The 130,315-nt window shown below is 28.8% G+C and overlaps 5 protein-coding genes across 9 annotated transcripts; 2 read left to right on the top strand and 3 right to left on the bottom strand.

The window, feature by feature from the left end:
* Window positions 1–19,473: 19,473 nt before the first annotated feature.
* Window positions 19,474–67,976, bottom strand: LOC129963249 (tryptophan 5-hydroxylase 1-like). The gene is made up of 13 exons (XM_056077486.1): window positions 67,858–67,976; window positions 37,566–37,733; window positions 36,631–36,856; window positions 34,817–34,917; window positions 32,207–32,274; window positions 31,800–31,850; window positions 30,176–30,274; window positions 30,017–30,063; window positions 28,377–28,512; window positions 24,640–24,766; window positions 22,763–22,858; window positions 21,870–22,003; window positions 19,474–19,835 (listed from the first exon to the last, which is right to left on the bottom strand). Exons 1-13 carry the CDS (start codon window positions 67,966–67,968, stop codon window positions 19,649–19,651), a joined length of 1,551 nt encoding a protein of 516 aa, XP_055933461.1. The 5' UTR covers window positions 67,969–67,976; the 3' UTR covers window positions 19,474–19,648.
* Window positions 67,977–75,465: 7,489 nt separating this feature from the next.
* LOC129963419 (BLOC-1-related complex subunit 5-like) lies at window positions 75,466–80,619 on the bottom strand. The gene is made up of 4 exons (XM_056077773.1): window positions 80,346–80,619; window positions 78,292–78,488; window positions 77,648–77,836; window positions 75,466–76,035 (listed from the first exon to the last, which is right to left on the bottom strand). Exons 1-4 carry the CDS (start codon window positions 80,509–80,511, stop codon window positions 75,820–75,822), a joined length of 768 nt encoding a protein of 255 aa, XP_055933748.1. The 5' UTR covers window positions 80,512–80,619; the 3' UTR covers window positions 75,466–75,819.
* A 232-nt stretch (window positions 80,620–80,851) lies between these two features.
* On the top strand, window positions 80,852–92,562 carry LOC129963420 (glycolipid transfer protein-like). Of its 3 annotated transcripts, none has more exons than XM_056077776.1 (5): window positions 80,852–81,023; window positions 83,380–83,435; window positions 85,459–85,580; window positions 89,028–89,130; window positions 91,991–92,562. In XM_056077776.1, the coding sequence occupies exons 1-5, from the start codon at window positions 80,927–80,929 to the stop codon at window positions 92,174–92,176; spliced, it is 564 nt and encodes a 187-aa protein (XP_055933751.1). In that variant the 5' UTR covers window positions 80,852–80,926; the 3' UTR covers window positions 92,177–92,562. The 3 variants fall into 3 exon arrangements, with proteins under 3 accessions (XP_055933751.1, XP_055933750.1, XP_055933752.1); XM_056077775.1 differs by having other exon boundaries at window positions 80,856–81,023; window positions 88,980–89,130; XM_056077777.1 differs by lacking the exon at window positions 80,852–81,023 and adding an exon at window positions 81,037–81,286 and having other exon boundaries at window positions 88,980–89,130.
* An 11,384-nt stretch (window positions 92,563–103,946) lies between these two features.
* On the top strand, window positions 103,947–111,192 carry LOC129964068 (protein SLC31A2-like). 3 transcript variants are annotated; one of them, XM_056078741.1, is made up of 4 exons: window positions 103,947–104,080; window positions 104,258–104,342; window positions 107,426–107,612; window positions 108,733–111,192. In XM_056078741.1, the coding sequence occupies exons 2-4, from the start codon at window positions 104,258–104,260 to the stop codon at window positions 108,935–108,937; spliced, it is 477 nt and encodes a 158-aa protein (XP_055934716.1). In that variant the 5' UTR covers window positions 103,947–104,080; the 3' UTR covers window positions 108,938–111,192. The 3 variants fall into 3 exon arrangements, with proteins under 3 accessions (XP_055934716.1, XP_055934717.1, XP_055934718.1); XM_056078742.1 differs by having other exon boundaries at window positions 103,959–104,092; XM_056078743.1 differs by having other exon boundaries at window positions 103,993–104,044.
* Window positions 111,193–115,235: 4,043 nt separating this feature from the next.
* Window positions 115,236–129,185, bottom strand: LOC129962798 (clotting factor G beta subunit-like). Its single transcript, XM_056076794.1, has 6 exons — window positions 128,798–129,185; window positions 127,442–127,596; window positions 124,094–124,194; window positions 121,098–121,345; window positions 118,030–118,196; window positions 115,236–115,628 (listed from the first exon to the last, which is right to left on the bottom strand). The coding sequence occupies exons 1-6, from the start codon at window positions 129,183–129,185 to the stop codon at window positions 115,380–115,382; spliced, it is 1,308 nt and encodes a 435-aa protein (XP_055932769.1). The 3' UTR covers window positions 115,236–115,379.
* Between the last annotated feature and the right edge of the window lie 1,130 nt (window positions 129,186–130,315).

The following is a 130,315-nucleotide window of genomic DNA, read 5'->3' as shown; positions in this document are numbered from 1 at the left end:
GAAATAAATTCAAAACTTAAGGATTTTTAAACACATTTTTTTTTTATCACTTCTTTAATTAGCGTTTTACATACAACAAATTATTAATTGAATTGCGACTGAAACATTGCAAAATTATTTCCTGCTGAAATATGAAATGATTAACCTTACTATTATCTCATGATACAACTACACACTTATTCAGTATAATGCAAATAATCCCAAAAGCCATAACATGAACTAGATTTGCACGGTCTCTAGAGGAAAAGTGAACTAACTCTTGTAGAATTCTGGTGGTTTTATTCGCCTCACCAACATTTCTGATATAGCGCGAAGATGCAGAAAAACTTGCACATCAGTGAGAAATTCTATTAAACAACTTTAAATAGAAGCGATAAAAATTATTTTTCTACCTTCAAATCAAAATAAAATTTTGGAAAATTCACCTTTAGGCAGATGTTTCTTAGAAAAGTGAGGAAAATAACAGTGAAATGATTACACTGAAAAATAAATATTCAGAGCAATCACTATTTCTCATGATTGCGAGATTGTGAATTCAGTTACATCTACTAATAATAAATATGAATTTTTTTTATCCATTGATTTATCAGCTATCTGATAGCTTTATGCCATGCTGTCATGAATCTATTTTCCATTGAAAAGGTTAGAATATACTCAAAACAGAGCATATGTAAGGGACAATTAAAGTAACTCGGCTTCAATTGATAATTTGGCGAAATCATGGATGAGAAATTATATTTATGTGATTTAAAGAAAATTTGATATAAGCGATATTCCTGGTGAAATAGCTGGTCGCCAAAGGAGAATAATTTTAAATAAACAGAGAGGTCCACTCTATTGCGGCTGTGACAGAGTGAGTTCTGAAAAAAAATGCGTCGTTTTAAACTACTCCATTGAAGGTCTCAAAGTGATCTGTGTTCAGGCTCCCCCAAAGGCTGAGGGACCTAAGATTATGAAAATATTGATTTTTCTAAAAGTGTAATTATTCAGAATTTCATAATTCGGTTAGATTTCATCGCAAAAGATACAAATGTGTAGTGTTTTTTAAAATTAATTTATTTAAAAGTTGGAGGGTCAGGAATATTTCGTAGAACATGATTCCGTAAGACCAAAGAACTGTATGAAATTCAAGCTTCATATTTTTAAAAGCATATTTATCGATAGAAACAAAATAAAATTATTATTATTTACGCCATTTAAATCCTTTTGAAAGTAAAACTAAAAACTGAATTTTAGGAAGAATCACAGACATTTTTATAAAATAATACATAATATATACTTTTTTAGAAACGATACATCGTTCTGAAAAGTATTTTATAATGAACATAAAGCTTCAGTGCCGAACGAATCGGCACTGATATTTAAAACTCTTATTTAATAATATCATTATTACTCATATTTAAAAATATATATATATTCTTAGTAACCGTAAAAGATTATTTTTATATAAATTGAAGTTTAACTTTACAATTTTAATTTAAAGTTCAAATTTTATGGAAACTGGCAAAAAATTAGAGAGATATATTGTACAATGAATAGAAAGGCGTAAGATTTCTATAATAATATGAGTTATATGATTAAAATTTGTGAACCATCCGCCATGTAGCAATTTTTCAAGGTTTTCATTTAAAAAGTTTGGTGAGCTGTATCCTGAAATAACAATCTCACAAGATGCTACTGAGAATATTTTCCTTCAGCTCTAAAATTATGGCCGACCTTTTTTTTTTTTTTTTTTTCGAATTCTAGGAAAGCTTTAATAATTGTTTAATGCTTACATTTACTTAACATTTTGCTAATGGATGCAGAGAATCGATGAAAGCCCGTTATTGCCTGCCAAACAATTCTATCGAATGCTCTTGTTAGGTTTAGAATGAGGTTGGCAAATCATACTCCTTGTGGAGAAAGCATAGTCTCCTTGTGGAGAAAGCATAAAACGATTCCATTATGCCATGTGCTAACAGCAATGCCATCGCACTCAACCATCACAATGGTCGATGTTTTAATTGATAAGAAAACTCCCTAGAGCTGTTTTGATTACCTGGATCCAGAAAGGGCACATACCGAAATGCATGCTACCATGCTTTTGAAGAACTGAAGCATATTCTTCATCTTCCGACAAAGCATGTACCATCTTTACTATCCCCAAACAATAAATAGAAACTGAAACGTTTTTCATGCACACTCTATAAGTTAAACTATATGCACATTTAAAAAATAGTTTTAGAATTTTCGCTTTTGAATTTGAATCAAGGATTCTGGGTTGTTGAGGCTTAAGAGGTGTTTTTTTCTTTTGTTTTTGGTACTAATCAAATAAAGCTATGCCAAGGTCGATTAAAGAATTTCTCTTAGAGCATGACCTGTCACGCTCTTTACCAAGAGGTACTGTGTATAGCTTTGTGTCTGGGTCATTCATGTATAAAAAGTTACTTTCACAACTGTTAAGTTCCAAAAATTATAAACATCCAAAAAAATTTCGAGTCTGCGGTAACAAAAAATGTAAGATTTGTCCATTAGCTGGCAAAGAACAAATTAAAAATGAAATATCAAATTTGGAGATGTTTTGTACAAACAAAAATCTTATTTATCTGATGAATTGTAAAGATTGGGATCTGAATTATATAGGGCAAACTAGTACTGAACTTAATAAAAGATTAATTAGCCATAGATCTGCTATTAAAAACTTTATTAAACTAGAGTCTTTTGACTATGAACTACTACACTTTCAATGTCATAATTTTGATAATATCAATATTTACATGCCGGAAGGTAATATTATAGACTTAAACAGATTAGAATTAGAAAATATTTATATTTGTAATTTAAAAACTGTTTTCTTATGAACTCAATAGTAAATTAAATGGAGAAGGTTACGGGGATTTAGATAACATTTGCATTTACAACATCTTTAAAGACTTTCTGGGTAAAGAAAATTAGTGTAAAAGATTTAAGAGAGGTAAAGGTAGAGGCGCCAATTATGATATTATATCTGAGGAAGTTCAGAATTATTGTAAGCTGGATCATAATAGTGAGAGCATTGTTAAAACTAAGAAATATCTTTTTGGCATTGGGAAAAATAAAATTAAATGGTTTATTAATAATAAATTTGGAGATATAAAGTTTTAAAATTCTTTCACTAAATTCATAATTCTAAATCTAATCAAATTCAGGCTTAATATTGGAAAAAAAAACTATTTACTATTTAAAAATAAAAATAATTTGAATAGAGAGTTTTGTGTAGTGAGACTTTTGGATATTAGCATCGAGAACCTAAAGTTACCTAAAATTGTGCACAACAGTAAAGAATTTTTTTCTTTAAAGGATAATGCAATTGCTTCAATAGCATTTAGTTATACAGAAACTTTAGGAAAACAAATTTGTAACTATAATTACTATAGCAAAAATTTAGATAAGATAAACAAAACAGATTGTTATTGTAACAAATAAATTTATAAAGATTATATAAATGCTGATAAAGGCCCTATTATAACAGGGAATTTAAAAATTATTGATTCCAGCTCTTTAAGAGATTTAATGGAAAGGGGAACAAAATTTAGATTGAGAGAAAAAGTAAACACCAAAATAATCTTAATTTCTATTGGACAAGATTTGGATATTTTTATTTCTAAATTATCTAGGAAACACCATTGTCCTTCGGAGTGTTTCGGAAAATAGAAAGCGAGGATTTTATAGGAAATTAAGACAAAATTAATGCAGATGACGTCAGAACTAAAGTACGAAGAATTTATTTTAACCAATCATTGAAAGAAGAAATAAAAAAAATTAAGAAATAGCTTTATTATTACAGTAATAGATAAATCAGCAAATATTTTCTGTTAAATTTGTAAATATTATTATAAAGAACTTTTAATCAATGGATATAACTTAAATTCAACTTACATTTTAAATAGCACTGGGAAAAAGGAATTAAATAAAAGAATGCTAGAATTTAGTTAAAAAAAACCTAAGATTAAGACTTGTTCTTTAAACTATCCTTATTTGTTTTCAACAGTTAAAATTTCATAAAAAAACTATTAAATTTAGAATTTACTTGAAGCACTGGCAGTTATGACTACTATACGGGAAAACATTTCTTTAAATACTTGAAAATTATCCTAAATAAAATTAAAGACGAGAATAACTTTATAATCAATAGTTACAAAGAAGTTTTGGATTTTCTAAAAGATAACAATATTAATGAACTTAATACTTATGATTTTGAAAATTTGTACACTAATCTACCTCATGAAAAATTAATAGATGTCTGTACTTTTATATATGACAAATATTTAAATAGAGATATTATTAAAAAAAGTAATTGGCTAGAATTATGTAAATTTAATGTTGTTGAAAATTACGTTTTTAACGGGATTAATTTTTATTAACAAGTAAAGGGAATTCCAATGGGATTAGCATTTACAAGTGCTTTAGCCAATATTTTCCTACATTATTATGAGAGAAAAAAAATAACTAAACACAATTTAATAAGCGGTTGGAGGTATATTGATGACTTTCTTTTGTTAAACTTAGATAATACTAATGTTATTATAAATTGTTAGCCAAAAGATTTTGTTTTAACTGAAACAATCAAAAATCAACTTGAAAGCTACCTATCTAGATTTAAATATAGAAATTTGTAAAAGAAAAATTTAATAGGTATTTACGGTAAAAGGGGTGAATTTAACTTTTAAAAAAAATCAAACTTAGTAATTACTATTCTAATTTAAACTCTAAAGTTTTCAAAAATGTGATGTTTTCACAATTTACCAGGATTAAAAAAATTTGTAATAACAGAATTTCTTATATTGAAGCAACAAATAATCTCATTACAAACTTAAATACTAATGATTTTCCCCAAAATTTTTGCAATATAGAAGTTTTAATAAGAGAGGGTTTATCTATTTTCTAACTTTTCCCATCTTTTCACAACTAAATATCAGCTTTCTAGTTATTTCACTTTGATTTGAATTCAATAGATGGTGCTAAGATTCTTTAATTAGTTCTTATGATGACGAGGCATTATGACAAAGCGTGGTAGGTGTATATAAAGGCGATAAAATTAAATTTAGTTTAATGAGGTGCGTTTGCACTGAGAGGTTTACTTTCTTCACATAGTTTTTTGGAGTTTTGCTTTCAATTCGTATGGGCTTTGCTTTCACATTTTAATGATTTTTTTTCTAGTTTTATGATTAAATGGTCTTTTTATAGTTTGGTGTTCAATTTTGCTGTGGTCTTGCTTAGATTTAAAAAAATTTGGTAATAATTTTGCTTGTTATTATGTAATTTACTGTCTTTAATTTTGTGATACTAATTTTATCTCCAAAATCTCAATTTCTTGGGATTTTCGAGTCACAAAGGGTTAATATTTTTGAACGAAAAAAAAAAAAAAAAAAAAAAATCCTGGTTTGAATTCCTGCTTGAGGTTAATCCTTGAAAAAGTCTTCAGACCGGATTCATCATGTTTTCGTTTTGGTTCTTTTTGCATTAAACTTAATATTTATTTCTAATTTGATTATGTATTATAAGAATAATAATATATTAAAATGGTTATGAAATCTCCCTGGACTTTTATGGTTATGGACTCCTAGACACTTTTCCGTTAAACGGGCTCAAGTGAAAAGTTGTGAAATAATTTAGATCTGCATAATAAAAAAACGTCTTCAAAAAAAAAGTTATAGCATTAGGTTTGGCAACGTTTTTTCGACGCTAGTTCAAATTACTGGCGGTATTTCACTTGCACCAGCTAACTGAATAGTAACGAAATTTAATAATATTTTTCTTCACATATGGATGACAATTACCGATATGTCAAAAATCATGAAGCAATAGTGAAGTATAAATGTAAAACAATGTTCAAAACGGATTACATTGAACCCAGCTATGCAAGTGTGAGTCAGTACCCCCAAACTGATATTTAAGATGACGTATTCATTGTGATAAGTTTTAATTATATATATTTTTTGTGAACTCTTTTTACAAAATTTTTATCTATTAGATTGAAAATATTCATGATTGCCTCTTGATGTTGAATATATTCTGAACTTTGCGGAGCATTTATAAAAAATATATTATAAATATTTCATAAAGAAGATTTCGTTTCGTTGTGAGTGAATTATCAGAATTTCCTGAAGATATTTTGGTTGAACCGGAGTTTAACCCCCTTCTTCGCCAAATTACGATAACGCGAAAATATACAGTTATTTTCGCCCAGAAAATAGTTTATCGCCAAATTTTAGCGAAATGGCTGAATATGGCGCGAACGGCCGCAATAGTGTAACGGTAGCAAAAGCGCCACCGAAAAAATGCCAACCTCGCAAGGCACCATATGACTGTACATCAAAGCTTAGCTTATTTATTTTACAAAATTTATTAGCATCCTTTAAAATATTAAAATACTGATATCAAGTAAAGTAATATAGAATGAAGGCAATTTACTAATATTTAATGCACATATCTACTATCACATTTAATTCCAACTTAACATGAAGCTTTTTAAGACATTTTCATAATAAAACAGTTACTTACAATACCATATGTTTAAAAAAATGTTAAATAACCTTCAAGAAGATGGCGACGGTACGTTTCAGGGGCTTCGTGCGATGAAGTGAAAAATAGTGTGCTCCCGAGTTTGTCGCCAATATGGCAACCCATTGGAACGCTCTTCTAGCAACCCCAATGCTGTTTTGTTTACTACTTTTTGCAATAGTTGAGTTGTACATGAACTATAACTATATTATGAAAAATGTTAAATTAAAAATATAAAAAAAATATCGATAAAAGATTTTAATTTTGTTCTTTATTATAATTAAAAGTTTATTAAATAAAGAAATTCAAGCTTATAATTAAAAGTTATTTTCTGCTTTCTTTTTTTTAAATGTGAATACGAACAGAAAATATTTATTCTTTTGCAATTTTTAATTGTCAGTATGCGCTTTAAAACATCGTCTGAATTCTTAATTTACGAAATCGTCTGCATTCTCACATTAAAAGACAGCTGCAATAGAATTCTTCGCAGTTCTCGTTATTCTTTTGGTGATCTAACGGTTGGTTCTCTTCATAATTTGCTATGTCGGCAATTGTGCAAGAATGGATGTCAGGTAAATGGGATGGAAGACAGTATTTCGAACCTGCAGAATGGATGAAGGGTGAGTGAATATATATATATATATATATACACTACGAGTTGATGAAATTAGGGAAGGATGCTTGTTTGAAATTTTGTATGGAGAATGTTTCGATTGCTTCTTCCTCCGTCCTTTCTTTTCTTTTGGTTATGTACTGTTCCTGTTATCCACACAGTCCTTTCAATGTGCTAGCGAAGCTACTAGGTTCCCGCTCCCGCTGCTAGCGAATCCGTAGGATGTTTTTTTAAGTTAAAAAAATACTTATCAGTAAAAAGAAAAAAAAATACTTATCATTAAAAGGGGGAAAAAATATTTATTAGTAAAAAGTCATAATTATATGGCGGTTAATGGTAACCGTAACTGTTCCGCGGAAGTATTTGTTTATTTTGTCCGTCATCATTATTGGCGACTTGGCATTGTTGGCGCATCAAGGGGCACACTAAAATTTACTTTTACCGGCTTCGTTAAGCCGATGGTCATGCTTGAGACGGCCATTTTGACGAGAACTTGATATTTTTCTTTTTAGTCAGAAAATGGTTCAGATTCAATACTCAAAAGAATAATTTACTTTATGTCGAACTTATATTTCTTACTAAAAAAATAATTACTGCTACTAGTAGATAATTGCGTAATATTGCAACTACACTGGTGAAACTTGGCGACTTTCTACGGCGAATGTATTTAATCGAATTTCGCGAATTATTCACAATTTGGCTGATGATTGCGATATTTCTTACCAAAAATGATTCTAACTAATTTTTAAAACAGTTTTATTTTATTTATAGTCTGTTTTTATTACTTTTCTTAACATTAAAAGGCATTATTTAGAAGCTTTACCCAAATTATCAGACTCTTACAAATATCAATTATTATTAATTTTGATCATCAGTTAACATGCTTTCTTTTTTTCATTCCTCAGGTTCGATAATTTGTAACTTTCTTAATCACAGTCATTAACTCTTATTTTATTATTTTCTTCTTTTTTTCTAACTGTGATTTGCAATGGAAGTGCTAAAGAATTTTTAATCCTTTGAATTAGAGGATTTTGAAAAAAGCTTTTACTTTTGCTATTTATGTCGACATTTTCTTCCTGATTTTCAGCTTCTAATGAATGGTATTTTGGATTATTTCTTTCTTTCGACGTTCCTTGAATATTTTCATTGATAACCTCTCGTATGTCAACTGGCTTCGTGAGATCATATTCCTTTAAATCTTCCGAAGAAAGAAGTCTTTCAAGAACACCATTTTCATTTATGTGGTATGGACCATTTGTTTTTAGTTTAAAATTTTCTTCGCTTTCAACGCCTAATCCAAGGACCTTAATTTTTCCACCTAAAGATACATGGTAATTCCGCACAAGATAATTTGTATCATCATCAACTACCTTGCTAAAAGACAAACTTTTCTCTTCAAGGTTTTCATCTTGCGTCAATTTTTGGGCTGATATGTCTTCACAATAGCTGCTGTCTTCAGAAATATTCTCTAAACTGCTGTTTTTCATGATTTGAATAAAAAAAAATTCAATTTTATTCCACAATGTTATGGTACTTGTATCTTTGTCTGATAATGAATTTTGGTTATCAATAATCGTTTTGCAATTTCATGATCTAAATGTAAACAAAAATAAATGTAAATTTTTGATTTTCAGTTGATATAAAAATGTGATTTAAAGGGATTTCTGTTTTTTTTTCTCGTGGTTTAAAAAAAAATAAATTTAATGTAATTTATACTGAAAATGAATAAGTAAAATGGATAAGCATGCCGAATATTGTTTTAATAGATGCTTTTTCAATTAAAATTTTTACCGGGTTTGCACTCGGCTAGTTTATAATATGGCCAATAGTCAGCACATGCGCAGGTGATTTATGTTTGCCACAATTTCATAAAATAGATTCAGGCGTTCCAATTTTGCCGTTTGGCGTCCCTGAATTTTTCTTTTTCACTGCGTGTCGTATTAAAATTATGGCTACTTACACAAAAAAATATGGTAAAGAAAAAAAAAAAAGATCAACATACTTAAATTTGGAAAACTATAGAAAAAATGGCAAAAAATGAAAAAAAAAAAAAAAAAAAAAAAAAAAAAACTTAACCTTGTATCAGAAAAGAACAAAGACCAAAAAATATCGGAATTAATCTATGATAGGCGATCAATTTTTTCACGCCAAAAAAAACTGACGAATTCCACAAAAGCATGCGCAGTAAGGGAAAAACAACAATAACAAAAAACAAAAATACACCCCCCCCCAAAAAAAAAAAAACAACCCAATACAATACAGTGGCATGTTGTCCCGTCGGGACAGTTACTTGCCATAGGCCGAACAGCATTTTTCAGCCCTTCTACGCATGCGCTGCCTGCCTACTTGCTGTCTTATAACTGGTCGAGTGTAAACCCGATATATATATTTGGCCATTTTCTCGTATATCATTATTTTTGCGGTTGTAATTAATAAGGTAATCAAAAAATATTTTATTTTGTTATTTTATTTGTTTATTTTCGTTTTTATATCTTTGTGTCCTATTAACATGAAAATTTTCTTGCAAAAATAAATAATAAGATTTAAACGATGATGAATATAAGAAATGATATAAATGAGAAGGTAATCTCCTACACAATAAATAAGGACATTAGAAGGATAAAATGCCTTGTGGATATAGTGTGACTCGCATTTATTGTGCCAATCAGTGCAGATTTTAATTTTTAGCAATTATTTTTTCTCCTGAAATAAAATTTGAGTGTCCTTTATTCCGAGGTGCAACTACTTGTGTTTGAAATAAAATTTGATTGCATGGGATAATAACAATTTATGGAGAAGTTACTTAATATCGAAAAGATTTAATAAATTTAAAATAAATCAAATTAACTTAATGGTTTTCATCAAAGTATTTAATACGATTTCTAATTTTCTTTTCTGAAGTAATTCAACACTTTCATTTTCTTAAAACCTTATAAGATCGCGAAGAAGTAATAAATAACCTTTGGATGTTTTTAAAATGCTGTATTTCGTCAGTGACGCTAACAATTGTATTTTTAGTCAATTAGGGTTTTTGAAGAATTTCCGTTTTGTTTACACCATAAATTGTTTTTAAGAAAAGTGAGAATTTGCTACATTTGTTATGGTCATTTAACAGAAATTAAGTAAATTTTATCTTCATCTAAACTGTCATTAATGTTTTTATCTGTGATAAATTTTACTTTTCGTCTATTTTATTAGCTTGTATAAATTAAATTGAACTGAAAAATTTGGGTGATTGTCAAAATATTTCAATCTTACCGAAATGGCCATTGAATATTACAAATAAAAGCGCTTAGAGCAGGCAGATACCATCAAAAAGAACTACAACCCAGCAGCGTAGCGGTGATGCATTGAGTCCAAGGAATAACATTTACTCCTTTCCTTTCTACCTTTCATTCCCTAACTTCTAAGTTTTAAAAATGAAGATCACTGTCACCTAGAAACTAAAGTACAGAGAATCAAGTTTCTCTCAACCATCCCTCCCCAAGGCCTCTGTGCCATTCAGGGGTGGCGTAACGAATGCCAGCAAGGGAGATGCCAATGTTGAGGTAACTTGTCTTGAGAAAACGTGATTTTAAAATGGCATAAAAAAAGTAAATACTCTATCAGTTTAGTATTTGATTTTCACTTGCCGATCGTCTCATTCACACACACACACACACACACACACACACACACACACACACACACACACACACACACACACACACACACACACACACACACACACACACACACACACACACACAAATCATTATCTTCCTGGTGAAGATCATAGGCCATTAAGAACTAAATCAATCGAATCGAGCTTTGCATTGTGACGTATTACTTATCCACCATATCGTATCCTAAAGATTGCCTACAATTTATCTATGACCCCTTGCTATGCCATTATTATATTCCATGTGAATTTTGATCAAAAATGTTAATAGTGAGTTCTAGAACAGACACAAAAACAACAGGAAAACAGCCCTGTATTTAGCGAAAAATTTTATTGGATGTATTTAATGGAGCATTAAATGGATACTTTTATTGATGTCTCAAGAAAATTTTTTTAAATATCTCCATTACCAAATTTGATAAATGCGACCAATAAAGCTTGTTTGCCAAACGTAAAGCTGGCTTTTGAAACATAAATAGTGATATTGACAATTGTTGCTGCGAGATGCATTTCAGTGCGATTCGCCCATTGTCCTTACTTGTGGTGTCCAAGTGTGTTTTGTTGCATCAGATAACCATATTTTCCAACTGAAATTAAAAATAAGTTCTTTACAGGCGTTATAAATCGATATATAAAATTATATAAATCGATATATAAATTAAATGGCTTCTATAAATTTTCAGGTCTGCGATGAATCAATACGACAATTTTTTCAAAATAGGTAATATCATCTAATTCAATAGCAGAAAAATAACGCAAGGCCTTATCAGTGCACCATGTCTGAAAGTTTTTAGTGTTTACATTTTTACACACTAATCCTATGGCGTCTAGAGTATGAAAAGAAAACTAGAAAATGTTATTCGCCTGCAATTTCCACATCTTCAGCCCAATCGAGGTACGACCGGAGTTTAACCCCTTGCTTGGTGCAATTTTCAAAAATCGCCAATTCACCAGCAATGGTCTTCCGCCGTGTTTTGCGAAATGTTCAAAAGCGAGGGAGCAGATGTCCAATCATAGCGCATAATAAAGGCGAAAGGTAATGGGTTCGCCAGTCAAGAGAAAATGGAGGTTGCCAGCTTTGACGCGTTATGGCAAATTGGCAAAGAAGGGGGGGGGGGTTAAACTCCGGTTCACACCCAACCGATTTAAAACTAACGCCCGTTTACAAAATTTTAATTTTTTGGACCGATTTTTTCGGGGCATGTAAAATTTACAATTTTTATTGCAAACCTAAAAGTCATTTTGTTTTCGTATTTCGAAAAGATCCAAGATTACGGGATTTCGGTGAGTTTTTGAAATGTTAGCACGATTTTGTAATTTTTGATGATAAACCGGACACTAATGTTAAGTCCTACCTCCAAGTATAATTCCCTTCTCTATTACTTATGACTTTTAAATGCCTATACGAATAATTTTAAACATTTTATGTGTACTTTTCCATTTCGCCGGGGCAGGCAATGAAGTCGCCAAAAATTATACAACCAATGACAAGCATAGAATTGAAATGGCCAGTTCAAAAATCAGAAATATATCTCAGCGCTTTCATGTTGGCAACATTTTTTTATGTGTATACTGTGTTTGGTGACAATAAAATTTGCGAGATTTGCTCTCATATGTTTTTGAATATTTACCATAATAAATACGCAACAAATTACTTAACTAAAATACTTCTTTAATATTCAAAAAATTCTAATTTACATGCTTTTATATTTACCTTGTGATATTTTTGCATTTGAAAATGATGCACTGCATTTCATATTTGATGTATTAAAAAAGAAAGGAATTTTTCTTTTGAAAATTATTTTTCCTTATCTATTTTTTCTTTTTATTCCCTTCAAACATTTCACATTTTTACAAGTGCTTTAAACTTACAAAAGATTAATAATGACTAATTTCCATTGCTGTGCATAGTCATTAATAAATTAAACCTTGTTTAAAAAGCAAGTTATTTGCACAACCAAACGCAAATTCAAAATAGACGACGAAAAACTTCGCTCATATGAGTTGAGTTGTTCATAAAAACTGAGTTGCTTATGTACTAACCATTATCAATTTCATAAGCTTCTTTAATTTTCATTACAGAAAGCTGATATTTTATAGTTTTTTCGCTTTTTATCGTAAGAATTTATATTGTACAAATTTTTTTTGTAAGACCCAAGAATAGAATGCGTTTTATTGTCAACTGTGCAAAACTCGTAAAAAACAATACCAAAAAAAAAAAAACTCTACAAAAATTTCTCAGTTATAATGTATCGAGATTATCAAATTTCGCGGGAAATCGCTCAAGAAAATTTAACTTTGATGACAGCACCTTATTAAGATTTTTACTTTCTCGTGTACTTAGTATAGAGAAAGTATAGTAATCGTCAAAAAATTCGAACTTGAGATTTTGACGAAATTCCACGTTTTAAACCGAGTTCAAAAAATACATTTTTGGAAAATGTCCGTCTGTCTGTCTGCAACAAAGATAATTCAAAAACGCTTTGAGCTAGACGAACGAAATTTGGTATACTGTCTTCACTCCAAATTTGTATATTTCTATCAAATTTTGAGTAAAGTCCGTTCAGAAGAAGCCTGTTTGTCCGGATGTTTGAATATAAGCTAAAACGATAGACACTTATCAAAGTTAATCTAAATCCAATGAAGGGTTTGATAGTCTATCGGTTTTGTACTTTCAGAAATATATAAACACAATAATTCAAAATTGCAATCAGTTAAATTTGATATGGGATTTTGTGACTACAAGTGTAGCTTTTTAACAAATTTTTGTTTCAGTAGATTTAGAAAAACACATCTAAAACACAGATTCGATTTCCTTTTGTTACCAACCGCATGCCAGGTCTTACTCGCCAAGGATGATACGATAGATTCTAACGCAGCTAAATTCACGCCAAGGGTTAATATCTCCCTTCAATTAAAAGAATTGCAAATCCGAGTGAAATTCAAATTTTTCCTTTGGTGCAATCGCAAAATCCTAATTGTTATCAAATCCTAATTGTTATTGAAATAAAAAAACGCTTTCTTTTTGGCATTTTGGTGTTAATATTTTTCTTCCTCTTGATTTAGAGTCTTTTTTTAGGAGAGGGGGGGGGGGAGGGCTAAAATTTTCTTGAGAGAAATTTAATTTTTACAGCCAAATCTTCTTTATGAGAAATTGTTGCTCGAACAAATATCAAACATCTTCCGCTCTCTTTTTTTAAGTAAAACTGAAAGCTATATAGTAATTAATTTAATTCTGATGTGGTAATAATACGTTCTCACTGGATATGCACACACCAGAATTAATTTTGAATTAGTTGTCTGTTGCCAAACACTTAAGAAAGGATAAACTATAATTGTCGAATTTTAATTTAATATAACACGATTAAATTTAAACAACTCAACTTAACAATTTATTGTAAAAACGCAAACGATAATTTAAAGAAATTCTCTCATATTTTTTTTTGGTAAATATTATTTTAATTAAAATTCTTTTCTTACAACTGTGAGCATTATTTTGTCACACAAGCAAATTTGCCTAGTTCTATATCAATTTTAAGGATTATAAGAATCTAATGGTCCAGCATTTTGGTAAATAGAGAAGTTTTATTTATAATATTTTAACGATACTAAATGCTGATGCAACAACTATTCAATTCATTCGGACATTTTTTATAAAGTTAAAATTTCCAAGCAATTTGATTAGAATTATAATTTTTGGTCTAAAATGTTTTAATAAATTAAATTTGTTTCAGAAATATATAACAGCTTAAATCTAATGTTTCAGAGGAGTGAATCATATCGATCGAATCGGAGAATTAGCTATTCAAGTCCTCTTGAATGCATTGTTGCCACATTTAATGGATGAATTTAATCTTTATACTTTACAATCGAAACGCCCTTTCTAAGTTACGTCTTCAGATCTCATTTCAAAAGTCCTGTAAGCCGGATGAGGTGACACCCTTTTCGTCTTAAAGCCTGATAGGAGGTTTCACGTAAAGGTTTCTTTAAAGAGCGTAAAGAGAAAAGCGAAATTTATCTCTGGATTTTTAGAATTTTTTGATAATTTCATTTCGAATTGTTCAAGCTTTATTTAAATAATATTTTGCATATTCTTACGTTTCAAAGTTTTATTAAAAGTGACTAATTTTTATGTAGGATCAGTTAAAGTAACTGGGAACGAATTTTCAGAATGTAAGTGAAGTGAAATAAGTCTATCAGTTATGTGACAGCATAATTGTTATTAGAGGAACCATTAACTAATATTTTTTCATTTAATTTATGAATTGACTATCTTCAGTTTCTGATTCAGCATCATGCTAAAAAGTGTGCGGTAATTGGGATAGAAATATTGCTTCAGAATTCAGTTCACCCCCTGTTTGCAACTACCCTAAAGTGTTATTTTTTAAAAAAAATATAATCTATTTCATGGAATATCTTATATAAACTATCATGACCAATTAGTACTTTCAATTTGGGATAATTTATAATTATACTATTCTCAATTTCGTCAGAAAATAAAATTTTATAAAAACAAAAATGGCTGCACATTATGATACACGAAAAGGAAATATATAAGATTTAGAAACTTTCTTAAAAATGAATAAGGACTAATAGTTCAAAATTAAATTCCAAGTAAAGTGTTCAATCTTCTATTCAATTAAATTTCCCCTGACATTCAGTGTCGCAGTGGCCTGGCAGTAAGGTCTCATCTTCGGGGCTGGAAGGTTCCAAGTTCAGGATCTGCTTCCAACAATGAACTGTCGTGTAACCGTTCTGATGCACACTAAATCCATCGGAGTCAATTGTTCTCCCTTTGGGGTGGTGCGGAAGCTTTGTGAGGTAGCCCCAGTTCAGGTGGCATCCTCGTCATCCGACCGCGGCTCAAGATTTCGAAGTCCCAAAATATTCCTAATGTTGCTTTAAAACGCGACGTTAGTATAACTGAACGGCATTTATGCTGTCTGAAAAAAAATACTCAGTGTTAAGATCATGTAATATAAGTTTTTTTTTTAATTCTTGAAAACTATAAACTATCATTAAGCACTAAAACAAATCTTGATTAGTCACATTAGTGCTCTTCAAATCTGTCACATTCTGTTGAAAACCATCAATCTCCATCCTTCCCTCAGATGAACGAATAACTATAATTCATTCTGGTAACTTTAATGTAATCAATAAAAATAGGCATATTTTTATCGAGACGATACGAAATGTTACTTTTTCTAGGACTTCCGTTATTTGTAGAAAACAGTCAGAATCATATTCTCAAGATTCCTTTTTCAGCATCAAGTTTTTTTTTTTTTCATTCTTGAGATCGGTTTTCTTTTATATTTGATATCAATCAATATCAAATCATTATTAATAACCAGCTTTCACTTATATGGAATATTATGTATGTAGATGACTTGATATATTCTTTGAAAATATCTTTTGTTAATTTGACATAAAATAATAAACATTTTTAGCGGGATATAGACAGATTTAATATCATTCCCTTTCATGAAGTAAATTATTCAAAATCCATGAAAAATATTTTACTTGAAACGGGGAACTTAATTTCATTACACTAAAAGCCTGTTCCTAATTACGGCATGTTGAAAGTTGTCAAGAATAATTAAGAGCAAGAACAATTAATTTTATGTTCTTCAGGAGAAAGTCTAAAAATGAAGATTAAATCTTACTCATAACCATTATATCGGATATAACCAAGAAATATATATCTTGTATGATCTTGTTTTAATTGATGAAAAGAATGAATTATTTAGAGGTGAAATAAACAAACTTTAGAAAATAACTGAGAGAACAAAGAGAAAGCGTTTTTCGCCTTCCTATGAAGTGCTCTAAAAAAGATAAAAGTTCCAGTTTACGGTGTTTTCACTGGTTCGTTTTTTAGTCACTGTTCCCAATTACCCTCATTAATTTAAAATTTTTCTTTTCATACAGGCTCATTTTTATATTATATGAAATGTGATTGTTTATATGTGACGCTCTATCAAATGTGACTGTTTATATATGACGCTTTGTCAAATGTGATTAATTTTCTTGGTTACGTTTTTACACTGGTATCCGAATATAGTCGCTTTGTGGTGGAATTGAATTGTACACCAAAAATATATGAATAACATATAAAAAACATTGAACTAAGAAATAAAAAAGACCTATTTTCTATAAATCATAAAAGCATATTTCAAGAATATATTTCTAAATTTTTTTTAATTAACAGTTTATGTAAATAATAGCATATTGTTGTTTTTCTGATACTACTGATTTTCTGATAATACTGATATTTTTCTATTACAATATTTATTTAATAAGTGCATTAATATTAGATGAAATTCAAAAAGAAGATTTTTTTACAAGTTTAGTTTTATGCATATTTTTTTTTTTCTTCTTTCTCTTTTTTTTTTTTTTAAGTTGTCTTTTCTAAAATTGACCGCAAGAGTTATGTTCAATGTTATGAAATTTTCAGTGTTGAAAATAAGTCAAAAAGAAAAGCCATTTCATATATTTATTGGGATTTAAATACAACAGCACAAATACTTTTTAAACATTTAATATAATACATTTTTAGGTAGTTAGGTATTTCTAATACATTTATTCATTACACGAAAATAGAACATCAAGTACTTAGAGACATTTCTAAGCATTGGTGATAAGCAAGAAGAAAATAACAATTACTTAAAATATTGGTTATTAAAAGAACACTGGATGTCCTGGTACAGTTTCAATTCAACACTGACTAAGAAATGTATACTAATTTTTAAAGCTAAAACCTAATGCTTTTAAACATATTTACTTAAAAAAATTCTCATATGCTGAAAAATAGATACAAATCATTAGAATATTAGCCCTAATTTTTACAAAAATAAAATTGATATCTGTTTGGGAATTTTATATGCCCACAATGGTTTTCAAGTTAAAAAGCAAATAAAAGTTTTATAAATACGCAAAGAATGGAACCTTTAAAAATCTATCGCAAATATAGGGACAATTATTTACACATTTAAATTTTATTCGCGATAGTTTTTAATTACTAAATTTACAGATATATATGAATAAAATGAAACAATAAGAATATCTTTCTATATAAACAGTCAAACTGTATCAATCTTAAATAACTCTGAGTGCTTTCATTTACATATATATATATATAACTAGTTGTACGTATCATTAGATGCTGGATGGTAAAATAATTTACACATTTTATTGCAAAATTGGTCTGTATTTATAGTTCGAAAAAATAACAGTTTAAGAATTAGAACATTTTACTATTTAAAGTGAAACAATCTTTAATATAAATGTGGCAGATAATTTTGTATTCATAAAACTCTTTTGCTAGCTTATATTCGGTCACTTTGACAGAAGTTTACAAATTATTAAATAGATAAAAAAAGGAACCATTATTCTTATTATACAAATTTTAAACGGTATTTATAATCGCAATATAAAATTCATTTTTCTTATGATTTTAATTGAAACAAAACACAAATATAAACTAATGACATTAGGTGCACAATCAAATAGAATGTTAATCGATAGTCAAAAAGTTAACAGTTTTGTTCTTATCGTAATACGTTATACATTTCAACAAATGATATTTTTAAGCAGGCATTCTTTTCTGAAAACTGCTTGATGTAAAATTTGTTAGTAAAGAATAAAATACTCTAGGGACAGACAGTCAGATTTAGAGGACTAAGTTTGCCAGAGACTCAAAGCACAAATTTGACGTAGAAGATTGAAAGCTTGCATCTCAGGCAATTTTTTAAGATTTAAATAAGATTTTTATTAAACTAAAAGTTAATTAAATTTAATTTTTTTAATTGCTAATTTGTAGTCTTATATATCGTTATGCGTCATGAGACATACATAACTAAAACTCGTTCAAAATGTTCCGCAGAGCAAAAGTTACCAAAGTTAGCACGTTATTACTTTTTGCTTCATTTGTACTCAATAAAAGATTTAAAAAAAATTAATTAGATCTTTAGTTATTAAACTTTATCGTTTCTTCCAATAAGTTCCGAAAATATCGTAACATTAAAAAATAAAAGATTTTTTTTTTACTACTCTGAAATTAAAAACATTAGCCTTTCATTAATACTAATTTTATTTCAATGTAATTTTTTTTATTTAATTTTAATAAAGAATAGTATTACCATTGCTATTTTTTTCAATATCCGACCAATTTTAAATCCTGCAGCTCATTCTTATAAAATATTTGGATATAACTTTCCATTCGGGTTTTTATAAACAGCAAGGTGTTAAAATGGTTCAGTATACAACGCAATAATTAATGCCTTCATATTAGACAATCTAGTCAAAACATGGTTAGAGGTTGGAATTTCTTTTTCTTTCTTTCTTAATTATATGACGATTATCAATTCATATAACAATAGGTGAAGAATTCATTGTTTTTCATGCATTATAATATTTACAGGGAACAAAAAAAGATTGAAGAAAAATTTCATCACTTAAAAATTTTTATTGGCGATATTTTAATTATATCAGTTGTTTTGGATATTAAGCTTTTGTTTCTTTTCTTTACATCTTCATAGAAATTTTCACTTACATTAAATTTTCACCAGAACGTTTTTACGAATAACAAAAAAAAAAAAATAAATCAAAAAGGAAATTACATTCTTTTTAACAATTTAAAAAAAGATTTTATGAACCTAAAATTCAGAGAAAACTAGTGACAGTAACTAAAAAAATATAATAATTTGCAAACCCTTGTAAATAAATGACCATTGAAATTATGGGTGCTTGATTCTCTTATTAAATTTCTACATCTAACACTTTGAAAGTGAAATATGTGTGAAATAGAAGCAAGGAGCATATACTTCAGGAAAAAAAAAAATACGGAGAAAGCGAAATTAAGAATCTTTTTTAACGCCTTGCTTTCCTCGAATTTTCTTCAGAGCTGTCGTGACAACGCAAAGGTCCCCTTTCAGTTCGCTGACGAGATTGGCGATTTTACGGGTGTTGCTCAGGATTTCTACCGTCTGCGTGTAAGGATTGTAGCGAAGACCAAACGGCCTCTTGATGGTACTTGCAAACTCTCTGAAATAGGGGAAAATTTTTTAATATCGCTTTAAAGCTGTGAATTATGTTCCAAAAACTTGAATGAAAGACAATTATAAAATTTTTAAAACTAAGTATTTCTAGATTTGGACTCAATTTTATGATATTAGAAACCACATTTCGAATATAAATTTTGAAATAAATCTATTAGCAAGATAATTTTTATTGGCTAGCATATTATTTATAAAATACGTTACTTCTAAACATTATCTGTAAATTAAAATATGAATGAAGAAACTTAGATAGTTAAAAAAAATGTGCGAAATACTCTAAAACGAAAATTTTTAGATTTGAATTTTATAAGTCCTCCAGATAGTTATCTCTTGAATAGTAGATTTTGACTAATAGAGAATAGTTGGTTTTGACTAACTGAATAGTTTTCTTGAATTGCAGATTTAATCTAATGGAGTTCTTTTCTTTAATAATATGTCTAATTTATTAATGTTTTTCTTGAATAATTGGTCTTGACTAGTAGAATGGTTTTTTTGAATAGCAGATGTTGACTAATAGAGTGCCATTCTTGAATAGTAAGTTTTAACTAACAGAATGTTTTAAAAAATGTAATTAAATTTTTAATAAAAAAATAATTGAAATTTAAAGTTTTAATTCAACAGCTTCAAAGCCTATTGTTGTATAAAAATTATTTTTATACCAATTTAAAATTCAAAAAGTAGCATTGCAGAGATATAAAATTAATTTCTATACTACATTTTTTCTAATTAAATTAACTTTTTAAAACTTCTAAACATATTTTATAATGCTTTTTATTGTTTAGTAATTGTTTGCTAACGCATGCTTTTGCAACGATATTAAATACATTTTTTGTGCACATATTATTTGTGTTATAATTAGGGTTAAATTTTTAAGAATAATATAAAAATAAATGAATCACTTATAAAACATTATCATGCAATGGATTGTTTCAAACTAGAGCTTGGAATCTCCTTTAATTGTTTACACAACGTCGCGAAAAAATTCAGACACTCGATTTTTCCAAATTTAAGTATTCGGTTATAAGAAGTTTGCTTATAAAGAATTATAATAGCTTAAATTCTGAATATAAGAAAAACGCCTATTTTTGCGCAGTTCATAATAATGAATCCGGAATCCATACAATTGCGCTTGTTTCTCTATTGCACCCACTAATTCATCGATACCCTCATTATTTATAATAAGAACATAAGCTATTACATTTTTTTATAAAGTCTCAAATACTCGTTTCTCTATAATAGTTTTTATACAATAAAACTAGATTAAATCAGCTCTGATGAAATCATAATAAAAATTCGATTTTTCCCAAAATTCGATATAGAAAAAACTGGATCAAAAAGTGAGTACAAGAGAAAACGACAATTATTTAACTAAAAATAACATAAAATAATAATTTTTAATACGTCATGGATTTAATAAATTATTCATTATTAATTAAGTTGTCAGTTTTTGTAATAAAGTGATAATAATTTTAGCAAAAAAGGTTAAAAGTTTTTGATTTTGATTAATAAATTAGCAATTTTGATAATTTTGATTTTTGTAGCATACTGTATACTACAAGCATGAAATAAGAGTTCAAAATAAACTCTGCAATTCACAACTTAAGTTTTCAAAGCCTTTTTTTAAAGAAGGAATTTTTTCGTTTTTTTATTAGATTATATAGCATTTAAGTTCTCACTTGAAGAAATAAAGGGCTTTAAAATTATTCCCTTATAGTCTTTGAGGATACAAAGTAAAATCATACTTATTTAACGAAAATATTTTTACTGATCAAACGAATACGAAGTATAAATTCTAATAGGAAATTTAAGAAACTTGAAAAAAGATTTCGAACTTCAGACGAATTTGAATTAAAAGTAATTCATGTTGCCAAGTTCTTTAATTTCACACTATTTTAATTCAGATGAAATTTTTATTAAGTTTACATGTTTATGAAATTATGAATTTACATGTTTATGACTGTAATATTTTTTTTACAGAAAAAAATTCATATATTGTGTTAAAATTCGAATTTTTATCTACCTCATTTTTTCCTTGGCTTCATCAAAGCTGTCCGTGTAGAAATAGCAGTCTTGGAAAGTTGTAATGAGAGGAGTTGTCAGGGCAGTTACCTCTGGATCAAAGGGGAGGACCTTGGCGTTGGGAGAAAGGGAATGCTGAAACGGAAATATTTGCTTCAATCACATAAACTTCTGGGAATTTGATAGTAATATCATATATGCATAATTAATCACACGATTATTAATAATTTTTAATTATTTGCACAATATACTGATTAATATTTATTATTTATTAAAGTATGATATATATTTTTTGAAATTTATTTATCTATTCCGAGTTATCTTGCTTTATAGTAAAAATGAAAGAATAATCTAAGAATAATATTAAAATATTAAAAATAATTATAATATTAAAAAAAAATTTCTTTTCTGTAGAAATTTAATCTTATTTATTATTTGCGGGAATTTTCGGTAAAATCTTTAGCAACTGTGGAGAATCCTTAGTAGTTCGTTTGCACGTGACAGTTAAGTGTTAAAATTGCTTATAAAATTACAATAAAGATAGAAATTTTTCTTAATAAAAAATTATATTTGCAATAAAAGCATAAAAAACAATACTAAACCGGGTTCTATAAAAGGGCGCTCTCTTGACTTGAAACAGAATAATTTATTTTTATATTTTGCTATTTTTTAGACAAACACGAACAGTAATACACATTAAGACACTATCATTAGAACACAAAATGAATTACAGAAGACCATTTAAAGAAAAATGTTAATTCAGACGATTAGCAGTTTCCATCAGAAACAAATAAGTTCTTTCAGAATCAATCAAATTCACTATCTTATTTTTGTGTTGACTTATTTATAGACCTTAAAAGTAACTATTTTTAAGAATTAATTCTATTCATTTACTTGAAGTTCAGCAACAGAAGAAAGAAGTCCGGCCCCATACACACGCATTTCTCCGGCTTGTTTACACAATCCAAATTCTACCGTGAAAAAATAGCACTGAAATAAAGAAAAATTCGTAATTAACAGAGATAGAAGATTTTAAAAAAATAATTTCATTTCATTTTTTCTAAAACTGAGGCTGAATAATGCAATTCATTTTTTCAGAATATCGTCTGTAATATTTTCAGACGAACTTGAGAAAAATAAAGAAGGATATACATGTATTTGCACTCTATTGCAGCGATATTTCGACTTGAGGTTTACACTTTTGGTACAAATATACGAGATTCAATCAAGCCAAGAAACAAATCAAAATACATGTTACAATTTAAATTACTAAAAAAATCATACATAAAGGATTTTTTCCTTTTTTTTTCTTCTTTTTTTTAAAACTCTTAGGGAAATTGAATAACTGAAATTGTTCCACCCTAGTGTTTTGTAAGATATATTGAATTAAACTTCAAAGAAATGATAGCTATTGGAAAGTAGAAATTTATTGAAATTTGATTCAATGTTTTAACACGACATGAAATATGCTCACATCTTCAAAAAAGTGTGTAATCCAAAAATATTCTCTGATAAATATACAATTAAAAATTAAAAAAAATAACAAAAAATTAATAGAAATATATAGTTAATCTTTTCTATTTGAAAACAATTTTATCTCTAATATTATGTCAGAAATTCAATTACGTAATTTTATACAATCAACAAATAAATAAAATTTACGAGAATTTAGACAAAAAAATCCAAAGTTACCCTTATTAATTAATTATTTACATACTAATTGCTTTAAAAAATAAAAATACGAGATTTTTTTTCTTTTCGATGTCTTAAGATTTGTTAAGATAAGAAGTCTAAAAAATCTTACTAATAATGAACAAATTACTACAATTCACATACAATAACCTTTTCACTACTTAGTTTTTTTCAAGCACTTCATTAACAAATATAAGCAAATAATCAGGACCAGTTAATGAATAAGCAAAACATGCTTAATGGACTCGAAATTCTTAAAGGCTCCAACTTTTTTCTGATGTATTTTTTTTGTCTCTATCAGTGTGTTAGAAATTCAATTACATAATTTTATTATGTAATGCCTTACATACTTTCGCAGAGTAACTTAATTTTGTACTTCCATTTCACTTACTTCCTTAAATAAAATAAAATGCCATTTAAATGTTGAAACATTATTCTTGCAACATTTTTAAGTAATTATCTTTTGAAAATTTTGTTGTTTTATAATTCTAAAAAGAAGTGTAGTGTAGCTTTGTAATTAAAAAAAAATGTCCGCACTTATAAATAAACAGTATTAGAATTGTGTTAACAAAGTTTTTAATTTTTTTTTTACTATTTTGTTTACTCGCTTAACGATATAGCCCAAGTCAATTTGTTTAACATAATGCAATAACAAATGATAGTAAAAGTTATTTGATCTTTAAGTGGTTAAAATTACTTTTAAATTTAAATTTCGAATTTTTTTATTGGCAATGTACAAAAACTTTCTTAAAAGTTTCTAGAAATTTAACCTTTTATTTATTTCAATTCCTGAAATGTCTCATCATAAAACTGTTTATATAAAAATTAAAATCAGTTAACAAAAATATTTGGTTTAAGAAGTTGGGAAGGAGAAAAGGGCCCCTAGCATTGCTTGGATGTCCTTAGAAGGATTAACCCGGCCCTGAAAATAATAATAATAATAATTGCTTACAAAAGAAATAAAATAATTTGTGTTTAAATAAGGAAAGTGATAATGTAAAATTATAGTATTTAAAATTAAATTTAGAAATGAATTAAAATATTTTCAAGTTTGGCAACTACTTGCTAATAAAACTTACAGTAGCCAATTTATCAACTTCGTCGTCTGACGCCCCTAGAGATGCGAGTCCAAGTTCTTGAGAAAATTGAGCAAAGCTGGCATCAGCAAGTAAAGGGACATGTCCGAGCAGCTCATGGCAGCAGTCCCTGAAAACAAATGAAGATAAATTAATTTTTAGTATTTCTAATAATTATCTTTGGTGACTGAATATTTTAGTTAGTTGAAAATCGCTTTTAAGGGATTATTCTAAAAAAAGCTCTCCAGTTAGCAGTACCTACATAAATACAATAGTTTTGGGAGAAAATACTGAATATGATTTTATTTCATGAACTTGGATCTTATTTCCACTTGAATTTAACATTCATCGTGTGAATCTGCAGCGAATCAAGTTTTATTCATCGGATTTTAATAAAGCTTTTTTGGCTTAATCCATATATAGATAAAAGAATACTTTTTCAATGTCATTTTATATAATGAAATTAAATATTAAGAAATAAACTGGAAAAATTACTAAAAAAACTTCGCCTGCAGAATTTATGATTCATTTGAAAAAAGTTGAAATCTTCTTAAAATGGGATGCTGGGTTTTAGAGGGTAAACTGTTTTTAATGCAAGAGCATCTTGCACAAATAGCTGTGTTTTTTTTAAAAACTTAATTCATTTTTTAATTGAAACGTATTAAGCAAAACAAAAATCTGAGATAAAGATAATAGTTTAATTTTTATTTTGGAATATAGAATGCCTTAAAACTTTTGTTTTACAGGCCTATTTTACACTTGCTGCACTTATTATTATTATTTTTTTGCCGAAGTGAGCCCATCACATCTGCGAAGTGCTTTTCTTCGTCATATCAATATAGTATATCTTAGGCTCCTCTAAAGAGGAACTCTTGCAGTTTCATATCCATTTTTGAAACAGATGATGTTTTAATTCATTTGTTTGATGATAGACAAACACGTTATATAAATGATGCATTTTGCATAGCAGCCTCCAAATAAAAAATAAATAAAATGCACACTAAATTCACCTGCATTTTCTATTCCAGTTGGCACAATGATATCTACATTAATTTAATCTATCATAACAGTATCTCCCATGCATAGATTCTATCCCTGAATAATTGGTCACTTTTGATTTTTTTTATGAATTATTTTTTAAAAATTATTATTGCTTTACCTTCTTTTTGCTTTTACAAAATGTTTTATACACCAAAAAAGTATGTGACTATCATTACAAAGCTGTAGTTTGTTCTTCTAATTAAAGTTGCGTTTTTCTGCTTACTATCATACTTATATCCAAAATGTCTCTTGTATTTTTTGAGTTACATTTCTTAATGGACATCCAATAGCACGATGAACTAATTTATATTACTAGTTATAATAAAAAAAATTATCCTTACTATTACTACCATTTATTATTTGTAATATAATAAGTTGATGCTTGTGGACAATCCCGGCTAAAAAAAATAACATATCATTGACCAATTCTAAATTATAAAGCGCTGTGTTCTCCTAGACTTACTGTTATTACTGATATAATTGTTAAATGCAAGTGAATTAATTGTTAAGTAATTGGATAAATATACTCTTTACTACTTAGCACTTCAAATTTATTTTGTTGTACTCTTTGAAATTTGACTTAAAGAAATTGAAATTTCAATAAACTGATTAAAAATCCGAATAAAGTTGGAACTGAACAAGGAAATGACAGTGCCAAACAATAAAAGTAATATTTAATATGAGCAGTGGCATACTTTTGTTAGGACATCTCAGCCTTTTAAAGGCAATACAAGATTACAAATTACATTATCCAAATAACTCTCTTTCTGTAAGATGACTTAAAAAAATAAAAAGACTGTTTAAATAATCGTACACTTGATAAGTCATACCATCTATGAAATATAAAAGAAACGAATATCTCAGAAATACTTTTCTGTAAATTTTACAATGGAAAAATAATCCCTATGAGTTTATAATGCATTAACGGAAGAAGCATCTTTGTAAAGGGATGATAGGCATTCATGGAATAAGAATACATTTATATGATACATAGAATATAAAATTTTACTCAGTCACAGACTGTTAAGAGACAACAGTTGTCTGGTGTACACATTTTAGAGGTGAGCGGTTAACCGAAATGCTCTATAGAGCTGGCAATTCTTACCAATTCAAAAATTTATAAATATTGAGAAAATGAAGTTTTTCGCATGCTTATTCTGAGCTACTTCATGGTGTATCCTGCAATATATTACAATCAATACTGAGGTAATAGTAGGGTTTGTAAATGTACTGAGCTGTGTTAAGAGATTTTTTTTTTTTTTTTTGCTATAGATAGGACATGCACTCTATTCGTGGTACAAAAGTTAGTTTCTAAAGGGTTAGAAAAAGGTATTTATTTCAATTCATGCTCTAAATGACCTAAATAAGAATCATATTAACAAATATGTTGTTTAAAAATGGAAATTTCATTTATTTTTTAATATTTGCTTTTTTTTAGTTATATTTTAATACATTAACCTTTTAAGCAGAATCAGTTCCAATCTCCTGCAACCAAAATCGAGTGAATTCTGAAACTTTGAATTTTATTATTTTAGGCAAATTATATCTCGCGGAACTTCCGAGTGTTGATTAGTAAATTTCCCTCTAGGTCATCATTGAAATAGCTTACAACCTGCAAAAATATATTTAAAATCAAAACTTCATAACCCGCTCAAGTTTACAAGCAGAAGATTAGGACTTTTGTTGTTTCAAATGTTTCAACAATATCTTATTAACATGGCAAATATAACTAGAAGATTGCATTATTTTTTCAGAAATGCCTTTATTGATTCGAATAACATAAAATATGAAGTTTTACCTTAATTTTTAACTTGACAGTATATGTCAATCTATCTCAATTTAGAAATTAGCTATCAGGCCTTGATCAGATATACCAGCATATCATACTCTGAGATGTACCATCTTTCCATAAAAGATACGAATGATTTGCATGCACTAGACAATTGAAGAATGCTGGTGAGAGTTATCAGTTGAATGCTACACTCTACATTGCTACACTTTTATACACTCCTATGAGATGCACCAGCTACATGAGTGCATTGCTACACTTTTATACACTCCTATGAGATGTACCAGCTACATGAGTGCATTGCTACACTTTTATACACTCCTATGAGATGTACCAGCTACATGAGTGCATTGCTACACTTTTATACACTCCTATGAGATGTACCAGCTACATGAGTGCATTGCTACACTTTTATACACTCCTATGAGATGTACCAGCTACATGAGTGCATTGCTACACTTTTATACACTCCTATGAGATGTACCAGCTACATGAGTGCATTGCTACACTTTTATACACTCCTATGAGATGTACCAGCTACATGAGTGCATTGCTACACTTTTATACACTCCTATGAGATGTACCAGCTACATGAGTGCATTGCTACACTTTTATACACTCCTATGAGATGTACCAGCTACATGAGTACATTGCTACATTTGTACATTCTATGAGATGTGACAACTATTATTTTACTATGAAACACTTTTATGATATATACCAGTAGTGTTTAAAACAATGATTTTGCATGCATTTGACAATTGACGAATGTTCATGTGATAGTTATCACTTGAATGGCACATCCTACAATGCCACACTATTCTGAGATTCTTCTCATTACGAGCTATTTTAAGAATTGTGTTCTATGCATTGAAAAAAAACACGTAAGAAATAATAATTTCATACTAACGGTTCTGGAGTGTAAAAGGGATCAGAGCCGTGACGTATGTACTGAGTACAGTGAAAGACCCGAAAGGCTAGTCCCGCCAAAAAATCCCGAGAAGACAGATAACCAGCCACAGGCCGAAGCTGAAATCCGGTTCTCTCTGAAAGAGAAAGAGAATCTGTGTTATGTACCAACAATAGCAACAAAAAGAGATAACCACTATTGAAGAGATAGTCACTTTTGACGGTTACACCACAAAGAGAAAGTAGCGTAATCGTCAAAAAATCCGAACACGACATTTTGATGAAACTCCATATTTCAGACCCCCTTGAGTGTGAAAAACACATATTTGGAGTTGTACTCGTATGTCTATGAGGATGATGGTTCAAAAATACTTTGTGTTAGACGGATAATATTTGGTATATAATTTTAACACCAATTGATAGATTTCTATCAGATTTTGAACAAAATCTATTTAGAGAAAGTTTGTATATCTGACTCTCCGAATCTAAATACACAAGATAACCTAGAAATATAAAAAGCTATAAAGAAAAAAATTAGTATGGCATCTAAAATGTACACCCGTATCAAATTTGAAACTAAATCTATCAGGGCCTATTGGTCTGTACTTTAAAAAGCATGTAAACGAGACAGCTAAAACACAATGACTTAAATATATAGAATTTGGTATGTGATTGTGTTACAAAAATTTATTTCTGTATTAATTCTTCCCAAACGGCAATATATATATATATATATATATATATATATATATATATATATATATATATATATATATATATACATAAGCATTATTTTGTTTGAAGCAGAATGCAGTGTTTCGAAGACAGTGAAAAGACTTTTAATTTCGTGACATCGTTTTATTTCATTTTGGAGAAGCAGGCATATTTACAAGCGACCAGGCATACACAGACACCACACAGAACGACACAGAGAGGAATGAGGAAAAAGCTCTTGGACATTTTATCCCTGGTCTTATATAACCTGAGAAATTGACAGGGAAAATATTTCTTCATAGTGCTAATATATTATTAAGATTTCGATAGGGATTTTTGCTACACGCGTCGACGAGGTAAGGGAAACACAGGGGGAGGTTTTAAAAAAGAATTTGTTTCGCCAGCGGTATTTTGTTCCTTCAAGCGGTGTGTAGGGAAGTAGGCTTTTAGCTGATTCAACAATTTTACATAGCTTCTCTGGAACTAATTAAGTATAGACAGTGGAATTGGATCAAGAAATAAGAGAATATTTTTGAATAAAGTTGCTATGGGCTAAATTAAGATAAAATCTTGGAAATTAATTAAATTGAAATTAAAGTTTAAAATATCATTACACACAGACACACACATACATATATATATCTATCCAAAATACACATTAAGCTTTCTGGTGCTTGGGTCCAACGATTAATATCTAAAAAAATCGCCAAAGTTGGCACTTTAATATGTTCTTTCGTAATTATTGTTCGCCGATAGTATGCTGTTAATAATATACAAGTACATTTACTATCAAAGAATATATGAGAAAGAGTGACCGCTTTTACTGGCTTTACATTTAACGATATTCTTAAAACTATATTCGAAATATTGTTCATTACATCACTTTTTTTCAAGGACAATGAATAAAAAAATGACGCCTTGACTTACGCTTAAGAAATCGGCTAACGTCTTCTAACTGAGGAATATTGTTCTTCCTGAAAGATATATTTAAACATTATTTCCTCAAATGACATACTTTCTTTAAAATCACTAGTTTTATGATTCATTGATTATTTTCATCCATAAAATGAATTTATCTTCACTTACCGATATCCACAAAATTTAATGAGAAGATTAAAATTTTCAAGAAATTCTTTGCAAGCGTGAGTGGGATACAGCTTCTTGAGGTGGGTGAACACTGTACCCCTGAAATAAATCGAAAAATATACCAGTGCATAGTTAGAAATCACAAATATAATATCAAAAAGACACCAGATTCATCTGTTTTTCGAAAATAAGAACTAAACAAGACGCCTCCTTTCTAACTATTTTTTACTTTCTCTACTACGAAATATATAAAGCGTCTGCTATCGTCAACAAACTCGACCATCAGATTTTGACGAAACTCTACGTTTCATATTTCCCCAAATCCAAAAATACTCTTTTGAAATTCTGCCTGTCTGTGAATAAGTTAATAAAACAAAATTTGAACTTATCGGATGAAATTTGACACGTGGTCTTTAAAACAAATTTTTAGATTTCTATCAAATTTTGTATGAAACCTGCTTAGAAAAAGTTTGTCTCTCTGTCTGATCCAATGCAAGTGAAGACGAAAACTACAAAGCATAATGAATCGGATACATAAAATTTCGTACACAGTTTTCGAACACATTTAACGTGACGACTTATATCACATCTTGAATGAAATTTGTTAAAGGATTGACCGTCTGTCGATCTGTACATTCATATGTAAAATGATAACAGAAAAAGCAATAACTGTGATATTGTTTTGTGTCAAATTTTGATTTCTACCTGCTGGAAAAAAGTCGCCCAAAATCTACGCTCGATTTTCTTCATTTCATTACGAAGCATAAAACACTCATGAGAGGGAACTTAGAATATAAGAATGGGAGCACCCATGCCATTCCGGCCTTGTCCAAAGCTCTTAATTTTTATACGTGGGGAAGATGGATCACACTTTTTGTTGGTTTGGTTTGGTTATATTAACGTCTCGTTTGAAGCAACACTAGGGCTATTTTGGGACGGACCTCGTAATTTTGGACCGCGGTTAGATGACGAGGACGACATCTGAGCTGGCACCCCCTTCTCGACACCACACCAGTGGGAGGACGTTTGGTCAGGACGGATTTAACATGCAACAGACCTCCTTACACTACGGTTCTTCGGTGGAATCGGGTCACGAACCTGAAACCCTCCGGCTTCGAAGCCGAGACCTTACCACAGGCCACCGTGGCCATCTTTATTAGGTAATATATAAGAAAGTTTTAAAGATCACTTTTACTGGTTCTTAAAGCAGTTATTATTCAAGTACTGTTGTGTAAAAACCAAGCTATTCATTGAATTAAAATTAGTAAAAAAAAAAAAAAATGTTATCCTCAAATTTTTGACCAAAGGAGTGTGATTTCCATCACTTGCTGTAAAGCATTGAAGGATTGAACTTCTCTGTTAAGATTATTTTTAGTTCAAACATTAGATTTCATAAACAATGGTTTACTGTAAGAAATATTTCGTGTTAATTACAGATTAATAAAAAGCAGGCATTAGAGCAAACAATTAACATTTGAAGTTTAAAGCAAATTATATATAGGCAATTATGAATCACACACATTTATTATCAAAAAGCACATATAATAGACAAAGCTTTCTATGTTATTTAAATATATAGAGTTCTTGTATTTAATATTATAGACAACAAAAATGTTTTCCATACCATGTTTGTATTTCCTCTTGCGTATACTGTACATAAGGTATAGGCTGGCCACTGCAAAAAATATAAACACCATTACTTCTTTAAACTATCTTGAGCATATTAGGTTATAATTTTCATAAGTTTCGATATTCCTAAGTTTCAATTTTATTTTTTCTTTCACATTCTTATTTTTGTATGCTTTTTCAATAAGAAAAATGTCAGGTATTTCTACATAACAAACAATTTATTTTAAATATATGAACTTTTGAATGAAATTTTCTCGAATTATTTTTGAAAATTATAAAAACAGATTAATAGAAGCTGTATTTTTATTATTTGCTATATTTATTTAACAATCTATATTAATATATCTAGGATTTAATTAATCATTAGAAATATTGCAATTGATTATTAAATACGAAACTTACTGTTTGTAGTCAAATGCTATATCGGTGAATTGCTTGCGCCTTTTCCTGTACGTCTCATCTTTAAAACCCTAAAAAAATCAAAGTGAATAATTTGCTATTTCTTTATTATTTCACTTCGGTTTTTAATATGAAAAATTCATTTGTTTATTATTTCTAATGCATAATATGCATCAGAAATAATATTTTGAATTTTTTTGATGTGACAATGAATATAAAGCAAAAAAAAAAAAAAAAAAAAATTAAAAAAATGCTATGGATTAAACGATGTTGTATGGGTCAAAGAATCGTACTTAACTAGTAGAAAAAGATATAGACGAAGTTTAAATACATTTCAAGGTCTTGGGACGAAATAATTTTTTTTATTTGCGATCAATATTATTAAAAATTTGATTCAGCATATCCGAAATTCAGTTCTTTGGTATAATTAAAATAAATATATGAATTAATGAGAAGAGGCTTAAAAAGTTAAATGACTTTAAGTAGTTATTCGTAAATAACAATATCTTTCATTATGAAAAGAAATCCAATCTTATTTTGCTTTAGCCAGTTTTTAAAAATTGAGTAATAATTTAAGTTTATCAATTTTCCGAAAGTTCTAGAATTAATTTTTCGAAAGAGCAGTGATAGAAAAAAGAAGTCCTGAAGCAATATTAGGCAATAAAATAAATTAAAAACTAATTTCAAATTAGGAAAATATATAAGTTGATATTAAGTTTTTTTAAAAAAAATAAAACATAGTTAATCTGAGAAATTACACAATTGATACTTCCATGAGCTTTAGGAAAAGAAAAATATCAAAACTGAATAGCACATAATTTCTTCTTTAAATTATATTCTGGACTGTTTTTAAATGTTTGAATGAGACATGACTCAATCGCTCACTACTTGCTCAGTGTTTTAAGTGTACTCAGTGTACTGACACCTCAATAAAAAAACACAATTTAATGAATAATGAGATTTTGTCAGTATGAACCTTTCCTACTAATGTTCATTGAGATAATAACACGAACTCTTCTAGTATGATATTCACTACGGTATCTATGGGTACGGTTATAAGATCTATGCGAATGAATATATAAACACTGACTGATCTGTTGTCTCTAACAGTTAGCACCACTGCTATTCTTCTGAATTTGTGCACCTCTTTTCATAAACTTACTTAAAAATCAGTTCATATGCCAATTAAATACGGTTATAAGAACCAATATGAAACAGTTTGATGAGTGACTTTAGTATATTTTGTGGCTTATTGTCATACACAAAAATATTTAAAATTTTGTTGTCACCTATTAGAGTAGTTTGATACGAAAAGGTTATTTGATGGTTACATTGGGCAGTCATATCACCGACTCGCCCGAAGACACACGGATAAATAATACTGAATGACTGGACCGCCGCAACAGCAACACTGGCGGGAACTGTGGTTGAGTCCTAAGGGCTATCACCTGCCACGGTACAACCCTTCCCGAAGGAAGTACATCCCATCATCGATAAGAGGAGCCAGATCCCCCATCTTTTTGTATACCCTCCAGGATGGCGAGATCCAACCACCATACCGGAAGCATCTCATCCTCATTTCGAGGTGCCACCCCCCGGGGGGTTGATTACATTGGGTAAGAATAGTTTCTATTTCTGTGCGCGGAAGAAGACTGGCAATTGATTGAGTTATGGTATTTTTTTTTTTTACTTATGTGAAACAATTTTACAACAGCTTTTGAATGAAATTTTTGCAGGTTTTAATATTTAGTCCTATGTAAATGGCATCATTTCTTATATACCATGGCACATTTGTCTTGATAAGGATAAATTCATTTTGCAGAATTTAAATTTTCTTTTAACGAATTTTGGCAGCAAGGCCTCAAATTTGAGCAGGCATATACAGCTGAACATTATTGTTGAGATGGAGTGTGAAGTTTAACCATTGTGTAGATTGATGATATCTGATTTATTCTAATATCTGTCGAAATTCTAAGAGACATGTTTTTTGTAAGTTCTTTTTCTGACCTGAATCATTCTTAATATTTTATTTCAATTTTCCATAAAAGACTTTTATCGTAGATTTGAAAGTTAATTTTAACTATCTTTGCGGAGACCCTCAGGGGGGCACCTCGAAATGAGGATGAGATGCTTCCGGCATGGTGGTTGGATCTCGCCACCCTGGAGGGTACACTAATAGGTGGGGGATCTGGCTCCTCCCATCGATGACGGGACGTACTTCCTTCGGGGAGGGTTGTACCGTGGCCGGTGACGGCCCTTAGGACTCAACCACAGTTCCCGCCAATTGCTGTTGCGGCGGTCCGGTCATTCAGTTCTATGGTTTAAATCCGTGTGCCTTAGGGCGGGTCGGAGAGTTAGATGGTTGACTTAACTATCTTTGCGGAAAAAGAAATGTGCTTTTTTTTCTCCCTAAATTGACGGTTGTCCTCAAAAAGGTTTTGCCTTTTTCGATAACATCGCTTTCGCACTAACAGGCTCTTTCAAATACAAGAAAACTGGTACACACTGTTGCTCTACTTCGCACTTCTCCTGTTAATTTTTCAATAATTTGCAGAATTGAAATGTTTAAATGTGTCAGTGAAACAAAGACTCGCGTCAGAATTCTTAACTTACCGGGTGATCAGCATCAAGTTCAGCTCCATACATCAAGACTCTCTTCGCTGATTTATCTAAGTCAGACATTTTTCTCGGAAACCAAGGCATGCCATCAAAAGCTTTAATAAAATGATAAAAAAACATTTTGCCATTACAATAACATATAACAAAGTATAATTTACTATCTCAGAAAGTTATTAAACAAAGTCGAATTCGTATGGTACAAATAAGATTGGTTAAGAAGATTACCAAATTTAGATGATTTTTTTCTTTTATTTTCTCATATATGAAGTATACAGAAAGTGAAAGAGATAGAGAGAATATTGTATATTTCATTATATCTGTGGTTGTTTTTAATAGCCAAAAAAATTCGAATTCGATCTTTTGACGAATCTTTACGCTTCAGGGATATCTGAATCTAAAAAACACATTTGTGGAATCATATCTGTTTGTTATCCTTCTGTCAATCTGTCTATGAACATAATAAATATAAAACGTTTGGAGCCAGACAATTATGAAGTTTGGCATAGAGTTCTTTACACCAAATTGTAGATTTCTGTAAAAGGTTGAATGAAAACTATTCAGAAAAAAAGTTTATCTATTCTGCTTTCAGAATCAAAATGACAGTGATTATAATAATTACAAAAGGAAAATGTTATGCACAGATTTAACATCTAAAATGCAGATATATATCAGATTTGGAAACGAATCCATCAATGGACTGACTGTCTGTATGTCTGTATTTTCTCAAGCATATAAATTCGCCAATTCAAAAATGCAATGATTTAAATATATAAAATTTGGCATGTGATTTTGAGAATATAATTACAGTTTTGTGTCAAGTTTTAATTCCAATCGGTAGGAAAAAGACGTACAAAATACAAATTCGGTTTTCAGGTACTTATGTATTAATCGTATCCTAGCGATAATTTGCCAAAAAAATTTGCTTACGTTTGCAAGTTAATAATCTATTTCGTATTTATTGCTCGACAGTAATATGATTTTAATAATATGCTACTACCTTTATTAGTTTGCAAGAAAGTTTTGATCAAAATATTCCCTATAGTTTAATTTTGGAATTATTTGATGAGTATTATTTCTGATTGCATATTTTAAAATGATTAACATAAAAATTCATCGCCTGAGAGAGATGTGATTGGTATATGATCCTCAAATCAAAATTCCAGATTCGTATAAAATTTGACAATAGAGAAACACACTTTTGTTAAACATATGCTTGAGTTTCTATCCCACGTTATAAAATTGCACAAACAAAAGTAGTACTTAAAAATTCTTCAATAAGAAAAGCATTAGCAATCACGTTCTGTTGAAAATATTTCCGGAAACCTTTTGCAGTTACCTACTCACTGCGATTCTGAAGAAAGAAAAAGTTGAATATATTTGTTTGAAAACTATGATTAGCAAGTAAAAATTAAAAATAATAGAATCTAGATTAAAATATCCTAGCAACCAAAACAGCCTCACTGATTAGAGGGTTTTTTTTAATAAGATATCTTAAATATTTTTTTCTTAACATAATAGTTTCCGAAGAAATATTAGAATTTAAAATTGAAAAACAATATTGACCAACCATTAGTGGGAAAATATGAAATTTATTGATTTTAGACGATTTTATTCAATACCAATTGTGAGAACAACTACCTGCCGTTTTGGTCTCCCTTTATACGAGATTATTTTACAAGAACGAATATGATAATGTTTTCAGGAAAAGAACATTCCCAATTTATTAAATCTTGTTATTTTACTTGCTATATGTTGTGGAAAAATATCTGTTATCTTTTGAAAACTATATCATAAATGTAAAACCTCACCGAGTTCCAGTCCAGGACTCGTGGGCGTGGGAGGTGGGTGATCGGAAATTTGCACTTCCCCTTTCTCGAACTGCTCCAAGGATACGCATTCCACTTCGTGCTCCAGGCTGTGCAGCAAGTCATTGATTTGAGACTGTTCACATTGAACATCCACGTAGATTTCATACTGAGAGGGTCTCTTGCGGGATTTCCTGGATTCGATGTGCGCTACATTAACATTTTTCTCCTGTAAAAACAAATAAACTCTTTCTGAACTTTCTCCTGTTACTTTAATTATTACAACTTGATGAAAATGCAATAATTCTTTTATTTTCATATCAAGTGGAAACATACCTACTCAAGATTAAGATTTTTGAATTTCAATTCCATTAAGATTAATTCTGATGTTTTCATACTTTTTCAAGATCATTAATAACCTACTACTACTAACTTTGGTGACCAGTTGTTCGCTGGCCTAATTAATAATTTTATTTTAGATCACTATGAACAAATAATGATGAGTTATAATGAATCACAATCAAAAATAATATTATTTTAAATTATATTTACACAATAAATATATTTTGATTGGTCAGATAAATTTACAAAGTAGTAAAGTTAATTGGTGAAGTTAGTCCAGCTGTTGAGACTGGCGACTCTGTCAAAGTTATTTTTTTTGCAACTATTTAGAAAAACCAGCACGAAGGAAGCTAGTATATAAACAGAAGAGGCAGAATGGAATGAATCGCATCAGCGAAAACTGCTCTGTAACTGCTAACTGACTGAAACTTCAATTCGTTTTTGTGCGCGCTCTTGTGTTTGTAGATGAAATTTTTTTGCTCTCTACATCTAGGATAACTACCTATAAATTCCTACCTATTACTACTTTCAAGAGGCTGGAAAGTCCGCAAAATAATCAAAATTAAAAATATATATAGAGAGAAAAGGGAGCTTACCTGAAATACTCTGAGAGCCCGAATAAGTCCTCCAACCTGATTTCTCAAGGAAAAGATAACCGCTGCTCCTTTTCCTTCCTCATCCTCTTGTCCATTCTTCTCCTTGCACTCCTCTTCTTCTTTCTCAGCAGTATCATTCTCCTTCTCGAACCGTCGGCGAATCTTTTTCTGAAAGGACAGAATTGTAACTCATTCAAAATGTCCTCAATAATGCATATTCCCACGATCCTCTTTGGATTAGCTTAGTTTGATTATATTAGCAACCCGTTTTAAAGCAACACTAGGGTTATGTTGGGACGGACTTCATACTTTTGAACCTCAGTCAGATGACGAGGAGGACTCCTGAGCTGGCACCCCCTTCTCCAAACTTCCGCAAAAACCAGCAGGAGAACGCTTGTCACCGACGGTATTAACGTGCATCAAACCCACTTACACGACCGACGGTTCTTCTATGGAATCAGATCTCGAACATGAAACCCTCCTGCTCCGAAGTCGAGAACTTACCACCGCGGCCCGCGATCCTCTTTGGAACTATACACGAGTATTTTCGGAACATTTTAATTGCAATATTCAAATGGAATAAAAACAGATTGCAGATTTTTGTAAGTCCCAACTAACTACTCCACCCCGCTCGAAGGTACACGGAAAAACTTGAATGACCGGACCGCCGCAACAGCAACACTAGCGGGAACTGTGGTAGAATTCTAAGGGCCATGGTAAAACCCTTCAGTAAGGAAGTATGTTCCGTCATCGATGGGAGGAGCCAGAACCCCACCTTTTCGTGTATCCACAGGGGTGGCGAGAATCAACTACCATGAATAAATTAATTTGACTGCAGAAACTTATAAACTAAAAGGGTCTACTGTTCAGTAGAGTCACTGAATTTGTGCTGCTTTCTTAGAAATTGTATTTTCTATAATTGATTATATGAAATATACAGGCTGAATACGAGATATTTCTATATCATTCCCATATAGATCCGCTATCTATTGTTATTAGTTTCAAGTTCTGCTGTTTTTATATATGTAATCTGATCGATTTTTCATCGGATGAGGAAGAAGGTCAGTGTTTGACCAATTTGTCGCTGGGGGCCAACCGTCTCGAAGAGGATGACAATTCGATGAATATGCCGGTGTTATGAACGAGTTATGCTAAAGACAGCATTCAGTCACAACAAATCCTGTCGATACTGCCTCGTTCAGTGGGGCTGGGTGGTGGTTGTACCTAAGAAGTAGATATCCCAGTTGATATTACGAGCTGATCCATACTCTGGTAACTGGGTTAGCATGCACTTTCATACATACACAGGAAGAAATATATTATATAAGTATAAGAAATATCCTTGTACATATACAGGAAGAAATACATAATATGTCACATTCGATAACTTTCTTTAAAACTATACATATACACTAGCAAGTTGTACGTTAAATTCAATCCTGAAAATTATATATTTTGGCTATTATTAACCCTTTTCGTTACTATATGCAATATTTTTATTGTAAACTGAAAAGAAATGTTAATCAAATAAATTAGGTGAAGTATTTACGTAATAATTATATTTTGAATGTATCGAATACAATTACTCGGATATAACATGTTTTTAGAATTAACAATATGGAATGCAATAATACAGAATACGTAATTGAGGTAAAGCATTCCTAAACAATCTGATATTTCATGGCAATAATATAGTTATGAGAACTGCCACCATTTAAAATCTCGTGAAGCTAAATTGTGAATTTGTCAAAATATAATAACAGAATTTTAAGATGAACGTTTTCAAAATATTTGGTTAAATTAGAATATCCTAATTAGATATCTCTTAGGATGGAGCCAAAGTAGTTTATTTAAGATTCTGTCTCAAAATCTAAACTTAATTAATGAAGATGATGAATAATGAATAATGATAATAATGAGTGATGAATAATTAGATCTTATAAGGAAAATTTTAACTTTTAACTCTAATAAATCGATAACGACAAATAAAAGCATGCATCAATGTAACTGCAAACTTGAGATGCATCAAGTCCACACGCAGGATGTAACTTTCATGTAATCAATACTAGAATGTAATTCGGGCCAGAAATTATATTTCTCGATCATGAATATAGCTACAGCTGCTTATATCACATAGTAACTGTCTGGAGTATTAAAAAATTTTAAGAAATATTTACCTTTATTTCTATAAGATCTCTTTTGGTTATGTTTCATTTGATACAATCGATATTACATTGAACTATTTTATTTCCCAATAATTGCATAACAGCATCCTGTTCAGTGCATTAGCATGAATACATTAGGATTTGAGCATATTGTCATGATAATTTTTTGAAATAAATTCATAATATTGAATTTCTTATTGAAGGATTTTATGAAATGCATAGTTTCGCATTTTCTAAATATAGTGTGTCTATGCGTGCATTGCATGTATCTATTATCTTTATTTCCTCATACCCTTTGAAATATTTTTTGTAATATTTTCTATGCATTTTATGTTATATATATATATATATATATTTTAATATTTTTTTAATAATTTTTTTGGTTTAATTTTTATGTGATTTTTGTTTTTCCTGTTAACTTGATTCTAATACTTTTGTGTATATATATATATATATATATATATATATATATATATATATATATATATATATATATATATATATATATATATATATATATATATATATATATATATATATATATATATATATATATATATATTTAAATTAGTTATGAAAACCTAAAAAGCAATCCCCAAGCTCTAACCATTAAGTTAACTAACCAGTTGGTAGTTAACCTAACTGGTTAGCTAACCAACTAACCAGTTGGATATTGGCAATTCTTATTACCCATAAAAGTTCATGCCTCTTATGCATATTTATCATCAATGCCTGCCTGTCCCCCATCCCTCATTTCCAACAGAAATCTCAAAAAGTACATTCTCTATGACATAGAGTTTCCTTGCCTCAACTATTGTACTGATTACAATACTGAATTACAATCCCAAAACCCTGGAGAAATCTTCAGTTGTCTCCTGTTCTCTATTACTCAATATTTTCACGACAAGTCTCAGACACTTCACTATACATTCTCTATGAAAAATTCATGACTAAGTCCCCATTCCAATCATAGTACCATGTTTCATTTGAGAGCTCATGGTGTCTAGACGTCCTATCAATGTCGTTTGCCCCCTCTCCCACCTTACATTTTGATAAATGTCACTAAATAAAACCTTGAGATAGACACCAGCCCCAGCAATTGCATCGATTTCGTCAATTAATTCACCAACTCATTTCGCCACTTCCCAACTATAGTTACACTCTAAGAATCCTCAGACTTGTTCATTTACAGAGCTACAGAGCAAGTATAATTCAAAAATAGCACTTTCAGTTGGTATTATGAGACACGAAAGCTGATTGATATTACTTAATTAATGTTATAAATAAAGTGGACGAACAACTGGTGGGTCAAAGACAGATAATTAATTATAAAATTCGAACACAGTGTGGTATTGCAATCCTTTTAAGGTATGTAACTAGGTCCGGAGATGAATTTAAAAAAAATGATACATAAACATTTTTTATTGTAACAAATAGTTAAAACAGACTTGAAAAGTCACAAAAGAAAAAAAAAATACACTCATTGCCTTTAGTTTTTGAAAAAAAAAAAAAACTGCTTATTTAATGAAAATTTAGCAAAATTTTCAATGTTAGAAAAAAACAGAGTAAATTAAAAAAAAATAATGGAAATGTTTTATTTTTGTTTCACCTATATATAGCCCAAATCACAGTAATAGACCACAAGATAAAAATTATTTTAATTAATAAAATTTTTTACGAGCATTTGAAGTTTCTATTAATGATTTTTTTGGCAAAATTTGTCTATGTTTTGAACTGAAAGTGTCTGTAAAACATGTTTAACTGAAGCTATCTTAAAATCTGCAGTCTATTACACCCTCAAAGGTTTTGGATACATGTATTTGAAATTTCATGAAATTTTATTGAATGAATTTTGTGATGTCACGCTTTCTGTGAATCAATCTCAGTGAAATATTCATTCTTCAGAAAATGCGTTTAGATATTGTACTTGTAAATTAGCTCATCCAAATGTGCTGGAAATGAATGTACTTTTCATGCTTTTTTAACAGAAATACCAAAAAGAAAAAAAGAAAGAAAAATGCAAACTACGGCTGAATAGGTAGAGAGTCAATAAAACATATAAAATGTTAGTTTGGAGAATTTTGCGGTAAAAATAAAATAAATTACTCATTTTCGATTAAAAATGCCACTTTTTTCGATTTCATGTTCATCTGTTGTGTATTATTGAAACTACTGTATCTATTATTCTATCTTACGTATATTAAAAACAAAGTCTGTTTTAGAATCTACGAAGTTTGAACTTTACTTTCACATTATATATATTTTCTAAAAATTCAAATTTTTTTTGGAAAAAGCATTTTGACAACCTAGTCGGATACCTTAAATGTTATTCACAGTCAAAATTATGAAAAATATAAGAAAAAAAAAAAGAAAAGCAAGTGCATATAAATAAAATTCTTTCATAAATTCCTTTCTTCATAAGAATGAAGTAAATTCAAAAAGAAAGAACGTCTCTGGCAGATAAGCATGCGTTGTGGTTAGAATCCGAAGACGAAGTCAAAGTACTTCCCGTCTGAGAACCTTATGAATAGCTGATAAAATACATGAGTTGGGTCCGAAGCTGTCAAAAGCCTACGCAGAATCGTCCGAAGATGAATGACGTAACTTCCGCTTTAGGTGTTCGGAAGCAGAAAGGAAGAACTGAACTTTATACAGCTTACTCAGCATTTAATGGCCTCGACAGAACAAAAATTTAAGTGATTTGATATGAAATGGAAAGCCGTATGAAAATAAATTCTCAATGAAAGTTTGAAGGAAAAATAATACGACTTTTCAACTAATTTATTACATTAATTATGGGATCTTTCATTCATAAGTTGCAGTTAGAAGAAATACATTTAAAAATATAATGAAGCATGAAATTCGATTTTTTAAAGAAAATTCTATATATACATAGAATTTGATGCAATTTATTGGAAAAATTTCATTCAGGTTCGATCTGGATATAGTTTTATAAAAATATCTCATTTTTATGTAGCAAGAAGAAGGCAAAATCAAAAATATATACCTTATTATTCATATATAGTATATTTTTGATTCCATGGAATAATTAAGACAGAAAGTATTTACAAAATCGAAAGTCCTTTAAATCAGTGTTTTGTGTTTTAAACAATATATGTTACAATATACTATGATGCAAAATGTAAAGAAAAAATATTTGTAGTTTAAAATTTATTAATAACAAAAAATCCTTATAATTAAGTATCAGAAAGGTGAAAAAAAAGTCTAACGGTTATTAATTCAATGAAAAAAATCTCAAAAACGTTTTTAAAATTGAATGTAATTCTGCAGATTGAAGACTACTATATATTATGTGAATTTTCTCAATCTAATTCTAAAAAAAAAACAATGGAGTTTCATTACTGAAATATGTAATATTTTTGAATTTGTCTGCTCAATATATCTAAAAAAGTTTACATAAGTACCCATCAAAAGTTATAATTTATACTAAATCAAATAAAAAAATATATTTTATGTATAATTTAATAATACTTAGGAGTAATAATGCTCAATTAACAATATTCAAAAGGAGCTGAACAGTGCTTAATACATATTTGTTACTTGGAAGTATTTTTATGATTACCTTATTGTATAAAATTACACCTTCTTAATTTCAAAATATTTTTAAAAAGCAGGCTTTAAAAAATATATAAAGATTACTTTTAACCAAAGCGACAAGATTTTTCTGAATTTTGTTCATGATCATTTTAGCTATATTGGAGGATTTGGTCATGGTTTAGTATACAGTGTCCGACATTGTATATGTTACCGGTAAAGTATGAAATCCGGCATTCTACAGAATGCTTAGGCATTGTATATAATGCCTAAAACCAGCCGGCAATTTATGAAACGATTCATATTTTACACATTTTCTAGGCATTCTGTAGAATGCCAAATGAGAAACCGGCAAAGTATGATCTCTGATTCATTTCGAATAAAGCAAAAAGCCAACATACGAAATGTCTTTGCTTGAAAAATGTAATTCAAACCTACCCTGTTGCAACGAGTAGTTTGATTTTAATTTCTTGTTTTTTTATATGAAAGTTTTGTTTCCCTTAATAAGAAAGGCATAGATTTTGTTTTCTAAAACTTTCATTTTTCTTTACGTATTTTGAATACATTTTTTTAATGGCCCTCTCATTATTTTTTCAGAATAACATTTGTATTTTTGAGGAATGCACGTCATTTATATTATAGCCTTATTAGGACTTTTTTTTTTTCATACTTTGCCTAAAAACATCCGGAACTATATACGATGCCTAGGCATTCAATAGAATGCCGGTGTTATATACTTTGACGGTATCATATACAAAGCCATAACTTCTTAGCCAGCTTAATCTTACCATTTTCACTTATATTTACCCACGCCAGACAAAGAATATAATATTCAAACGAATTACAAAACGCACTTGAAATGATTCACCAAGATAAGATGATTATGAAGTAAAATTGGATATTCTTTAAAAAATCAGAAATTCTTCAAGCGATTATTTTAAAAAAAAAATTATTGTGGAAATAGAATTCATAAGTTAATAACTAGGAAATCCATGAACTTTTTATTCAAAAACTGTTATTTTTAAACACACAGCAATGATTGGTATCAGTAAAATTAATAAGCGTTTAATAAGAATTCATTGTTTTATTGTAAAACAAATATAATCTAAATCTTTCTTCAACGCAGACTTTATAATTTGAAAATATTATTTAAGACTCAATTCACCTGGATATTAACTTACATTTTGTAACCATAATTCATTGCTCATTATATTATTGCGAAATTAATTTTGCTGTTAATGATTTCATCACTTTTGAAATATAAATTATTTATTAAATTAATAGAAATTGTAAGAAGGAGACTTTCTTAGAATTTTGAATCATACCAAAATATAGCAAAATTTCTTCTATTAATAATATTTAAATAATTTTTTTTTTATTTCTGTATTCCAATGAATATTGCTGACAGAATATTAAGTACTTTGATATTTAAACGCTTTTTATCTTTAATTCCAATCATTTTTCACTGCAATAAAGATACAAGCATCTGAAGGCATAGTTAACCTTCTATAAATGTATTCCGACTTTGTTAAACCCATAAATGACACGAGATGTGTGAGATTTAAAAAGTCGCAGTGATGATCGTCTGTGCGTGCCGTTGTCTCCGTAACCGTAACGACCACCGGCTAGTGGCTAACCATGATTAGCGCCATTTGGCGCCATTTTTTTCCTCGTGATCTCTTAACGAGAGCAACCCTTAAACGCTCTATTTTTAGGCATAGATGTTTCAAGAGCAGGGTAGCACATAAATTTTAACTGCGCCAAACTTTCACACAGTTAAAGTGTTCTGCTGCTTGTTTTTAAAGATAAGTATATTATACCAACAATTCTAGGAAGAGTAGAATTTGTGTTAACAGTGAATTTAGCAGTTTATCATTTCATCTAATAATTTACTTGCTTAGTTTTGCACCAAAAAGAGTCTGTTCTAAGATATATTTCAAAATTTGTGTGCATAAATATACATTTTTACTAAAAATATCCAATAAAAATATAACTTAGTAATCAATAATAAGCTAATGCTATTTATGTTTTCGATCCTACTAGTTTTTATTAAGAAAACATATTAACGGTAACAAAAGCAAAAATATGCGATTTGCTCTATACAGTATCACTGCCTCGTTTGGACTTCAGCAAATATAGTTTCATGACATCAAATCCATCTACCACGTTTGATGATAGTCAATATTCAAGAATAATATGCCTGACACAAGTATGGCTATTATTCAAATCAATAATTTTAAAAAATAAAAAAAAATATATATAAGTTTCATATCCCATTTTTTCAACAATTCATCTTTACTAATAATAAAAATGAATGAGTGTTTTTGTATGTATGCGTTGGTGCTTTACAGGTTTGACTGTTTAATCTAGAACTACCAAATTTGGCACATATATAATTTGGAAAGTGGACATGTGTATTTCAAAGCAATTTTTTTAAACAAAATTTTAATTCATTAAAAATTAAGCTAAATTTTTGGCGTTTTTTTTTCATGGTAACATCTGAAAATATTATAGTACAAAAAATAATTTTTAAATTATCCAAAAAAAAAAAATTATTCTTTCAATTTTATCAATTTTTAACATATAAATTAATTTTCAAATTTTAATCAAGTTTGAATTTTAATCAAATTAAATATGTTAAGCATGTTTTCTAATAATTTATTTCACACAAAATAATGATGAAATTTAACCTGCATAAATAGTTTACGCTTGAATGAGAAAAATTAGTTTTTTCATCAACGTGTTGCCCTCACACTGACATTAAATTAAAAAAATTAAGTGAACTCTTATTGCATATTAAACCTATAAAAGTTTAATTTTCAGCAGATGTCTGTAAGAAATGTAATAAAGACGAAACATAATATTTTTTGGAAAAAAAAACCCCCGATTTTTATGAATTTTTAATTTATTTATATAATTAAGTCACTAATTATGTTGTATTTAAGGCAAACACGATTTATGTAAATACAGGATCTCTAATTTAATCGGGTCCTGGCAGCTAATTTCTAAACAGTTAATGTCAGGCATATAATGTCAGCTCTTCTATAATATAATGCGTTATAAAACTTCCACAATTTGAAACTTAAAAATAGAACCTATTATGAGACCAAATTACATAAAATAGTTAATTGAGAACTTTAATAAGCATTAATTCAGATGGACCAGCTGGTCATCAAAGGCTGCTAATTAATAATAATTCACATAGTTCATCTCTACCTAATGACACTCTTTTATTTTTCATTAATAAATCTTCCAACACTGAATGATTTATATCCTCATTATTTAACACATAGGTGAGAAATCGCTCATGATAATTTAGTATTGATTTTTTTCTCAAATATTGAAAATTTCATAAGTGGGGCAGAACACTTGTGAAAATTTGTTTGTTTCGATTATTCTGTTTGCATATAGTTAACGCAGTATGACTACATTCTATATCTCGCGTTATTAAATTTAACCATCCACTTGTTTGACCATATTTGTTAGCGAAGAAAGTTGTTAAAGAAGTTTCTACTTGCGCATTTTTGACTCGTTTTTTTTCAATTCCTACTATTAATTCACACTTTCCCTCTATATATTTATGTATCTTGTTCAAGTTTTCAATCGTCAATAAAATACTTTTTATTCATCCACTCACGTTCAAATACATTTTTTTTAAACTTTTAGTGGATGACACTTGATGTTAATACAGTTTTTTAAAATATTAATTTATTAATTATTAAATTTAATTAATTCGTAATACTTTAAATAGCGTTTTAGCAGTTTGTACTGAAAATGTTAATCAACAGGCAGTAGCTGAATCGGTAAAATGCAAGGATTTCAGTATTTTTCACGTGAAGGTGAAGAATACGAGTTCAATTCTTGTGAAAATCAATAATTTTTTGATATTTATTTTTTGATAATTATTTAATAAAAAGTAACTAAAATAAAATTTTTCTTTGTTGACCTAAGTAGGAATTGAATTAAAAAAAATTTTTTTATATTACTTTCTCTAACAGTAGTCTTGGCATTTGAAAAATGTAACTGTTGTGTATAAGTATACTTGTATACTGTTGTGTATACAGTGACGAAGTTATGACTAGGCTGCTGTCTAGGGCCAATAGGATTAGAAAGAGTCATAGATAGGCTGAATAAAAAAACAATCGTTATTTCGTTAGTTCCAAAAAAATTCATAGAAAAACAGATTCTATTATTTATAAAAATAATGGGAACATTCCTATCAGTTTCATTACGTTCATCTAATTATAATCTTATTTATAAATACAGAATTTCTACATCAATGACTTTTCATACAAACATGGGGGCCTCGCAGCTTTGAATGGTTATAAAATAAATTTTTAAAAATAAAATCCATTACCACAAAATTAGTGCATTAAAAATATTCTTAAATAAACCATTAATATGTTGATTAAATTAAAAATGTACTAAAATTTGAAAAATAAATCGGTTAGTTTATTAAAAGACCTTATAATGTGCATCCTTTAAGGATGAAAAATGCTTATGTTCTCCTTTGGGTATACAAACAATTTGCAGCAGAAATATAGACTTGTTATTTTAGTTTGTTTTATCGAAATATACGAAAGTGCTTAGCAATGATTTTACAACTCGTTGAATACTTTCAGAAACTTACATTAAAATTTATAGCATTGCTAGTATAAAAGGCCGGATGTTATGATTGTCAACTGTCTCATTACGTTAAAAATAAGTTTTATCAAAATGCTTTTAAAGAATGGCTCTGTGTCCCGACTCGCTTTGGTAATGAAATTAAACCAATCATCAAAATCCACAAAATATTTTATGATCTTGAAAAATTATTGAATTTATTGTCGGCGAGGTCTTTATTATTGAAATAACTATGTTAATTGATAGGGCTAATAATATTTTTCAAAACTTTAAAAAGACATAACGAGTTGTTTGTTATGTCCTTTTTCATATTATTCTCTCATTTTATGTAAAAAAAATCAAAGATAATTCTGGTTTGTATAGTATGATAAACACAATTAATCGATAGTATCATCAATAAAATTTTGCAATATTTGTATGACCCTCGGTTAATTTTGTTTGTACATTTAAAATATCAAACGAATTTTTCTTTATGCATATCTCTCAGATCAATCAAAGCTTTTAAAATCATACATTCTTCCGAAGTTCATCCTATTTGCAGTTTCTTTCTTTTTTTTTAAATATATTTTTCTACCACTCGAACTACAAAAGGAAAAAAAAAGTATTTGTATATTATTTTATCAATTTGAAATTTTTCAAAGTTCATGTAGATTCTTAGAACAGAAATCCTTAGATAATGATATATAATTTCTCCAGAATGTTTCCTAAGGAATTAAAAGAAAAAAGATTATGAAATTCCTTTAAGCAATTCATAAATTTCAGATAATTTTTTGATATTATATATTCAAGTCATAAAATTTTAACGATATCTAAATTCTTGTACTTTGCTAAGATTTTAAAGTAATTTATAAATTTCATTGAGACGTGCCATGGTTTAATGAGTTACGAAAACAACAACAACATAAAACCCGTTCAGTTGCCAAAATGCTTCAGAATCGAAAAGACAAGAGTGATAAAACAATAACAAAGAGGAAAATAGTGGCGGATTTAATTCATTTTGAGGGCCTAGATAGTACACATTATAAGAATTCTCTTTTTACAAAATTAGCCGATTTAATCTCATTTTTTAAATACATTTTAGTTACATTTTTGTTTTAGTAAATTTGTTTAAATTTAAATTCTATTATTTAAGCAACCTTTTATGTTTTTAAATACTGTTATAGATAAATAAATACTATGAAAAAGATAAACTTTCGTCAGTGCTAATAAAAACTTAATATTTTTTGATTCGAAGAATTTGTACTTTTTTATGAATTTATTTGTGAAATATAGTTGCAGATTCCTAGACTATACAGCTAGACTGAGAGGGCGTCGCAAAGGGTCAATTATAAAAACTTCATTTCCCTTGTTTCCGAAAAAATAAGTTTGTAAATTAATTATCAAATCCTATACATTATAATTCCTATAAATTATGAAATATTAGAATAATATTAAAACTTTATAAAATATAATTAGTCATGTTCTTATATATTTCATTACATTTACTTTGTTATTAGGATATATGTAAAAAAAATGAACATTCAAAATCATCTTCAGTAATATAGTGTACAAATATGGATACTGGATAATATTTAGTAAATGCGTGCCTATAAATAAAAACATATATTTTCGTCATATGTATATCATAAATGAAAAAAGTAACCTGAAATAAAATATTGACGTATTAAAAATGCCTTGAAGTTTGAAATAAAAGTGACCTATTTATTAAAAGAAGCGCTCCCTAACGTTCAAATCTTAGAGCCGCAAAATACCTAAAATACGCCATTGATGAAATATGATAATAACGTCATTTTAATTGACTTTTCTGTGTCGCCTAGTCTGCGTAGTCATAAACCCACTGCGGAGGCAAAATGATTTGTTGCTGACTTTTAATTAAAAGGCGATTCAATATATATATTCCGGATAAAGTGAGAATGAGAATTATCCTGCGAATGGACACCTTTATTCTCGTGGGTGGGAGGACATGTGACATCACTATACAGCATAAGATATATGCGAAGTGACGTTTAACTACGAGTCTATGACGTCATTTGAATTGGTCCAATCACACGAAAGTAAGAAAAGGCTATATAAATAGTGGGTTTGCATTGACGTAATAGATATCAGTGATTTCCAAATAAAGAAAAAGGAAATGATTTTGAAATTTGAAATAAGTAACAATATATAATTGTTCTCATGATAAGTTAATTTCTTAATACGCCCATTTGCTTTATCTGGATCCAATTTTATAAATTAAATTACCAAATAATATTTCTTGTTTTTGCATTAGTTTTAAATTAGGTAAAAGAAAGTGCGGCAATGATATTTCCTTCATATGTAAGTAATAGAATAACTGCACAAAATGAGATTGTCAATAACGCATATTACAGGTGTCAAGAGTAAGAATTTCTTCTAATTTATTTTCAATTACAAACTTAAAATTAAATTGTTTGCATGTGTTTATTATTGGTTCACTAAAAGCATTCATTTTAGCTTAAATAATTTCTAAAAAGACTTCCGGAAAACAAGTTAATTGTTTTTTTCATGAATTTTACAATTGCGTTGGCGCTGATGCTTACGTAAAATGAAACTTTAAAGTTAAAAATAGTCGAATGAAGAGTTAAATTTTGATTCTCGCAGAAAAGAGCGATGACAATGCTTCCAGCTCCTCATCAGGAAAAATTTCTGAAGTTCCTTGATTTACCATGGCAACAGATAGAGATAGGAATCACTTCATTCGAATGCCGCTCTCTAATCATTCCTAATTGCGACTTCTGTTCGAATAGGAAATTAGACAAGCAGAATGGATCCTTAGATTTTCAATTCTATTTGTTTTACAAATGTAGGAGTTGGGCAAAGGGCAAGAAAATTTACATTGTTTCTCCTCATAGAAGAAAAAATATATATATATAGAATAAATTCTATTAAATGCCTACACAGATAAATATCGAATTCATTGTTTAGAATTTTTTTTTTTTGATAATGATTCAATGTATTTAGGAAATTGAATCTCCTGTTTGAAATTATTATAGAGTGTTATGGGAGTCTTCTTGATTTTTAACAACTAACCCACGTAGAGAAATAATCAGAAAATATATTATTGCTAAGTTACTTATGGAGAATTTAATTTTGAAACAAGAAAAAAAAATCGCAAAAGGAAGAAACAACCCAATAACAAAGCATTGGATGGAAGCTTGGTTTTTATTGAAGTTTTTCAACTGGTTGCAGCTAGTCTTGTCAACCTGGTTTCAAACAGCTGGTCGGCGTACAGTAACAGTGGGATTTATTATATATTGCTAAATTACATACAGGCGATTTAAATTTCGAAGCAAATAATAAAAGGAAGAAACAGCCCCATACCAAAGCATTGGACGGAAGCTTGGTTTTTATTGAAGTTTCTCTACTGGTTGCAGCTGGTCTTGTCAACCTAATTTCAAGCAACTGGTCGACGTAAAGTAACAATGGGATTTATTATATATTGCTAAATTACATACAGGCGATTTAAATTTCAAAGCAAATAATAAAAGGAAGAAACAGCCCCATACCAAAGCATTGGACGGAAGCTAGGTTTTTACTCAATTTTCTATATTGACTGCAGCCGTCATCCGAGGGCATTTCTATTGCGTGAGAAACACGTACTGTTATTGCCCTAAGAGGGATGATAGTGTGTTAATTTCATAATAAATGTATTTAACTCAAGTAACATTTGAAACCGGAAAGTAAAATAATAAAATGGTGAAACGAAGTGTTTTAGATGTACTAAACATTTCCGTCTGAAATTCATTAATCTCAATTTTTTAGTCATTAAGCTTGGTTCAAGATATATGATCATCGCTTTCTAAAAGTCCACATACACATTTCCTGTTTCTTGTTAAGTTAATTATATATTTAATTATTTGCCAACTTTATCATTTGGACATGAAAACATTACTCTCTGATGACCGGCCATAAGTTAGTAATTAAGTGATTTAGCCTACATCTAGTTATCTTACCAGTTTCAGAGATTGCAGGAAGGGACTTTAAGGAATGTACATCCGTATTTACAAATAAGCCCATCATGGATTCGAATTTTGCAATCTAAAAGACTGCATTCAATTTTATTTTGACTTATCTATCTAATGAGATTTTTTTCTACCTTTCTGAAACTTTTAGAGATGCTCGTTTATGCAATGAAAGTATCATAGCTGCATTTGCTTTGTTTGGGATCAGCAGCAATTTGTAACCTCATCATAATTTTATGGGTGTTTATGATAAAGGAAAAAAAAATGAAAATGCATAGCAAATCATTAAAAGAAAGAGTCTGGCAGTGAAGTATCATCAGAAATATATCCGTCAAAATCAGGGATATATCATTCTTTTGCAGAGGTAAAATATAAGTCAAATAATTTATCACATTTCTTGGCGCCATTGGCAATCATATATTTCGCCAAAAATATTAGTGGGGTTTATTTCAATTAAATCTTATTATGTATAATTTTGATATTCTTGCTCCTTACCAAAGGGTATTTTTAAGTATCAAATTACGATAGGCATTAGAGTCGAGTTATTTTAGTATGTTTACGTGATCTATTCATTGTGTGAATGAACCTTTCTATTTAAAGTCAAGTCCTATAATGCCATTAAAAATGAAAATGAATTGTAACCTGCTTTCCAAATGCTTGATAAACAATTTTGAATCGTTCCATTCCTCCCAATTCTCGCTTAATTTTTAATTAACCAAAATTTCAGACACGTCTCTCTGAAGAATACATTCACATCCTCAAATATCATATGCATACAAAATTTGGCAGGTATAGGACCAAAAGACCCGGCCTGTCTGTGGAATGCCAATGCATACAAACATTCTTTTCTATTATTAGTAGAAATAGAAATAAAACATTTTAATATTGTCACGTAGATACTTTAGTGTGGAACGCAATGACATACACAAGAAGTAGAGCTAAACCAATTTATTAACTCAACTCTGAATTGAGAACACAGTGACTGACAAATTTTCTGCTTTTATACGAGCAGGGAAAGTTCCAGAATACTTTTCTGGAGACAATAAGAAAATTTCAGAACACTTGCCTGGTACACTAAAGAAATGTCCAGAATCTTCTGGAACATGAAATAAAGGGAAACATAAACTGAAAGAATTAAGTATTTACACAAACTGCGAATCGCATTGTCTACAGCGGGATTCGAACTTACAATCTCTTGATTATGAGACCAGTGCTATGATCATTCGGCCATGGAGAGTCGTCTGCCTCTTTTCAATGCGGCAATATAATGTTAAGCAGACTTAAACGAACAGTTCAACAAAAGATTTTAACCCTGGTTCATAATAAATCCAACATATTTTGATGCCATATAGATTTTTTTATGTCAAACATCAACTCATTTGATCATAAACATCAAATGATTTCATGTGTCCATCACTGTGATACAGAAACTCACAAAACGAGACACCGGTGGAATTTAATTTTGAACAACTTCAATTTCCTTCCAGACCTCCCCCTTCCCCATTTTTATCACTTTTTTTTAAACTCTTCTCAACACTTTTTCCAAATATCTTTTTTTTAATACATCTTTTTGCATAGCATTCCTATCGGAGATAAGTATTTTTCCCGCCACCACAGAACTTAAGAATTCGAAAACACAAAAAGATTTCACGCGAGAACATTACGATACGTTCTGCAGGGGTGAGCGGGGAACAAGAAACCAAGATTCGAGAAAAATATTTCTTTTTCTTTGTTTTTTCCCCCTTGTCTCCGCCTTTTATGTGAAGGAGCAAAAAATAATGATCACATTCCTTCAATAAAAAAGAAGGGGGGAAAAAGACAAAGAAATAAAAGAAGTTTTGGAATAAAAGAAGTAATACTTTTGTTTTTGAGGATTCAGAATCTCTGTTTAATATGAGAACAATTTAAATAATCACATCAGCTATCCAGTTGACTGTATGATGCGAAAAGAATTTTTTTAAAGAACGTTCTAATGTAAAACTATTTCTGAAATTCTGCTTCATAAATCATTTCATTTCAAATATAATTATAACATCGAATGTTTGATAGGTGATCATATTAAAGAAAAATTATTAATTAAACAGAGAGAAAAATCAAAAAAGTTAAAAATAGGACGCATGAATTTCTAATATTATATACTAAAATTAATGACAGAAAAATGTGAAAGTTATGTTATTTGATTCACTGAAGACAAATGTCGACTGAAATTTCAGAAGCTTTTGAATAACAATATACAGGGTGGTTATAATTAAACTCCCCCTATAAACAGCGTCCTACGACGCAAACGGGTGGACGGATTGCAACGAAATTTCGTATATAGACTATACACGAGATGCGCTCACGGAATTTTGAAAAAAAAAAAAAGTTTCAAAATGTCCATTAGAGGGCATTTTTACGGAAAAACATTAAATTTAACTCAATAAACTATCAAAACGGAATACAGAAACAATATGAACATTTATTGGCTAGTTTCTGATCACCTTGTCATCGAACCACATTAAGCAAAGGTAAGGAAAAAATAACAGTACGCTGTTTGAGAAAAGTTCAGTTTGTAGAAACAAGAACAAATTAGGATGAAATTGCACAAGAGAAACAGTTATTAATCGTGTCCAGGTTGATGTAGGCAAAGGTGCTCAGTGTGATCACCCTCATTCATCTGCGAAATTTCAAGTCGATGGACAGTGTGTTCAACAGCAGATCAGATGAACTTTGATGCCTCGCACATGAAGCGCTATGGAGTTTCCACCGGTGGAGTTTTTCACGGTTTTTAATTTTTTTACTCATAATTCTTATTCTGGATTGTTAATATTGTTTCTGTATTCCATTTTGGTCATTTATTGTATTGAATTTAATGTTTTTCCGTAAAAGGAGTCATCTGGTGGACATTTTGGAACTAAAATTTTTTTTCCGAAATTTCGTGAGCGCATCTCGTGTATAGTCTACATACCAAATTTCGTTGTAATCAGTTCACCCATTTGCGTTGTATGATGCTGTTTATAGGGGATGATGATGTTGTTTTAAAACCACCCTGTATATTTCTTCATTATAATAAGAGAATAATTTTAGCTAGAGCAAGGGAATAAAGTCTTCCTTTTTCAAAAGTTAGAATCAATTTGCATGACAATTATTTTGAAATCATGAGTTCATAAAAAAGTTCGCATTCGAGCAGTATTTTTTATCGTTGAATATAGTTTTCCAGTAGTACCACAATGATGTTTAATATATGACCAATTAACAAATTAAAATTATGCTTAACACAGAATAAAATTATTCAGCCGGTATGATAAATCGTAGCTTATCTATATTAAGGTTTGTAAATCTGTTGTAACCGGTACTGCATGCCAAAGTTATATTTTCCTTTTATTAATGAGATTAGTAATAATGATATCTGCTAAAATGAAATTTTTGAAAGATTTAGTAATAATGTAAAAAATTACAACTATTATTGTATTTTTTTATGAAAAATTTAAACATTCTCACTATATTTCTGTTTTAAAATGTTCATAATTAAAATTCTACTTAATTAATTGCATTATTTACATTGCATGTTTTCTCCATTCAATGCATTATTTCAATAATTTTTCACATAATGCACATATATTATCTATCTAAGTATAAAAATGAATGTTTTTCAATGCCTACTATTAGTTCACATTCTCCCTATATATATTTATATATCTTGTTCAAATTTTTAATCATTAATAAAATACTTTTTATTCATCCCCTGAAGTTCATATAAATTCTTTTTAAACTTTTAGTGGATAACACTTGATGTCAATACAGTTTTTTTCAAATATTAATTCATTAATTATAAAATTTAATTAATTTTAAATACTTTAAATAGAGTTTTAACAGTTTGTAATGAAAATTAAAATCAACAGGCAGTAGCTCAATCGGTAAAATACAAGGATTTCGGCATTTTTCACGTGAAGGTGAAGAATGCGAGTTCAATTCTTGCGAAAGTAGGAATTGACTTAAAAAAATTATATATGTATATATGTTATTTGTTTGTAAGTCTTTTTATACAAATTTATAGTTTTTTAAAATCTGATTTTAATTAAATTTAGCATACAAGGACAGAAGAAAATTATTGTCCACTTTTCAAAGGAGAAATATTCATTACAAAATTAAGTAAGTTTTAATTATTTTTCAGCTATATCTCCCAAAAATTTTATATCACAAAATTAATTTTTGGACGATTTTTAAATTCAAAAAATTATCTACAAGGAGTGTTTAAATGCAAAGGTACGAAACAACACTGTGGATATAAATGAAGACTTTATTCAAAGTATACACCATAGGCCTGAGCACAACGATCCCATTGATTAACGAGCCGAAGGACTGCTTGCTCGCAGAATTCCTGTGGCCATGACGAGACCTATTCCTTAACAATTCCTTAGGTTCGCCGTCCGAGTTGAAGCGCTTCCATTTCAAATGTTGTTTTAGGAGACCAAATATATGAAAATCGCAGGGTGACATGTCCGGGCTGTAAGGCGGATGATCGAGCTGCTCCCATTTGAACTTGCCCAGTTCCGCGTGAGTGGACCCTGGAGAAGTGCGTTATCATGGAGCAGAACCACACTCTCCATGAGTAGCCCGGTCTTTTGTTCTTGATGGACCTACGTAGTCTTCGGAGTGTCTCACAGTACACATTGGAGTTAAAGGTTCTTCTGTGAACGCCATCTTGTTTTCACATGCACTGTCAGGTGAGTTGAACGGCGCTCTTTATAAGAGCCACCTCTGCTCTCTCCTGCGCATGCTCCGATCTACGCTGGAAACTCCAATCGCATCCCTAGATGTTTCGGTTAGCGGTTGCCTATCCATAGCGGCATAGGCAAATATGTTAACGATTACGTTGTTACGACGTTAGTTTTCTCCTTTTAATTTAGAACAAATTCTTTTGAAGGATAAATTCAGCATGTAAGAGTCTTTGAAATTACAAAGGTGTTCAAATGAAAAGGTATGAAACATCGTAACAACGGAACCGTTAACATATTTGCCTATGCCGCTATGGGTGAACGTAGCGGGACATCTAGGAATGTGATTGGAGTCTTCAGTGATCGGAGCATGCGCGGGCACCCGCATGCGGAGGAGAGAGCAGAGGCTCTTAAAAAAAGTGCCGTCCAACTGACGTGACATTGCATGTGAAGACAGGATGGCGTTCACAGAAGAACCATTAAATCCATTGTGTACTGTGAAACACTCCGAAGACTACTCAGGTCTATCAAGAATAAACGACCGGGAATGCTCCATGATAACCTGCGCCCACATGTCTTCAGGGTCACACACGCGGAACTGGCCAAGTTTAAGTGGGAGCAGCTCAACCATCCACCCTACAGCACGGACATGTCACCCTGTGATTTTCATGTATTTGGTCCCCTGAAAAAACATTTGAAATGGAAGCGCTTCAACTCGGACGGCGAACTTAAGGAATTGTTAAGGAATAGGTCTCGTCATGGCCACAGGAATTCTGCGAGCAAGCAGTCCTTCGGCTCGTTAATCAATGGGATCGTTGTGCTCAGGCCTATGGTGTATACTTTGAATAAAGTATTCATTTATACCCTCAGTGTCGTTTCGTACCTTTTCATTTGAACACCCTTTGTATTTATGAATTTTAAACTTATTGGTGTTTATTAGTTTTATGGTTTGGTGCTTATTTTTTGCATTAATTTTCGTATATGGTATTTTTTTGTGATTGTATTTATCTTTTATTAATTAGATTTTGATTTGAATTTTTTGGAAATAACTTGTTTATTAAATTAATAATTTCGTTTTTTAATGGTTGAATTTATTGTGGGTTGTATAACAATTCTTGTTTTCAAAAAATGTCATTTCTTGGGAGTTTTGGATCATGAGGGATCAGTATTTGGACGAAGGTCAGATCCCTGACAGAAAAAAAAATCACTGTTTAGAATCCCTGCTGAAAGTGACCCTTAATAAAATCTTCAGAACAAATTCATTATTTCTTTCATTTTATTTTCCTTCAATATTTCTTCAAATTAATTATATTTTATGAAATTTAAAATTCACGTTATTGTTATTTCTAATTTGGATAGTTTTATTTGTGTTTTATATGTGGCAGCATTGCTCACTCTAAATGCCTTTTTCTCCTTAAATTTTTTTTCAGAAAATATTTTTAATAAGTTAATTTCATAAAAATATTGCTTTTAACCTTATGATTTGAATTTTCTTCACCAGATCTTAACATAAATCTTTTTTTTATTTAATACTGAGATCCATATTATATAGTAAGAATATTCACTAAACGATTCACATAGCATGGATTTTCAATAAACGCTTACTATATTTAGAAGAAAACCGTCAAATAAGGTAAAAGTCTCATATATCTTTCGATAACAAATTTTAATATCTAAATTTAAGTAAAAATGTATCAATTAATATCTGGCAAAAGCTTAGCCTAAGTATTTAGAACTACTGATAATAAAATAAAATTTTATAAATGTACATAAGCAATACATTAATGAATAATAATGATATACATACATATATGATAAAACATAAGAAAAGAACAAAATAAAATAATAATTAATTAAATTAAACATGACAAAAATAAAAAATAAAGAGAAAGTACATAAATATGAGATATAAATAATGTAGATAAATATGTAAATAACGATTATTAGAACAATTGATTATTTGAATAATAAAATTTTTTAAGATATGAAATATTGTCCTTATACCAATTCTAGCCAGCCTGCATTAAATCAAGACTGAAATAAAAAATAAAAAAAAAGAAAATGAAATCTACGATCGCAAATTGCAAGTTACCATATGAGAACGTTATTATTTTTTAAGTCATTATTTGTCTTAATTAATTTGTCATTAGCCAGTTTAAACCGGTTTGAAACAATAACGAGACTTCTAAATCGGTATCTATCCTTCTCTCACTCTCTCTCTCTCTCTCTCTATCTATCTAAATATATATATATAATGATTTTTTTTAAATTTTCATTCTCAATTTTTATAGCTGGCAAGCAAAATTTTGGAGCTCGACTGATTTTGAGATGAAAAAACCCCCATCTTTTTTCTAGATATCGACGCATGCATAATCTGATAGTTTTGTGATTGTTTCAAACTGGTTTAAAATGGTTAATGACTTAAATTAATTAAGACAATTCATAAGAATCCAGATAATGAATAATTTGGAAATAAAGTTGAAACTTTAGTTGGCTATAAATCGCCAAATGTGACAACCATCTGCATTTTTTTTCTAATAAGCCTAAAAGTAAAAAAATGATGTCTCAAAAGTGATAAATTGCCAATTTGTTGCCTACGCATTTTGAGGCTTCAAAAACCTCAAACCATAACAACATCATGTTCTCACATGATAATATTCAAAACACGGAACTTCTCTAAATAATATTTATCTTTAATACTTTTTAATTTTAGGCAACTAAAAATATAGTGCTCTGTTTACTAGTATCAGGTCCACAATCACAATTTGGAGACGTCATAAAATCTGCTTTGCTATGCCCAAAAAATCATATATTGTGGGGACTTAAATAAAAGGAAAAAAAAAACTCTCATAACATAAAAGCTAAGCATCAACTCAAAAGGAAATCTGGAATTATTGGTTGTCACCCAATTAAATTATCTCGGCTTTTCTCCGGAATCTTTGGAATTTTTCTCTTTCGTTTTAAATTTAAACTAAGATCTTGGAATCTTCAAAACAATATCTACCTTTTATCGTCATCTTCGTATCTCGATTGTCAGCATATTCATCTCAAAAGTTGTTCATGCATACCTTAAACCAATATAACAATATTTGCTCTTTCAATAAGCACTCTTTTTATTCCCTAGGTGACCAAATCTTTGTTTTTTTTTTTAAAGCCTTAGAATGAAAAGGACAGAATTTATTTTTAAAATTTGCACCTCTTCTAAATTGTTTTCTACTTTTCCATTCACTTTCAAAATCGAAAATACTTCTGCTGAAAATATTCTGGCCTCATCGCTTAATCCTGAATTCACTACTTAAATTGCTTCAACCTTGTAAGAAATTTAGAAGTTAGACACAAACTAACAAAACCCAACTTCGTCGTCACATATCATTGCCATTTATTAATCCTTTTTAGGACTATTAGATTAGTAAATTAACATCAAAATTAAAATTGATTAATCATTCTAGAGAAGTGATAAAAAGTATTATTTGTCATTCAAACATTTTTGAATTTAATAGCATTAAAAATGAAAGAACATTATTAATTTTTACATTCACTACTTAACAACGACAACAACAACAACGTTGCTGTTGTCGTATGACAAGTGCAATAAAAAAAAAGGGGGGGGGGTGAAAGAGGGGGGGAATTAGATTAGGCCGAAAGCATGCAGAACAGGCCTGGCCACATCTTCAGCTTTATCGGAATAAAGAATCCCTGGTGCAGTCAATGTCTATTTTGAAGAGGGCTGAAATAATAGAACGGCAGCTAAAATATGCTTCGGATCCAGCTGCACGTCTGGGCAGTGTCTGCATTCTACATAGAGTCTGGAGCTATCAGGCATGATCCTCATGCCCCTCAGGTGTCCTGTTCTAAGTCTCGCAATTCTGGTTGTGATGCCTCTTTTATAATTTAGATTTGTCAGGGAACATTTCTTGCAATTGGTACAGAGCCTCTGTTTTGCCACGGCACTTAGCATCCAGAGCAGTAGTAGAAGAGTTACTTTCTCGTATACGAAGTGTAGTGATTGGATTTTGAAGTGTTAGGAAATAAACGTTCATAGATGGCGCTAGACAACTAGCACGAGTGTAATTAAAAGAGTGATGTCATTCGAATGTTGGCTCTTGGAGAAGGAGTTACTGAGCAGAGTAACTCGAACGAATCTGCAATAAATTTGTTGTTAAGTTTTCTATTTGCCTATTTATTCAAAGCACTCACGAACCAGCCACGACACGAAGTATATAAAAGAAAAGTATTAAAAAAAAAAAAAAACTGGAATTCGAGATTTTGGACAAACTCTATATTTCAGATTTCCTCTAGTCCGAAAAACCTACTTCTGGAAATGTCTATCTGCCTGAGAACTCGTGTAACTATCAAACACGCAACAAACTTAACAGACGCAGCTTGGTTTTTGGTCTTTGCATCAAATTTGTGGATTTCCATCAAAATTTGGACAAAATCTGTCTAAGGCAAGTTCATCGGAGAATTTGGAGGTACAATAACTAAAAAGCATGGTGAGTAAAACTGACAAAATTTGGTGCAGAATTTCAGCATTTAAATTGCAGATCGGCATTAGATTTTTAACGAACTATATCAAAGAATCGGCCACCTGTTGGTCTTTATTTTATTTCGTTTATGTAGATAAACGCAATCAATCGAAAACACAATGATTTATATAAATGAAAACGTGATATGTAATTTTGTAAATAAAGTTGTACTTCTGCGTTAAATTTTGGTTACAATAGGCCGAAAAAAAATGCGCCCAAAGAGAATACTCAGATATACCAAGATACTCAAGATATACTAAGAAGCACGAAACTGTTTTACGCGGGACTCTGAAAATACAAATCTGAGTATCAGTGGTTTTCAGGGTCTACAGTTTTATGCGAGAATGAGGAGGAGGAGATAACGGCGGGGGGAGGGTAGGCGAGTCAGTTTTGGGGAGACCTTTCCAGCTAGTTACTTTTTACACAACTTGCCCTGTTTTTCTCCTACTACGTTTTGGTTAGCAAATTTATTATTTTGTTGTTTTTGTTTAACTCGTTTTTAAAATTCTAGAAAAAAAAGGGGGATAAAAACTCATGGCAATCAATTTTTGGATCGCATAATCAATTTCTTTTTTAAAAAAGATTTTAAGATGTAAGAATCGTTCTCGTAAGAATGATGTAAGAATCAAACATCAAAACTATGAAATCAAAGAGAAATAGTAGCAAATCGTCATTGAAAAATTTAATTGTGGAATAGTTTAAGAATTTTCATTTATATCAAATGAATATGTTTAATTTATAAAATATAAATCAGTCATTTTTTAATACATATTGTAAATGAAAATCGTTATGTTAAAGTGTATGAAAAAGAGAAAAGAAAAAATATCTTTCTAGCATGCTTCTTTGGTAATGCTCGGAAAAAAAGAAGATTTAAACCTTTAGTTTGAAACACTTGAGAATGATAATGTTTTGCACTCGTTTTTCATCTATTTTTTTTTTGTTTTGAAAATTTTACCTTAATTATATAATATTGATAACGTGCACATGAAAATATGCGTTTAATTCTGCATATAATGGCATATCTGACATATGCATTGAATTTTTGAATTTTTAGTTTTAAATCTGCAATCAAGTGAAAGCATTAAGTAATTTAAAATGCAAAAATCTATTAATAAATACTCAATATCTCGAAATTCCCTTATATTATTATAGGAAATAGCAATAAATGTCCCAAATATGATGTGTTATATAATTTGGAAGTTAAGTGAATTCAGTCAAGGGTTTAATGTCATTGCAATTCGCATGAATATTCGCGTGAATTCATTAACTAAAACAATGAAAGGAATTTTTGCAAATTGTACTGAAAAATAATTCTAAGAATTATTGAAAGTAAAGAAAAAATTTATTTTGAAAGAAAAAGGAAAAGCTAATTCTTTAAATTTTAAAGCTGTACAAGGATGATATATGCGATCTAACGTGCTCTGGAATTACAGAAGGAAAAAAAAACCACCTTAAAATTGCCATGATTTTTTTAAAATTAAAATTCTAACTAAAATTTGAAATTCCATTCATAGAGAATATATATTACCTAATAAGTAAATATGTGCCAAATTTGGTAGCTTTAGGTCCAAATGTCTGTCTTGAAAATGCATTTTGAATGCTTTCTGCATCGTGCTCATCGAAGTTTACAGATAGAATGCCCATCTATAGACATTATATTATTAAAAATATGGGCTTGTTTGCCTTCAACTTCCTCCAGTAATCCCGTATAAGGATATATGCCAACAAAAAAAGGCGATCAAAAATAAGTATGCCTAGACAATCACATATGCCTCTAATTCTTTGTGTCTTCGGTTCATATATGTTCATATATAGCGTTAATATTCTTGATCACATTAATTATCATTATTATTTGAACATCATAAAAATATTCCTTACATTCAGATTTGAATCTACAGAAACATTCCTTATAATTTATTAATGAATATAAATAAAAATATTTTTACAAAAAATTACAATTTTTCTCTCTGCATAATGCTTATCTTTAAATCAACTAAGTAAAGAATTCAACGGAATGAAGCCAGTTAATCTAACTTTGTAAGGTTCTATAATATTTATCTGGAAAAAAAATGTTTCAAAAGGAAAATTTTAATTTAAATATTTTCTGGAATTGACACGTTCTTTAAACATGAATCATATTTTTATTGAAAAAGCATATAGGCTTGAAAGCATTGCGAAAATTTTTACATTAATAGCCATTGTCGGATCCCTCATGCTATCATTTCACTAATATATTTTTTTCGACTGGTATAGTGTAATTCAATTCTAAATGCTATTGCTTTATATGCATTTCAATAGATTCAAAGATGAAGTTATTTGAAAGATGCAATGGCTCATTGATTAATATTCACAAAGGATTAAAGATCGGACCTCTGTGTTTCTGAATCTTAAAGAATTTTCTCATCCATAGTATGTTACGAAATTTGCGTAAAAAATTATTTTACATGACAGAAAATTTGCTTCCAAAGCATTCTTACCCTAAACGTTTTAACATAAAAACCTCAAAAACCAATTGTCATTCGCCAATTGAAAATAAGTCTCTAAATTTCTATACACATAAAAAAATAACTAAAAACTTGGGGAAACTAAAATAAAAATCCCCCATTACAACCATTAGTCCAATTTCATCATTTTTTAAATTACATAAATACTCATGATCTCTAAATTTGAAATATTTTGTTTTCCGTCTATCACCACCATTCATTTTAGAGTGAAATCTCAAAAACGCTACATCACTGATCATTCCCTAAAAGGGGGGAAAAATGTTTTACTCAACTATTGTACCGATTTCCTCAATTTTTACATATGAATGACACTTATATACAACATTAATGATCATCTGCTTCCTCCACAAGCATTGTATCTATTTATAAAATAAGTCGCAGAATATATAATGAATACGGTACATTCGCCATACCACAATTTTTTAAGGTGATAAATTGCTAAATACAGAACCTAGCACTACTGTTTGATTAACATTTTGCGAGTTTTCTATTATCTGCACGATTTGGAAAAGATCAGCGAAAAATCTGTACCGTATTCTTTTGTTTAACCAAGTTTGAAAATATTACATAACTGTATATTTTCTAAATGAATTTAAAAAAGAAGAAAACATGACACAGCTTCATAGCCCTAATCAACGCACTGCTTTCGCCAATTTTGTTTCTTTTGAAAACTCATGATGTTTAATCATTAGCAGTGATAACCTGCCTCCTCAGCCCACTAATTTCGAAAAAAAAAATCACTAAATAAAATCTTTGAATAGCCGCTAAATTCACTAACTGGGTCGATTTCACTAACTAATTTTATCTTTTTAACAGGGCCCAACTTAGTCTAATTAAGGCCCAGGGCAAAAACTTCTTTGGGCCCTCCCCTCCGTTTCACTGCTTTAGTAATGAAGATCCATGCATAGAATTTGTCTATGGTATTTTTTGTTAATTAATTCAAAATGCTATTTAAACTTAAAACTAAAAACACTCTTATTCTTAACTCGAAGTACCAAATTTAAACATTGAATTTAAAATGCAATTTGACAAAATATCAAAGAAAGATTTATATTAGAATGCCTTATACAACTATCTTAAGCATCTGTCTGTAAGAGAAACTCCTAAGTCACATAAAATAAATATTAGTACATTTTTTAATGAAAATATGTAAATTTCTCAACAGTTATTTTTATATGTAGGGGTATTTAATTATTTTTTGCATTTATTGTATACAAACAAAACAAACTTCATTATTTAAGAAATGTAATTATTTTTTTCTGTCTCATTTTATTATGATAAATATTGGGACAATAAAGGTCGAATATTTATTCTAACAGAATGAAAACTATCCAGACCGATTATTATTCAAATTCCAGTAAAAAGATAATTTTAATGTTCATGCATTGAAGGTAAATTTTACATCCAAGGTGGATATACAATTATATTCAATTAATTATTGCGTGCAAAACTTAAAAGAAAAGTAGGGGGGAGGGGAAATGCCCCATACTTTTGTTATTTTTTGTCTTTCAAAAGCAATGTTATTTTAACTAATTTATTATTTTTTTTTCCATTAACTGAATTAAAGATGCATAAAACGGTCAACAATGGGATAAAAAAATTTCTTTTAAAATAAAAAAAAATGATAAACTACATGCTAATATCATAGCCTTAAGTAAATTTCAATAAAAAATTATTTTTTCAAAACAACTAAAACATTTCTGCATCTTACTTCATAGATACATCGAAATAAAGTATTCTTTACTGTTACAGAACATTGTATGAAAAATGAGATTAAAAAATGTCATCATTCAACTTTTCACAAGTTTCCGAAATGCACTTTTCTGATTGTTAATTAGGTCTTCTAGTTGCGAAAAATTTATATCCTTGCTACATTAGGGCGGAATTCAGCTAAATTTTTGAAATTACGATGGCTCAATTAAGCCAATCAGAAGCCCGTATATTTGTAAACATATAGTATTTTGCGGTATGTAAAAACACAGGCTTTTGATTGACCAAACTTGTCCATCATAATTGCGAAAATTTAGATGAAAATTTAGCCGCCCTAGAAATTCATGGATTTATGAAATGTAGATTTGTGTGTGTGTGTGTGTGTGTGTGTGTGTGTGTGTGTGTGTGTGTGTGTGTGTGTGTGTGTGTGTGTGTGTGTGTGTGTGTGTGTGTGTGTGTGTGTGTGTTCATACGATAGATTAGTGAAGAAGCTAACATAAAACTGACGGATTTTACACTGTACTGATATTTTGTATAAAAAAAGTTCATGAAAGAAGGAAATGTAAAATAAACTTTCAATTGGATTTGTCCCGCCCCCCCCCTCTGATGTAGGGACCCAGGGCATATACCCCTGCCTTAGTCAGGCTCTGCTTTTTAAGTGTATATCTTAACAATCAAAATGTTCCTAATTTATTAAAATCCAAAAGTAATTTTAGATTGTTCTTTCATTTGATGTATATAAAATGCAGTCCATCAATGCTGAGTGACATTATTATTTGAATATTAGTAATGTAGCGGCAAACAGCTGGTCGCCGTAGGCGGCTTGTCTTAAATAATAATTAAAATTATTTCAAAAGTAATCTTATTTTAAGCATTAAATCAAATTAGTGTCGAAATAAAGAACTTTTTTTATTGAAAAAGTAAAAATAACAATAATAATAATAATAATTTTTTGCAAGAATATTTATTTTAAACAAATATTATAACTCCAAGACATTTTAGCAATTAATTTTAAAAAAGTTCTACACACATAACAATTTTTCTTTTATTTACGCGATGTAAGAATAAGCGTAATTATCTTTACTAATAATTAAAATATGTGTGTTGGTATTCTACAAATCAAACTGTATGACCTAGCCTACCAAATTTGGTAGATGCATGCTTTTATGGGTAAAAATGCGCACTTTCGTGCAAATTAAAAAAAAATTAGAATCTTAATTAATTAAAAATTAAGCTGAATGCTGAATTTTCGCGTTTTATAGTATAACTTCTAAAAATATTATTGCATAAAAATAAATTTTACACTTTTTCAAAATTTAAGAAATAGTCTTTTTAATAATATCAATTTAATATCGTGCAAGTTTTTTCTAAATTTTGCCTTTCAAAAATTTTTTTTTTTCCTAATATTGAACAAAAGATTATATTGTTTTCCTGAAATTCAAACCTTTTTCATTGTTTCATTAAATACATAATCTCGTAAATTCTTTCTATTGTTGAAAGCTAAAGAAGGAGGACTCTATTTAATACCTTCATAGCTTACAAAATGAATAAAAGTGACGATACCGTGAAATACAGAAAATAGATTAGCTGCAAATTTACTTTTTTAATTTTGTTATGATATCATAGAAATGGCCTTCAAAAAGAAAGATTAATGCACACAATGAACAGAACATATGTAAGATAATTAAAATAATACAACTTTAATGTTTGGCAGTTTGACGAAATCATTGATATGCAGTTACATCTAAACGATTTAAGTGAAATTAAATATACCCAATATCCCAAGCGAACCAGCTGGTAATCAAATAATTAAAAAAGGTACCAGTATTGTTTATTTATTATAGTAAATTATTTTTAATTATATTTAAAAATGTATATTAATATGATATTTTTATAAATTATCATATTACTTACATCATAAGTGACCTATGTGATGGAAAAATCATTCAAAACTTTCCACAAGGCTGATCGTTTAACTTACGATTTTCACATTTGACAATATTTACTTATTGTGTAGTACAGATTCGCTAAGAAAAGGTTTTCAAAAATGTTTTATAAATTTTTAATTGAAAATTTATCACAATTTTGATATTTTTTCCTCAATAATTTCATAGCAGATGATCCGACATTTTTATACCACTTTGAAAATTTGTTTAAAAAATAAAACTTTCAGCGATAAAATTTTTATTTTAATCAAGCGTTTTTCTTTAATTTAAATAATTTTTTAATTTTTAAATGCATTTTATTGTTTTATTCACTGAGTTCATACTCGCGCATGTTATTAAAAATTCATTTTTCATACAACTCATCATTTTTATATCATTAAGAGTAAATTTTAAAAATAATATAAAATATATGAATCCAGCCTATAACATTATTATGCTACCACTTTTCGAATTAGAGACTGGCATCACCATTAATAATTTTTTTCAGATAATATTTATTCAAAAAAAAAAAAAAACATCTTGCTTTTATTCGTAAGCCGATATTTAAAAATATATGAATATTTCGACAATCTAAAAATAATCTTACTTTTATTTCTTCGATGTAAGAATCAGTAAAATCTGGCAAGCTGGCCATCGCAGGGGTGCTGCAACATCTTCGACTCTGAAAGGTGCTCCTCTTTACACTGGCCGACTCCATGGTTGCAGTTCGACGCTGGAGACAACTTGAAAATCCCTTCAGCAGGATAGTGTCCTGCTGAAAGAAGATCCGGGCGATGCAACGTGTTGATCACTTCCGAAGGGGAAGGAGGGAGTTTTTTTCTGAGTAGGAGGGCTCGCTCGGCCTGACTCGCCAATCCGGGAGACGGAACTTATGCTCGGAATGCGCGACAAAATGTCAAGTAAGATTCCGTATAACTAATGCTTTTGTCTTTCTAATCGGTTTTCCTCAGATAGAGACATTTTCGTCAAAGTATCAATCTCTTATTGGTGCGATTTATATTAAGTAATATATCACAGCTACTAAAATCTACATATTTAAAAGAATTAAAAATTATATGAAATTTATATTTTTCAAAAGAAATATTCAATCATTATAGATTGTGGTCCACTGAAAGCAAATTTTCTTTAAATTTGTGTTGTTTAAAAGATTTTCATGTTTTTCTAATTCACAAGATAGACTGATAATTTTTAGAATATTGGAAACTGAAAATTCCGATTTTCTTACAATTAATATTTTTCGAACTGCAAATTTTTTTTTTTTTTTTTTTTGAATGGCGTTCAGTGTGTCATTTAATTTGAGCAAACGACTGATTTATTTCTTAAGAAAAAAGAAAGGGAATATGATTATTTTTAAAACAATAACAATGGTTAGAACATAAAATTATTCTTTAAAACTGTTTCTTTTTGTCTAAATGATTTTTCCCTTTCAACATTAAATGGAAATGGCATTTACAATTTTTTAACAATATATTTCTCTTTCACTGCCACCTCCTCTTTTATTTTTTAACTATTTGAATTGCTTTTCTTTTCCTTTCAATCTTATTATTAAAATTTTTAAATTAATTCATTTGTATTTATTCTTTTTATTAAATTAAGGATACAGTAATTAAGGATAAAGTTTGTGAATTGATGTATTTCATGCTCTGAAAATGTTCTTCATATCTTTTTCGAATAAAATTATTCATTAGAAATTTTTATTGAAAATTTTCTTAAAATTTTAAATTGCACCTGAGACATTTAAAATATATTTATTCGAATCAATATCTCTAGAAAAAAAATGTTGGAATAATATAAATATAAAGATATTATCAAGGATTTTCATATCGATAATCTTTAAAGAATAAATCAAAACGAAAATGATAAATAAGCACAAAACGTTTTAAATCTTAATATAATTAAAAGTCATTGCAGCTCTCCATTTATATATGTATATCCTATATCTCCTAAACAATTAAGTCGAAATCAATCAAATTTTGCACAATTTTTTTAATTAACCTTTTAAAAGGCCATTTTCTTTCTAGTCATAGTATATTAAAATATTTTTTTAGAATTGAGATTAGCTTAAGAAAAGTGATTCGTTTAGCTTATTAGATAAATTTAATTTGATTGATTAATTAATTCAGCTAATTAATAATTGACAAATCAAGACACACCATTTTGTGTGAGATAAGGAATTGAGACATCTAAGTTTCTGTCATATTGAAACATTTGTTAGAACTTACTCTATCCTACATAACTTCATAAAAATATTGATGAATTTGGTGGGAAGTATACTTTCCATAGTCCTAGAAAGGGTTAAGATAAGAGGAAGAATACTGTCAAGTTTCCAAGTACAAAAAATATTTAATTCAGTTAATTAGAAATTAACTGAGATTTCGCCCTTTTATCCCTTTAAGAGAGAACTCAACTTCTTAGTGTTCTCTCTTTCAATGTTATTTATTTCATTTTTGAAATATACTTCATTCAAATGTTATTAATTAAAAAAAAATTAAACGCATTAAAATTAATGTTAACTTTGTCACTATTTTTTGAAATTTCTGTTTTATTTTAAAACATAGTTTTTTCACAAAGTTTTCCTTAGTTTCAAAGTAGTAATTTAATATTTAAAAACAGTTAAAACAGAGGCAAGAAAACTAACGCTCCTGCGAACAAATAAAATAGATGCTCGACGACAGCAGCCGCTTCAGTCTATGAATAATCAACCAAAATTTTGCTTTTTCTCATCAAAACTTCGGAAGAAATTATTTCGAAAACGTTCGCATCATCTTAAAATTAAAAACTTTATCTTTTCAACGATCATGAATTCTTTTAAAAAATACAATACAACGCTGATGATTTTGAAATAAAGAAACTTGTAAGTATTATTTTTCTGGACAAGATTAAGACTTTGGACCACTTTACTACTATTTTTTAAATTTTCTTTTTTATTTCAATACATCATCATCATTATCATATTTGACTAGACAGCCCAAGGTGGGCCAGTGCCTTCCTCTGAATTCTGTTCCACCGAATTCTACTTTTGACACTTGTGCACCAGTTTCTTTCTTGGATAGCCAGAAAGTCTGTCTCCACTGACTCCATCCATCCATCTCATTTTGGGTCTACCCCTCATCCTACTTGTTAGAGGTTTATGTAAAAAAAATTTTTTTTTAATATGGAATCATCATTCATTCTAAATATATGAGCCTCCCAGTTCATCCGATTTATTTTTATGAGCTTTATAATATCTGGCTCTATAGATTTTATATAGCTCAAAGTTATATCTTCTTCTCAAACAGAGTTGATTTCTATCCTACCAAGAATGAATGGCTCGCTGGAATTTTTCTTTCGAAAATGGCTACTTTATTTTCAACAGCTTTGGTCAGGATCCAGGTCTCTGAGCCATAGGTAAGTATTGGTCTAATTAAGGTTTTATATAGTAAAAATTTTGTATTTCTTGATAGTAGTGAGGATTTAAAAAATCGTTTTAGTCCGTAAAAGGCTTTATTTGTATCCATTAAATGACCTTGAATCTCCTTAACTATGTTATTGTCATCAGTAACTATAGAACCAAGATAAGTAAAACTTTGGACAACCTGAAATTTGTGAGAACCAATTTCTAGATGGGATTCATGGGAGATTCCAATACTTAGTACAGACATATATTTGATCTTTTTCGCTATTTCAATACATATGTTTTGGAAAATGATTTTGTATATTATGATATTTTACACAAAAATCGTCTCTATATTAAATACATTGCACATGAAAATATTTTTTTTTTCCGAACGACACCGGGTATATCAATTAATAATGAAATAAAGCCTTTATGAAAGTAACGAAAATGTACTTTTTTCCACACATTTACATAATTCGTGTCTTTTTTACTCACCTTTTATCTTCTACATTTTCTGTACGTTCAAAAAGGGGTGAAATGGTACAGAAAGGAATATCGCAAACCCTCGAAGTAACGAAAATCCGCAAGCATGAATACTCCTCTTCATGACTCAGCGTGTAGTTGACGAATCATAATGCTTTTTGAACTTCGTAATAAGATGAAGAAAACTGAGAAAGCATTTTAGACAAAGAAATCTCTTTTTTTCGGAAGTTTGATAACAATTCGGCAATCAATTCTTCTTTTCACACTTTTAAATGAATTAGAGACCGGGCACTTTTCAATAAATTTTTCAGCCTCAAATTATGGATTAGAAATGATTTGTCTTTGTTCGCATTAAATCATTGAATGCATGAAATGGTAAAACCATTTAATGTTATAAAAATAAGATATTGTAAATTGTCTGTTCATAAGATAGCATACGGCTGCAGATCGGTTCGGGAATTTCTATTTTATTAGATGCCAGTCGGAAGTAGTTCCGTTCATCTAGGGGGGGGGATAAGATGGAAATTGTATTACTGTTTATTACAGCTTGTTACTTATTTAAATACATTCTGTATTCAGGACATTCTTATTCCTTATAGCTCAGGATTGCCATTGATCTAAGGGCATCTAAAAATTTATAATGTCAATTTCATTTTAATTTTGAAATTAAAACAATTCTTTAATTATGATTTTTTTTTATATAAATGTTAAAAGTATGATTGAATCTTTGACTGGACAAACGTCTATGTTGTAATGTTATATAAATATGCATTTCAGTTTAAAAAATATATATTCAAATCCAAACTACAAACTAGCCTAAACTAAGCGTGCATTAGAAGTTAACTCATATCACCAATTATAAAGTAAGCAATTGCATACTTGTATCTAAAATCATAGTACAGCTTAATTTATTTGTAAATTCAAAGGAATATTTTTGCATCAATCAAATGAATGAATTAAAATATTAAAAAATACGAAGTTTTTAAATACTCTATTATTGCATTAAATAAATATATGGATTAAAGCAGAAAATATACTTTTTTTATAATGCAACCGTTAAAATTAATCATTAAGAGTGGCAAACGTTCGTTTTCAATATCGAAGTTTGGAAGAAGAAAAAAAAATCGATTTGCAAAAATTTTATATGTTAATCAGGATGATTAACAGGTGAATTTTTTTGTTTCAAAATTATTTTATTTTGTAGGTTATTTCAATTAAATTATTGGTAGTCAGTCTTAGTTTAGAAGAATTGATAACTACATTGTTCGAACTCAAAGTGCTCAATTTGTTTAAGCAGCAGTGCTGATATTTCAAGGGAAAAAGAAACGTTCTCGACTTTCACATCAATTAAAACATCTTAATTAATTTACTAGTAACTTTACTAAACACAAATGATCGATTATGTCATATTTTTTTCAATAAGAAATTATTTATCTCCAAAATAATAAATAAAATCGCTTTTAATTTGTCGATTATATATTTTAATAAGATAATTATGACATATTTAGAAAATATATAATTGAAATATTTTCTGCTACAAGGAGTCAAACAAACTGAAATAATTGTTACATGGTATAATATTTCATGAAACTAAGAGGCAAACACAAAGCAATACTACAATAAGGACACCAAAATCTTTAATTCTTTCCTTAAACCTTTTGAATAATACAATTTGCATTTCTTGTTACATTTGCTCTTTAACTAAGCGATACATCATCAGCAAAATGTCTTTCAGTTAATCTAGATAGTTTTGGTGTCAAAGAAAGATGTATTATATTAGTAAATGAAAATTAATCTTTTAATCCCTTATCCTTATATTTTTCAGAAATATTTTCTTCCTCAAGATAACTGTTGGCTGCATTTTGAAAGCATACAACATACAAATTATGGTATTAATGAAATGTTAATTACTCAAATGCACATGGCAGAATGTACATTGTCTTATCAAAAATGTTATATTGACATTTGAAATTGAACTGTGCAGATTTAAAGAGTTTCCACATAGCCATACTAGATTTTAAGGAATAAGAACAATGTAATATATAATGCAATCCACGTTTCTTTAAAATAAATCCCCGAGGAAAAAAGTTATCATACTCATTAGAGTTGTATGATGAAATATTTCATAATTCCCCAATTAACAGGTTATTAACTTAACATTGTTGAGAACTTGTGCTAAGAATAATCTGCAGATCATCATTACAGAATCTGTCAGAATTAGTTTCAAGTACAGATTTGATAAGAGGAATAGAAAACATATTTTTAATGAATACACCAAATATTTTAAAAAGAATTAATGGTAGATGATGGATAACTTGCATATCTTTATTAGCAAACACCATAAGCTTTCTAACAAAATTTGAAAATTCTGAAAATTAATGTTTGATATTAAGCTCGGAAATCTTCACCCTCCATTTTATTTGTGATTATTTTTGTTTAATAATATTGCAATGATATCTGTGAAATGTTATCAAACGCTTATGTATAGCCTTTTCTTTATGTAAACTAGTGACATCTTTTATTTATAATTATGATATATTTTCTAAATTACCTTTCTACACACTATTGTAACATGAACATCATGCAAATTATTAAGCATGCACACACAAAGTTTTAATGCTCATGACAGCATTTTTATTTATTTATTTATTCAACACAAAGAAACAGAAAATTTCTCTCATTTAAGAAAAGTAGCAATTCTTAAAGTTTAGTTGCTCTCTTTATTAATTTATGAAATGGTAAACTTCCTTCTAAACAGAATATAAAAATTAGAAACTGGATTAATGCTTCAGTCTAAAAATATTATTATGCAGAAATACAGGTCTAAATATAATTATTGTACAAAATCAAAATCAATCCTATTTTTTACAAGAGAATCATTTAAAATATTGAGCATGAATCTAAGAAAAGTAAAAGAAATAAATTCGAAAATGAATTTCTGAGTGATTTTAAATACCTTAAACAATTAACATCTTTTCAGTTATCATGACAGTTCCAAAATTTAAAACAATTAAGGATATTTTCAATCACAACTAGATATTTATGGTTTTATAAATTACATAAAGACATAAAAAAAATCCCCTTGTCTTCTACATGTATACCTTATTAGGACAAAAAAAAAAAAAAAATCGATTTACATCTTACATAACAAATTAATAAATATCACATTTTATCCTGTACAAATATTATTACCAAATGTAAAACATTTACAAAATAAATATAGAATCAACAAATCTACAGCACTACAGAAAATAAATAATTTACACCTCACAATACTATTTTGGCATATTGACTATCAATACCTATAATAAGATATATGGGTACAGGATGAGAAAATTTTCAATTTTAAGCAAATACCAGATGAATAAATGAGTTAAAAGAAAAATTTGAAAGCATGAATGGTACACCTATTCCAATTGGCTTATAAATTTCAAGAAACATAATGATGAAGATGAGTTTATTACTTTCAGTTTATCACTATGCATTAATATTCGTTATACACAGAATAAAATCTAAACTAGACAGATAAATTATAACTTTACTGAAATGAAATGTAATTCACACAACAGCATATGTTTACAAGAACACCTCACAAAACAGCAATTAAATACTCACTAAGAATACTTACAGATCAAAAGATATCATAACTTTTTTTTTTCAGTATTGAAAAGTAGCTTTCACACAATACAGTTAATTCATTCAAACAGGATTACATTATTACTCTTTATTTCAATAATTTTTGCACACTTATTTACATTTGTTACAGACTACAAAAATGAGTTGTACTTTAATGTAATTATAAATATATATTTTAAATTTTTACAAGAAAAAAAACATTTTCTTCAGAAATTTGTTTAAAATATAAGAAATTTAAAATGTAAGATTTAGACTTTGAAGAATCTATCAGAATTTTTGGAACAAATTGGATTTTTCAAAGGAAAATTTAAAAAAAAAAAAAAAAAATGTTGAGATTGGGGGGGGGGGATAGCAGTAATATTTTTACTATATTTTATAAAATCAGTTATAAAAATTTTCTGAAATATTATTTAGAAAAAACACTACAAATAAAGGGGAAAAATTACTTCAGATATAAAATAAAATAATTTAATTGCTGTACTATGCAAATAAAATATATTTCAAAAATAAGACACACATCTTTTTCCAATACAAGCAATTAAGTAAACATTTCAATACATTTTATACTGCTTAAATTTAAATTTGGAAACAAGTATCATAAAAAAGAATCTTTTATGTTTTATAAAATATTTCTTTGCTTTAAAAAAAGCTTTTAAATTACAATTTACAATTTTTACAATTTTTTTTTCACCAGTTTAACAGCTATTCGATAAAGAAATACAAATAAGAAATGAAATATTTAGAAAGACAAATAAGAAATGAAATAATTGACAATTAGAAATACAAATAAGAAATGAAATATTTTAGAATTAATTTAGTCAAAAATGACAATAACTTACAGCATATCAATTTGTATTTTAGATATTTTTTATTAAAATTCATAATTATGGAATCAGAACAGTAAATATTGAAATTTATTATATTAAAAAGCCGAAACTTGTATGTTGCAGTGGAAATAGTGGAAATAATGACACATTGATAGGTAGTTGCTTTTCAAGATTCTTCAGATTCAAATAAGGAAGTGAATGCATCATCGCATTCACTTTCCCAATCCTATCCTGTTACCATGACAAAAGGTTCAAGCCTCTCTTCAGGAGGCAGCATATTATTCAAAGTTTCCATATTTTTAATAATATCTTTCAGTCCTGTTTGGCACCTTTGCAAATTGTTAGAAATCTCTTGCACTTTTCCTAACTGTTCTGCATATTTGGCAAATTTCTTCTGTCGTTCTGTTAACATATTTGTCAAAGTGGTAATAGCAAAATCAATCTGTAAAGAATTTTTTTTTTTAAATCAGAAAGTAAAATATATAGAAAACAATAATCTATTAATATGGTAGACATATTAACAAAAGTTTTTTCAACTAAATTGATGGGAATACAAACTGCATCAAAACATAAATATATTAACTTAGCCTTCTTTAAGATAAAGTAAATTTTGATTTCTAGAAAAAAGTATAAATGCAATTCTATTTTTCTAGTAACTTTTGTTCTATATATAATTCAAATATAGTATTAAAAGTAAAGTTAATTTATATCAAAATGCTTGTCTATGTGGGTGCTAGTTGGATTATTTAAAAAGTTGATTGTTTGCATTAAACTTTTAAGACCTATCAAATATAAAAAAGAAGGGTGAAGGGTAGAAGAGAAACAAATAACAAAAAAATTTTAACTATTGTAAATCCTTCAATAATTAAATCACTGAATAAAGTATGTTAATATGGGGATTTCTCACAATTAACCTTTTGCAACTGAAATCACAGAGTGTCCAGTACATTATGAAATCTTAAGAATTACTAATTTTCAAGAAACTAAAATTTCTGACACCTATTATTGAGATTAAACTGTTATGTAGAAAATATAATAATTGCAACAGGTGTTGAGAGAGCATATATAATGTTAAGGTAACAGCAGTAAACTAGGGAACACAATTAAAATAAGAAAAGAGAAAAACATTTTAAGAAATAATGTATAAAGAATTATTAATCGCAAATTTCCTGAATTCACTGGTTCAGTAGATAATAAAAAATAACGAATTCCAGAATAAATGCATCATTGCCAGCATCAATAATTTTTTTATGTGTTTTTCATGAATAAAGTTTCTTTTTTTTTTCTTCCCCTTCTGTGTTTTCCAAAAATACGAGCTGAAACTTTTAAGAAGCAATCTTAGATGCACGCACATGCTAGCGCACACACACACTGGTACCTTGAGAGAGATTACATTAAATAAATCCATTGTAAAAAAAAAATTTTGGTTTGTAAGTTTAAAAAAATTTATTTATGTCCTTAATTATTAAAGTTATTTTTGTTCTTTATTTTTAATTAATTTTCTCTTTTTTAAAAAAAGATTACTTTTTAAAAGATTTTTTAAAGTTTTCTAATAGAGGTAGTTTATATTAAAAGAGCAATTGCTTGAAATTCATAATTTGTAATAATTAATAAATATAATAAAATTAAAAATATTTTAATAGTAAATGGAAAAGAGTGTTGGCAGAGACAGATATATAGCTTATTATAAACCAGAAGTAGACTAATTAAAAATTCAAATTTTGAAAGATGATAATATGATGTACATGTGATTATAAATAACTCAGTTACATAATTAATTCAAAGTGTAAAGAATAACATTGCTCACATGATTTTTTTTATATCATTTCTGACCAAACTTGGTTCTAAGTAAATTTTTATGTTATTATGAGCACCAAAAAAATTACATTGATAATGACATTTATACAAGCCTTGGTCCATACTTTTTATTCATTAACACATAAGGTAAATAATTCAAAATCATTATTCATAAAATTAATAATAAATATTTCCCTTAAAACACTTTCTCAAAATATTGATTTAATAAAAACTCAAAATTAAAAAATAAATTTTACCTCTCGTATTCTCTGGGTTAGAGCATTTTGTTCAGTGCTGACTATTTCTGCACACATTTTCAGATGATCTTGGTACCTTCGACACAATCGTAAAATGCACTGATAATCCAGTTTATCCAGTACTTCTGGATCATGTATAGTAGGAATATTCAAAGCTCCTCTCATTATTGGAAGAAATGTTGGAATTTTCTAAAACCAAACAAAAAATCAATAGAAAATAGGAAATTACTACAAAATAAATAAAATAATAAAATTCAAACAATTTTTAATTGAATATGCATTAAAATCTTATAAACTGTTTCTTTCTTGGATATACTACTTATAAAGTTTCTTGAAAACAAAGTTTCAAGATTTGATTAAATTTATGCATAATAATAACTGCAATTGATAGAGAATCTGCAGATAACAAATACAAAGAGGCAAATTAATTAAGAAATAATTTATGAATGTCTAAATGCATTATATTTGAAAGCATTGACTAAGAAATTATATAAAGAAATTTCTTTTTCAATTAGAAGCAAAAAATTCATTTAAACAAATTTTCAACCGACATAGAAAATCAGTTTTATTAAAATTTAATCCCCATTTTTATAATTATAATAATATTCATTCTATACATCTTTTTCCTACAAACTTATACACACTTGTATGCGAATCAGCTCTGCATCTGTCTCCAATGTATCCATACTTGGAGCTCCTTCTTTGACAACTACAATATCATGCCCTGATGATGATCCAGCATAAGATTTAGGTCTGGGTGCTTTAGGGGAAGATCTAGGAGAAGGTGTGGCCGAAGCACGTAAACTGTGAGCTGGACTTTTAGATGGCAATTTCGGAGAATCTAAAGTAAATAAAATACAGCAATCAAGTACTAAAACAAAGATAAGCAACTTCTCTGAAATTAAAAATTTTTATAAAATGCATTATGAACTGTTACATTTGATTATATATATTTATTGTATAGGTAATTTCTTTTCCTTCTAGTATTATTCCAAGTGCCAAATATTATATAAAAATAACATTTTCAAATGAAGATATATAATAAAATTTTTTTAAAAATTAATTAATATTTATACAAACTCTGCAAAGCATAATTGATTTGCCACTCTAAAACTTAGAAGTATATATAATTTACAAATGATTCTAAAAACATTTTTTTTTTTCAAATCAGTAATTTAATAATGAAAATGTCCAGCATTTTAAAATAAATCCATTTATAAAAAATTGAATTTATTTACATAAATATGCTTATTCTGGCAAATGTGCATAGGAACATACTATTATCTGAGAATATGAGTTGAGTTTTAAAAATAGGTTCCATTTTTTTTAAACTCAATTTCTTTCTCTTTTTCCTAATTTCAACACTGAAGAATATCTAAAATTGTAGATTCTAATTCCAAATGAAATTTCATATATTTGGCAATCACAATACTGAGACAGAGATTACAATTTATAATAAATTTTTCATATTTAATATAAAAAGTATACGTTAAAAGACTAGAAGAATTTTGACAGAAACATTTTATTTTCATTCTATTAGGAACATAGCTTTTCAATTTATTTTTAATTATTAATGTTCTATTTTCTCTTTATTTCTTTAAAACTCTGTTGTTTACAAATAAAAAGATCTTTTTTTTCTATTGAAATGGGATAACAAATAAAATTTTAAAAGTTCTGATTAGTGAATTACCACATAAAGGAATAATATCAAGCATTTTAATAAAAATGTATTATAAATTCTGCTCTTAATATATTGTCAGAAACTTGTAAATATAATTATTGAATAATAATGTAATCAAAACTGAAGCTATGCGAAAAAATCGGGCATATGGCAGCAAATGATACCAAGTTGAAATATTTTTTAATCAGTAAGTCATCAAACTTTAAAAATTGTTTTCATTACATTAGATAGTTTGGCAAGTTTTGATAGGCTTGGCAAGAATCTGATATCCAATTCTCCTGTTTTACCAAAACTGGATTATGATTCAAATTCAAAGCAATTACAATACTGCAATCAAAAATATAATTTTCTTATATATATATATATATATAACAGGCATACCATTTTAAAACATTTTTAAATCAGGTTCCAATCAACAGGTTTCTGTTCTAACAAAGTAATTTCTGATAAGCATATTATTCTGCAAACTTTCAAATAAATTTCATGTGAGAACTTTTTTTGTATTAAACGCATAAGGTCATTAGTTTGTATTCAATATTTTTGGGATCATTTGAATATTTATCAGGCTTTTTCTTACTAAAACTGCCTCCAATCAATTTTTAAAACTAATAACAATACCATTAATTAAATTTTGTTTAAATGACAAATTATTATCTTACAAGCAGAACAGATAGTGCATCAGGGAATTTGTACATTATATTTTATCATTGCTGGTATAAATATTACAAATTCTACTCACTATGGCACCCTTTCGTAAATTTAATCAACGGTATACTTTATTACTATGAATATCGCTTTGACCCCAAGCAATTACATCACCGAAAATGTGAAGACGAAAATTAACGGTTAATGAGTAAAGATTCGTAAAGCTAAAGTGTATTCAAACAACAAGTAAAACTGCCTTCAATTATATCGCCGAAAAATGTGAAGATGAAGATTAACGGTTAATGAGTAAAGATTCGTAAAGCTAAAGTGTATTCAAACAACAAGTAAAACTGCCTTTTAAATCTTATATACCTCCAATCGGTCTATTCACTGTGTAGGAAATATAAGGAATATCTGAATCGGAACTTATAGATGGGCCTGGAGATGAACTCCTTGCTCGCTGATGTTCTTTCATTTTGGTTCCAGATTTATGTACATTTTGAACTTTTGAAGACTGGCTACTTTGCTCAGATCCCATTTTAAAATTGGTTGTATTCGTTAACTTCTTAACAAACTTTCATGATTATATTCAACAAGAATAATTAACATGAAAGCTAACAACAACAATATGACAGACAAGTAAGTAAACACAACGTGTCTACCGATTGCCATATTATTTTATCAAAATTCTTTACAAACAGACAAGATGTAGGATTACTAAAGTATTTTACTCCTAAGGAATTGTATTAAATATTATAGATTGGTTGTAACTCTTATTCAATAATTTTTTTAAAGAATGGATTTTTTTTTCCTAATAATCACAAGAATATTGGTTACTGATTTGTAAAATCGATATAAGCTGTATATTGATAATGCATGCCATGTGAAAGAAACAAAACAACGTGGATTAGTTTCGTTTACTTTGCAGAAGAACTTGGAGATAAAACGTCATCATGTTTTTTAAAGATGTTAAAAAGTTTCCATCTGTTGAAAATGAAATAGAATTTTTACCGTTTATTGAAGCTTGTAAAGGAATTGTTAAATTTGTTGGTAGTAAATCTTATACAAATAAATTTTTATGTGGGTGTATTAAACCGGTCTAACTGCACCTGTATTGATTAGCTGAAAACAAAACTCATTTAATGCTGTAATTTATAAAATTTGTTTATTATGAGAGGAATGCAATCAAACCAATTATCGAATGAAATTTTAAAAGCATCAATTGATTTCTAAGTTCCTTATTTAATTTATAAGAAATTAATACACCCATGCTTTTGTTAAGCTACATGCATGTAACCTAATGTTTCATCGAAGTAATGTAAATAATACTATTAAATGCATATTATTGTGTCACATTTTATTGTCTTACCATGTAATGTTATACCATTCTCAATACATGATTATCAAGGATTATAGAAATTTGTTCATGATTTCATTGAATTTAGTAAGAGCATATTTTTTAATCATTAGTATAAGTATTACCCTTTTTCTCATGTATTTCATAAAAAAAACTTCAGAAAAAAAATCAGTACAGTCAATCTTAAGAATTATAAGGATTTGTATTTTTTTTTTATCTAGTTTTCAGATGCTTTGTAAAATTGACATTTAAAGTATCCATTTTCTATCTTCCATTTGATCAAATATTTATAAATATTTATTTGCTTTTATATAAACATTTGTTAGCAGTTGAAAATAAACCAAAATTAATGTTATAGAAAGCTGATGAATTTTTAAATGTTGGCTATATTTTGTTGATATTAGCTTTTCTTTTTACAATTTCACAGATTGCCTTTTTAATTGTATTTCTAATATTTTCCTATTACATGACATTCTGCCATTTTTATTAGTTTCCTTCCTGACCATAGACATAGCCTAATAGTTTTAAAATAAAAATAATGTATTTTCACACAATTACCCAGTCTTACCTTTTTAGAAACCAATATCTTTTCTTAATTTGTAGCTTATTTCCTTATTTATAGCTTATTATAAATTTTTATAATTTAATGATGAAAAGTAAAATGGTCAGGCTGGTAACAAGAAGTGTAGGGTAACAAATGATTATGAGGCCTTCTGGTGTTCTCCCTCCCTTTTTAATTTTAATTACTTTTTTTTTAAAATTATTATTATCACATGAAAAGTTTTCAACAAGCATTTCTTTGATGAGGGCTATTATATATTTTTAATTCCTCCTTCATCATGCTAAGAATATGATGCCCACAGTTATTTGATATCGTGCAGAATACAATATGAAGCACATGCAATATAATTAAGTAAAATGTTTTCTAGCAAATTATTCAGCAAATACTTTTTTCTAACATTTTGATTGCAGATATTTGTTTCTAACTATTAAAAAAGCAAACAAAATTATTATCCAATTTAATTTTTTGAGTTTGGTTTTACATTTTTTAAGATTATTATGGAAATACATTTTATTTCTAATTAGATGAATAATTTCTTTCCCTTCTTTGTAAGGTAAAAATATAAATTTTTTAAATGTAGCTTAATTTAATTTTTTTAAAGCTTAAATCTCTGATATAAAAAAATTGATGCATTTAATTTTCCTAATTTTGAGACACTTCAAAGCTGGAAGCAATGCCTTATTAGTAGTTATTGATCTGAAAATGGAATGCTTTGATTTATATAAATCAATCTCTTTAAAGCAAATGAAAAAAAACATCAAATTTTTTGAAAATGTGCCTTTGAAGATACGGTAATATGAGCCACTTTCATTCTATCAAGATTTTTTTTTAAATTGTAAGCACTCTTCTCTGTCCCTATTATTAATAAATGTTAATTTTTATAAGTAGATTAGACATATTAATTAGAATTTATAATTCTGCTTTATGTACAATTTTTTATCAAACAACACAAGTTGGCAATTACTTTTTTATGTAAAAAGAGCTCCTTTAAATCTTATTTAAAGATCTTGGAATTCTAAGATTATATTTTTAGAATTCTTATCACTTACACCTCACTATTTTTGAAGCATATGTTAAAACATTTGTGTCAGATGATGTCAATCTTTTCTTGAAGTTTTTTTAAAATCATACAGGAATGTATTCTATTTACCTAGCTGTTTCATCTTTCTTAAACGAATTAGTAAACTTTGGTCAGTAAAATTTAAAATGTCCAATTATTTATTAAAAAATAGTAACATTTCTCAGTTTACTTTTAAATAATGATTTATATCCATCCACTTTTTTTGTTCTAATATATGTTTACATCTAATTTTCAATTATAACTTCTTTATATTTAATTATATTATTCTTCATTATTTTTTGCATTAAAGTGTATTAAACACACACACACATATATATAGATAGATGTATAAATAAGGACAATGCTTTTTTTTTCTTCTCTATTTTTTACTAACAGAACCATAATCAAATTATTCTTCCTTTTTCAGAGCTGTTAGGATCTCTGTTTGCTCCAGTACGACATGATATCCAAGGAAATATTGATGTAATATATGTTATTATTCTAATATTTTTAATACATAAATTTTTTAGATACTATATGAATCAAAAACCTTATCCACTAAATGTCTTTATTGATGTTGCACTAACAACAGTTTTAATAGGGAAGATTCATTTCAAATAGGAGAATCGGACGATTCATTCCGATGGAAGTTTGAGGTTTTTATTTTATTTTTGGCTCTAATTTGAAGTAAAAAAAAACAAAAACATTTATTCATTTATCTTCTAACTTTTGCTGCAGTTTTTTTATATCTTTATATTTACTTATATAACGTTTTTAGATAATTTTATTAAACTTTTTTTTGTTTAAAATTAATTGTTCTTTGTCATTTGTTATTTTTTGTAGTCTTTTGATATAGTTTTAAATTTTAGTCAGTATAAGAATGTAGACGAACTTTTTTGAAAAATATAAAATAATTATGATTAATTATACTGTCATTTTTATGATGTAGGCTAATTGAGTTACCCAGCATTTGCAATAGAGACTTTAGTGTCCATTACTCATTTGAATTTGGTACAAAAAAAAATAAAGATGAAAATAATTTATTTTTTATAGCATGAACTGATCCTAATGCTACTACTTAAGTTTTTTTTTTTTTTTTAATTCTGCATAATGTCATAAAATCAAATTATTTAGTTTATCCATTTGATTTGTTTTGTTCTTGGCATACATATTTTCGAGATTCCATGTAATCTGATACTTTCATAATAACTTTAATCACTTTTTTCAAATTTCTTTTCAAAAATTAGTTACAATAATGCCACATATAGCTTACAAATTATATAAATTAATGCCAAAAATTACAAAATTTATGAATTTCTCTTTACTTGAAGTAAACTTCTCATTTGTAATCTGTTTTTATATGAGCCATCACTAAAATAGACAATGAATAAGAAGAGGAAGGGGTAGATATTATACATAATTTTTTAAAGTTATATTTGTATGTGTTTAATTTTTTTAATGCATTGCTGTGCTAAAAATAATAATAATAAAAAAAATGAAAAATACAATTTTTCTGTGAATTCTTATCTTTTTGAGATTTAATAATATTTTTACATATCAGACATTTCAGAAGATTATTTTCTTATTATTAGAAAATTTTTATTATTGTTTAAATTTTCCTTTTTATTTGGTTACATTTAAGCAATTTTTTTTGTCATTATCTTATTAAATTTCAATGAAAAATAAGTATTCTAATCAATATTTATTAGTAATTGAGTGTTTAGACTAGATAAAGTAAAATTTCTACCCTTCTTTAGATCAACTTTTAAGTCTGCTATCTTTAATTAAGCTTTATTTACTAAAATTTTAAGCTTTATTATTTTAATATAAGCTAAGAAAGAAAGATTTAAAAATTTCTATTTTTTTAAAGGCTAATATGTACTGGGGGAAATAATATCATTATACTTATGCTTTTTTCATTATATTTAGTTGTTAAATAAAAATAACCTGTAATGTTTGGGACTTCTTTAACTAATAAAATGGAGTATGTATGCATGTTATGTTTCTTAAATTGCATGTTAATTTAATTTTATTTACCAAAATAAGTTTGTAGCTGCATTTTATTAGCCAATGATATTATACATTTATAGCCCAAATTATATGGAAAGTTATCTTGAATTTCTGTTGTAGTCCAAGCAATTACGATAAGGTAAATCAGTAAATAATAACAAAGAATTTCAGAAAAAAATATGTGGAATAAATATATTGAATTACAATTGATTAAAGACCTTTAAGTTTGTGTATGAAGTAAACACATAATAAAATTGTATTAAAAACAATTAATTAGAATCTGTCCTAAAAAACTAAAACTGCCGCAAATCTTACTTTATATCGTTTTTGTAATGTATGAAACTGATAATTCAAGTGGGATTATCAGTTCCAAGGACATTTTATTGAAGATTTAGATTTTGAATGTATTGTGAATTTGTAGTCTAGGTTGCAGTATTAATTTTAAAGTTTTAATTAAATAATTGTTTTTTAATAATATTCGTCAAAAATTTTACAGAAACTATCCAAAATTCATTTTAGTAATGCAGCAGAATTTCCTACTATTAACAGTATTGTTGAATTTGAGGTTAAGAGAGCTGGAGATCAAACTGGAATAGATGCTTTATTATGGTTAAAAAGGTAAAGTTATTGTCTCAATGCACTTTTGAGTATTTTCATTGGCATTATTTGAATATACACATTTCTGTCCAAAGTTTTTTACGAATCTACGGTCATTCACAATATGTCCAAGATTTTTTCAAGTCCTAGAAGTGACTCTAAAAGCTTTAATTATGTAATTATTTAAATTACATTTTTTAATAGCATTTTGAAAATTATTATTTCAATTTTCAAGTTGATTAAGCTATTTCTAATTTGCATATCCATATTCATTTTTGATATTATTTTATTATAATGATTCTAATACTACTTAAATTATTTTCATTTGTTAAAGAAATTAGTATTGTCATTAAAAAAAATAAGTGTATCAAGAATCATTTAATTAAATTTACTGTCATTATTATTAATTTAATATTTATTTAAAACATTTAATGACATTATTATTCTTTCAATATTTATTAAAAAATTTCTGGAAATAAGTTTTTTTTTTCTTACTTTTTCTTTTTGAGGTTTACTTTTATGTTAGATTTGGGGTGTAAAATAAAACTTATATTACATTTTAAGAGTTTCTCTTTATCCATTTAAACTGTACTTTATTCTCAGTCAGCACTCCTCAGGCAGAAATTTTCATTTTCTTAGTTTTAAAAAAAGAAATTTTTATAGGAGTTTTTTTTCTTTTATACATGAATGTTTTTATTTATAAACTTGATTCTCAATAATTTCTAGCAAATGCAGCTTGTCATTGTCAGTTAAATGATTCATTTCCCATCAGTACGGATTAAACATTATCTATTGATGTTGGCTTTAAAGCTAATGCTTATAAATAGATTTGTGTTAGCTGTTTATTTAACATGACCTCTGCTTATTTGTACCAGATTATCTGTTACTGAAAACTTTGGTTGTAAATTATAAGTTTTATGCTTTAATTTTTAGAGAGTTAGTAAAAAGCAAGGACTTTTATATATTTGTATTCTATTTATTTTACTAAAACTGATTACATTGCTTCAATTACTTATTTATTTTGAATTAAAGAAAAAGGTAATTAAGGTAAAATATTGTTACTGAAAATTCCACAAAATCAGTGGCAATCATTGGTTCCAGTTGGCTGTATTGTAAAACAGTACAAGAAGCTCAATTGCAAATTAGGATAACACGGACACACTGAAAAAAAAAACAGCTGACACATACACAAGCATATTATAAACAGCTGTGCTCAAATAGTTAATCAGTAGTAAAGAACTGTAAAACAAAAAGCTCTTAGAGTGAACTTAGCAGGAAGAGACTTCACATGATTATTCATGTCTCTCAAACTTCAGCTAATTTCCACTGTTTACTTGCTTTAGTTGAATTTGACTGCTGACTTACTACCAACTTAATTGTACAACTGACTACTGACACACAACTTAATATTTTTGTACACGACTCAATATAATCTCTTAAGCTCCATTCAGCTAACTAATTACTTGAGCTCCACTCAACTGACTGATTACTTGAGCTTACCTGATAGATTCATAGTTAGCCTCCCAGCTTGCCATAGCTTCTGATGCTCAGCAAGAAACTTCACAAGAACAGTAATTCATGTCCTAATGGTCCTAACACCAAAATTACTATTGATTCTGAAATCTTTTATTTGTCGTCAAGGGAGATTTCATTTGTCGTCAAGATCAATGAACAGATGTCATTGATCTGACATCTGTTCAGCATCCATCAGAATTATCTGTAAAACTGCCCTTTTTACAATGGAACTTACTGTGCTGCGAATCAACACTACAATTTCATAATATACCATTATTTATTTATAGAAAATCCCATCAATTTTATGTACTCTATAAATATTGAGAGGAAAAGTAAAAAATGTTTTTACCCTGGATAATGATAAGAAATAATATGTATTTAAAACATAATACATGCTGATAGTACCACAAAAAAAAACTATGAATGATATTGCATGGCCTGCTTTGTACACATCAATGCAGACAACTGGGAAAAAATGAAGTTGAAGGGATTACTTATAGGTATCTTTCAAATTTGTGAACTGATACTATGATATTCTGTATCAATGTTGATAAAAAATGATCATAAAAGGACAGTGTAATGCAATTTAAAATTCAGCCTTCTTTCTCACAAAGGAAATTTTAACAATAAAAAGTCATAAAACTGTATGATTTGTTTTATTGTAATATTACTTTTTTTGAGAATGTGAACGTACACAATGTATATAATCTTGAATAATTTTTTGTGAACTAATTAGATTACGATAACATGAATAGTGATTAATTAAAGCTTTATAGCTGAAGAACTGAAATTTTGTCAGCTTTATATTCAGGTAATTATTAAATTAATCATTCTTATAAATGCTGTAATAACTATAAAGTCACAAGTGCATTGTATTAGAAAATATTTCAGTGATGAAATTATGATAGATATTTCATGAGAAATATGTTATCAATAAAGTGAAATTTAAAAAATTGATAAGTCATGTTGGATAATAGCATTCTTAAACTTTAAATGTATATATTCTCATCTGTTATTGATATGTTTTGGATACTTATAAAGCAGTGAATTTTAAAATGATACTTACTTATAATATAAACCTGCATACTTATAAAGCAATGGTTTGTTTGAAATAAAAATAATTTGCTTCTTGTCATGGGAATGTTTTTCACAAATTCTCCTTTCCTTTTATACTTGAAATTTCTTATTTTAAAATGAGTATAAAAAAAAATTACATAAAAAAAACAATTCCTTATGAGCTTGTATACAGTACACTCTTATATTTATTTATTTATTTTTAAACTTGTTGATGTTTTGAGATTTAAATATTTTAGTTTTTTTGTATTTGAAATGAATAATGAAAGAAATTTTTCTGAATCTTATTAAGTTCTTTTGCAGTATATAATTACAGAATAACTTGGAAAATTAATTTTATTTCACAGAGTTCTTTTCTTATAAATTATTAATTGCTGTAATGAAGTTTGTTGTGAACGATTTTCTGATTTTTGTTGTAATCAAAGCATCTGAAAAAAAATTGCAGCTTTTAAAAAATAATTCACATATAACTTAATATTGTTAATTATAATTTTAAAGGGAAAGAGTGCCATATTTATTTTGTGTCATATTGATTTTTTTTGATGTAACTTAATATCATATATTTATACTTATAGTAACATTTAACTTATTCTGTGCTATTTAATTAGTGATATGCTAAGCTTTTTAATTGCTATCATTATGAAATATAGTTCATTTTATATTGCTTGTAAAAATATTAACAAAAAACCGAGAAAAACAATTAAATTCAGTATTAACCCTAAGTTTGTTGCAAATAGAATGCAATAGAAATGTTTGTTCTAGAATTTGCGTAATTTTTTTTTTTTTTTTTTTTTTTACTAAATAATGAATTTATACTTTAAATTATTATAGGGCATTAGAATTTGTACATGTGTTTTTAGTCTGCTTTCTTGATGATAGCAAACAAGAACAGCATGAAGAAAATATATCATCATTCTTTTATAAAGCCTATGAAGAAAAATTAAAACCATATCATGGATGGATTGTTCAAAAATTATTTGGAGTAAGTAATTATTTAATTTACTTTTATTTCCTAGTAATAATTTTGCATACAAAATTTTAAGCAAATCATTGCTGTCTAATAATAGGGAGCAATTTAAGTTACCTATTCTTGAATTTAATAGTATTCTTGAATCCTGTAGTAAATCAAATAAAATAGGACAATACATTGCATTCTGGAAAAGATACTCAAACAACTTTATAACTATTCAACTTATTATTTATAATACATATTTTTGTATAAAGGTGCATTTTACCTGAACTTCAAAATTTGACAAAAATTAGACACAGTATTAGGGTCATACTTTACTATGTACAATACAGTAATTTTTCCTGCTTTCAGCATGCATCTTGTTTGCTTAGAAGATTGTTCCTCTGTTGCATCAAATATTTCTTCCTTTACTGACCTAATTTCTTTTGCTGTGACAAAAGGCACGGTTTCATTAACTTTATGGTAGTTCTTGCTATGTTATTCCACCAGTTCTTTGATGCTATTACTATCCATCTCTAGCCGCATAATCTTGACTAGAGGCACAACCTCATTGATTAAGGCTACACTGGCATTTACTCAAATAACTCAGAGTTGTGTCTGACTACATTATCAGGCCAAAGGCTTCTTCTGTGCAAAGATAAGAATTCTCTTCTAACAACACAAAAAGATATTACAGTTTTTCATGTGATATCACAAATGTCTCCTCATTGCTTGCTATGCAAAACATTACATTTTAAGAAAGATATTTTTTTATCCTTTGTTTTGCTTGTTATATAAATCACTCTTTGTGAGAGATGCTCATTAAGTATGATATGACTATAATTCATAATGTTTTTATTGTTAGCATTTTATCGCAAGTGTCATTATTTTCACTTATATAAGCTTGTTTTATTCTCTGATTTTGTTTTTCTATATAGTATAAAAATGCTGCCTGACAAAAAATAAATTCAAGGAGTTTGAAATCTTTTGAATGAAACATCATGCATGAGTTTTAGCCTTGATTTTTTTTAACCCTGTATCCATTTTCTTTTGTATTGTCTTGGCTTGATACCTCAGCCATTGCATTTTATGTATAACGCTTTTTAAGTATGCATTGTATAAAAAATACTGCAAATATAAAACAATATATATTTAATAAAACATTCTACATTTTGAAATATTTAAGAGCATCAATTAATTATAAACTGAAAAGCATACAGTAATAAAAGGAAAAGATGTTTTTTATTTATTAAGCTGCATGAAGTCTATTGAAATATTCATATTGATTATTCAGAATGTTTCTATTTTATTGCACAGTTTTATAAAAAAAATATTCTTACAAATTTGTGTTTAAAATTAATTTTTAAAAGTTCATTAAATTTAAAGAAAATATTACACAAAAAATAATTGCTGTGTTTCAAAAGTTAATGTTTTGAATTTTAAATGGTATAAAAGTTAGTTTTTTTAAAATTATAATATTATTAAAATTATTGAGAAAAAAATGTCAAAATTATTAAATAATTTTATTAGTTAAAATTTTGAAACACCCTCTCTTAATAAATAACATTTTGCTCAAGAAGTACCAAATTAGGTAATTTTTTACTTAACTTTACATGTTGATAATTTTTAATGAGTTACTGTTGCACATACTACCTGATGCAATTACAGATATTATTTAGCCTAGAAATATTATCATGTTGAAAAAATAATCCATTCTTTGTTTGGTGATTTTTTTACAATACTAAATTAAAATGAATATTTCTTACATTCACATAAAATTTAATTAAAAGAAATAAAATAAACCTATAATTTGCATATTCCATTTAGTTATGAAAGAATATTAGCTTATTTGTGTATGATAATTTATATGACTTTTTACTAAATATATGTTGTATCAAAAGGTGCAATCTCCAGTTTATATACAAGCTAACTGTTTTCAGTAGATACTCAATATTAAATTATTTTAATAAATACATACTAGGAATTGTTTTAAAATTTTTTTCAGATATAGTATTTTAAAAGTCATATGTAATATTAAAAGTTGTAAAAAGTTAAATGAATGAAATGATGAATTTAATGATATGATGTTTGGAAACCATAGATTCATTGAAGCATTAAACCTTATATCACTTGAAAAAATGTCAAATCATATATTCTGTAGAAAACTTAAAACATAACGGATTTTGTAATCAATGCTACAAATTAATTTTTAAAACTATTTATGAAGAAAAGGAACATAAAAAAAAAAGTAAAAATTTTCCATGCACATAAAATATATCAAAAATCAGTGTTTTATGCTGTATAGTGATTACTTTGATTATGGATCACAGAGTAGAGAAATATTTCATGACAAAATTTCTCACAGTCCTCTATACCTCTTTTTGTTCTGGCTGTACGACTTTTTTGAAGCAACTTCAGCACTTTAAATATTTCATTAAAATATCAAAGAAATTATTATTATTTTTTTTATTAAATATTTTTATCTAGTCATGTTTATTACTTTTAACATTTTCTTAATTGTTTTCAGAATTTAGAGTCTTGGTTAAATTTTTCTAGGACATATAAAGTTCTGATTTTTCCCTCCTTTCTAAAAGATCTTATTAGTTGAAAAAATAAAATATATCTTGTTCCATATGAATATTTTTGATGCACTTTTTATGATTTTCATTTGTATTTAAATTAAACTATTATTACTTTGTGTTTTTACAGGAAGTTATTCTTTTCTTAAACTATATGTTTATAAATGTCGGTTTTATTAAAGTTATGTATTTTTATCTTATAGTATTTAATGTTCAAATTGTAGAGCTATTTTTTAAAATTATGTATAATATTTGTTTAAATATTTATGTATTTAAATTTTTTGAAATATTAAAAATTTTATTCATTATTTTAGTTGATGGTTGTTGCTGCTCCATCAAGGAAATCCCTTTTAGATTTATTAGCTGGTGGAGAAGACAGTTCAACTGAAGATGTTGTTTTTGGAGAAATGGAAATTTATTTAGAAGGTCTTGGTGCTAATATTGATGTCATCAATAGGCTTTATGATATACATAATCTAGTTTTTAATCAAAAAGTATGATCATAACAATTATATAAAATGATCAAATATTTATTATGTTGAGTAAAATTTATTTCAGCATGTGCTTGCTTTAATTTTTTGAAAAAAGAAATCTTTGTTCAATATTTTTTGAAAAATGTTTTGTATTGTAATAACTAAGGAAATTCTATTTCCATCAATTATTATTTATTAAAAATTTAATTAATAGTGTAGCTATTACTTAAGCACTGCTGAAATGCTGTAATCTGGGTGGAATTACTGGACAGAAGGGTGGAGGGCTTGAATAGAGAAAGTAGTAGGGAGGATAACCAATAGATTCCTTCTCATTAAAATATTTTTACAAATGTATAGTTATTATATTTAGCTGTTGACCATGAAATAATAAAAATTTTATCTTTGAAACAATATATATATTGTTGTTATTACTGTATATTTTATTTTTAATCAAACATTCACATGATAACATTAACATAGTTCAAGGCAGGAATATAACGAAAATGTGAAAAGAAATATTTTAATGTATGTTAATTTCAAATTAATATACATGAGAAATTTTTCTTCAAAATTACTAAAATTGATTTCATCATAAAATGAATGCATTTGGTATTATATAATGAATAAATATAATGTAACAGTTGACCTTCTCCTCAGGCAAATAAGTGCATATACTGATAGAAATGAAGAACAGCTCATGAAGAAATAATCTTGTAATTAATATGACTATATTCAGTTTGGTGTGGTTTTCCACTGTTTATCTATTGAATGATACAGAATTTGGTGTTATGAAGGAGCAAAATGCAGCCACAATTTTCAAACTTTTATTCGTATCTGTCTCATAACTTATCTAAAAATATTCAGTTGATATTAGTCTCCTCTTGCATCATACCCTCTAATTCATCAAAGCCGAGCTATAACATAATAAAGTATCATAAACTTTCCAAATCAAAACGTTAACTACATTTAAATGTTTGAAACTTGAATTTCTTAATCTATTTATCAATTGCTTAATACTTTAATTAATTTAAAATACCAATCATAGTTTCAAGGACAAGAATAACACAACATTGCTCTGTGTTAAGGAGGTATCTTATGATTTTTACTTTCTCTTATACGAAATATAGAGAAAATAATGTCAAAAATTTAAACTCAAGATTTTGATAATCTTAATTTACAGTCAGCAGGTAAAATAATAATAAACTTGTGAAAATGCCTGTCTTACCGAGAATCCATTTTATGTTAATATGATATAATGCTTTTGAGATTTAAGTATCCTTACATTGCTATGGGGAAATTGGGAGAGATAATACCTTTTTAGGAGTCCCTTCCTTTCCCTTCATACTATCAGTGGCTTAGTGACAGAACAGGAAATAAATATCTTGGACACTGTGGAGACGAAACATTCATGCAAAAATGTAAATATGTTTTTGTAAAGCCAAGGCTAGTGAGTAAATAAATAAAAGAATATCAAGCTTTTGGTGCCCTTTGCATTGGCTGAACCACTGATATGGGGAAAAAAAGCGTTATTTATTTTAACGACATCGTGCTATAACCAAAATTGTGGCTCACTCCTTATTACTCTGTATTTCTTCAAAGCAAGATACTGATCTTACAATCAATTTATGAAATTCTTATGCCCATTTTCATAACTATATAGAAAAATGTGTTGTATCATATAAAATACATGCTTGATAAATAATTTCATTTTATATTTATTACAAGCCAAATGTAATTATGTTAGTTAAAAAAATGTTTTTTAAATTTCTGTTATTGAAACTAAATAATAATTTTTTTAATAATTTATCCATATGAAATGACTAATTTGCTATTGTAATGCTATTTAAAAACGAGTTCAGTTTTTCAAATGAAATTGAAGGCAGTTATTTTTTTCTTGTTTTATTGTAAAAAGAAATATTTAAGATTGGACTCACTTTTAAGATATCCTGAACTTGAAAGAGCACTTTATGACAATTTATTATTTATTTATTTGTATAATTGACAAAGTTTCCATTTTCAAATCTAAGACCAATGCAATGAAATGCATATCTGAAATGCCCTATTGAAACGAGTCATTTAATCTGTGTGAATTTGATCACAGAATATTCCAAAAAACTGTTTCAACAAGGTAAAAAAAAAAAAAAAACTTTTAAGACATTTTAGAAATAAGTTTCAATAATTATTGAGCATTTAATAATTGCAAATATTTTTTTTTATTTTTTCATTTCATTTGGCTGTGATTGTTAAAAGCAATTGAAGTTTAAAATTTCAAAAATTATTTAAAAAAGGAGAAAATGTAATTGAAGGAGAAAAATGTAATTGAACAAGAATGCTGCATTTTATACTTCGATGATGGGTAAATAGGATATAGATAGTAGATGCTCCCGATGCTATAAAAATAATAAACTGAAGATAAATATTTTTAAAATCTAAAAACGACAAATAGGATGGAAACAGACCAAAAAGTAAGTACTAAGCCCCAGACATAATTTGTTATGCCATACAACTGCTATAAATTAATCATTATTTGCTTCAATTTTATTGAATTCTATTGTCTTAGTTCTACTAACAATAAAGAGAATGTCTGTTTTAGCTCTACAGACTATACTACTTGACTTAGAGTTACCAGATTCGTTATAAATATTTGGAGGGTAGAAATGTACAACTCGGTGCGATTTATTTTTGCTATTTTAATTGATTAAAAAGTATGCGCTATAACTAAGGAAAATATTATTGCACAAGAATTATTCTTACACCTTTTTTTAAACTTAAAAATTAATATTTTAGTATTATTAATTTATTTATCACAAGCAGTATTACTCCCTGAAGTTTGAATTTTTTCCAAAGCATTTGTTTGGATAATTTTTAACAATATATTTCATTGTTGCTGTAAAATTTAAAGTGTTTTCAATTTTCCATCATCTATTTAATCACGCGGTTTTTTTTTTTAAATCATTTGTTGAAAGATTCTATTTGTCTCTGCAGATTAAAGAAAAGACGATGCACAATTAGAAAGATCACCCTGGCAGTATAATGGCAACATAGAACATGAGATGAAGATTATTAAGAATATGATTACAGCCACGCATGTTGAAAATCCATCTGGTGGGTGTATGGGGAAATGTCTAGTAAATTTGATAACGAATTATGACTTTTTATTCCATGTGAAAACACGAAAAATGAAAAGTAAAACACAGCTGGTTCATACACCGAAGCACCATTTACAAAATCAATAGCACACACACAAACAGTAAATTTTTATTAAACAATGCAACAGCACAAAGCTCTCAGAGAGAATTCATTGGGAAATAATACTGTAAAGAGAGAATTCTCTCAGCTGCCAACGTTCTGGCCTAGGGGTAGCGCGTCTTCTCCGTGATCTGGACTTCCCGTGTTCGAGTCCTGGTTCGGGCATAGTTGTTCTTTACCCTGTGTTCTATCTGTGACGTGTGTGGAAGAACCCCCTTGTAAAAATGGGTTGTGCAAGCATGTTTATGAGTTTCATCTCCATATGTGCTAGAAGTCAGACTTCTGCTCTCGGGTGCTCAAGGGTCTTTACCTTCAGAAGCTACTGCACCCCCTTTCCGTTGTAACGTGGACACGGCATCATCAACTCTCTCGACTATTTTCACTGGTGTGTGTGCGTTTCCGCTTTTACAGCTCACGTGACAACGCATCGAAAGATCTGGAATAAACTGCGAATCCCAAATCCTAATAACGGTATCGCTAAAATTCCTGCCTATTCGCGAGAATCTTCATTTTGTAACCAAGGTTGGGGACCTTTGACACGACATTCAATCAGCTTCCGTTAGAACTGTCTGTACTTTACTCTGAAATCAATTACACTGGGAAGCAATATTACTTATTCGTTGGAATATTCATTTACAATATAAGTAGAACAAGTGTAGGACTATAAAAATAGCAAGACTGTCTTGCACTGTAATGTCTATTACAATTTGATTCTTAAATAAAAATACTTTTTAGAGAATTATGAGCGAAATGAACAGCTTTACGTATGAGATGTATTTGAAATTAATATTCCATGTGAACCAACTTATCGTCTGAGCGCGTAATATCAAAGGAAGATTTGTACCGCAAATGGCGACATACAATTATAAAATAGATTATCTACACTGCTTTACTTTTAATAGCATAATGATGTCATAGAAATGACTCCATTAGGACATCCATAAATGTGGATTCTAAACAAAACAGGCGTAAGTTATTAAACTAACACAATTTTAAGCTTACTATAACAGGACTCCAACAGAAACAATTTTTGATAGTGGTGACTCAATGAATATTTGGATCTCAACCAACTTACTCACAGAATATTGCCGCATTGAAATGAAGCAGTCGACTCTCCATGGCCGAATGTTTATAGCACTGATCTCATAATCAAGAGATCCGAAGTTCGAATCCCGCTGGAGACAATGCGATTCACAGTTTGTGTAAATATTTAATTCCTTGATTTTATGTTTCCCTTTATTTCTTGTTCCAGAAGATTCTGGACCTTTCTTTAGTTTACCAGATAAGTGTTCTGGACTGTTCTTACTGTCTCCAGAAAAGTATTCTAGAACTTTCCCTGCTAGTATAAAAGCAGATCTGTCAGTCACTGTGTTCTCAGTTCAGAGTGGAGTTAATAAATTGGTTTAGCTCTACTTCTTGTGTGTGCCATTGAGTTCCACACTAAAGAACCTACGTGACAATATAATTTTAATAAAAAAATATATAAAAACTTTAAAATCACATTTATTGATATTACAATGAAGTAAAGAATATGATTTTTAAAAATTTTAGTTGCTTTTTTTTTTTTGGTCATTAATTATTGTTATATACCTTTTGGAATCTTAAAATGTTTTTTTCCCCCCTCAATATCACTACCAGGTAGTGTCACTCGAATAGAATTAAAATTTATGTAAATTTGTAGATCAATTAATTAGCAGATTCTTAAAAAATTAAAATTGTGTACATTCATAAAAACATAAAAATGCTTACAATTTTAAAATTCAACCGCATTAAGAAACGAATGAAAATTCCATTGAAAAGAAAGACATTCCTTTAATTACTTCATTGAGAATTATATTATAAAATACATAAGAAAGAGAAATGACTAATTTATATCAAATGCAGAATTTATGAAAATAAATAAATTCTAGATTCAAATCAAGATCTTTCCCTACTTAATTCGTATTATTTCAAACAATAAAAATTGCTACAAAGGACAAAAAACATTGTTTTGAAATTCAACTCAAACTGAATTGCCATTCATCGTAATATGTCTATTACATTAAAACGTCTGAAAAAAAAAAAGAATTATTTCTCATTTGAATATTAAAAAAACTACCTTTTTTACACTCTCATATATGTAGTACTAGCAGACCCGGCCACGCGTTTCTGTGGCTAAGGTTTTTGTTATATTACATAGTAGTAAACTATTCAAGGGAAACGGTAGGAGAACACCAGTCATGGGGACCACCATGCTTTTTTACACAAATGCCATTTGTAAAAAAACGTGGGGACCTCCATGATTGATTTTCTACTACCATTAATATTGAGCAAAAATCAATACAAAAAAAATAATTTTAAATTTCTTTATTTTTTTGTATTCAAGTTTGTAACAAAAGAGTACATTACAAAGTTGTTTGTAAAAAACACGTAACACTTAAACTTATAAATGAGGTAGGTAGGGCAGATAGTTTTAAATCTTTGACAATAATGTTTATTATTTTGAATTATAAATACTTTTAATTTCAATTTAATTTAGCACTAATCGGTGCACAATATTTTTGGTTAACCTGTCTTTAGCTAACACAAATAGATTTGACGGTTTTCCTACACGTGAACATGCAACATATAGTTGCCCATGAGAAAAACATGGATTTTCCAAATCCAAACCACAAATGGATATTGTTTGGCCTTGAGACTTATTTATAGACATGGCAAAAGCTAAACGAATTGGAAACTGTAACCTTTTGAAGGGTATCGTAGATTCTGATGCTATCATCGGAACACGTGGAACAGGGCCACTTCTCCTTTAAACTTTCCAGTTAAAACGGTAGCTTCAAGTATATTTCCGGTGATCTTTTTGATGACCAAACGCGTACCGTTGCATAATCGAGGTGGATTCAAATTACGCAGGAGAATAATACGTGATCCAATCTATAATCGAAGGTTATGTGGTGGCATTCCAGGTATATCGAGTGAATTTGAAAATTCAATTGGAAAATTTACACTATCATTTTCATCAACAACAGTATCGATTGATTTAAAAGACATCAGATCGCCTGGTAACAACTGTTGTATTTGGAAGTTAATTTCGTTAACATCAAAATTTTTGGCTGTCAAAATAGCCCGATCACTGAGCCAGTTATGATTCAAGTAATTACTCTGTATATCGGGAAAAATACTCTGAATCAATTCATTTTTTTCCCCTGAAGAACAGTGCAGAAATTGTCTGGCAGTTTAATGCATTGCGTATTTGGTTGCAGTTCTATTTTACCGTTCCCAATATCTAGTAATTGTTCAGAAAATATTTGTGCTGATGGATCATTTTGCAATTATACGCGCATGTTTATGGCCAATCGAAGTGTTTCAACACTTCGCCATAAGAATGATTGTTTTAAACATGCATTTTAATTAAAGATTGTTGAACAATGAAGCACTAGTAATTAAAAAGCAAGAAGAATTCCACTGTATTACTTTTACTATAATATGAATTCAATTTATACTTCAGTCTAAATAACACGTGGTCGGCTATGCTAATACCAAAAATTGAAAACGTAAGAACAATTGAATTTCATTGTATTGCGTTTACTACGAAATAAATTTAACTTATACTTTAGCCTCAGCAACACGTGGTGCTTATGCCTTTAAATTGTAGCTTATGTGAAACGTTGGTACTTTTAACACAGCGCCATCTGTTAGAATACTTACTCAATCCAGTCAACAGATATCGCCATCTGTTAGAATCGCTTGGAGCTAACAGATAATTGTGACTGTCAAATAATGAACAAATAATTTGTTCCTTCTTAATACCTTCCTTCTTAGTATAAACCCTTTATGATGTATAATAAATCCTCTAACTTCAGTGATACAGATTCTGGCTCCCTCAGCTTAAACGAAAGATTTTTTTAAAAAAAAGTTCTATATTCCACACATGAAGTTGCCATGAGATTTATTCCGTCATTGATACCTTTGTCTCTTGCAATAATTCAAAATTCATTTACGAAATGAAATCAGTTTCTGAAACATTTATTAAATAATGATAAGCATTGTAGCTGAAGTGAATGATAGCTGACATAACGTGATACGTACATGCAGTTTATTAGTAAAGAAATGAAAAACTGAAATGATTATTGTAACCATTTTTTATTATCATATCTTCATTAATTTATATAAAAAAAGATTAAATTTCATTTAGCATACAAATGACTTAATATTTTTTTATTATCCGATTAGAGGAAATTATTATTGGCTCGTCCACTTACCTTTTTTACGATATCCTTAACAAAAGAAATAAAATCATTTAATTAAAAATTCAATGAAGGTAACAAATGTTATTGCCGTGCAACATTTTTCTTAGTAAACAGTCAGATAAAGAATCGGAATTCATTCAAAACGAAAAGTAATAATTATCCGTGTGCACCTCCAAGTATTTTTCCAAACTTCTTTATAATTTAAAAAAAGCAGAATTTTAGTATGTTATATTAATCATGATCCGTTAAAACGTTTGTAATTAATCATTTTCAAATAAAATATCTTATTTCTGAGAATTGCCACCGTGCACAGTAATACAAAATTCAAACATAAGATCGTGATACTTTATCCGTTGCAACGTATCAAATTTATTGTATGCATTAAAAAATAATTGTGGAAAATGATATCTTATTCCTGAGAAACGTTTTCGGATAGGATCATAAATAATTCGAACATTCGGATTCGAAACGTAACGCAAATGCGTGAGTTTTTCTACGCCGGTTGGGGTAACGCTATGCAGATTAGAAATTTTTAATTTCCTTTATTCTGTTTTATTTTAATTCAAAAGTACTTAAGAATGAATCTGAAAGATCGATTAATTAACAATGTTTAATTTTAAATGCATCAAACATTAAGAAAATAAATTGAATCGTTTCAAATAATCAGCCGAAAAATCTTAAGCCTAGCCTCATGACTGTTAGGAAAAAAAAACTTAACCCTTACTAATTTGGCGGTGGGGGAAATGAAAAGATTTTTTTGGCGGGAAAGTTAGTTTTTAATTAATAATTAAAATTCTAATTAAAAATTCAAAAAAGGGCTATCCTATCTTTTAAGTTAGATCAAACTGCACACGGTGTGCAAATTTGATTAAAATCGGTTAAGTAGTTTAGGAGTCCATCACGGACAAACAACGTGACACGTAATTTATATATATTAAGATAGAGAAAGTAAAGTAATCGTCTAAAAAAAATTCGAAGTCAATATTTCGAGGAATTTCCACGTTTTAGGCCTTTATGAGTTCGAACAATACATTTCTGGAAAATGTCCGTTTGTCTGTGCCAAAAGTAACTCGAAAACGCTGTGTGCTATACGGCTGAAATTTGGTATACACTTTTTATTCTAAATTTATATATTTTCACATTTTTGAGCAAAATCCATTCAGATGAAATATGTCTGTCTAGCTGTTTGAATAAAATTTAATAATATAACTACAAACTTTATCAAATTTTGAACCGAATTCATCTGGGGATTGACCATGTGTTGGTCTGTATTTTAGAAACATGTAAACACGATAACTCAAATAGGCAATGTTTTAAACATATCAAATTTGGTATGTGTTTTTGTGACTACAAGTGTAGTTTTGTGTCAGATTTTGTTTCAAACGGTTGGGAAAAACGCGTCTAAAATAGAAATTTGATTTTAGGATGCTATTAACAGTGTGTCAAGGATTAATTACCAAATAATTTGACAAGGATGACACGGTAGATTCAGTAAAAATGCTAAATTCACGTCAAAGGTTAATAACAACTGTACGCTAATTGTATGCAAGATTTTCTCTGGGGTAACGGCTTTATTAGAGTGTATGCTAGAAATTTTTAGTGAGACTATTTCCGGTGTTATATTTATTTATTTTATAATGAACATACAGTGATAGCTCATATTCTAATACATTTACAGAACTATTTTATATTTCTTAAAACAAATCTTGTTTTTATATACAAATAATGCAAAAAAAAAAAAAAAAACTAAGCAATCTCGTGAATTGAACAAAGACAATTTGAAATTGTCAGAAAAATGTAAAGTAAGAAAGACTTTAAAAAAAAAAATGAACAGTAAAGGATGATTTCTAAACTAAAATCGGCAAAGAGAGATTCATTCATAATATATAAATTTTAATGAATAATACATAATGAATAAATAAACTAAAAAATGTAAAAAAATATTTAGTGGTAAAAATTTCAACAATTTTATAAGATTTATAATATATCTTGCATTTAAAAAATTAAAATTAAAAAAAAATGTGTTTTTCTAATTAGATCCATTGAATAGCAGCCAAATGTGCGACGGATTAAGGGCCTTAAAAAACTATTTATTCAAGATTAGCGTAAACATAAAGTTTGGCAATATTTAATTAATGAAAATATCTCAGAAATTTAAAAAGTAGTTTTGATTTTAAACTAAACGAAATCAATTCGCTTTACAGACAATATTTTAACATTATGCTAATAAGAAATTAAAAAAAAAAGTAGGAATTGCGGGGAATTAAAATCCAAAATATTCAAATTATCCAAGTTACAAAAAAAAAATTATTTAACTCATTTTTTCAAACACAGGTTTTAGTTTCTGAGTCGGTATATATGTATGTAGTAGAATTCTTTTTCAGCATTAAACCACTTTCTGAATTTAAACAAAAGTTCTTTTTTTCTATATATATAAGTAATTTAAAGATTTCTGAACAGCATTCTCCGACCATTAATCTGTTATGGTCACTATAATTCGAAGCTCTTTTTTAATGAATGGCACAGTTCGAAGACATCATTCAATTACACTAGTAGACGAACTGGATAGTTTGCCGACTTCTCTGATGATTAGTTGGTCCCTTTGCACATAAAACAGTATGAATATGTGTATGTGATATGATGGGCAGAACGTGAGTCGGTAGAACTACCCATGTCTTTTCTCAATCAAATAAACAAAATAACACGAAGTGATATGTTACAGACTCACAACCTTTTCTGTGCAAGTCATATGAATTTTTTTCTGCGCATTTCTTATTACTGCTGAGATCCATGGCAGGGTGGATGGGAAATTATCCCTCTGTGTGGGCAGCGGCGATCCTTGTGAGAAATGAACAAACGACGTGTTTGTTTATTGTCGTTACTTTTTTGTAATGTGTTTCCTTGACTTAAAACTTAATAGCTATAAAAAGACCACATAAGTCAGCAAACAAATTTAAAAATACAAAAGAATCCTAAAATTAGTTATTTTGAATAAGTGAGATTTTTTTAATAATATTTTGGTACAGGCCCCCTTCTCGCCTTGGACTCTTTTGGAAGATATTGTTCAACCAGCTAAAGACCGTCCTTGCCCTACTATTTTGAGACATAAAAATATTTTGTCATGGGAAAAACGAGTCATGTATAAGAAATTTCATTGAAGTAGAAGTTATACATTCCCAATATCCCTGGCGAAACAGATGATTGCGCATGACGGCTAGTTTAAAATAAAGAATTATAATAAACGATTACGAGAAACTGATACTTTGACACTTATAAAATGTCAACACATTTGTGGGAATTGATTTTAATAAATTAATAAGAATAATACAAAATATGCTTATTAGTAATTTTTCCACTGAATGATTTTAATAATATCTTGATTCTAATATAAAGATGCTGTTCTTTAATGAAAGCTAGACCAGAAGTGGAACATTTTGAAGTGATAAATCATGGGACTATCTGTTTTTAAAAACAGCGTTTACTTTCAATAAAACCAAGGATACAGAAATATAATTAAATGCTTGTTGAAAAATTTGTAAATGAAAAAAAAAAAAAAAAAATTAATTACATTATTTCATCTAACTAAATCTAAAATGATAAATTAGATTTTTCGTGATTTCTTTTAGCGTACAGCTCTGCATAAAGACAAATGCAAATAAAATTATTTTCAGAAAATTCTACTTTTATTTGCTGCTTTTGTTACTTAATAAAAATTATTTTTCTGTCTCAGAAAATCATGAACAAAAATTAAACATTGTGATGTACAAAATAAATAATTAGTTCTACCTGAGCAACTTTTATATAATATAGTAAAGTCCTAGAAAAATAACTGCATAATTTCGTTTCTTCTGGAAATTTTGTATTTCCTTTTCTTGATAAGATTAGATCCATGGAAAACGAAATAATTTTGATCTAGACACTTAAATTATTTTGAAAAATAATAGAAAATAATATTGATAAAAATAAAATAAATTAAATATTAATAAGAAATTCTGTTCCTGAAAAGGAGCCAGGTGTTCTTCGTTGTTTGATCGTTTCCATGACAACGGCTTTCATTATCAAAAATTTTCATTTCCCCATTTAAAATGGTTGTATTCAAAATGTCAAACTTGAGGTGTAAGTTACAATTATTTAATTTATAAGTGATTGATATCAAGAAAGATTTCTTAAAATTAATTAAATAAATTTTTAAATCAATTAAAACATATTTTTCCACTATTGCGTAAATATATGCGATTAATCGCTTTGTTCCTCTTTTTAATCGTAATTGAAAGATTTCATCAATTGAAATCTTCATCACTTGGAAATCAGCTGTTATCTGTTTTTGTATTTGTTATTTATTTTGTCGGGACAGTGTAGTGTGTGAACTGTGAGTTTTAGCTATGGAAAGAAAGCGATAACGAATTGAAATGATTTAGTAAGTAATTTGGCAGAGAGAAGAAAATCATCTATAGTAAGTCTCGCTGTATGTCAATTAAAATATTTGAATGAATATAAACATTTCTAATATAATTGCAAGTACATGCTAAGTACTTGTTGTTCAGTATAATAAATTTGGGTGTTTACTAATTGATTTCATTATTTGTTTATTTATTTATCATGTTTACAAATTTGCTTTGTTTATTTTTAGATGGGGGAATTAAAAAATTACTTTACTTTTTCCAATCATGTTGAAAATTTGCTGTTCAAAGATGTTACTGTATCGTCTAACGAAGGTAATATAAAATTTTTGCTTTTAATTTTTAAATTGCCAAATGTACCTTTTACAAACTTATGCTTTTTCATCATATTTTATTTATTGACGGAGGTAAGATTAACAAAAATTATGTATATTAATAGCATTTTACATTTTATTTAAGATCACTTATTTAAAAAAAGATGACTAATGAAGCCGCTTATAAAGAAACTGGCAAATTGCTGTTCGGAAAAATTACTTTAAAGGAAATAAAACTTTATTTTCTGTTAAAATTTCAGTCAGAATTTGAATTAAAAATGAAAATAATAGGAATTTAAAGTTTTATTTATTAATATTAAAACAAGAAATAATGGAGAAGCTTTTTATTTAAATGGAATTTTATATTCATTTTTAACTTCACCAACATGAATAATTGGGAATCATTTTATTTAAATGGAATTTTTTATTTATTTTTAATTACACCAAAATGATTTGAATTATTAAAGTTTTTGATATTGAATGTTATAATTTTTCTCATTAAAATTTGACAATAAAAAAATCATATTTAAATAACACTATGTAGATTTTGAATAACATTGTATTGAATTATTTATATAATTTAAATATTTATTAAGAATTGCTTGAAATATTTAATAAGGCAATTAATTGCCTTAAAAATCCTCTTAAGTTAACAAGTTAATAAGTTCTTTAATTAAAATTTAACTATGTTTACTTATTGCATATAGTTTACACATAAGTACCATTTAAAAAATATTTTATAAACATATAAATATAATATTTTGTAGAATGTTAAAATATATTGAATTGCAATACTATGTAAAATGTTAAATTTTTAGACTTCCAAAAAGAATGTTCTGTTCCTTTTATTCTAAATTAATGATATTATTGAAAATACTATTCTTTTTAATGAAGAAAAATTATGTTGTTAGATGATGATAAAAATATTACTTGTAATCATAATATATTTTTAAATTATAATTTTGGGAAGAGAGGATGATATTAATGCATCAAGAATAGCACCTTAAAGAAGGTAAAATTATGTTAACATTAGTACTTTATTTAAATTCTTTTTTTTTTTTACATTATTGTGCTCTATTTTTTTATATGTATTTTTTATTATTTATCATTGTAAATGCAAAATAATTATTACAAAACTTATACAATATAAATAAGTGGAAAATTTTCAGAATGAATAATTTTATTCCATGTCCATCATAATTTTTTAGTATTTATTTTCTTAAGATCTGTACTTGAAGATATTGATTATCTCAGCATACTTCCTTATCTAAACTAAACATATTTTTTCAATCTTGAACAATTTTCATAATACAAGTTCAAATTGTTTATCTTAGAAAGGTCAATGATAAAAGATATTTTAGAATTATTTGGAAGACTTTGATCTATCATTGACTTTGATTTACTAATAGTAGTTTTAAGACGACTTATTTTTCTTCTTTCTATTCATGTCCTTCATTTTTCTATGAAATCTTAATCTGAAATCTTAATTTACACTGATTTTTACAGATAGAATCAGCCACTTGAAAATTGTTTTGATTCAAAAGAATATGTACATGTGTGTCTAAATCTGATAAAATTTGCTATTGATCAGTTAGTGGATATGTTTTGGAGAAATTTCAAAATTGTTTAAATGGTTTTTAGGGACATTTAAAAAAATAAATTTAATTCATAATGATATGCTGATCATTAAAAATTTTTTTTTTCTTTTTCATTGAAGTCAGCTAAAATAACTCATTATTTCAGTGGAAAATGATTATATACTGCATTTTTTTTTGTTTTTAGCACATTTAAATGATTTTTAGTGATTAGTACTTTAAAAAAATAATTATAATTCTTACACTTATAAAGTAAATTGTAATTTATTTTATAATGAAGGAGCAAAAAAAAAGTTTTTAATTAAATTCAAATATTTATAAATATTTCTTCTAGTTATAAGTAATTTTAACATTTAATTAACGATGAAAAATTGGCAATACATTGACGATAATTTTGACATCTTTTTTTTTTCTCAACATCCTGATTTTATCTTTAACATCTATAATTTCAATTTAAAAAAAAATAAGCTGTATAAACAGATACTTGTTTTCTTCTCAAAAGTTAGAAGCAAACTCGCAGGGTTGCAGTGCTAATTTGGTTTTAGTGTCGCGAGTTTAAGCTCCTTCTGTATTAATTAATAAGTATCCATTATTTTGTACAGTTATACATATTTGCATTTATTGCTTTTTAAAAATAAATTTGAGTAATTTAATTATTAATTAATGAAGTAATTTGCTGATTAAATTTTTGAAACCTTTTTAAGAAATACAATTTGTTGAAAATTAACTATCTTTTTAATTAATTTTGTCCTGAAAATTTAAGGTTAAAGTATTAATTTTTTAAACTTGTTTTTTACATCATTTAAATAGAACTGTTGTAATTTTTAAAACTTCATATCATGCATGTCACATTCATAAACAGTCTATTATAAATTCCCTGCCCACAGTTAAATGCTTTTGGCATGTATTTTTTCTAAATTCTATTTCTAAAATTGCTTACCAAATAATTTGAAGAATTAATTTAACATATTTTAAAATCACTTTCAGATGAAAATTAAAACATTATTGTAATGCAAAGCAGTGATATTCGAAGATTCATTTCTAATGTAAAATATTTTTTTAATAATTTTTTTTATATATATAAGAGTAAAATTGCTGAAATCTGGAAGAGTAAATGTTATTTGATGTAATTGTTGTTGTTAAAAATTATTTATCCACTTTTGTGAATAAATTACTTTTACATTTACAGTTTAAATTATTCTTGAAAAAGTTATTTGAATACATAGTTCAATTAATCAATGTATTTAAACAAAATAATTTATCATCCTCCTTCACTTCTTTCCATTCCATCCTTTTCTTCATTCTAGAAACAGGACTGCCATTATGTTATCTCATGTGTCAATAATAAACTCCCTTGTCAATTAGGATTTGTAATATTTTAATTAAATCTTAATTTTAGCATATTTATTTTTTTCTCGCAGTATTTTTGAATGCATTTTTTTTATATTTCCCTAATTTTTAATCTGTAAAATTTTAATTCATTTTTCAGCCATGTTTGGTTTATGTGTTGGCGTTGCAGTTTTCACGTTTGTCTATGAAGCCATCAAATCTCTACGTCATGCTTTAGTTATTTTACAAAACAAGCGGAAAGCCAAACATTCACACACTGAATCAGAAACTGCAAAAAAGGATTCAGCTTTTGCTTCATTAACTCCATCATCTGAAAAGACTGAAAAGTTAGTTAAATATATAGATATTAGTTTTTAAAATTGCTATTTTTAAAAATTTAATGCAGGTTATTAGTATAAGAAATACTTTAAGTATTAAATGGAGTAAAAATGTTTTTCTTTATTTATTTTTAAAATACAACTAAAAATTAATTATAAATATATGCAATTTTTATTTATAATTTTCATTGAAATTAGAATTAGATTAAATATTGTAAAAATTTAGTATTTATGTATTTTGAAAAAATCTTAAAACTTGTTTTACTACTTTTTTGAATGATTCATATTATCTGAACTGTAACTGAAACTATTATGTTGACTTGTTTCAATTTAACTATATATATTTTTGTATAGTTAAACGATGTTTCAACATGTTAATTCTGTTATATCATTTTATCGTTTCTGAACCCTTATCATTTCTGAAAATTTTTGAAAGCATCTAAAAGAGGATTTGAGATCATTTCTTATATGTTGAATGTATGTTACACCAAATAAATTATTAAAAGTTATATTTGACCAACTCTAATTCATTTTAACTTAATCATTTGACCAACTCTAATTCATTTACATATAATTTTATAAATAATAAAATAAAACTAATAAATAATATCTTAATTTAATTCATATCTTAATATATTTTAAAATATTTACTATCAATTTGATCCTCTAATTCCTATAAAAATAAAATTTTAAGTAAATTTATATAATATTATCTTGTGAATTTTTTTCCTTGAGGAAAGAGAGAAGCGTGGAAGTTGTTTTAAATTTCATTAATGCAAATTATTTTTACAATTCAAACAATTATTTTTTTTGTAAATAAATGCTATGATATATCAGAAAAATATTATTTTCTTATGATGTTTAGAAATTGAGATAGATCTGGGTAAATATTTTCTTTTACATAGAATAAATTCATAAAAAGTTCCTTATAATTTTATACTCAACTTTAGAGACTCGCACAGTTATTTTATAGAGAAGAAACTTTGGGAAAATTCTAAAAAAATGTATTAAAACTTTTTTTAAATTTACCTTTTAAAATCTTATTTGAATTTTATTTAATTTTTATTATTTTGCATTAAATATCCAATTTACTATTTTTGTATCTGTTATCATTGTTTTTCTTTTTCAGATTGAAATTCCACTGCATACAATCACTGCTTCATATGATTCAACTTGCAATGGGATATATGGTTATGTTAATTGTAATGAGCTATAATTTGTGGCTTGTGTTGACAATTGTAGTTACAACAGCATTATGTTTTTATTTCCATGAATATGTTTTATCTAGGAAATCATTGATCATGCCACTGGAAATACCTGGTTCAAATCTTTAGAATTTTAAAAAAGTGGCAGATTTGAAGTTCTAATTTAAATACTCCAACTGAAGCTGCATAACTTCAATTTTTATCAATTTGATATCTTTGATATCTTATTTTAATTGCAGAAATATTTATTTTTATAATTTTTTGAGTAAGTTTTCATATTAAACACATCATGGATCTCCATTATATAGGGCATAATAATATCCATAAAAGTTTATTATTTTACTTGAGCCAAAGCATTCAGGGAAAAGTTTCATATTATGTAATGCACTTAAAGTATATTACATAGTTTATTTAATCAAAGTAATTGATATATTAGTGAGAAGTACAAAGTAGATACAGTTCCTGCAATTTCTAAAAAAACATTTCATTTACATTATATGACTCACTGACTAATTGATTTGCTTAAATTCCTTGAACTTTATAAAGGTAATCTAAATGATTTTCATACTATCATATTAGATATTCTTTAAAGAGCATAAACTGAACAATCACTTATTGTGTACTGTATATGGCAAGGACACAATATGCTTAAATATTGGTTTTATATTCTTGATAATTTTACGAGTTAATGAATAATATTTAAAATATAACTTCAAAGATATATGCAACTTTCATTATTAATATGATATCATTCTCAGCTTTTATTTCAGAATTTTGCATGATTTGCATTTATATCTCATTATTTAGTGCATTTAAAAGGAAACTCATTTTCCCCAATAATAATTGGATATATTCTCTTTTCCCTTCGAATAGCCATTCAGTTCTAAAATGATCAATATACACAATATGCAATGCTTAGGTTATAAGTTGCTCAATATGAATTTTAATTGAGAGTGTGAAATATATATTTGATATTGTAGCATAGCATAATGTGAAAGAATATTTCACAATATACAATGCTTAGATTGTAATTTACTCAATACGAATTTTAATTGAGAGTGAGAAATATTTATTTGATATTGTAGCATAGCACATATGTGAAAGAATATTTAAGCATTTATTTTCCTTTATATGAAGCAGAATTATGTTTATTATATTTTTATTTGAGAATTTTCAATGTATTTAGTTTTAAACTTCTAAAAAAGGGACAATTTTATAGTATATGCACAATGTTTTGGGATATTTAAACTTTTTTCATCATATAAATATCTAGTAATGCAATATTTTAAAATTTTTTTCTCTCTAAGCATTATATTTGAAAATGTGTTGGTTTCTAGTTATGTTTATTGTTTATCTGATGTTATTGCAGCTATTTATGATTTGCAACTTTGAAATGTCATTTTGGTATTCATGTTATCATGCATTTTCTTTCTATTGTTTATCGATAATATTATTTACTTATTCAGGAAAGAGAACTTTTATCAAAGCAATGCTACTGTTCCAAATACTAATGAAGTAATTTAATGTGACATCATAAGCTCATCATAAAGCTCATTTGCTTCTGCTATCTGACGTCAAACTGTGTGTTGTCTTATGCTAATGAATCTTCTCCTTTTTATTCCTGCTGGATGTATCATAGATTCTAAAATTAAATTGGGATAATGTTTGCTGATGAGTGTCTTATGACATGAATTGACTTTATTTAATTTGATTTTAGATAATATTTGGAATAATATGAACTATTTTTAAATCAAACTTATTAGTGTGATATTATTTAGAGATATATATTTTTATACTATTATATACATATAAATATTTTATGAAGTTATATGCATCGAAGTGTGAATTATGAATAGTTATTTTGTTAATGTTGAATGTCTTGAGCTTAATAAAACTTTTTAATTGGTTAGTGACAATAAATATAAATTTTATATATTATGTATAAAGTGTTGATACTGTGATTATGTGTTTAAAATTTTTGTAGGTAAGTGAAATGTAGTCAGCGTTTACAGCAAAAATAACATTTGCAATTTTTTTTTCTTTTTAATCTTGGGAAGATGATTATTTTTACATCAAAATGTGATTATTGTGATCATTGTGAAAAGTCACTGCTGTTTTTCTTATCTTTTTTAAAAAATAAATTGCATCATTTTGTTGTGATTTTTGATAATTATTGAGTTTCAACTATAAGCTAATGATATATGAAATTCCAGTGAAAAGAATTTTAATTTTGAAATTGTACTTTTCTTTTCTGATCATACTGTATATCTTTTTGTTCTCATAAATTATATATTTTCATATTAGAAAAATAAATATTAGCACTACATGGAAGTACAATTTCAATTTCTTTGTTATTTTATAATAAAATGATTCTGAATCTCTTATTTAGTTTAAATTCATTATCCTTACCTCTCAGTTTTCTTGATCGTTTGCTCACAGTTTGCTTGTTTTACGTTAGCTTTATAAATCTAATTGAAGCTCATTTTTCTTAAATTCATGTTATAGCTTAAAACTATATCATTAATTAAGCACAATCTCAATCTTATACCACACAATGGTTTATTTTTGCTTTATTTTCAATTGTTTTAGAATAATTTATAATTCCAAATTTTTTTTGCTGGAGTTTTTGAAACAAATTATTTTCATGAAGAGTTCATATAAAGAGTTAGTCTTTTATTTTTAATGAAAGTTTAAGACAAATTATGGGTACACATATATGCATTTTGAGGGTTACAAAAACTATTAACATTCTTTGTATTAGTATTAAATATTTTAACACTATGCAGCAAAAAATAAAGGTTGTTGCATTGATTTGAAACATTTTTTAATTACTTTTTAAAATAATCGTATTCAATAAATAATTTTCTTTTTGGTTTATCAGCATAGTCTATGTTCTTATGATGTTTATATGTACAGTCAGGAAAGAGGAATTTCTCTTATTATCATTGCAGCTGAAATAAAATTGTGAATGGGAAAGTTTAAGAAATAGTAATTTAGTATATAAACCAATTAAATATTAGATATGGCAAAAAATTTACATTACTAATGTATGGCAATTGCTTATAAAAATAAATATCAAATAAAAATAATTTGATAAATTTCAAATTGCTGTCAGCATTTTGGTGCCACAAAATTTGCAAAATAATAACTATTTGTTGTGGAGCAGGTGACAAAGATGACTATGTCAACATATGATTGACAGGTGTGTAAAATAAAATTCAAATGTCATTCGTAATACCTTAAAAATATAATATTCTTTTAATTTGAATGTTCGAAAACCTAATATCTTCTTTCTTGAATGTAAATGTCTATTTTAAATTGTTTTCTGCAAATCGAGATATCGAATGGCACTCATACACACTTAGAAATTTTTTCAGTGAATATTTTAAAAAATTACAATAATTTTAACTATTTTTTTTCTTATTTTCCTTGGAAAAAACATCTAATGAATATCATCGTTTAATCATCATATTGGATGAGAATATATATATAAATATTTGAATATATTACAGTGGCTCAAACAATTGAGAGTACACCTTATTTTTACTTGATAAATCCGACTTTCAATATAAAAAAATACCAAGAATTACAAACATGTTTTTATTTTTACACATAACAAATGGTTTAATTTAAAGTAAAAACAAAGAATTAAAAAAAATAATTCTAAATTGAAAAATTTCAGAAGCATTTTAAATAAACATATGCAAGTATTTGTCTCAAAAAATTGAGAATACGCCAATGAAATTTTTGTAGTATCTCGCATAGAAAGAAAGTGTCAATATTTAGTCTTTTGGCTTTTATATTAGCCTCTAAACGTCGTAGTATCGATTCGATCAATTTTTGGTCTGAAGATATTTTACCACATTCTTCTTGCAAAACTTGTCTTGCAAATGGGTTTTGTTTCTAATTTTGTGTTTTTGGACCACTATTTCGACTGTGGCCCACAGATATTCAATGGCATTGATGTCGGGGTACTGTGGTAGTGTTGCTGCTGTGGTAGACTGCTGTTTTCAATGAAAAAGACACCACATATTGACGTCATGTGCGGTGTGTTTGGAGGCGTTCGTTGTCCTGCTGGAAAATGAAATTTCCATCTAAACCCAAATTTTTAGCATTTTCCTTTTGATTGCTACGACCACATGGTACATCCAACTTGCTGCAGAAATTTCTCAAATCATAGGCAGAAATGTAAGTGTTGAAACTGTGCGAAATGTACTCAAGCAGGATATAAATGTCAAATTGTTAGAGAGAAACTGTTCATCAGCTTGCAAAATAAGAAAAAGCATTTTAAGTTTGCAAAATCTCATCAATTAAAGACCAATAACTTTTAGAAGAAAGTTATATTTAGTGATGAAAGAAAACTGAACGGTTTTGGCAATGACAGCCGTCGTACCATATGGAGAAAGCCTAATACTGCAAAGCCAAAGACTTTACGTCCTGCAGTTAAGCATGGTGGTGACTCCGTCATGGTTTTGGGTTGTATGGCTTCATCCGGGGTTGGAAATTTAATTTTTATATATGGCATTATAAACCATATGGTTTACTTGGATATACTTAACAGCAATCTAAAGGAAAGTGCTAAAAATTTAGGTGGAAATTTCATTTTCCAATAAGATAACGACCCGAAACAGAATGCACGTAAAGTTAAAATGTCGTGACTTTATCATTGTAAACAGCATTTACACACACATTACCACAGTCCGCCGACATCAATGTCATTGAATATCTGTAAGCCACAATCGAAATAGTGGTCCAAAAACACAAAATTAGAAACCCACTTAACGAAGTGTTACAAGAAGAATGGGGTAAAATATCTTCAGATACCACCAAAAATTGGTCGAATCAGTACCACGACGTTTAGAGGCCAATATTAAAGCTAAAAGACATACAACTACTGACGTTTTCTTTCTATGCGAGATATTACAAAAGTGTCATTGGTGTATTCTGAATTTTGTGAGACGAAAATTTCCATGTTTTATTTAAAATGCTTCTGAAATTTTTCGTTGATTGTTCTTTGTTGTTATTTTAAATTAAACCATTTGTCATGTGTAAAAATAAAAACATGCTTGCACTTCTCGGTAATGTGTTATTTATATTGAAAGTCAGATTTATCAAGTAAAATAAAGTGTACTATCAATTGTTTGAACCACTGTATATATATGTAAACATTTTAATTTTTGAAGCAGAAGGCAGTTTCGAAGACAGGAAAGACGCTTTGAATTCCCAATTTTTTTTTATTTCCGTCCCAGGAGGCATGATTTATGAACAAGCAGAAGTAACGAGCACAACACAGAACGACACAAAACGAAATGAGGAAAAGCTAAAAGAGAGGGAAAATATATTTTATAGTACTTATATATAGTGAGATTTTGATAAGGATTTCTCGACACATATTGATTTAAGCAAGGGAAACACAGGGATCTTTTAAAAGAAAGTGCGTAGATAGACAGTTTTTTGTCCCTTCCCACGGAGCGTGGGAACCGCTGATGAAAGCATTTTTACATAGCTTTCCGTTGCATTAATTAAATAGAAAAAGTGGAATGGGATCAGGAAATAAGAACACACACACACACACACACACACACACACACACACACACACACACACACACACACACACACACACACACACACACACACACACACACACACACACACACACACACACACACACACACACACACACACACAAGTATACAATGCTTTTTTTTGTAGTTGCAAATATTTCTTAGAACTTTCTGCAGAGAAACTAGTTGACTTCAGCAATTATTCGTAAGATTTATGTATGAGAATTTTTTAAACGTAGATTGAAAGTGGCATTACATTTTTCACAATATTCTTAAATGTTTGGAATTCTCTTAAGAATTTACATTAACTTTTGTATTTTTAATAGAAATTTTCGAACACTTCCAAGTGCCTTGCACAAGAATTGTATCACTTTCCTGACATTTAACACTGAATTTATTATTATTGAAAATTTACAACCGTTTCTTACATAAATAATAATTTATACATATTCATTATTTATAAAATACATTGAAGTAAACCTGAATTGAAATGCTCAATGTAAATCTGAATTTTCAATGACATAATTATTTAATGTGTATGATTATTTACATCACACACTATTATTTTCAGTGCAGTTACTCGATTTGTACATTTATTTTCGCTTTGGTCTTTTTTTTTTTTTTTATTGGTGGCCAATTTTTAATCTTAACTGTTTTTTTTATATCATTCAACAAATTTCAACCAATACTTTTTTTTTCAAATGTGAACAAGAAATAACTTTAAAACTAGCAATTATTTCCAAAACTTGTCAGAAGTAATTTTCTAATAGAAGCGCAAAATTGTGGCCAGAATTTTAATTGGTAAAATATACTCATTTATGAATTATTTATCCTCATAAAGGCAATAAATAAAATGTCTTTATTAACTTGTAAATTGTTATAGTTAAAAAGGCTATAATTATGGATTCGTGGTTCTAAGTTCTACTCATTTGTAATAAAAGTATCAAGATTTGCATGAAGAACAGACTGATAGTTTTGAATCAGGAACATTCAATGAGGAAAAGACTATTTCAACTGTCCTTTTTGAAATAGCTTCAAGAAATGCAAATGGATTGTCAAGTATAAGTATATTCTAGGTCTTTTCCTTAAGCTGTATTCATCAATATATTTCCTTATCCACGGAAGATAAGGCGCAACTCTTGTGTAGACTCCTGGAAACTCTGGTTCTGCACAGTGAAAGCCGAAGGACACTATGCCCACCAGTGCCCAGTGGTGCTTACTGTACTCTCGGAGCAATGGACCCCCAGAATCACCCTGAAATTGCAACGGAATTAGTTGAGGGATGTATAGGAAAATCTGATAATAGTTGGCCGATATTTAACATTTTTATTCACGAATGAGTTAAAATGAACTTTATTATACTGAACACCATGAGCTCATTCATCATGATAATATTCTATACATATATAAACTGCTGACTGATTTTTTATTTAATATTATTGTTACATACAAATTATTATTTAATGCTATTTACTTTTCGAAAATACATTTTTACTATCCAAGATCATTAACCCATTAGCTGGTGTCCTGGCCTAGGAGTAGCGCGTCTTCCACGTGATCTGGACGTCCCGGGTTCGAGTCCTGGTTTGGGCATGGTTGTTCTTCACCCTCTGTTCTATCTGTGAGGTGTGTGAAAAAGCACCCCCCCCCCCTCGTAAAAAGGGGTTGTGCAAGTGAGTGTGATCTTCATATGAGCTAGAAGTCAGACTTCTGCCCTCGGGTGCTCAGGGGTCTTTACTCTCAGAAGCTACTGCATCCCTCTTTCCGTTGTAACGCGAGCACGACATCATCATTAATCCTTTAATTAAATGAATTCATAACTTTTATTCATTTAAAAAATAAGAACAGATAAAATTTTGAATATTGTAATTTGAAGAAAATTCTGGTGATATTAGATTAGATTTTACTTTCATGTCTATAATAGGGTATGTAAATAACAGGAAAATGAATGATTTTTAATGTCTATCGTAAAATGCATTGGTCTTTAAAGAATTTCTCCAGAATCGAAGTCCAGAGATGCTGAGTGGAGGGAAATAATAAGATTTTCTAATAGATACGTCATGTTATTCATTGCTTTCTATATGTTGCTCATATGAATTACGAGATTCAAGAAATATGTTCATTTTCAAGGCAAATTGACATATAAAGTAGAATGTCTGTGAAATATTTTTTTGTATGTGTGTATGAGTAATTGACGTAAATGTGCAAAATCGAAAAGAATGACATTACTTATTTGCAGTAACTTTCAAAATTCTGTATTTTTGAAGTGGTGAGATTAAATGAGTCTTCTTATATGCGGTAACATTCGAATGAGGGGATTATTTTTGACCCAAGTAACTGTATGAAAAGAAACCGTAGGTGGAGAGTCGAATGAAATTTTCCTTGTTTGTCGAATTACCTCAGAAAAATTATATCACAGTTATATTCATAGTCCAGGAACAGATAATATTAGGTGGACTAAAGTAACAATCCAACTCGAAACAACAATTTTGGCTTAAAAAAAAATCTATGACAGTTTTCAGAGTTTTTAAGAATTAAAACATTGATATGATTTATAAATCTGATTTTTAATGCTATGCGAAGAAAAAAATTTAAATAGAATGCACTTTGCATATAACTGTCAAAAAGTACAAATCTCATCCTGTTCTTTTTTTCTTTTTTAAAAATTTGTATAATGAAATTTTTTCTCTATAACCGGGAGACATTTTTATTTGTGATTAACTCAAAGGAGTTTTAATTTCTATATTTCTTTATTTTAAATATGATTATTAACTATAATAAATATTGTTACAAATCTGTAATCTTACTCCCCAGCACGGTTAGTTCAATCACTAGAAAGACAGTTTTACGATCAGCTCTATTGGATGCTGATCGGATGTCGAATCTGTGAACCCTCGGGCTTGGCTACAAACTTAGCAACGAATTTGGTGACAAAATAGATAATATTAGAATTTTCAAGAGTTTTAGAGATAGATAGAGCCAATAGAAGCTGAAATAAGCTGATTGTTCCAGAACCTTCTCTGCCCTCCTCTGGGAATTATAAAAGGCTGATAACCCAAACCGAAGACGGCCGTGTATAGAGTCATCGAGAAGTTTAGAGTCCCATAGAGAGTCAGCGGCGGAATAGTTGGATCAATCCAGCGAAGCGCAAGCGTTGAGTGAGCTCAAGCGATTGCTGAATTGAGATGTGTGCCGAACCCTGGAGTTTATAATAGAAGCAGCAACGTGTGAGGAGTAGCCAGTCGTGTAGTAATGAGTCAGCAGTTGGATACAGCTAATGCGAGGAGACAGTGGAGAATTGCAGTCGTTTGGAGAGACCGTGTAGAATAACTACGAAGATTCTGTCATCCTGCTGAATTCTGTCTGACTGCTTCGTGTTCTGTGATTGTTATTACTACAGATTACTATTTGTGGGCTACTGTTTAATGTAGTGTGCTACTGTATATTGCGTGTGTACGTCTCAGTTGTGTATTTGTTGTCTGTGTATTCGTGTTTAATAAATGTCGTCATTTATTACTGAGGGCTGTTGATTGTGTTACACTTTACACCCACTGCAAGCGAACCAGTCGTCTTTACGTACTTAGTGGTGGAAATTCATAACAATATATATTTAAATATTAAAGATATGTACGTGTAAAAAATGATGGAAACATACCCTACAAGCATCCACTTCATCTTTTTCATGACCTGCGCAGATCATATTATCTGTTATACCATTCGGGAACTGATTACTGGGTAAATTTTCGTACTTAGAATTGCAATCTTGGTTTCTAACAATTGGTATACCGTGAGCTTCTTGTAATTTCGTAGTGCTTCGACCACCTAAAAAATTCAAATTTATAATAACAAGAAAAATCAATTACTATGCGTATAAATATAGACAAAATTATTTTTATTTGCAGTTGAAAATAATTGAAGTAAAGAAACAAGATTAATCTAACCGCTTTACATTTTCCCATTTATTTAATAGCATTATATAGCTTTAGCCAATGTCTAATAAGTGTTAATTTCTTCGTTTAACAATTTTGAAAATAATAATAGGACCATCAGTAATTCAAAATATTAAAATTCCTATTCAAGTTATTAGAAACTGATGAAGAAAATACAAACTGGAAAAATTCTTCGATTGAGTAAACTCCTGATTATTCGTGGCATTATTTAGCTCAGCAACTGCGAATGACGCTCAAAGTGACCGAAAAAGACATAAATTAGCATACATTTTTGAATTATTTTTATTTATAGAGAGACGCTTGCACGTACACTTTGACTGAATAAACAATAAATTTCTATACTTACAAGTTTGTTGGTTTAATATTTTTTTCTTTACAGAATAGGTAAATGAATAAGTAGAATAAAATCGATCAATAGTTTTTTTTGTGTTGAAAATAGTTTTAATTAAAAAAAATTAGCCCTAGAAGTTTTTTTAACAACATGTTGGGATTAACAACTACTAATAATCTGTAAAATATATTCGTTCTTGGATAATAGTGAGTTTACTGTATATATATATTTAAAACATGCACAGATGATTATAATGCTTTCTGTGATTATATTTATAATATATTGCAATAAAAAATGATGAGTATTTGGAAAAGAATATTTTTTTACTTTAAATGGTTTCAGTTATAAAGTTAGAGAAATTATAACTTTTTTGCACAAATTAAATCAAAAATAGTATTTAAAATTTCATAGAATCATAAATGCTCAGTTTGATTTCAAACTTTTTCTGCATGTTCTGTATTATTGTTTGGATGACTCCTAATATTCTCGTTTCCAATTCATCAATAGTGGCAGAAAGATACATTTTGTCTTATACAATCCCAAAAGAAAAAAATGTCGCACGAAATTAAATCAATTTTTTTTTTGTGTCATTCATAAAGCGCAAAGTTTTCATCCGCTCTGTCACCATCCACCGTTTCAGCAATTTGCCATTTAAGTATGGACAGATAGATAAATGCTGGTGGTGTTCGCCCTTACTGAAAAATGAATCCTTTCCTAACTGTGGAAATGAACAAATTTGTAGCATATCCAGGTAAATTCCTGTTTATCTCATTGAATGGATTTTATCGGACAGCTACTGAGTGTTTTTCGAATCAATCCTATATTTCCTTGCGATACAATTCAAGGAACTTTACCCTTTATAAAAGTACCCCATTAAAAAAAGAAAAAAGAAGAAACTAATGAAAAATATTCCCTCTTCTGGTATACAGCCGACCGCTCTGTCACCACCACTGAACGTAGCAGTATCGACATGATTTGCTGAGGCCAACTGCTATCTTTAGCACTGTCCGTCCATAACACTGACCGATTCACCAAACTGACATCCCCTTCGAGGCATTTGGTCCCTAGCCACAAAGTAGTCAATCGCTGATCTTTCTTCTTTCGTTCACCTGTCTTCCTATTAAACAAGGAATAGACCATCACTCAAAGAAAATCTTCTCGAAATTCACAACATTTCTCCAGATTCTAGTTCACAACAAAAGAAATCCACATACTCTCAAACAATTGGTAAAAAACTGATAATTTTTAACATCAGGTCCTTCAGAGTTTTAAAATTATCTGGTATCGTCAGTACTGTACTTAAGTCATCATTTTTAACTTAGATTTCTATGCATTCTTTTAAATAATGGCAAACAGTACCGATTCCTCCACAGATGCACTTATTTTCCTGAATTCTTCCAAATCTTTGGAAATTTGCAGGAAATCTCCCATGTCCTGATACAATTTGGATTACCAGTGGATAGTAGCGTAAAAAAAATCTCTTTATTGGGATAACGATATTAAGGACATCCAATAAATACAGAATGTCTTTTTTCAGTCATCATTTCGATTCAACTAGACTAAATGTCTCGCATAGTCAAATTTACCTCTAAACAATGAAAGTTATAAAATTCCTTTTTATCTCCTCAGTTTTAAAAACCAGAAAACTATTGTAAATGACTTTATTTTAATTTCCATATAAGTAACTTTCAAGCAACAAATATTATAAGCAACTGAAATAAAAAAAACAACAACAATATCTGAGTGTTATAATTTTAATTGAATGCTGAAGATAATTGAATTCAATAACTCCTTATGAAAAAAAGAGAATTAATTTCAAGCAAAATGGTTGCAAAATTGGAAACATAATCTGAATACTCTAATACAAAGTATATCAGATTTATTGACATATGGTTCATTCAACCAAATGTGTAAAAGACAAGGCCACATTAATTTGTTAGCCGATTCGAAAACATGAAAAAATCCAATTGTTCTGAAATTGACACGTTCATCATTTTAATTTGAATAAATTCGAGTTCATAACACTTGTAAATCAAAATAAAGCATAAAATTAGATTACTCTGAAAATATATCCCCTCCCCCGTCGGAAAAAAACATTTTAGTTATCCAGGGTCCTAGGTATTTGATTATTTGGTAATTTGCTCTGATAGGATAATGATTGCTCGTAATCTCTAAAGAACTTGACGGACTTTTCATTCACTATGATTTGTTGATGATGCTCTTAGTTGCTTTGTGGAGATATAGTGCTTCAAAGTTTGAGGTAACTTTTTGTCAATATCCAGTGTTTTTAGATATCGTCAATCAATAGAAACTGTTTAATTATTTTACTTTACATTCATAATTTTTGCATAATATTAAAAAAAAAAATTTGTTCAATTTTACTAAGAAAAATTCATTTTAAATAACTATGAACATTAAAACAACTTTCTGTCTTAAACTTACCAAAAGACAATTGTCCCCAACCTAATACTGTCACATTGTCACCTTGATTTAAATTGTCTTCTTCTGGTAAGCAGACCGGAGTTACGTCATTTGGTAGAGTTTCTTTGAGACGTATGATAGCAATATCATCGTAATAAAGGTGGGACCGATAGTTTTCATGTGTTTTTATTTCTTCAATTTCGTAGCTCGGATCCGATGACGTAACATTAATTTCACCGACTTTGACTGTGTACTGACTGGCGCTGAGCCTAAAAAAATACAGGTATAAAATATAAGCCCATCTCTCTCTCTGTAGACACAATATATACCAATAAGTATTTGGACAACCATGCAAATGCGGATATCTGCGGTCTTGATATACATCACGCCTTTTGTACTTAAATATCATGTAGGAACAGTATTTATATTAGTTGCATGCAAGATGCCAAGAAATTCAGATTGTAATTGTCGAATATCATAGAAAAGATCAATTCTTAAGGGACATATCTAGTAAGTTAAACGTTCCAAAATCGACAATGGTGTTTACGATTAAGAAGTGGAAGGTGAGTGATGATGGTTGGAATGCGTTTCCAACCGGTAGATCCATGAAACAAAGATATAGAGACTGATGAGGACTGACCAAAGAAATTCGGAAAAATCGCACCAAATCGATGGCCTACATATTAAAAGTATCCCAACAAGCAACTAGGACTGTTGTTTCGATAAATATCATTCTCAAGGAAGCTCGTTTGTATAGTTTCCATGGCCGTGGTGCCGTCCTTAAGCCTTTGATTACAAAATCCATCCGCGCTGCTCGGTTGAGATTGCGCAAAGTGGACCGCAGATGAGTGGAAACAGATTGTTTGGAGTGATGAATCAAGGTTCAATTTCTACCAGTCGAATGGCAGAGTCTGGGTTTGGAGTATGCGTGGAGAACACCTTTTACCAGAATGCATTATGCCTACAGTAAAGTTTAACGGAGGTGGAATTATGGTCTGAGAATGAATCTCGTGGTATAGACTGGGACCCTTGATCCCAATTCATGGCAAGCTCAACGCCGACTCTTACTCCACTATTCTAGACAACAATGTGCTTCCTACGCTGTGACAATTTTATGGGTTTGATCATTTTTATTTCTAGAATTACAACGCAACATGTCAGGTTGCGAAGTCCACCATGGATTGGTATGATGACAATGGAGTGAACGGATTAAATTGGCCTGCCCAAAGTCCTGACTTGAGTCCTAACGAAAGCCTCTGAAAAGAGTTTTATCGCCGAATTAAGGGGTGCAGCAACCGTCCGAAATCAGTGAAAGAACTTACATGTCTTCTCCAAGCTGAGTTAAAGAAAATACCAATGTCCATTCTTCACGCACTTTTGGAAAGCATGCCTCAGAGGATTAAGGCTGTGATTGCCATAGGTGAAGGCAGCCAATACCAATTGTTGAATATGAATAAACTGGGTTTATCTCTTTTATCAAAGGTGTCCAACTATTTATTGGTAGATATATATTTGTATTGGTATATATATATATGTATATATTCGGTTATAGGAAGAACAATGATCAGAAAATATGTAGACATTTTACAAAAGTGATAGCAAGAAATCTTTTCCAATAGGCAGATTTCCTAAAGAGAATCTACTTGACTGTAAAAATTGAAGTTGATTCGATTTAATTGATAAGCATAATTCTATTTTTCTATTTTAAATTGAGTCGCTAGGAAACAAATTAGAAATACATTATCTTATGTTAAGATCTTACTCATAGAATAATAATTTTTGTTATAGAAAAGAAAAAAAAAAACACAAAAAAAACCTTGAAATTTTGCAAGTTTTGAAAAAATGTAGTTGCAAGATTTGGATAAAAGAAAACTGAATAAATTTAAATAAATCATATTTACAATATGGCTCTGATTCTGCCTATCTCAAATATAATGTTATTTTAAAAAGGTTTGATTATAGAGATATGTAATGGTCGTGTAATGCACCGAAATTAATTTCAAATTTTAGTTTTTAGATTTCATTATAGGTAATTTGAATCGCAATCATTGTAATACTTATGGAATTTTAAGAAAAAGATATCAATTTGCTTCTTTTTGAGAAAACTATTCGTATATTTAATTTGCTTTATATTTAAATAATAAAATAATAAAGGTTATAACATTTAAATTATCCAAATGTGTAATTAATAGCTAAGATTTTTCATCGACTAATCTTAAAGCATTGGTTTGATTATATATATGTAATGATATCTCTTAATCCAATTTAAATATTAATTAATTTCCTAATTTTTATCTTAGTTTAACCCATATTAACTTCATTCTAAAATGATTTCTTATTTCCTGATCCAATTCCACCTTTTTAAATTTTATTAATCCTACACGAGCTCTGTAAAACTGCTGAAATCAGCGGGTTCCCACTCTCCGAGTGAAGGGGTAAAATCGTTAATGTATGCAGTTCCTTTCCGAAATCGACAAATATAGTAAGGACACTCTCCCTGGCCGATTAGCATTAGAGTCTTACAGGCACATGGGAGAGACCTATCCTAAATCTACACGTGGAAAAGAAAACCTTATCAAAATATCATAGTAAAATGATCGAAGAGAAAAATTTCTGTCTCTTCTGCTCTTGCATTGCTTGTGAAGAGACGTCAGTGTCATCATCTCTTCTTGTACATAAATTATGCTTCCCGGGATCCACACACACACACACACACACACACACACACACACACACACACACACACACACACACACACACACACACAAACACAAACACACACACACACACACACACACACACACGCACGCACGCACGCACGCACGCACACACACACACACACAATTAATAATACAGCATTTCGAAATATTTAGGTCTATTAATTAGTTGTTGAAGCAACGACACGGAATCAAGAGATGATAGAAAGTGTTTTCAGGAATCATGTAAATTTGAATTTATTAATGTGTTCATCACAATAGTATTCTAATTTAAAACAGTAAAAATAAAGTTTTAGCTACCCTCTAGAAACGAAGCAATGGGCAGCTGTCAGAATGTGCCTGTCATCTATGACCGTTCCTCCACAAAATGGCCTCTCAGCGTTCCTATTATATATTCCAGCCTATAAGAAATAATGTACAGGTGGTTATCAAAATAATGGAAACACCTACGAATAAAAGTGACATTTTTGAAAGCGCTTCGTAAGCATTAAAATATAATAAGAGCCACTAGTTTTTTTTTTTTTTATAAATAGCAATGTATATATTCAGATTTTCAAAGAAACTAAAGTGTAGGAGCCCGTCTAGCTGCAACAAGCGTGACCGAAATATTCCCACTTTTAGACGCTTCTAGAGTTATGGTGTCTAAAGTCATGACAGCATAAACACAGTGCGGCAAGACAAGCTCGGCAAAGCAAATAATGGGCGGAAAGAGAAGTATGAAAGAGACCAACGGGTATTAAAGCGGGTTGTAATGCCTAAAAAGCGAACAACTGCAGCAAAAGTGACCGCAGACCTCAATCCCCATCTGGATTTTTCAGCGTCAGTGATTACAGATAGAAGGCAACTTCATAAACAAAACGTTTATGGCAGAGCAGCAATTCCCAAGCCACTTGTCACAGATGTTAATGCTAAACGTCATCTACAGTGGTGTCACATTCACTAAACCTGGTCGATCGATAAGCGGAAGAAAGTAATATGGTCTGACGAATCGCGTTTCACACTTTTCCCCACAACAGGACGGGCACACTTTTGGAGGACACTTGCATGATCGTGATTGTCTCCTTCCCGCTATCAAGCATGGAAGTTGATATGTCATGATATGGGCAGCCATGTCGTGGTTTTCTGCTGTACCAATCACAACCCTGAAAGGAAGGATCACTGGGGAGAAGGAAATATAGAAAAATTTTAGCTGACCAGGTCCATCCTATGATGCCAATTTTGTTTCCTACAAGAGATGGAATTTTACAGGATGATAATGCACTTATCCTTTCAACGAGACTTGTCTAATCATTGTTTGATGAGCACGAGGATGAAGTTAAACATCTGCCTTGGTCCGCACATTAATGCGACCTCAATATAATTGAACCGTTAGGGTCTATTTTAGAGCATTTAATACAGAATTGATATAATCCACCGTCATCTCTCCCAGAACTTTCACAATATCTCCAGGAAGAATGGTACAATATTCCTCTGAACACTATTCAACACTTGTATGAATCGATTCCTTGCCGAATCCAAGCTATATTACATGCCAAAGGCTGTCCTACACCATATTAATAAAGGATTCTTTATAAATCTAAGGTGTTTCCTTTATTTTGATAACCACCTATAAATATCCTTGTACAAGATATTTAAATTTTAATGTACAAACTGTCAGGTTAAAGAGAAAGCACAAAATCGTCAAAAGTTAGAATTACTTCAAGAAGTAAGAACGGAAACGTTTATTGTTTGAGCGCTGGTTGAGGAGGCTTTGGTCGCCAACTTTATAGTTGAACTAGTGGCATCCGAGTTATCTAGCCTGAATTTCTTCTTGAGGAAGACGTTTGAACTTACAATCGATGAGAAGCCAATCAACCGAATCTATCAGAAAAACATCTGTTTCTTCTATATAAATACCTGCCAATACATGGTAAATTTTATATAGGTTGTAATTTTATTTTTTACAGGTATGAAGTTTTATGTCAAAAACTTCATGCATTTTCCTCTGTATTCACCAACGAAATAACTGCTTTTTATCTTGCAACTCAAAGCTTAAATTACAACTCAAAGAATTTAACGTGGCAACAATGCGATTTTAGCGCATTTGCAGTCTGGGTGATTATGACGTCATAAATAAAAATGGCGACTGTGCAAGAAAAAGCAATGTGTATATTGTGGTTTTTCGAAACTAAATCAGTCATAACTACTCAACGTCGCTTCAGAACCACGTACAAGAAAGATCCTCCTTCGGATAATTCTATCATGGTTAACACAATTTCAGAAAACTGGTAGCGTTCTACACCGAAAGGGAGCGGGAAGACCGAGCACTTCGCAGGAAAATGTTGATCGCATCCAAGAAACGTTTACTTGCAGTCCACGAAAATCAACGAGACAAGCAGCTGTGCAGTTACATATGCCGCATACAACGATATGGAACGTTCTCCACAACCGCCTTCATCTGAATGCCTACAAAGTGCAAATTGTGCAAGCTTTACACCCGAATGGTAAACCGCGTCGTTTTGAGTTCGCTGAACAAATTTTGACTCGAATTGAGAATGATGAAAATTACCTTCGGAAATGGTTCTTCAGTGATGAATCCACTTTTCATGTGTCAGAAAAAGTGAATATAAATAACTGTAGAATATGGGGCTCAGAGAAGCCGCACGATTATCGAGAATTGGAAAGAGATAGCCCAAAGGTGAATGTTTGGTGCGCTTTATCACATACTGAAGTTACTGGACCTTTCGTCTTTGCTGAAACAACAATAAATTCCGTGACATACCTTGACATGCTGGAGATGTATGCGGTTCCTCAGATGCAGCAACATCAGCCAGATGTGATATTTCAACAGGATGGTGTACCCCCACATTGGGGCATGATTGTACGTGACTTTTTAGACGAGAACTTTCCCGACAGGTGGTGTGGAAGAGGTGGACCAATTCCATGGCCTCCGAGATCACCAGATATAACACCGCTGGACTTCTTTCTATAGGGGTTTGTCAAGAACATTGTGTACAAGACCCCTGTGCCCTCCCTTGATGAACTGAAGCGCAGAATTGTTACTGCGATCCAAAATGTTACCAAATAAATGCTGGAGAACACTTGGAGGGAAATCGAATTTCGCCTCGATGTGTTACGAGCCACGAAGGGCAGACATGTGCAAATTCATTAATATTTGTAATATCATTAATAAAATTCTTTGAGTTGTAATTTACGAATACATAATCGCCTTCAGCTGAATGCCTACAAAGTGCAAATTGTGCAAGCTTTACACTTTAATATCATTAATAAAATTCTTTGAGTTGTAATTTACGAATACGTAATCGGTTTTTGCGTAATATTTTTTATTCGAAAGTTATGAGGTACGGAAACCCCGACAATAATTAATGAACACCCTGTATATTATTATCTTTATATATATACTACATACATACATATATTTTCTAAAAATGTGTTTTTTGCACTCAGGGATGCCTAAAACGTGAAAATTCCACAAAATCTGGAGTTCGAATTTTTTGGCGATTACAATACTTTCTCTATACCTCGTATTCAAGAAAGTAAAAATCATGCTTTATCGTTATTAACTAGTGTCAAATTAGTGATTATAATTCAATGTTTTATTTTATTAAGCGAATGTATTATGAAGTATGATAAATTTTAAATACTCACCATCCATGACCACGGTCGGTTGGCTGATAAACCTCCTACTACGATGTTTTCCGAAACAGCCTCTGTTCTGGGCGAATCTGGATCAGCAATGTCAGTGTACCGCATTGTGTTCCCTGGGACATATGTCCAGGAAACTATCTTTCTAAAACCGCAATCTATAATAACAAAAATGGATTGTCAACATTTATATCAAGATACAAATTATCATTCTGAAATTATCACTGAAGTATTTAGTAGGATTGTTAAAGGTAATCATAAATAAGCTCCCATAGTGCCGAAGAGATCTGGTGAACTGTATTACCTGTTATATACGTAGTTAAAAGGTAATACGTTTACGTTACGCTGATTGCGCAAAATAGCTATCATAACGGCGCGACACATGCACAGATCCTAATGTAAGAAGCATATCCCGTCATCGGAGATGGAGTCGTTATACTGGCAATACTGTCATTATTGTGCGAAACTATTTTATTTCCAGGAATGTTAGAAATATCAAGATGAGTTTTTCATCTCTTATATGATGTGTCCTTTCGTTCTTGAGGGATTATAATTTAAAAAATAATTATATAATATTTTTATTAGTTTTAAATTTATATAGGTCTTTAAATAGGTCTACTTTTTATTATATAAAAGTTCAGAATGTTTTTTTTCTTTATCTTTCTTGGATTTGCTTGTTTGTGGAATGAAACGTTGCAAAACACGTTTTGTTGCTGTTTTTTTTTTTACTTTTTTATATTTATTTTTTATTGTGTGTTTGAGTTTACCAGATAAATATATCCAGCAAAGTCCTCTTTAAATTTGAAACCAGCATTTAACACACAAATGAAAGAACAAAAATTTTGAATAATACATATTTAGAAATAAAGGTTTTAAAGTTTTTAAAGATAGAAATTTTTATGATTGTGGAGTCTAGCTACATATGATATTTTTTAAATGCAAAATTACTTATCGCATTACAGGAGAAATTGGAATTTCGATATTTTTTCTGTATGTTGTGAAATGACAGCGGAATATTTTGATATAGGGTTTTTTTTTCTTCTTTTATCTTTTAACATTTTATTATTTTTTATTTACATGACCAGATAGTTCAATTGAATCTAATGTTCCATGTGCTAATATATCAAAGCAAGCTTTTCGTGTTAGTGGACAGTTGTGGTGAATGAATTTTATCTTTTGTTTTAATGACCAAAGAGGCAAAATTTTCCTGAAATTCTAGCTCATCGATTATTAAATAAAGTAGCCATTATTTGAAAATTTCCTTTTATGGTTAAGAGAAACTTATATGCATTGATAACACCTAATATTGAAAAGACAGAATGTCTTTTGTAAAAAGAAATATGAAAAAATAAATCATACTTTCTGCACTAGTAAGGCTGACTTTCAGAGGTTTACTCTCTATTTTTGGCTGTATATTTACTGCATCGACAGGTGGTGATTTCTGTTCAATAGAAGGCGGCGTTTCTTCCTCAGAATCTTGAGTTACTTCTTCTGTTGCAGTAGTTTCATCTTCTGTCGGGCATAAATCATCGTTATCATGTATTTGTTCTTGATGAATATAGCGAGGACAGCACACTAGTGGTGTTTTGTTTTTCCATCCGCAAATTTTGGACTTTGTATGGAATAAAGTCCAGGCAGCTGGGCAATGTGTAATTACGCAGCAACTGTAATTCTCTGAAGGACATTTGCTTACTTTCGAGTTCTCAAACTGTATCCGGAAACCATCAGAAATTAAAACAGAAGCCATCAGTGCTAGGTAGAAATAAAAAAGAAGAAAGAGAGTGATTAAAGAATGTATAATGAATATACAGAAAAATAGGAACACTTTTTAAATCAATTTTTTGTTCATTTTCTTTTTTGTATCACTCTTTTCTGTCTTCTATACGAAGTGTATAAAGAGAGAGCATTACAATCGACAGAAAAAAAAAATACCAAATCAAATTTTGAGATTATGACGGATTTTCTCATTTTAGAGGTCCCTGATTCCAAAAAACACAATTTTGGAATTATATCTGTCTGTCTAAAAACAAGACAACTCAGAAATGCTTCGAACTAGATCTATAAAATTCGGTACTAGGTCTCTTTTTTTAAATTTATGAATTTCAATCAATTTTTTAACAAAATTCATTAGAGGAATCTATTTGTCTGAATTTAAGTAAAATCTACATATTACAAATAATAATAAATAATGCTAAATAATAATATATTAAGTAATCAATACTAAAACATTTTATTTGAAATTTTTATTGAAAAAAAACACAATTTAAAAATTTTATTTGATTTGTTTTTGCCCTTCATTTAAATTTTAAATTCAAAATGGAAAATTTTATATTTAAAAAATAGTGGCGAACTAAAATATTAATCAATACATAGTGACTGCTTTAAAATTATTTGAAAATCATCGTTTTCGCATGAGTAAGGCACAAGTGTAAGATATATTTTGCATCCAAAGAATTAATATTATATCCACTATCTAATAATGTTTTGATGCCTGATTTTTTATTCCATTTAATGTTATACACAATATTATAAGAATTACAATTACGTCACATTAATTTTATGAAATTTGTGACTTTCGTATGAAATACTGGGCACATAAACAAACATGAATATATTTTAAACATACACAATTCATCCTTTTCTTGTAACATAATATGGAGCTCGTTATATATTAATTATAAAAAGAAATAATTTGGCTCGTATGTTCGTAAAATTTAATAGTTACGACATACAAAGTATTTATTAGGAAACAAAATTACCATTTTTTTAGTAATTTATTCTGTAAATGGCATTATATAAGACAAGCCTAGAAATAAAAGACTTTCATAAGGACAGAGATTGTCTTCTATATTTAAAAGTAGCGACTGTTAATATTAG

Source organism: Argiope bruennichi, chromosome 3 (genome assembly GCF_947563725.1).
Source record: "Argiope bruennichi chromosome 3, qqArgBrue1.1, whole genome shotgun sequence".
Lineage (NCBI taxonomy): Eukaryota > Metazoa > Arthropoda > Arachnida > Araneae > Araneidae > Argiope > Argiope bruennichi.
Note: the sequence above shows the minus strand (reverse complement) of the source record. Positions and strands in the feature narration are given on the sequence as shown.

Bases quoted from the DNA above. Each gene is read 5' to 3' on its own strand.
- LOC129963419 (XM_056077773.1), bottom strand. From the start codon at position 80,511: ATGGGATCTGAGCAAAGTAGCCAGTCTTCAAAAGTTCAAAATGTACAT. The intron at 78,489-80,345 runs GTATATAAGATT...TATTTACTTTAG, and splicing joins AGTGAATAGACCGATTGGAG to ATTCTCCGAAATTGCCATCT. The intron at 76,036-77,647 runs GTAAAATTTATT...AATTCTTTACAG, and splicing joins TAACCCAGAGAATACGAGAG to ATTGATTTTGCTATTACCAC.
- LOC129964068 (XM_056078741.1), top strand. From the start codon at position 104,258: ATGGGGGAATTAAAAAATTACTTTACTTTTTCCAATCATGTTGAAAAT. The intron at 104,343-107,425 runs GTAATATAAAAT...TTCATTTTTCAG, and splicing joins TACTGTATCGTCTAACGAAG to CCATGTTTGGTTTATGTGTT. The intron at 107,613-108,732 runs GTTAGTTAAATA...TTTCTTTTTCAG, and splicing joins TCATCTGAAAAGACTGAAAA to ATTGAAATTCCACTGCATAC.
- LOC129962798 (XM_056076794.1), bottom strand. From the start codon at position 129,185: ATGGCTTCTGTTTTAATTTCTGATGGTTTCCGGATACAGTTTGAGAAC. The intron at 121,346-124,093 runs GTAGCTAAAACT...GTATTTTTTTAG, and splicing joins CATTGCTTCGTTTCTAGAGG to GCTCAGCGCCAGTCAGTACA. The intron at 115,629-118,029 runs GTATGTTTCCAT...TTGCAATTTCAG, and splicing joins ATGAAGTGGATGCTTGTAGG to GGTGATTCTGGGGGTCCATT.
- LOC129963420 (XM_056077775.1), top strand. From the start codon at position 80,927: ATGTTTTTTAAAGATGTTAAAAAGTTTCCATCTGTTGAAAATGAAATA. The intron at 83,436-85,458 runs GTAATATATGTT...AAAATTTTACAG, and splicing joins ATATCCAAGGAAATATTGAT to AAACTATCCAAAATTCATTT. The intron at 85,581-88,979 runs GTAAAGTTATTG...AAATTATTATAG, and splicing joins GCTTTATTATGGTTAAAAAG to GGCATTAGAATTTGTACATG.
- LOC129963249 (XM_056077486.1), bottom strand. From the start codon at position 67,968: ATGGAGTCGGCCAGTGTAAAGAGGAGCACCTTTCAGAGTCGAAGATGT. The intron at 34,918-36,630 runs GTGAGGTTTTAC...ATTTTATTAAAG, and splicing joins GAGTCCTGGACTGGAACTCG to CTTTTGATGGCATGCCTTGG. The intron at 22,859-24,639 runs GTAAGTTTTATT...TCTTTATTTCAG, and splicing joins AAGTTGATAAATTGGCTACT to TGCTATTTTTTCACGGTAGA.